Source organism: Hemibagrus wyckioides, linkage group LG26 (genome assembly GCF_019097595.1).
Source record: "Hemibagrus wyckioides isolate EC202008001 linkage group LG26, SWU_Hwy_1.0, whole genome shotgun sequence".
Lineage (NCBI taxonomy): Eukaryota > Metazoa > Chordata > Actinopteri > Siluriformes > Bagridae > Hemibagrus > Hemibagrus wyckioides.
Genome location: NC_080735.1, coordinates 16,905,728 through 17,009,052, shown reverse-complemented (window position 1 = coordinate 17,009,052; position 103,325 = coordinate 16,905,728). Strand labels below are relative to the sequence as shown.

General features: G+C 41.5%; 5 protein-coding genes across 5 annotated transcripts; 3 read left to right on the top strand and 2 right to left on the bottom strand.

Moving 5' to 3' along the window:
• Positions 1 to 15,264: 15,264 nt before the first annotated feature.
• On the top strand, positions 15,265 to 49,049 carry rnf11a (ring finger protein 11a). Its single transcript, XM_058380991.1, has 3 exons — positions 15,265 to 15,687; positions 17,072 to 17,241; positions 44,891 to 49,049. Exons 1-3 carry the CDS (start codon positions 15,589 to 15,591, stop codon positions 45,060 to 45,062), a joined length of 441 nt encoding a protein of 146 aa, XP_058236974.1. The 5' UTR covers positions 15,265 to 15,588; the 3' UTR covers positions 45,063 to 49,049.
• A 134-nt stretch (positions 49,050 to 49,183) lies between these two features.
• Positions 49,184 to 54,932, top strand: get3 (guided entry of tail-anchored proteins factor 3, ATPase). The gene is made up of 7 exons (XM_058380990.1): positions 49,184 to 49,399; positions 49,989 to 50,136; positions 50,633 to 50,781; positions 51,557 to 51,707; positions 52,330 to 52,437; positions 53,012 to 53,209; positions 54,065 to 54,932. The coding sequence occupies exons 1-7, from the start codon at positions 49,257 to 49,259 to the stop codon at positions 54,188 to 54,190; spliced, it is 1,023 nt and encodes a 340-aa protein (XP_058236973.1). The 5' UTR covers positions 49,184 to 49,256; the 3' UTR covers positions 54,191 to 54,932.
• Positions 54,933 to 55,460: 528 nt separating this feature from the next.
• best2 (bestrophin 2) lies at positions 55,461 to 65,410 on the top strand. Its single transcript, XM_058380993.1, has 9 exons — positions 55,461 to 56,847; positions 57,994 to 58,088; positions 58,187 to 58,420; positions 59,289 to 59,443; positions 59,888 to 59,965; positions 60,046 to 60,198; positions 60,798 to 60,878; positions 63,948 to 64,102; positions 64,591 to 65,410. The coding sequence occupies exons 1-9, from the start codon at positions 56,696 to 56,698 to the stop codon at positions 65,303 to 65,305; spliced, it is 1,818 nt and encodes a 605-aa protein (XP_058236976.1). The 5' UTR covers positions 55,461 to 56,695; the 3' UTR covers positions 65,306 to 65,410.
• Positions 65,411 to 67,031: 1,621 nt separating this feature from the next.
• Positions 67,032 to 84,322, bottom strand: LOC131346993 (tetraspanin-1-like). The gene is made up of 6 exons (XM_058380814.1): positions 84,206 to 84,322; positions 82,928 to 83,143; positions 81,495 to 81,602; positions 68,173 to 68,304; positions 68,005 to 68,097; positions 67,032 to 67,778 (listed from the first exon to the last, which is right to left on the bottom strand). The coding sequence occupies exons 1-6, from the start codon at positions 84,263 to 84,265 to the stop codon at positions 67,740 to 67,742; spliced, it is 648 nt and encodes a 215-aa protein (XP_058236797.1). The 5' UTR covers positions 84,266 to 84,322; the 3' UTR covers positions 67,032 to 67,739.
• Positions 84,323 to 85,420: 1,098 nt separating this feature from the next.
• On the bottom strand, positions 85,421 to 96,586 carry LOC131347101 (tetraspanin-1-like). The gene is made up of 7 exons (XM_058380974.1): positions 96,444 to 96,586; positions 93,495 to 93,710; positions 93,114 to 93,188; positions 92,041 to 92,148; positions 88,987 to 89,118; positions 88,696 to 88,788; positions 85,421 to 86,043 (listed from the first exon to the last, which is right to left on the bottom strand). The coding sequence occupies exons 1-7, from the start codon at positions 96,498 to 96,500 to the stop codon at positions 86,002 to 86,004; spliced, it is 723 nt and encodes a 240-aa protein (XP_058236957.1). The 5' UTR covers positions 96,501 to 96,586; the 3' UTR covers positions 85,421 to 86,001.
• Positions 96,587 to 103,325: the final 6,739 nt, after the last annotated feature.

The window sequence follows — 103,325 nt, the reverse complement described above, 5'->3', positions numbered from 1 at the left end:
TCACAGAGCTACAAAACAACAACACAGAGCTACATAACATCAACACAGAGCTACATAACAACACAGAGCTACATAACAACAACACAGAGCTACATAACATCAACACAGAGCTACATAACAACACAGAGCTACATAACATCAACACAGAGCTATATAACAACACAGAGCTACATAACATCACAGAGCTACAAAACAACAACACAGAGCTACATAACAACACAGAGCTACATAACAACACAGAGCTACATAACAACAACAGAGAGCTACATAACAACAACACAGAGCTACATAACATCACAGAGCTACAAAACAACACAGAGCTACATAACATCAACACAGAGCTACATAACAACACAGAGCTACATAACATCACAGAGCTACAAAACAACACAGAGCTACATAACATCAACACAGAGCTACATAACAACACAGAGCTACATAACATCAACACAGAGCTACAAAACAACAACACAGAGCTACATAACATCAACACAGAGCTACATAACATCAACACAGAGCTACATAACAACACAGAGCTACATAACATCAACACAGAGCTACATAACAACACAGAGCTACATAACATCACAGAGCTACAAAACAACAACACAGAGCTACATAACATCAACACAGAGCTACATAACAACACAGAGCTACATAACAACAACACAGAGCTACATAACATCAACACAGAGCTACATAACAACACAGAGCTACATAACATCAACACAGAGCTATATAACAACACAGAGCTACATAACATCACAGAGCTACAAAACAACAACACAGAGCTACATAACAACACAGAGCTACATAACAACACAGAGCTACATAACAACAACAGAGAGCTACATAACAACAACACAGAGCTACATAACAACACAGAGCTACATAACAACCACACAAAGCTACATAACATCAACACAGAGCTACATAACAACAACAGAGAGCTACATAACAACACAGAGCTACATAACATCAACACAGAGCTACATAACATCAACACAGAGCTACATAACAACAACAGAAAGCTACATAACAACACAGAGCTATATAACAACAACACAGAGCTACATAACATCAACACAGAGCTACATAACATCAACACAGAGCTACATAACAACACAGAGCTATATAACAACAACACAGAGCTACATAACATCAACACAGAGCTACATAACATCAACACAGAGCTACATAACATCAACACAGAGCTACATAACATCAACACAGAGCTACATAACAACACAGAGCTATATAACAACAACACAGAGCTACATAACATCAACACAGAGCTACATAACATCAACACAGAGCTACATAACATCAACACAGAGCTACATAACAACCACACAAAGCTACATAACATCAACACAGAGCTACATAACATCAACACAGAGCTACATAACAACACAGAGCTATATAACAACAACACAGAGCTACATAACATCAACACAGAGCTACATAACATCAACACAGAGCTACATAACATCAACACAGAGCTACATAACAACCACACAGAGCTACATAACAACCACACAAAGCTACATAACATCAACACAGAGCTACATAACAACAACAGAGAGCTACATAACAACACAGAGCTACATAACATCAACACAGAGCTACATAACATCAACACAGAGCTACATAACAACAACAGAAAGCTACATAACAACACAGAGCTATATAACAACAACACAGAGCTACATAACATCAACACAGAGCTACATAACATCAACACAGAGCTACATAACATCAACACAGAGCTACATAACATCAACACAGAGCTACATAACAACAACAGAGAGCTACATAACAACACCACAGAGCTATATAACAACAACACAGAGCTACATAACAACAACAGAGAGCTACATAACAACAACAGAGAGCTACATAACAACACAGAGCTACATAACATCAACACAGAGCTACATAACATCAACACAGAGCTACATAACAACAACAGAGAGCTACATAACAACACAGAGCTACATAACATCAACACAGAGCTACATAACAACAACAGAGAGCTACATAACAACACAGAGCTACATAACATCAACACAGAGCTACATAACATCAACACAGAGCTACATAACAACAACAGAAAGCTACATAACAACACAGAGCTATATAACAACAACACAGAGCTACATAACATCAACACAGAGCTACATAACATCAACACAGAGCTACATAACATCAACACAGAGCTACATAACAACAACAGAAAGCTACATAACAACACAGAGCTACATAACAACAACACAGAGCTACATAACATCAACACAGAGCTACATAACAACAACACAGAGCTACATAACATCAACACAGAGCTACATAACATCAACACAGAGCTACATAACATCAACACAGAGCTACATAACAACAACAGAGAGCTACATAACAACACCACAGAGCTATATAACAACAACACAGAGCTACATAACAACAACAGAGAGCTACATAACAACAACAGAGAGCTACATAACAACACAGAGCTACATAACATCAACACAGAGCTACATAACATCAACACAGAGCTACATAACAACAACAGAGAGCTACATAACAACACAGAGCTACATAACATCAACACAGAGCTACATAACATCAACACAGAGCTACATAACAACAACAGAAAGCTACATAACAACACAGAGCTATATAACAACAACACAGAGCTACATAACATCAACACAGAGCTACATAACATCAACACAGAGCTACATAACATCAACACAGAGCTACATAACAACAACAGAAAGCTACATAACAACACAGAGCTATATAACAACAACACAGAGCTACATAACATCAACACAGAGCTACATAACATCAACACAGAGCTACATAACATCAACACAGAGCTACATAACAACACAGAGCTACATAACATCAACACAGAGCTACATAACATCAACACAGAGCTACATAACATCAACACAGAGCTACATAACAACAACAGAGAGCTACATAACAACACCACAGAGCTACATAACATCAACACAGAGCTACATAACATCAACACAGAGCTACATAACAACAACAGAGAGCTACATAACAACACCACAGAGCTATATAACAACAACACAGAGCTACATAACATCAACACAGAGCTACATAACAACAACACAGAGCTACATAACAACACAGAGCTATATAACAACAACACAGAGCTATATAACAACAACACAGAGCTACATAACATCAACACAGAGCTACATAACATCAACACAGAGCTACATAACAACCACACAAAGCTACATAACATCAACACAGAGCTACATAACATCAACACAGAGCTACATAACAACACAGAGCTATATAACAACAACACAGAGCTACATAACATCAACACAGAGCTACATAACAACAACACAGAGCTACATAACAACACAGAGCTATATAACAACAACACAGAGCTACATAACAACAACACAGAGCTATATAACAACAACACAGAGCTACATAACATCAACACAGAGCTACATAACATCAACACAGAGCTACATAACATCAACACAGAGCTACATAACAACACAGAGCTACATAACATCAACACAGAGCTACATAACATCAACACAGAGCTACATAACAACACAGAGCTATATAACAACAACACAGAGCTACATAACATCAACACAGAGCTACATAACAACAACACAGAGCTACATAACAACACAGAGCTATATAACAACAACACAGAGCTATATAACAACAACACAGAGCTACATAACATCAACACAGAGCTACATAACATCAACACAGAGCTACATAACATCAACACAGAGCTACATAACAACACAGAGCTATATAACAACAACACAGAGCTACATAACAACACAGAGCTATATAACAACAACACAGAGCTACATAACAACACAGAGCTATATAACAACAACACAGAGCTACATAACAACACAGAGCTATATAACAACACAGAGCTACATAACAACAACACAGAGCTACATAACAACAACACAGAGCTACATAACAACACAGAGCTATATAACAACAACACAGAGCTACATAACAACACAGAGCTATATAACAACAACACAGAGCTATATAACAACAACACAGAGCTACATAACATCACAAAGCTACATAACACACAGAGCTACATAACAACCACACAGAGCTACATAATATCACAGAGCTACATAACAACATCACAAAGCTACATAACACACAGAGCTACATAACATCACAAAGCTACATAACAGCAATTGTGTAAAAACCCACACCTACAGATGTACTTTAGTGTAAATATATCCGCTGATGTAATCCAGCAGTTATCATCAGTACAGTGGTGCTGACTCACCCTGACTGGACTCATGAGGGTTGTGTATGGGCGAGGGATTGGTTTCCGGCACCGGGACGAGGGAACCATCCTAAGGGACAGGATTTAGACATGAGCTAAATTTTCATATGAGCTTAATACACCGATCAGGCATAACATTATGACCACCTGTCTAATATTGTGTTGGTCCACCTTTTGCTGTGTATTCTGACCCCTTTCTATCAGAACCAGCATTAACTTTTGAGCAACAGTAGCTCGTCTGTTAGATCGGATCACACGGGCCAGCCTTCACTCCCCACGTGCATCAATGAGCCTTGGCCGCCCATGACCCTGTCTCCAGTTCACCACTGTTCCTTCCTTGGACCACTTTTGATAGATACTGACCACTGCAGACCGGGAACACCCCACAAGAGCTGCAGTTTTGGAGATGCTCTGATCCAGTGGTCTAGCCATCACAATTTGTTCCCTTCGTCAAACTCACTCAAATCCTTACTTTTGTCCATTTTTCCTGCTTCTAACACATCAACTTTGAGGACAAAATGTGCGCTTTCTACCTAATATATCCCACCCACTAACAGGTGCCATGATGAGGAGATCATCAGTGTTATTCACTTCACCTCTCAGTGGTCATAATGTTATGGCTGATCAGTATTAAGCACCACTGTGGAGTGAAGAACTCCATTTTTTGAGGTCTGGGGAAAGGAGTTCAGGAGTTACCTCATTCACTTGTTCTGCAGCCCCATCTGTAACATACACACACACACACACACACACACACACACAGGAAAAGTTAGGTTAGTTTACTGCAGCAGAAAAGGTAAAATGAATAACCTGGTTTTAAGTGCAGTGCGAAAAACTTTTATTAAAGATTATATAGATTATATGTAGAAGAGATACTGTCATCATTACCCCCACATGAGCCAGACCTGAGAGAGAGAGAGAGAGAGAGAGAGAGAGAGAGAGAATAAGGATACTGTCTCTGAGTAAATGTGTACCTGACCTGTTACTGTTTAATCTAACCCGCCTCTGTGGGCGATACTCAGATCTACAAACAGTCTAAATATACACATTATTTAAACAGAATAATATGATTTTATTCACTGAAATTAAATACCAAATAAATTGATATGTATTGTATAAACCTCAATAAACCTAAAATCACATAAACCCTATATGATCATATAATTGGTAATTAACTGGGAGATGAGTCTAATCAGATCTCCTTGGGTCAGTGGTGGATTAAGTGGTTAAAGCTCTAGGTTTTAGGGTTTTAAGCCCCAGTACTGCTAAACTGCCATTGTTGGGCCCTTGAGCAAGGCCCTTAACCCTTTCTGCTCCAGGGGGGCTGTATGATGGCTGAACCCAACTTCTAAAGCTGGGATATGATTTCACTGTGTTGTAATATATAGATGTGTGAGAAAATAAAATCTTCTTCTTTTTCATAAGAGTGGGTGAATTTGCTCACTGAGTTATGCTCAGATTTAGCGCTAACAGTGGGAGCTGTAAGGGGAAATACAACAACGTCACACAAGACAGGATAAAAATACATGAAGATTATCGATTAGCAAGTTATCTGTTGTCAAGTCACAGAGATACACGACTGGGAAATAACGCTGAGACGTTCAGGACATCATTAAAGCCCCATTAAACCACCCCACCCTGCTACTGGGAGTCATACTTACTGCTGCTGGGTGGAGGCGGAGTTTACATACCTGTTGTTCCCATCAAAGGGTATTGCTGCCGGACAAGGAGGAGGAGGACAAGGAAGAAGATGACTGACAGGAGAGGAAGAGGAGGATGATGGTGATGGAGGCAGCTTTGGTGAAAAAACAGATTTTGAGAAATGGAGTGAGATAGAGAAATGGACAAAAAAAGGAAGAATAAAAAAGACAGAACAAGCCCTCACCACCTGTTCCATGCTGCCTGTGATATCCTTCTGATCAGGGTTTGATCTGTGTGTCACCCAGGACCTTTTCCTTCAGTGCACTGAGGTGGAATTAAATGGAATTATCAGCCACACACAGACACACACACACAGACACACACACACACACAAACACACACACAATCAAGTATATGTCATCGAAATGCACTCAGTTACCTACAGTCTCACACACACACACACAATAATATTTAATGATGTCCTTTAAACTACAGAGTTAGAATAGAATAGAATAGAATAGAATAGAATAGAATAGAATAGAATAGAATAGAATAAACTTTATTGTCATTGCACATAGAGAGTACAGCGAAACTGTGGGTGCTATTCTCAACAATAGTGCACTGAAATATAATACAATGAAGAGCATAGCAATAGCATAAAAAATAATATTAAAATAATAGTAAAAAAATGTGTGTGTGTGTTCAATGATTGTTTGCAGTCCAAATGGCCCAGCTATTTGTTAGTCTGGTGGTGTGAGACTTTGTTGACCTGACGCGCCGTCCAGACGGCAATAGGTCAAACAAGTGATGAGCAGGATGTGAGGAGTCTCCTGTGATGGCCTTGATTATGCTGAGGCAGCAGGACCTGGATATGTCATCCAGGGAGGGCAGAGGGCGGCCGATGATTTTTTGAGCTGTATTAATCACCCTCTGCACAGTTTTTCTGTCCTCAGCTGTGGAACCTGCATACCACACACCCAGACAGTAAGTCGGTGTGCTGTCCACAGAGGCGTGATAGAAAGCCAGCAGCAGCTTCTTGTCCAAGTTATTTTTCCTGAGGACCTGCAGGAAATGCAGCCGCTGCTGAGCATTCTTCACTAAGGCCTTGATGTTGGGAGTCCAGGAGAGGTCAGCTGAGATGTGGGTGCCCAGGAATCTGATTGTAGAGACAGTTTCCACACGTTCTCCGTTGATGAGAAGGGGGGAGTCTGTCTGTGTCTCCTGAAGTCCATAATCAGTTCTTTAATTTTATGGACATTCAGTGTCAGATTGTACCAGACTCAAAGGTTCTCTACCTCAGCCCTGTATGCCGTCTGAACCCACCCACGATGGTATCATCCACAAACTTGATGATACTGTTGGTTGAGTGGGATGGAGTGCAGTCATAAGTATACAGGGTGTACAGTAGAGGGCTTAGCACACAGCCCTGAAGGGAACCAGTGCTGAGTGTGAGCGTGGTGGAGACGTGGGGTCCAAGTCTGACAGACTGTGGACTGTTTGGTGAGGAAATGTTTAATCCAGGTGCAGGTGGGGGAGGGGACCTGTAGGTTGAACAGTTTGGTTACTAGTATGTCCGGGATGATTGTATTGAACGCAGAGCTGTAGTCCAGGAAGAGCATCCTCACATAGCTCTTTCGGTTCTCCATGTGACTCAGCGCTCTATGAAATGTTATATCGACGGTGTCCTCCGTGGATCGGTTTGCTCTGTAAGCAACTGGTGGTGGTCAAAAGAGGGCAGGAGGCAGTCTCTGATGTGCTGAGAGACTAGTCGCTCAAAACACTTCCTGATGATGGAGGTGAGGGCTATGGGTCTGTAGTCATTGAGACTGTTTGTTTGTTTTTTGCGATGGGGATAATGGTGGTGGCTTTCAGGCATTGTGGGACAATGGCATGTGTCAGGGAGAGATTGAACAACTTGGTGAGGATCCCTGCCAGCTGGTCTACGCACGCTTTTACCTGGGGATGCCGTAAGGTCCAGCAACTTTCCTGGGGTTCACTGCTCTCAGCATCCTCCTCACCTCATGCTCCTGGAGACAGAGAGAGAGAGGTGCAGTCTTGGAGTCATCGTGGGGCAGTGTGTGCAGGTGTCTGGTGGTCTCAAAGCGTGCAAAGTAGCTGTTGAGCTCCTCTGCCAGCATGCTGCTGCTGACCGTGTTTGTTGAGCCCTGGCCTTTATAGTTGGTCAGGGCCTGTATGCCCCTCCACATCTGCCGTGGGTCATTGTCAGTGAGGTGGCCCTCCATCCTCCTCCTGTAGGACTCCTTGGCACGTTGGATGCCTCTGTCAGGCATGCATTTCTGGGTTCCGTGTTGCCACTTCCGGTTCCGGGACGCAACTTCCGGTTTCGCAATCTCATTTCCGGTTTCCGCCATTTTATGCTCATCAGTCCTATATAAGCCAGTGGGCAGTCCATGCTCCTTGCCAGATGGTCTCTTCAGTCAGCCTTGAGCTTCTGAGACGTCATCCTGCCTTTTTCTTCGGTTCCTGTCTGCCTGGTTTGTCTCTGCCTTGCTTCAATTACTGACTCTGCCTGCTCTGTGTTTAACCTGTTCTCTGGATTTAGATTATTGGACTGTATGCTGTTAATGACTCTGCCTGTCCTGCGTTTAACCTGTTCTCTGGATTGTGGATTATTGGACTGTATGCGGTTGTTTCTTTTACTGATTCTACCAGCCTGCTGTATCCTGGTTTTTTCAGTTTTTTCTATTGGTGTTGTCTGAGAACTCTGCCATTTTTCTGTGCCGTTCTTAATAAAGACTCTAAGTTTGAACTTGGACTGTGTTCTGCATTTGGGTCCTCACCTGCCATCCCTGACAGTACCATCTGGCCAACATGGACCCAGCAGAGCCACAGAACATGCAGACCCTTCTAAGCTCCTTGTCAGAGACCTCCACCTCTCACGAACGTCGTCTCCAGGATCTCGCCTCGGCTACACACGAACTGATCCGTCGCATGAATCAGCTTTCAGTCACTCCACCCTCTTCAGCTCCCTCGGCAACAACGACACCCACAAGCTCACCAAGTCATCTTCAAGAGCCACACCTGCCTCACCCCGAACGCTTCTCCGGTGAACCAGGACTATGCCGCGCATTTCTGATGCAATGCTCAGTGATCTTTGAACTTCAACCCTCTTCCTTCCCATCAGACTGCTCCAAGGTAGCACATGTCATCTCCCTGTTGTCAGGCAAGGCCAAGCACTGGGCGACCGCCGAGTGGGAACGTCAGTCTGAACTCTGCTCCTCCTTTGAGTCTTTTTCCGACGAACTCCGCAAGGTCTTTGACACCTCTGCTCCCCAGCAGGATGCTGCACGCTCCCTCTTTGAAGCATCACAAGGGAGCCTAACCGTGGTGGAATATGCGGTGGATTTTCACACAGATGCCATCGACAGCAGGTGGAATGCCACCGCACTCTACGATGCCTTCTATCGGGGGCTGGCTTCTGAAATTAAGGATGAGCTCGCTGCCCGGGAGCTACCAGCCGACCTCGACAACCTGATCACCCTGGCTACCCGCATCGATCGACGCATTCGGGAACGCCAAACTGAAAGGTCAGCCCGACGTCTCGGACGACCCAACTACTGACCCACTGTCTCTCACTCCCCGCCTTCTCCTACCCTCCCTGTCTCTGCATCCAGGAGCTTTCCTCTCACCCACGCCATGGAGATTGGTCGTCGTCACTTATCCCCTGCTGAGAAGGACAGGCGTCGGGCCTCAGGACTATGCCTGTACTGTGGAGAGGCTGGACATTTTGCCGCTTCCTGCCCAGCAAAAGGCCGGGCTCGTCACTGAAAGAGGGGCCAGCGGCGAGTCTAAGACCATCAGTCCCTTCCAAGCCACTGCTCAAGATCCGCATCTCAGTTCGAGTTCGAGCCTTGGATGGCCACGTCCTCCATCAGGCCTCCCAACGCACTAAACCCTTGCTTGTCACCATCTCTGAACATTACCAAGAGTGGATGTCCTTTCTTCTGATCCCTTCACCATTCGCCCCTGTTATGTTGGGCTTTCCATGGCTCCGGAAGCACAATCCTCACGTGGACTGGACCAGCGGCCGTATTCTGGATTGGGGCACCTACTGCCTAGCCCATTGCCTAGGATCTGTACCTCCGACCAAGGTGTCTGACATGGACGAACCACCTCCTGACCTCAGCTCAGTACCCTCCGATTATCATGACCTGGGAATGGCATTCAGCAAGGCCAGAGCCTCTAAGTTTGAACTTGGACTGTGTTCTGCATTTGGGTCCTCATCTGCCATCCCTGACAGCCTCTCCTCAGGTCGGCTCTGGCAGTGCTGTACAGTGAGATGTCGCCTGACCTGAAGACCAAGTCACGAGTCATGATCAGAGCCTGGACTTCGCTTGTCATCCAGGGTTTCCTGTTTGGGAAAACCCGGATGCGTTTGTCCACTGTGACATTTCCTACACAGGTCTTTATGTAGAAAAGCACAGTCTCTGTATGTGTCTCGAAGTCCTGTTATTCGAAGATGCTCCAATCTGTACAGGCAAAACATGGAGCTGAGGGAGAGCATTGTCAGGCCAGCTTCTGAAGGTTTGACTGTTTGGTTTTGATCTCTTTCTGAGGGGGGTGTAGGCTGGGATGAGGAGCATGGAGAGCTGGTTGGATTAACCTAAGTGGGGGCGGGGGTGGCTGGGGGGTTTGCTCTGTAGGCATGCTTAACATTTGAGTAAACATGATCAAGTGTGTTTTCCGCTCTGGTTGGACACTTGACGTTGGTGGAATTTGGGGAGTACAATAATGTGTACACTGTCAGGATGAGCCCTCTGTTGTTTGTTCATTTTTGTGTTGGAGATATCCAAGCACCGTGCTAACAGCTAGCAGTAACAATGACTACCGTCAGCTCCCGTGGCAGATAAAACGGTCTGCACTGGACAGACATGGCCTCTAAGTCCGGTGAACAGTGGCTTTTGTTGCGGTCCCGGCGGTGTATGCTCCGGCCTGCTAGCTCCACCGTAGCATCGGTGACACAATACAAATAAATGCATACAGATAAAGACACAAAAAGGTGCACTGTTGTGGAGAGCCTCTAGCCGCTGCATGCGTACATGCCGCCATACTTCTATAGTTGATCTATTTCTAACAATCAAGGAATTTATGGAAGTAATAATAATTTGATAAAAAGTCATATCTCCCTTTTTATCTGAGCTTGTAGGGAGCAGTCCTGTGGGGCGTTCTGCTAAAGACGCTCCTCGGGTACACGGTCCTGGCCACCAGATGTTAAAAACGTTCACTCCTGCCCGCTGAACGTCTTTCATGAGGAACAAAACCTCAAGCTAAACACTAAACACAAACGCCGGTACACATGGAGGCAATCTGGGAGAATCTCTCTCTCTCTGTCTCTCTCTCTCTCTCTCTCTCTCTCTTCATCTCTCTCTCTAGGATTAGGAAGTAATTTACAAATGTCTACAAACACACTTCATGGACTGTTCTGTACTGTATTTATTGTTATATATTATATTCACTACTCACCCCCCCCAACCCCCACACAAACACACACAGACACACACTAGTTAATGTTTCAGTAGTGGTCTGGAATTTTGTATGCGTCAGTGTTTCACTTTTACTCGTCAGTTCATGCTCGTTCAGCGATTCAGTTTAAATACGGAAGAAAAGACTTTAAACCTTTTACTTAAAAAAAAGTTATTTTTAAAAAGTTTCAAAAGTTTTAGTTATACTAGTTATATCTATTATTATTATATTAGATACTATTTGATTTGTATGTTTCCCCACCAATAGATACAATGACACACACACACACATTAAATAATGTACAAAAATAATCAACAGATCAGACCCCGCCCCCCCCAAAAAAAAAAAAATAATAATAATATAAAATAAAATAAAATAATAATATTTTATGACATCCTTTAAACTACAGAGTTGATCTATTTCTAACGATTTCTCCCTCCCTCCCTCTCTCTCTCTCTCTCTCTCTCTCTCTCTCTCTCTGGGATTAGGAAGTCATTTACAAATGTCTACAAGAACACACTTCATGGACTGTTCTGTACTGTATTTATTGTTATATATTATATTCACTACTCACCAGGATGAGATCGGTCGGGTCCTCAGTCTCTGGTTGCCAGGAAAAAAAAAAACTCACGAAAATCCATCTACATAACAGCTGACTCATTCACTCACTTACGTCTTACGTTGGATAGAGGGGGGAGGAATCAGGGAGAGAGAGAAAGAGAGAGGGAGAGAGAGAGAGAGAATGAAGACACTGCCTCTGAGCAAATGTGCATAAGACCTGTTACTGTTTAATCTAACCCAACACTTTGGGTGATTTAGGTTTCCCTGGGGTTTCCCACCGAAGCGTAATGCTGCCTTACGAGGGCAAGGAGGAAGAGGAAGAGGACTGATAGGAGAGGAAGAGGAGGAGGATGGTGATGGAGGTGGCTTTGGTGAAAAAAAGAGATTTTGTGAAATGGAGTGAGAAATAGACAAAATAAAGGGAAAAAAAAGACAGAACAAGCCCTCACCACGTGCTCCATGCTGCCTGTGTTCTGATCAAATATCCCCCACCCTCCCACCACCCTCCCACACACTAGAGGATGTTCTGGTTTCCAGTGGTACATTAATGCTGTTCTCTGGAATTTTGTATCAGTGAGTATGTCACTTTGACTCATCAGTTACGCTGCACGCTCACTTGGCAACACACAAACACACACACACATGCACACACTCCTCCCCTCCCCAGTGAAGCTCCTCCTGCCTATTAGGCACACACACACACACTCTCCTCTCCTTCCCAGAGAGCCTCTACCTTCCTGTCAGGTACAGACACACACATACACACACACACACAGACACACACACACACACTCTCCTCTCCTTCCCAGAGAGCCTCTACCTTCCTGTCAGGTACAGACACACACACACACACACACACACAGACACACACACACAAACTCTCTCTCTCTCTCTCTCTCACTCTGTCTCTCTTCCCCAGAGAACCTCCACCTCCTTATCATGAATACAGATAGAGAATGGACTTGGCTATCAGTATATATGTTTGTTTGTCTTAATTGTCTCTGTATTTAGCACATGCAAATAGTCTCACATTCTTTACTTATTTATTTATTTATTTATTTATCTATTTTTTACTTTAATGTTATATGTTTGTTCCAAGAGATTCTGTTTTTGGCACAAAATAGCAAAAAACAAAAAACAACCTTTACTTTTCTCATGCCTTTATGAAAGAGGAACAGATCTGTGGTTGGATTTGGGCACCGAACTAAAAAGCAGGTTTTTGGCAAAACGTATAAAAGTGTTTTATTAATAATATTAAAAAGATGTTATGAGAGAGAGAGTGTGTGCGTGCAAGAGAGAGAGAGAGAGAAAGAGAGAGAGAGTGAGAGAGAGAGAGAGAGAGAGAGAGAGAGATTCATTTCTTTTCATTACTGTTGGTTTTGTTTAAAGCGTCACAAAACTGCCACATCATGGTTGGTCAAGACGAGATAAATGTGATTCCTGACCACAAGCACAAACACTCACACAAACACTCACACAAACACTCACACACACACACACACACACCTTAGACAATCATGTCTGGGAGAAAAAGGGAAGTGAGCACAATCTGAACTGCATGGTTGCGTGTGTTCTATTTTAATTCCATACATTTTACTGTTTATATTTATATCTTTGAATTAAAAAATGTACAAAAATAATATAAAATAAATCAACAGATCAGATCCCCCAAAAATAAATAAAAAATAAATTAATAATAAATAAATAAATAAATAAATACATACATACATAAAATTAATAACAACAATAATAACAATAATAACAATATTTTAGGACATCCTTTAAACTACAGAGTTGATCTATTTCTAAAGATTAAGGAATTGATGTAGGAATAAGGAATTGATAAGAAGTAAAACAGCAGTCATATCTCCCTCTTTCGCTTTCTCTCTCTCCCTCTCTCCCCTTCTCTTCTTCTCTCTCCCCCCCCCTTCTCTTCTTCTTCTTCTCTCTCTCTCTCTCTCTCTGTCCCCTTCTCTTGTTCTCTCTCTCTCTCCCTCTTCCTCTCTCTCTCTCCCCCTCCCCTTCTTCTTCTCTCTCTCTCTCTCCCCTCCCCCTTCTCTTCTTCTTCTTCTCTCTCTCTCTCTCTGTCCCCTTCTCTTGTTCTCTCTCTCTCTCCCTCTTCCTCTCTCTCTCTCCCTCTCCCCTTCTCTTCTTCTTCTCTCTCTCCTTCTCTCTCTCCCTCTTCCTCTCTCTCTCTCTCCCCCTCCCCTTCTTCTTCTCTCTCTGTCTCTCTCTCTCCCCCTTCTCTTCTTCTCTCTCTCCCTCTTCTTCTCTCTCTCTCCCTCTCTCCTTCTCTTCTTCTCTCTCTCTCTCTCTTCTCCCTTCTCTTCTTCTCTCTCTCCCTCTTCCTCTCTCTCTCTCCTTCTCTTCTTCTTTCTCTCTCTCTCTCTCTCTCTCTCTCTCTCTCTCTCCCCCCTTCTCTTCTTCTCTCTCTCCCTCTCTCTCTCTCTCCCTCTCTTCTCTCTCTCTCTCTCCTTCTCTTCTTCTCTCTCTCTCTCCTTCTCTTCTTCTCTCTCTCTCCCCCCTTCTCTTCTTCTCTCTCTCCCTCTCTCTCTCTCTCCTTCTCTTCTTCTCTCTCTCCCTCTCTCTCTCTCTCTCCCCCTTCTCTTCTTCTCTCTCTCCCTCTCTCTCTCTCCCTCTCTTCTCTCTCTCTCTCTCTGTCTCCCCTTCTCTTCTTCTCTCTCTCCCTCTCTCTCTCTCTCCCTCTCTTCTCTCTCTCTCTCTGTCTCCCCTTCTCTTCTTCTCTCTCTCCCTCTCTTCTCTCTCTCTCTCTCTCTCTCTCTCTCTCTCTCTCTCTCTCTCCCTCTCTCCTTCTCTTCTTCTCTCTCTCTCACTCTCTCTCTAATTTACAAATGTCTACAAGAACACACTTTATGTACCGTTATGTTCTGTATTTATTGTATTAAATGTATTATATTCACTGCTCACCGTCTGATGAGGATGAGATCGGTCTGGTCCTCAGTCTCTCACGGCCAAGAAAAAAAAAGAAAGTCCTTCTACAGCACAGGCGTTACGTGCGCATGACGTCACCCGGCCAGCTCCGGTCTCTCTTTCCGTAAATATATATATATTTATATTTAATTTTTTAAGATACATGGAATAAATCACATAACCCGTGTAATTAAAAATATTATTAAATATATTTATAGGAAGAAATTCTTTCTTTGTTATGATTTAATGACTGATCCCGGATCAGCTCTCAATGCAGCAGCGTTGCCACTTCCGGTCTCTCAGTTTGTAAACACAGCGAAAGGAGAGATGGAGTCGACGAGAGGTCTTACCTAAAAATATTCCTCAGATTAGATTTCCACACACACACACACACACACGCTTAGAGATGTGTGTGTGTGAGGCGTGAGCACTGGAGCTACAGGAACATTTAAATATACAGTTTATACCGGAACTGGATTTTTCTTTTCCTTTCTGGGGAAAATATCTAACGTTAATCTCCAGCTAGCTGCTGCTGTTAGCGGACTGACTAACTGCTTATAGAGACAGACAGACAGACGGAGAGAGAGACAGACAGAGAGTTTATTTGGGACTGGTTTTGTATTCTCCTGCTCGGCTCGATGGGGAACTGTCTCTCCTCTCAGGGTGCTGATGATCTCTCCCCTCTCAACGAGTCTGAGGGAGCGAGTCTTCCCGGAGAACCTCCACCTCCTTATCAGGTAAACACACACACCTCCACCAGAGAACCTCCACCTGCCTATCAGCTAGACACACAAACACACACACCTCCTCCCTAGTGAACCTCCACCTGTCTGTCAGGTAAACACACACACACACACCTCTCCTCCCTAGTGAACCTCCACCTGTCTGTCAGGTAAACACACACACACACACCTCTCCTCCCTAGTGAACCTCCACCTGTCTGTCAGGTAAACACACACACACACACACATTTGCATTTCTCCTCCCCAGAGAGCCTACACCTTTCTATCAGGTACACACACACACACACACTCCCACACACACGCCTCTTCTCCCCAGTGAACCTCCACCTGCCTATCAGCTAGACACACACACACCTCCTCCCTAGTGAACCTCCACCTGTCTGTCAGGTAAACACACACACACACATTTGCATTTCTCCTCCCCAGAGAGCCTACACCTTTCTATCAGGTACACACACACACACACTCCCACACACACGCCTCTTCTCCCCAGTGAACCTCCACTTGCCTATTATGTAAGCACACACACTTACACACACACTCCACCTTCCTATCAGGTACACACCCAAACACACAGCAGTGAACCTCTACCTGCCTATCAGGTAAACATACACACACATATACACAAATCCCCCGCTCACTTAGAGCCTTTACCTTACTATCAGGTTCAAACATCTCTCACACACACACACATTTCACAGATTCTTCACACACTCCCCCACAGAGAGCCTCTGCTTTCCTGTCAGGGACTAATATACTCACATGCTTCACATACACTCCTGACACACTTTTAATACACTCACACACTCCTCAGCCACTGCTCACATACACACTCACCTTTCACGAACTTGATATGAACTTACACACACTTCTGAATAACACTCACTCCCCACACACACACACACACAGTAGTTTTTGCTTTGTCTTGTGTCTCTCACTGTCTCTTCTCAGACTCCAGAAAGGGGAGTGGCCTAAAGTCTGAAGGCGGAGTTATACAAATTACTCAGATTATAATAAGGTCTGGGTTTTCTTGAAATCCCTCCATGTACGTTGTGAATAAGGAGGACACAGCCGGTGTCTCCCGCTCCGTATAATTAGAAAATACGGTTCCGCTCGGCTGTGCTTGGCATTTGCAGAGGCTTAGACTCTGTGAGAGACCTTTAATCCTGGCAGGCTAATGTTTCTGTAGCCTCCATTACCAGGCAACAGGATCAGCTGTGGAATTTTGGGAACGATTGTCGGAATACCAGTCGGTTTGCTGGTCATGTAAACGGAGAGGAGTTTTCCCCCTTCAGAAAACTCGGATCAACTTTATGGATTTATTTATTTATTTATCCTTTAGTTTAGCCCAGTTTGTGTGTGTGTGTGTGACATGCAGGAGCGTGTGCAGGTGCCTGTGTACCACCCCACACCCAGTCAGGCCCGTCTGGCCACCCAGCTGACGGAGGAGGAGCAGGTACGGATCGCTCAGCGCATCGGTCTCATCCAGCACCTCCCACGTGGCATCTTCAACCCAGGCTCCGAACCCTCTGACAAGAAGATCAAAGAGTCTGTACCACCACAACCACCAACACAACCACAACCACTGCAACCACCATCCTAACCACAACATCCACAACCACTGCAACCACCACCATGACCACAACATCCACAACCACCATCACAATCACAACATCCACAACTACCACCACAATCACAACATCCACAACTACCACCACAATCACAATAACCACAACATCCACAACCACCACAATCACAATAACCACAACATCCACAACCACCACCACAACCACAACATCCACAACCACCACCACAATCACAATAACCACAACATCCACAACCACCACAATCACAATAACCACAACATCCACAACCACAATCACAATAACCACAACATCCACAACCACCACCACAATAACCACAACATCCACAACCACAACATCCACAACCACCACCACAATCACAATAACCACAACATCCACAACCACCACCACAATAACCACAACATCCACAACCACCACCACAACCACAACATCCACAACCACCACCACAACCACAACATCCACAACCACCACCACAATCACAATAACCACAACATCCACAATCACAATAACCACAACATCCACAACCACCACAATCACAATAACCACAACATCCACAACCACAATCACAATAACCACAACATCCACAACCACCACAATCACAATAACCACAACATCCACAACCACAATCACAATAACCACAACATCCACAACCACCATCGCAATAACCACAACATCCACAACCACCACCACAATAACCACAACATCCACAACCACCACCACAACCACAACATCCACAACCACCACCACAATCACAATAACCACAACATCCACAATCACAATAACCACAACATCCACAACCACAATCACAATAACCACAACATCCACAACCACCACAATCACAATAACCACAACATCCACAACCACCACAATCACAATAACCACAACATCCACAACCACCACCACAATCACAATAACCACAACATCCACAACCACCACCACAATCACAATAACCACAACATCCACAACCACCACCACAATCACAATAACCACAACATCCACAACTACCACCACAATCACAATAACCACAACATCCACAACCACCATCACAATCACAATAACCACAACATCCACAACCACCATCACAATCACAATAACCACAACATCCACAACCATCACAATAACCACAACATCCACAACCACCACAATCACAATAACCACAACATCCACAACTACCACCACAATCACAATAACCACAACATCCACAACTACCACCACAATCACAATAACCACAACATCCACAACCACCACCACAATCACAATAACCACAACATCCACAACTACCACCACAATCACAATAACCACAACATCCACAACCACCACCACAATCACAATAACCACAACATCCACAACCACCACCACAATCACAATAACCACAACATCCACAACTACCACCACAATCACAATAACCACAACATCTACAACTACCACCACAATCACAATAACCACAACATCTACAATTACCACCACAATCACAATAACCACAACATCCACAATTACCACCACAATCACAATAACCACAACATCCACAACTACCACCACAATCACAATAACCACAACATCACAACTACCACCACAATCACAATAACCACAACATCCACAACTACCACCACAATCACAATAACCACAACATCCACAATCACAATAACCACAACATCCACAACCACCACAATCACAATAACCACAACATCCACAACCACAACATCCACAACCACCACAATCACAATAACCACAACATCCACAATCACAATAACCACAACATCCACAACCACCACCACAATCACAATAACCACAACATCCACAACCACAATCACAATAACCACAACATCCACAAGCACAATGACAATAACCGCAACATTCACAATCACCACAATCACAATAACCACAACATCCACAACCACCACAATCACAATAACCACAACATCCACAACCACAATCACAATAACCACAACATCCACAATCACAATAACCACAACATCCACAACCACAATCACAATAACCACAACATCCACAACCACCACCACAATAACCACAACATCCACAACCACCACCACAACCACAACATCCACAACCACCACCACAATCACAATAACCACAACATCCACAACCACAATCACAATAACCACAACATCCACAACCACCACAATCACAATAACCACAACATCCACAACCACCACAATCACAATAACCACAACATCCACAACCACCACCACAATAACCACAACATCCACAACCACCACCACAACCACAACATCCACAACCACCACCACAATCACAATAACCACAACATCCACAACCACCACAATCACAATAACCACAACATCCACAACCACCACAATCACAATAACCACAACATCCACAACCACCACAATCACAATAACCACAACATCCACAACCACCACCACAATCACAATAACCACAACATCCACAACCACCACCACAATCACAATAACCACAACATCCACAACCACAATCACAATAACCACAACATCCACAACCACCACAATCCAAATAACCACAACATCCACAACCACCACAATCAAAATAACCACAACATCCACAATCACAATAACCACAACATCCACAATCACAATAACCACAACATCCACAATCACAATAACCACAACATCCACAATCACAATAACCACAACATCCACAATCACAATAACCACAACATCCACAATCACAATAACCACAACATCCACAACCACCACAGTCACAATAACCACAACATCCACAATCACAATAACCACAACATCCACAACCACCACCACAATCACAATAACCACAACATCCACAATCACAATAACCACAACATCCACAATCACAATAACCACAACATCCACAACCACCACCACAATCACAATAACCACAACATCCACAACCACAATAACCACAACATCCACAATCACAATAACCACAACATCCACAACCACCACAATCACAATAACCACAACATCCACAATCACAATAACCACAACATCCACAACCACCACAATCACAATAACCACAACATCCACAACCACCACCACAATCACAATAACCACAACATCCACAACCACCACCACAATCACAATAACCACAACATCCACAACCACCACCACAATCACAATAACCACAACATCCACAACCACAATCACAATAACCACAACATCCACAACCACCACAATCACAATAACCACAACATCCACAATCACAATAACCACAACATCCACAACCACCACAATCACAATAACCACAACATCCACAACCACCACCACAATCACAATAACCACAACATCCACAATCACAATAACCACAACATCCACAATCACAATAACCACAACATCCACAACCACCACCACAATCACAATAACCACAACATCCACATCCACAATAACCACAACATCCACAATCACAATAACCACAACATCCACAACCACCACAATCACAATAACCACAACATCACAATCACAATAACCACAACATCCACAACCACCACAATCACAATAACCACAACATCCACAACCACCACCACAATCACAATAACCACAACATCCACAACCACCACCACAATCACAATAACCACAACATCCACAACCACAATCACAATAACCACAACATCCACAATCACAATAACCACAACATCCACAATCACAATAACCACAACATCCACCACCACAATCACAATAACCACAACATCCACAACCACAATAACCACAACATCCACAATCACAATAACCACAACATCCACAACCACCACAATCACAATAACCACAACATCCACAATCACAATAACCACAACATCCACAACCACCACAATCACAATAACCACAACATCCACAACCACCACCACAATCACAATAACCACAACATCCACAACCACCACCACAATCACAATAACCACAACATCCACAACCACAATCACAATAACCACAACATCCACAATCACAATAACCACAACATCCACAACCACCACAATCACAATAACCACAACATCCACAACCACCACCACAATCACAATAACCACAACATCCACAACCACAATCACAATAACCACAACATCCACAACCACCACCACAATCACAATAACCACAACATCCACAACCACCACCACAATCACAATAACCACAACATCCACAACCACCACCACAATCACAATAACCACAACATCCACAACCACCACAATCACAATAACCACAACATCCACAACTACCACCACAATCACAATAACCACAACATCCACAACCACCACCACAATCACAATAACCACAACATCCACAACCACCACCACAATCACAATAACCACAACATCCACAACCACAATCACAATAACCACAACATCCACAACCACCACAATCACAATAACCACAACATCTACAACCACCACACAATCACAATAACCACAACATCCACAACCACCACAATCACAATAACCACAACATCCACAACCACCACCACAATCACAATAACCACAACAACCACAACCACAATCACAATAACCACAACATCCACAACCACCACCACAATCACAATAACCACAACATCCACAACCACCACCACAATCACAATAACCACAACATCCACAACCACCACCACAATCACAATAACCACAACATCCACAACCACCACCACAATCACAATAACCACAACATCCACAACCACAATCACAATAACCACAACATCCACAACCACCACAATCACAATAACCACAACATCCACAATCACAATAACCACAACATCCACAACCACCACAATCACAATAACCACAACATCCACAACCACCACCACAATCACAATAACCACAACAACCACAACCACAATCACAATAACCACAACATCCACAACCACCACCACAATCACAATAACCACAACATCCACAACCACCACCACAATCACAATAACCACAACATCCACAACCACCACCACAATCACAATAACCACAACATCCACAACCACCACCACAATCACAATAACCACAACATCCACAACCACCACAATCACAATAACCACAACATCCACAACTACCACCACAATCACAATAACCACAACATCCACAACCACCACCACAATCACAATAACCACAACATCCACAACCACCACCACAATCACAATAACCACAACATCCACAACCACAATCACAATAACCACAACATCCACAACCACCACAATCACAATAACCACAACATCCACAATCACAATAACCACAACATCCACAACCACCACAATCACAATAACCACAACATCCACAACCACCACCACAATCACAATAACCACAACAACCACAACCACAATCACAATAACCACAACATCCACAACCACCACCACAATCACAATAACCACAACATCCACAACCACCACCACAATCACAATAACCACAACATCCACAACCACCACCACAATCACAATAACCACAACATCCACAACCACCACCACAATCACAATAACCACAACATCCACAACCACCACCACAATCACAATAACCACAACATCCACAACCACCACAATCACAATAACCACAACATCCACAACCACCACCACAATCACAATAACCACAACATCCACAACCACAACCACAATCACAATAACCACAACATCCACAACCACCACCACAATAACCACAACATTCACAACCACCACCACAACCACAACATCCACAACCACCACCACAATCACAATAACCACAACATCCACAACCACAATCACAATAACCACAACATCCACAACCACCACAATCACAATAACCACAACATCCACAACCACCACCACAATAACCACAACATCCACAACCACAATCACAATAACCACAACATCCACAACCACCACCACAACCACCAACATCCACAACCACCCACCACAATCACAATAACCACAACATCCACAACCACCACCACAATCACAATAACCACAACATCCACAACCACAATCACAATAACCACAACATCCACAACCACCACAATCACCACAACATCCACAACCACCACCACAATCACAATAACCACAACATCCACAATCACAATAACCACAACATCCACAACCACAATCACAATAACCACAACATCCACAACCACAATCACAATAACCACAACATCCACAACCACCACCACAATCACAATAACCACAACATCCACAACCACCACCACAATCACAATAACCACAACATCCACAATCACAATAACCACAACATCCACAACCACCACCACAATCACAATAACCACAACATCTACAACCACCACCACAATCACAATAACCACAACATCTACAACCACCACCACAATCACAATAACCACAACATCCACAACCACCACAATCACAATAACCACAACATCCACAATAACCACAACATCCACAACCACCACAATCACAATAACCACAACATCCACAACCACCACCACAATCACAATAACCACAACATCCACAACCACCACAATCACAATAACCACAACATCCACAACCACCACAATCACAATAACCACAACATCCACAACCACCACAATCACAATAACCACAACATCCACAACCACCACAATCACAATAACCACAACATCCACAACCACAATCACAATAACCACAACATCCACAACCACCACAATCACAATAACCACAACATCCACAACCACAATCACAATAACCACAACATCCACAACCACCACCACAATAACCACAACATCCACAACCACCACCACAACCACAACATCCACAACCACCACCACAATCACAATAACCACAACATCCACAATCACAATAACCACAACATCCACAACCACAATCACAATAACCACAACATCCACAACCACCACAATCACAATAACCACAACATCCACAACCACCACAATCACAATAACCACAACATCCACAACTACCACCACAATCACAATAACCACAACATCCACAACCACCACCACAATCACAATAACCACAACATCCACAACCACCACCACAATCACAATAACCACAACATCCACAACCACCACCACAATCACAATAACCACAACATCCACAACCACCACCACAATCACAATAACCACAACATCCACAACCACCACCACAATCACAATAACCACAACATCCACAACTACCACCACAATCACAATAACCACAACATCCACAACTACCACCACAATCACAATAACCACAACATCCACAACTACCACCACAATCACAATAACCACAACATCCACAATCACAATAACCACAACATCCACAACCACCACAATCACAATAACCACAACATCCACAACCACAACATCCACAACCACCACCACAACCACAACATCCACAACCACCACCACAATCACAATAACCACAACATCCACAATCACAATAACCACAACATCCACAACCACCACCACAATCACAATAACCACAACATCCACAACCACCACCATAATCACAATAACCACAACATCCACAACCACAATCACAATAACCACAACATCCACAACCACAATCACAATAACCACAACATCCACAACCACAATCACAATAACCACAACATCCACAATCACAATAACCACCACATCCACAACCACCACAATCACAATAACCACAACATCCACAACCACCACAATCACAATCACCACAACATCCACAACCACCACCACAATCACAATAACCACAACATCCACAACCACAATCACAATAACCACAACATCCACAACCACAATCACAATAACCACAACATCCACAACCACCACAATCACAATAACCACAACATCCACAACCACCACAATCACAATAACCACAACATCCACAACCACCACCAAAATCACAATAACCACAACATCCACAACCACCACCACAATCACAATAACCACAACATCCACAACCACAATCACAATAACCACAACATCCACAACCACCACAATCACAATAACCACAACATCCACAACCACCACAATCAAAATAACCACAACATCCACAACCACAATCACAATAACCACAACATCCACAATCACAATAACCACAACATCCACAATCACAATAACCATAACATCCACAATCACAATAACCACAACATCCACAACCACCACAGTCACAATAACCACAACATCCACAACCACAATCACAATAACCACAACATCCACAACCACAATCACAATAACCACAACATCCACAACCACCACCACAATCACAATAACCACAACATCCACAATCACAATAACCACAACATCCACAATCACAATAACCACAACATCCACAACCACCACCACAATCACAATAACCACAACATCCACAACCACAATCACAATAACCACAACATCCACAACCACCACCACAATCACAATAACCACAACATCCACAACCACAATCACAATAACCACAACATCCACAACCACCACAATCACAATAACCACAACATCCACAATCACAATAACCACAACATCCACAACCACCACAATCACAATAACCACAACATCCACAACCACCACCACAATCACAATAACCACAACAACCACAACCACAATCACAATAACCACAACATCCACAACCACCACCACAATCACAATAACCACAACATCCACAACCACCACCACAATCACAATAACCACAACATCCACAACCACCACCACAATCACAATAACCACAACATCCACAACCACCACCACAATCACAATAACCACAACATCCACAACCACCACCACAATCACAATAACCACAACATCCACAACCACCACAATCACAATAACCACAACATCCACAACCACAATCACAATAACCACAACATCCACAACCACCACCACAACCACAACCACCACCACAATCACAACATCCACAACCACAATCACAATAACCACAACATCCACAACCACCACAATCACAATAACCACAACATCCACAACCACCACCACAATAACCACAACATCCACAACCACAATCACAATCACAATAACCACAACATCCACAACCACCACCACAACCACAACATCCACAACCACCACCACAATCACAATAACCACAACATCCACAACCACCACCACAATCACAATAACCACAACATCCACAACCACAATCACAATAACCACAACATCCACAACCACCACAATCACCACAACATCCACAACCACCACCACAATCACAATAACCACAACATCCACAACCACCACCACAATCACAATAACCACAACATCCACAACCACAATCACAATAACCACAACATCCACAACCACCACAATCACCACAACATCCACAACCACCACCACAATCACAATAACCACAACATCCACAACCACAATCACAATAACCACAACATCCACAACCACCACCACAATCACAATAACCACAACATCCACAACCACCACCACAATCACAATAACCACAACATCCACAACCACCACCACAATCACAATAACCACAACATCCACAACCACAATCACAATAACCACAACATCCACAACCACAATCACAATAACCACAACATCCACAACCACCACAATCACAATAACCACAACATCCACAACCACCACCACAATCACAATAACCACAACATCCACAACCACAATCACAATAACCACAACATCCACAACCACCACCACAATAGCCACAACATCCACAACCACCACCACAACCACAACATCCACAACCACCACCACAATCACAATAACCACAACATCCACAATCACAATAACCACAACATCCACAACCACAATCACAATAACCACAACATCCACAACCACCACAATCACAATAACCACAACATCCACAACCACCATAATCACAATAACCACAACATCCACAACCACCACAATCACAATAACCACAACATCCACAACTACCACCACAATCACAATAACCACAACATCCACAACCACCACCACAATCACAATAACCACAACATCCACAACCACCACCACAATCACAATAACCACAACATCCACAACCACCACCACAATCACAATAACCACAACATCCACAACCACCATCACAATCACAATAACCACAACATCCACAACCACCATCACAATCACAATAACCACAACATCCACAACCACCATCACAATCACAATAACCACAACATCCACAACCACCATCACAATCACAATAACCACAACATCCACAACCACAATCACAATAACCACAACATCCACAACCACCACAATCACAATAACCACAACATCCACAACCACAATCACAATAACCACAACATCCACAACCACCACCACAATAACCACAACATCCACAACCACCACCACAACCACAACATCCACAACCACCACCACAATCACAATAACCACAACATCCACAATCACAATAACCACAACATCCACAACCACAATCACAATAACCACAACATCCACAACCACCACAATCACAATAACCACAACATCCACAACCACCACAATCACAATAACCACAACATCCACAACTACCACCACAATCACAATAACCACAACATCCACAACCACCACCACAATCACAATAACCACAACATCCACAACCACCACCACAATCACAATAACCACAACATCCACAACCACCACCACAATCACAATAACCACAACATCCACAACCACCACCACAATCACAATAACCACAACATCCACAACTACCACCACAATCACAATAACCACAACATCCACAACTACCACCACAATCACAATAACCACAACATCCACAACTACCACCACAATCACAATAACCACAACATCCACAACTACCACCACAATCACAATAACCACAACATCCACAACTACCACCACAATCACAATAACCACAACATCCACAACTACCACCACAATCACAATAACCACAACATCCACAATCACAATAACCACAACATCCACAACCACCACAATCACAATAACCACAACATCCACAACCACAACATCCACAACCACCACCACAACCACAACATCCACAACCACAATCACAATAACCACAACATCCACAATCACAATAACCACAACATCCACAACCACCACCACAATCACAATAACCACAACATCCACAACCACCACCATAATCACAATAACCACAACATCCACAACCACAATCACAATAACCACAACATCCACAACCACAATCACAATAACCACAACATCCACAACCACAATCACAATAACCACAACATCCACAACCACAATCACAATAACCACAACATCCACAATCACAATAACCACAACATCCACAATCACAATAACCACAACATCCACAACCACCACAATCACAATAACCACAACATCCACAACCACCACAATCACAATCACCACAACATCCACAACCACCACCACAATCACAATAACCACAACATCCACAACCACAATCACAATAACCACAACATCCACAACCACAATCACAATAACCACAACATCCACAACCACCACAATCACAATAACCACAACATCCACAACCACCACAATCACAATAACCACAACATCCACAACCACCACCAAAATCACAATAACCACAACATCCACAACCACCACCAAAATCACAATAACCACAACATCCACAACCACCACCACAATCACAATAACCACAACATCCACAACCACAATCACAATAACCACAACATCCACAACCACCACAATCACAATAACCACAACATCCACAACCACCACAATCAAAATAACCACAACATCCACAACCACAATCACAATAACCACAACATCCACAATCACAATAACCACAACATCCACAATCACAATAACCACAACATCCACAATCACAATAACCACAACATCCACAACCACCACAGTCACAATAACCACAACATCCACAACCACAATCACAATAACCACAACATCCACAACCACAATCACAATAACCACAACATCCACAACCACCACCACAATCACAATAACCACAACATCCACAATCACAATAACCACAACATCCACAATCACAATAACCACAACATCCACAACCACCACCACAATCACAATAACCACAACATCCACAACCACAATCACAATAACCACAACATCCACAACCACCACCACAATCACAATAACCACAACATCCACAACCACAATCACAATAACCACAACATCCACAACCACCACAATCACAATAACCACAACATCCACAACCACCACCACAATCACAATAACCACAACAACCACAACCACAATCACAATAACCACAACATCCACAACCACCACCACAATCACAATAACCACAACATCCACAACCACCACCACAATCACAATAACCACAACATCCACAACCACCACCACAATCACAATAACCACAACATCCACAACCACCACCACAATCACAATAACCACAACATCCACAACCACCACCACAATCACAATAACCACAACATCCACAACCACCACAATCACAATAACCACAACATCCACAACCACAATCACAATAACCACAACATCCACAACCACCACCACAACCACAACCACCACCACAATCACAACATCCACAACCACAATCACAATAACCACAACATCCACAACCACCACAATCACAATAACCACAACATCCACAACCACCACCACAATAACCACAACATCCACAACCACCACCACAATCACAATAACCACAACAACCACAACCACAATCACAATAACCACAACATCCACAACCACCACCACAATCACAATAACCACAACATCCACAACCACCACCACAATCACAATAACCACAACATCCACAACCACCACCACAATCACAATAACCACAACATCCACAACCACCACCACAATCACAATAACCACAACATCCACAACCACCACAATCACAATAACCACAACATCCACAACTACCACCACAATCACAATAACCACAACATCCACAACCACCACCACAATCACAATAACCACAACATCCACAACCACCACCACAATCACAATAACCACAACATCCACAACCACAATCACAATAACCACAACATCCACAACCACCACAATCACAATAACCACAACATCCACAATCACAATAACCACAACATCCACAACCACCACAATCACAATAACCACAACATCCACAACCACCACCACAATCACAATAACCACAACAACCACAACCACAATCACAATAACCACAACATCCACAACCACCACCACAATCACAATAACCACAACATCCACAACCACCACCACAATCACAATAACCACAACATCCACAACCACCACCACAATCACAATAACCACAACATCCACAACCACCACCACAATCACAATAACCACAACATCCACAACCACCACCACAATCACAATAACCACAACATCCACAACCACCACAATCACAATAACCACAACATCCACAACCACCACCACAATCACAATAACCACAACATCCACAACCACAACCACAATCACAATAACCACAACATCCACAACCACCACCACAATAACCACAACATTCACAACCACCACCACAACCACAACATCCACAACCACCACCACAATCACAATAACCACAACATCCACAACCACAATCACAATAACCACAACATCCACAACCACCACAATCACAATAACCACAACATCCACAACCACCACCACAATAACCACAACATCCACAACCACAATCACAATAACCACAACATCCACAACCACCACCACAACCACAACATCCACAACCACCACCACAATCACAATAACCACAACATCCACAACCACCACCACAATCACAATAACCACAACATCCACAACCACAATCACAATAACCACAACATCCACAACCACCACAATCACCACAACATCCACAACCACCACCACAATCACAATAACCACAACATCCACAATCACAATAACCACAACATCCACAACCACAATCACAATAACCACAACATCCACAACCACAATCACAATAACCACAACATCCACAACCACCACCACAATCACAATAACCACAACATCCACAACCACCACCACAATCACAATAACCACAACATCCACAATCACAATAACCACAACATCCACAACCACCACCACAATCACAATAACCACAACATCTACAACCACCACCACAATCACAATAACCACAACATCTACAACCACCACCACAATCACAATAACCACAACATCCACAACCACCACAATCACAATAACCACAACATCCACAATAACCACAACATCCACAACCACCACAATCACAATAACCACAACATCCACAACCACCACCACAATCACAATAACCACAACATCCACAACCACCACAATCACAATAACCACAACATCCACAACCACCACAATCACAATAACCACAACATCCACAACCACCACAATCACAATAACCACAACATCCACAACCACCACAATCACAATAACCACAACATCCACAACCACAATCACAATAACCACAACATCCACAACCACCACAATCACAATAACCACAACATCCACAACCACCACCACAATAACCACAACATCCACAACCACCACCACAACCACAACATCCACAACCACCACCACAATCACAATAACCACAACATCCACAATCACAATAACCACAACATCCACAACCACAATCACAATAACCACAACATCCACAACCACCACAATCACAATAACCACAACATCCACAACCACCACAATCACAATAACCACAACATCCACAACTACCACCACAATCACAATAACCACAACATCCACAACCACCACCACAATCACAATAACCACAACATCCACAACCACCACCACAATCACAATAACCACAACATCCACAACCACCACCACAATCACAATAACCACAACATCCACAACCACCACCACAATCACAATAACCACAACATCCACAACCACCACCACAATCACAATAACCACAACATCCACAACTACCACCACAATCACAATAACCACAACATCCACAACTACCACCACAATCACAATAACCACAACATCCACAACTACCACCACAATCACAATAACCACAACATCCACAATCACAATAACCACAACATCCACAACCACCACAATCACAATAACCACAACATCCACAACCACAACATCCACAACCACCACCACAACCACAACATCCACAACCACCACCACAATCACAATAACCACAACATCCACAATCACAATAACCACAACATCCACAACCACCACCACAATCACAATAACCACAACATCCACAACCACCACCATAATCACAATAACCACAACATCCACAACCACAATCACAATAACCACAACATCCACAACCACAATCACAATAACCACAACATCCACAACCACAATCACAATAACCACAACATCCACAATCACAATAACCACCACATCCACAACCACCACAATCACAATAACCACAACATCCACAACCACCACAATCACAATCACCACAACATCCACAACCACCACCACAATCACAATAACCACAACATCCACAACCACAATCACAATAACCACAACATCCACAACCACAATCACAATAACCACAACATCCACAACCACCACAATCACAATAACCACAACATCCACAACCACCACAATCACAATAACCACAACATCCACAACCACCACCAAAATCACAATAACCACAACATCCACAACCACCACCACAATCACAATAACCACAACATCCACAACCACAATCACAATAACCACAACATCCACAACCACCACAATCACAATAACCACAACATCCACAACCACCACAATCAAAATAACCACAACATCCACAACCACAATCACAATAACCACAACATCCACAATCACAATAACCACAACATCCACAATCACAATAACCATAACATCCACAATCACAATAACCACAACATCCACAACCACCACAGTCACAATAACCACAACATCCACAACCACAATCACAATAACCACAACATCCACAACCACAATCACAATAACCACAACATCCACAACCACCACCACAATCACAATAACCACAACATCCACAATCACAATAACCACAACATCCACAATCACAATAACCACAACATCCACAACCACCACCACAATCACAATAACCACAACATCCACAACCACAATCACAATAACCACAACATCCACAACCACCACCACAATCACAATAACCACAACATCCACAACCACAATCACAATAACCACAACATCCACAACCACCACAATCACAATAACCACAACATCCACAATCACAATAACCACAACATCCACAACCACCACAATCACAATAACCACAACATCCACAACCACCACCACAATCACAATAACCACAACAACCACAACCACAATCACAATAACCACAACATCCACAACCACCACCACAATCACAATAACCACAACATCCACAACCACCACCACAATCACAATAACCACAACATCCACAACCACCACCACAATCACAATAACCACAACATCCACAACCACCACCACAATCACAATAACCACAACATCCACAACCACCACCACAATCACAATAACCACAACATCCACAACCACCACAATCACAATAACCACAACATCCACAACCACAATCACAATAACCACAACATCCACAACCACCACCACAACCACAACCACCACCACAATCACAACATCCACAACCACAATCACAATAACCACAACATCCACAACCACCACAATCACAATAACCACAACATCCACAACCACCACCACAATAACCACAACATCCACAACCACAATCACAATCACAATAACCACAACATCCACAACCACCACCACAACCACAACATCCACAACCACCACCACAATCACAATAACCACAACATCCACAACCACCACCACAATCACAATAACCACAACATCCACAACCACAATCACAATAACCACAACATCCACAACCACCACAATCACCACAACATCCACAACCACCACCACAATCACAATAACCACAACATCCACAACCACCACCACAATCACAATAACCACAACATCCACAACCACAATCACAATAACCACAACATCCACAACCACCACAATCACCACAACATCCACAACCACCACCACAATCACAATAACCACAACATCCACAACCACAATCACAATAACCACAACATCCACAACTACCACCACAATCACAATAACCACAACATCCACAACCACCACCACAATCACAATAACCACAACATCCACAACCACCACAATCACAATAACCACAACATCCACAACCACAATCACAATAACCACAACATCCACAACCACAATCACAATAACCACAACATCCACAACCACAATCACAATAACCACATCCACAACCACCACCACAATCACAATAACCACAACATCCACAACCACAATCACAATAACCACAACATCCACAACCACCACCACAATAGCCACAACATCCACAACCACCACCACAACCACAACATCCACAACCACCACCACAATCACAATAACCACAACATCCACAATCACAATAACCACAACATCCACAACCACAATCACAATAACCACAACATCCACAACCACCACAATCACAATAACCACAACATCCACAACCACCACAATCACAATAACCACAACATCCACAACCACCACAATCACAATAACCACAACATCCACAACTACCACCACAATCACAATAACCACAACATCCACAACCACCACCACAATCACAATAACCACAACATCCACAACCACCACCACAATCACAATAACCACAACATCCACAACCACCACCACAATCACAATAACCACAACATCCACAACCACCATCACAATCACAATAACCACAACATCCACAACCACCATCACAATCACAATAACCACAACATCCACAACCACCATCACAATCACAATAACCACAACATCCACAACCACCATCACAATCACAATAACCACAACATCCACAACCACAATCACAATAACCACAACATCCACAACCACCACAATCACAATAACCACAACATCCACAACCACAATCACAATAACCACAACATCCACAACCACCACCACAATAACCACAACATCCACAACCACCACCACAACCACAACATCCACAACCACCACCACAATCACAATAACCACAACATCCACAATCACAATAACCACAACATCCACAACCACAATCACAATAACCACAACATCCACAACCACCACAATCACAATAACCACAACATCCACAACCACCACAATCACAATAACCACAACATCCACAACTACCACCACAATCACAATAACCACAACATCCACAACCACCACCACAATCACAATAACCACAACATCCACAACCACCACCACAATCACAATAACCACAACATCCACAACCACCACCACAATCACAATAACCACAACATCCACAACCACCACCACAATCACAATAACCACAACATCCACAACTACCACCACAATCACAATAACCACAACATCCACAACTACCACCACAATCACAATAACCACAACATCCACAACTACCACCACAATCACAATAACCACAACATCCACAACTACCACCACAATCACAATAACCACAACATCCACAACTACCACCACAATCACAATAACCACAACATCCACAACTACCACCACAATCACAATAACCACAACATCCACAATCACAATAACCACAACATCCACAACCACCACAATCACAATAACCACAACATCCACAACCACAACATCCACAACCACCACCACAACCACAACATCCACAACCACAATCACAATAACCACAACATCCACAATCACAATAACCACAACATCCACAACCACCACCACAATCACAATAACCACAACATCCACAACCACCACCATAATCACAATAACCACAACATCCACAACCACAATCACAATAACCACAACATCCACAACCACAATCACAATAACCACAACATCCACAACCACAATCACAATAACCACAACATCCACAACCACAATCACAATAACCACAACATCCACAATCACAATAACCACAACATCCACAATCACAATAACCACAACATCCACAACCACCACAATCACAATAACCACAACATCCACAACCACCACAATCACAATCACCACAACATCCACAACCACCACCACAATCACAATAACCACAACATCCACAACCACAATCACAATAACCACAACATCCACAACCACAATCACAATAACCACAACATCCACAACCACCACAATCACAATAACCACAACATCCACAACCACCACAATCACAATAACCACAACATCCACAACCACCACCAAAATCACAATAACCACAACATCCACAACCACCACCAAAATCACAATAACCACAACATCCACAACCACCACCACAATCACAATAACCACAACATCCACAACCACAATCACAATAACCACAACATCCACAACCACCACAATCACAATAACCACAACATCCACAACCACCACAATCAAAATAACCACAACATCCACAACCACAATCACAATAACCACAACATCCACAATCACAATAACCACAACATCCACAATCACAATAACCACAACATCCACAATCACAATAACCACAACATCCACAACCACCACAGTCACAATAACCACAACATCCACAACCACAATCACAATAACCACAACATCCACAACCACAATCACAATAACCACAACATCCACAACCACCACCACAATCACAATAACCACAACATCCACAATCACAATAACCACAACATCCACAATCACAATAACCACAACATCCACAACCACCACCACAATCACAATAACCACAACATCCACAACCACAATCACAATAACCACAACATCCACAACCACCACCACAATCACAATAACCACAACATCCACAACCACAATCACAATAACCACAACATCCACAACCACCACAATCACAATAACCACAACATCCACAACCACCACCACAATCACAATAACCACAACAACCACAACCACAATCACAATAACCACAACATCCACAACCACCACCACAATCACAATAACCACAACATCCACAACCACCACCACAATCACAATAACCACAACATCCACAACCACCACCACAATCACAATAACCACAACATCCACAACCACCACCACAATCACAATAACCACAACATCCACAACCACCACCACAATCACAATAACCACAACATCCACAACCACCACAATCACAATAACCACAACATCCACAACCACAATCACAATAACCACAACATCCACAACCACCACCACAACCACAACCACCACCACAATCACAACATCCACAACCACAATCACAATAACCACAACATCCACAACCACCACAATCACAATAACCACAACATCCACAACCACCACCACAATAACCACAACATCCACAACCACAATCACAATCACAATAACCACAACATCCACAACCACCACCACAACCACAACATCCACAACCACCACCACAATCACAATAACCACAACATCCACAACCACCACCACAATCACAATAACCACAACATCCACAACCACAATCACAATAACCACAACATCCACAACCACCACAATCACCACAACATCCACAACCACCACCACAATCACAATAACCACAACATCCACAACCACCACCACAATCACAATAACCACAACATCCACAACCACAATCACAATAACCACAACATCCACAACCACCACAATCACCACAACATCCACAACCACCACCACAATCACAATAACCACAACATCCACAACCACAATCACAATAACCACAACATCCACAACCACCACCACAATCACAATAACCACAACATCCACAACCACCACCACAATCACAATAACCACAACATCCACAACCACCACCACAATCACAATAACCACAACATCCACAACCACAATCACAATAACCACAACATCCACAACCACAATCACAATAACCACAACATCCACAACCACCACAATCACAATAACCACAACATCCACAACCACCACCACAATCACAATAACCACAACATCCACAACCACCACCACAATCACAATAACCACAACATCCACAACCACAATCACAATAACCACAACATCCACAACCACCACAATCCAAATAACCACAACATCCACAACCACCACAATCAAAATAACCACAACATCCACAACCACAATCACAATAACCACAACATCCACAATCACAATAACCACAACATCCACAACCACCACCACAATCACAATAACCACAACATCCACAACCACCACCACAATCACAATAACCACAACATCCACAACCACAATCACAATAACCACAACATCCACAACCACCACAATCACCACAACATCCACAACCACCACCACAATCACAATAACCACAACATCCACAACCACCACCACAATCACAATAACCACAACATCCACAACCACAATCACAATAACCACAACATCCACAACCACCACAATCACCACAACATCCACAACCACCACCACAATCACAATAACCACAACATCCACAACCACAATCACAATAACCACAACATCCACAACCACCACCACAATCACAATAACCACAACATCCACAACCACCACCACAATCACAATAACCACAACATCCACAACCACCACCACAATCACAATAACCACAACATCCACAACCACAATCACAATAACCACAACATCCACAACCACAATCACAATAACCACAACATCCACAACCACCACAATCACAATAACCACAACATCCACAACCACCACAATCACAATAACCACAACATCCACAACCACCACCACAATCACAATAACCACAACATCCACAACCACCACAATCACAATAACCACAACATCCACAACCACCACCACAATCACAATAACCACAACATCCACAACCACCACAATCACAATAACCACAACATCCACAACCACCACAATCACAATAACCACAACATCCACAATCACAATAACCACATCCACAACCACCACCACAATCACAACATCCACAACTACCACCACAATCACAACATCCACAACTACCACCACAATCACAATAACCACAACATCCACAACCACCACAATCACAATAACCACAACATCCACAACCACCACCATGACCACAACATCCACAACCACCATCACAATCACAACATCCACAACTACCACCACAATCACAACATCCACAACTACCACCACAATCACAATAACCACAACATCCACAACCACCACCACAATCACAATAACCACAACATCCACAACCACAATCACAATAACCACAACATCCACAACCACCACAATCACAATAACCACAACATCCACAATCACAATAACCACAACATCCACAACTACCACCACAATCACAATAACCACAACATCCACAACCACCACCACAATCACAATAACCACAACAACCACAACCACAATCACAATAACCACAACATCCACAACCACCACCACAATCACAATAACCACAACATCCACAACCACCACCACAATCACAATAACCACAACATCCACAACCACCACCACAATCACAATAACCACAACATCCACAACCACCACCACAATCACAATAACCACAACATCCACAACCACCACCACAATCACAATAACCACAACATCCACAACCACCACCACAATCACAATAACCACAACATCCACAACCACAATCACAATAACCACAACATCCACAACCACCACCACAACCACAACCACCACCACAATCACAATAACCACAACATCCACAACCACCACAATCACAATAACCACAACATCCACAACCACCACCACAATAACCACAACATCCACAACCACAATCACAATCACAATAACCACAACATCCACAACCACCACCACAACCACAACATCCACAACCACCACCACAATCACAATAACCACAACATCCACAACCACCACCACAATCACAATAACCACAACATCCACAACCACAATCACAATAACCACAACATCCACAACCACCACAATCACCACAACATCCACAACCACCACCACAATCACAATAACCACAACATCCACAACCACCACCACAATCACAATAACCACAACATCCACAACCACCACCACAATCACAATAACCACAACATCCACAACCACAATCACAATAACCACAACATCCACAACCACCCCACAATCACCACAACATCCACAACCACCCACACCACAACCACAACATCCACAACCACCACCACAATCACAATAACCACAACATCCACAACCACCACCAATCACAATAACCACAACATCCACAACCACCACAATCACAATAACCACAACATCCACAACCACAATCACAATAACCACAACATCCACAACCACCACCACAATCACAACATCCACAACACCACCACATTCACAATAACCCCAACATCCACAACCACCACCACAATCACAATAACCACAACATCCACAACCACAATCACAATAACCACAACATCCACAACCACCACCACAATCACAATAACCACAACATCCACAACCACAATCACAATAACCACAACATCCACAACCACCACCACCACAATAACCACAACATCCACAACCACCACCACAATCACAATAACCACAACATCCACAACCACCACCACAATCACAATAACCACAACATCCACAACCACAATCACAATAACCACAACATCCACAACCACAATCACAATAACCACAACATCCACAACCACCACAATCACAATAACCACAACATCCACAACCACCACAATCACAATAACCACAACATCCACAACCACCACAATCACAATAACCACAACATCCACAATCACAATAACCACAACATCCACAACCACCACAATCACAATAACCACAACATCCACAACCACCACCACAATCACAATAACCACAACATCCACAACCACCACAATCACAATAACCACAACATCCACAACCACCACAATCACAATAACCACAACATCCACAACCACAATCACAATAACCACAACATCCACAACCACAATCACAATAACCACAACATCCACAACCACCACAATCACAATAACCACAACATCCACAACCACCACAATCACAATAACCACAACATCCACAACCACCACCACAATAACCACAACATCCACAACCACAATCACAATCACAATAACCACAACATCCACAACCACCACCACAACCACAACATCCACAACCACCACCACAATCACAATAACCACAACATCCACAATCACAATAACCACAACATCCACAACCACAATCACAATAACCACAACATCCACAACCACCACAATCACAATAACCACAACATCCACAACCACCACAATCACAATAACCACAACATCCACAACCACCACAATCACAATAACCACAACATCCACAACCACCACAATCACAATAACCACAACATCCACAACCACAATCACAATAACCACAACATCCACAACCACCACAATCACAATAACCACAACATCCACAACCACAATCACAATAACCACAACATCCACAACCACCACCACAATCACAATAACCACAACATCCACAATCACAATAACCACAACATCCACAACCACAATCACAATAACCACAACATCCACAACCACCACAATCACAATAACCACAACATCCACAACCACCACAATCACAATAACCACAACATCCACAACCACCACAATCACAATAACCACAACATCCACAACCACCACAATCACAATAACCACAACATCCACAACCACAATCACAATAACCACAACATCCACAACCACCACAATCACAATAACCACAACATCCACAACCACAATCACAATAACCACAACATCCACAACCACCACCACAATAACCACAACATCCACAACCACCACCACAACCACAACATCCACAACCACCACCACAATCACAATAACCACAACATCCACAATCACAATAACCACAACATCCACAACCACAATCACAATAACCACAACATCCACAACCACCACAATCACAATAACCACAACATCCACAACCACCACAATCACAATAACCACAACATCCACAATCACAATAACCACAACATCCACAACCACCACAATCACAATAACCACAACATCCACAACTACCACCACAATCACAATAACCACAACATCCACAACCACCACCACAATCACAATAACCACAACATCCACAACCACCACCACAATCACAATAACCACAACATCCACAACTACCACCACAATCACAATAACCACAACATCCACAACCACCACCACAATCACAATAACCACAACATCCACAACCACCATCACAATCACAATAACCACAACATCCACAACCACCACCACAATCACAATAACCACAACATCCACAACCACCACCACAATAACCACAACATCCACAACCACAACCACAACATCCACAACCACCACCACAATCACAATAACCACAACATCCACAACCACCACAATCACAATAACCACAACATCCACAACCACCACAATCACAATAACCACATCCACAACCACCACAATCACAATAACCACAACATCCACAACCACCACCACAATCACAATAACCACAACATCCACAATCACAATAACCACAACATCCACAACCACAATCACAATAACCACAACATCCACAACCACCACAATCACAATAACCACAACATCCACAACCACCACAATCACAATAACCACAACATCCACAACCACCACCACAATAACCACAACATCCACAACCACCACCACAACCACAACATCCACAACCACCACCACAATCACAATAACCACAACATCCACAATCACAATAACCACAACATCCACAACCACAATCACAATAACCACAACATCCACAACCACAATCACAATAACCACAACATCCACAACCACCACAATCACAATAACCACAACATCCACAACCACCACAATCACAATAACCACAACATCCACAACTACCACCACAATCACAATAACCACAACATCCACAACCACCACAATCACAATAACCACAACATCCACAATCACAATAACCACAACATCCACAACCACCACAATCACAATAACCACAACATCCACAACCACCACCACAATAACCACAACATCCACAACCACCACAATCACAATAACCACAACATCCACAACTACCACCACAATCACAATAACCACAACATCCACAACCACCACCACAATCACAATAACCACAACATCCACAACTACCACCACAATCACAATAACCACAACATCCACAACCACCATCACAATCACAATAACCACAACATCCACAACCACCATCACAATCACAATAACCACAACATCCACAACCACCATCACAATCACAATAACCACAACATCCACAACCATCACAATAACCACAACATCCACAACCACCACAATCACAATAACCACAACATCCACAACCACCACCACAATCACAATAACCACAACATCCACAACCACCACCACAATCACAATAACCACAACATCCACAACCACCACCACAATCACAATAACCACAACATCCACAACCACCACAATCACAATAACCACAACATCCACAACCACCACAATCACAATAACCACAACATCCACAACCACCACCACAATCACAATAACCACAACATCCACAACCACCATCACAATCACAATAACCACAACATCCACAACCACCACCACAATCACAATAACCACAACATCCACAACTACCACCACAATCACAATAACCACAACATCCACAACTACCACCACAATCACAATAACCACAACATCCACAACCACCACCACAATCACAATAACCACAACATCCACAACTACCACCACAATCACAATAACCACAACATCCACAACCACCACCACAATCACAATAACCACAACATCCACAACTACCACCACAATCACAATAACCACAACATCCACAACCACCATCACAATCACAATAACCACAACATCCACAACCATCACAATAACCACAACATCCACAACCACCACAATCACAATAACCACAACATCCACAACCACCACCACAATCACAATAACCACAACATCCACAACTACCACCACAATCACAATAACCACAACATCCACAACTACCACCACAATCACAATAACCACAACATCCACAACCACCACCACAATCACAATAACCACAACATCCACAACTACCACCACAATCACAATAACCACAACATCCACAACCACCACCACAATCACAATAACCACAACATCCACAACTACCACCACAATCACAATAACCACAACATCCACAACCACCATCACAATCACAATAACCACAACATCCACAACCATCACAATAACCACAACATCCACAACCACCACAATCACAATAACCACAACATCCACAACCACCACCACAATCACAATAACCACAACATCCACAACCACCACCACAATCACAATAACCACAACATCCACAACTACCACCACAATCACAATAACCACAACATCCACAACTACCACCACAATCACAATAACCACAACATCCACAACCACAATCACAATCACAATAACCACAACATCCACAACCACCATCACAATCACAATAACCACAACATCCACAACCATCACAATAACCACAACATCCACAACCACCACAATCACAATAACCACAACATCCACAACCACCACCACAATCACAATAACCACAACATCCACAACTACCACCACAATCACAATAACCACAACATCCACAACTACCACCACAATCACAATAACCACAACATCCACAATCACAATAACCACAACATCCACAACCACCACAATCACAATAACCACAACATCCACAACCACCGAAGCATCCACTACACCCACTGGGACCACCACCCAGACCACCAACATGACCACACACAACCAATTCATGATGCATCATCCTTCTGTATCCTTCTGAATTGTAACCTGTGTCTGTGTCTGTCTGTCTGTCTGTCTGTCTGTCTTCTCCCAGGTGTGTGATCTGCATGCTGGACTTTGAGTACGGAGACCCGATCCGGTTCCTGCCGTGCATGCACATCTACCACGTGGACTGTATCGACGCGTGGCTCATGCGCTCCTTCACCTGTCCCTCCTGCATGGAGCCGGTGGACGCGGCGCTGCTCTCCTCCTACGAGACCAACTGAGCCGCGCTCGCTACCACCAAGACACGCCAGCACCTGGAACATGCCAGTCGAGTCAGCCGGGGGGTCACGGGGGTGTGTGTGTGTGTGTGTGTGTGTGTGTGTGTGATTCAGTGTGTGTGTGTGTGTACGAGCAAATGAGTGTTGATTAGAGGAACCGCTGACCAGACTGGCCATAGGGACGAACGCAGAATCATTACTTGGCCCGAATCTTTACATTTAAATGTGGTTGACATAAAAGCGATCACGTTATTTTAGTCGTTTTCTTTCCAAAAAAAATGTGCAATACACACGAGGGGTAAGAAGGCCGCCCCGTGTCTTGATCGAGCCTCTCCTCACGCTAAGATCGCCGTGGCTCGCGGCTCTGAAGGTCCTGCTGAAGCACAGCGCTCTTTAATCAGACTGAAAATGTGAGAAGCGAAAGTGCCATGTCTGACATGTCTGTCTAATCTCGAACCCCAGCGCACTCTTCACTTAGACCTGCTGTCTTTCTTTCTGTTTGTTGTTGTTGTTTAATAGAAACAGCACGATGCACAGATTGAGGTTTTTCCTTAATCCTGCTTTAAAGCACCTCGTTAACTTTGGCTGAAATAAAAATATAAGCTGAAATAAAAATATACGAATAGAAAACACTTCAAGTTTATAATTAAACCTATAATTTCATATTAATGTAGAAAAAAACTGTGATATTGTAAAATGTCATGTAGTTCAGGTGTCTCATTTTTTTTTATTCATTCCAGGCTTTCCTTTACAGTTATATTTCTGTCCCTGAAATTGGCTCTGCCCCCTTCCCCATAGAGAACTGCTCAGCACCTTGGCTCCACCCTTTTTCCCCCCTCAGCACCAGAGGTGAACTATGCGACTATGGGAAGAAAATAGTCGTGTTTGTGTTGTTGTTGTTGTTGTTGTTGTTGTAAAATCACCTCACGTGCAGCAGAGGACGCTGAAAACTTTAAGACCGCACCTTTAAAATACTGCACCATGTAAATAGGGGCTTGTCTCGTAAGACGCGTTGCCAGATTGGGCAAAAGATCGCTCTTTTAAATGTTCGTTCTGGTGCGTCCTTGCTGTGGATTTTTCTAGCAACTCCTCAATACACTCATGGAGCAGATCATCATGTTTAGACACCGACGTTCGTCATTGTCGTGTCTTGGTTTCTGTTTTGTCGTGGAACTCCGTTCCTGTGCTGCTGTTTTAGTTCTTTCGCTCTTTGTAGGGTTGCCAGATGTTTTGTTTTTTTCCGTAACCGTAATAAAAATGTAAAAATAAATAAAACCAGAATCGCATCTCTAGTCCGAAATCTTCTTCGAAAAATATTTGCGAACTATTTTCTGCCTTATATAATCACTGTACTGTACATAAAGCTCTTAATCCACTTGGCTGTGAACTTTCACCTTCAGTCGTGTGTGTGTGTGTGTGTGTGTGTGTGAGCGTTACACCGAGAAAGAAGAAAAAACAACAGATGATACAGTCATGTTTATGCACCTTTCTGAATTTGTGTCAAGAGAACTGAAGCTTTAACTTTTTTGGTTTTGGTTTAAAGAGAGAAAAAATGAACTGAAAAATTCACGTGTCATAAAGCGCCTCTGGGTGTTTCATACGGATCGATGTGAGGTCTTTTCGGTCTGTCGGCAGAAAAAGAAGTACAGATCCCTCACCCGTCCTGTTCTCCGTCACCCTGTGAGACGTCTGTGCTGAAAGAAAAAGAATAAATTTGTATTTTTTTTTCCTGACTTGTTGAGCTGAAATGAATGAGGCTCATTGTGCTGCTCTGTGATGAAATAGAAGCTCTAATGTATAATAGAGAGCAGAATGCTTCACATGCTATGTACTCTTTTTTACACATGACCCTGTGTCATTTATGTCCTTTATGTCATTTATGTCCTTTTAAAGAAGACAAAACAAAAACACCATTTGGACGTCAGATTGTTTTGTTTTCGTTAAGCATTTTGTTTATGATCTTAACTGATGCCGTTATCAAATGCTGCGTTCAGATTTTTCTGACAGAAATAGTTTTGTTCTTTCTCACGTTATTGATAAAGTCAACTTCTATTTGTTTAGAGATCTCAGACTTGTACACTATATTGCCAAACATTTAGGGACACCCCTCCAAACCGTTGTTTCAGGGGTTGTTCCTCTCACTTAGTTCCAGTGAAAGGAACTCTTCATGAACTCCTCATGCTTCAGCTTCATACCAAGACATTTTGGACAGTTTCATGCTTTGTGGGAACAGTTTGGGGATGACCACTTCCTGTTCCAACATGATTCCAAAATGTCTTGGTATGAAGCTGAAGCATTAAGAGTTCCTTTCACTGGAACTAAGAGGCCGAGCTCAACCCCTGAAAAACAACACCTGAATTCAGGTGTTGGGAGGGGTGTCCCAATACTTTTGGCAACAGCGTGTCAGTCTCGCTTGAGAAACCGGTGTTTATTTTCAGTTTTTTAATGATCGCACATGATTGTGTTGTCATGATAAAAAAAAAAAACAGCTACATTTTTGTAGGGTGGGAGGTGTTGAAATGGTTACAGGTTGGTTTTGTTGTGTTGAGAAAATGTTTGGTTTGTTCAATATCTCCAAAGTGTTGATTGAAAAGCAATGCTTTGGGGTCTTTTGTTTGGAGAAGGTTTGGTTCTTTCAAGATCTCAGATCTTAGATCGTTGTGGGGAAAAAATTCTGTTTCATTTTTCCGAGATCTCAGACTGTTGTCTCGTTTTCTTAAAATTCTCTTGTTTTCTTTCGGGAAAATCTCAGACAATTTGTTCTCTATGGAAGATATTATTAATTTTGTGATCTTGAGTTGGAAGGGTAATATTGGCAAGATCTCAGATCAGCATTTTGTTTATAAAGACCTGGAAGATGAGGTTTAGTTCTTTCAAGGTCTCTGATTGTTGCGTATATTTTCGTTCAGGATTTCAACTTTGCAGAGATTTAATATCTCATTTGTTTGGTTCTGTTGAAGATCCCAGATTGTCGTTCTCAGATATTGTGGCTTTATCTCCTCGTTATCATCTTGGTGATGGCTTGAAATCAGTCACGAGTAAGTTGTTAGCGCAGGAGAAGTAACAGATATGTGAATCATTTTTAGAGCTGGTATCGTACAGAACTAATCTCTTACAACTTAGAAATACAAACAAACACACAGGATCAGATCCTGAGTTCAGCCTCTGAGGCGAAAATGCTGACACCGATCGTTTTCCGAAAGCTAGCGTCCACGGATCTGATTCTGTCTCGGACACGATCGGAGCAGATGATGATTGCGAATGGCCGAAACAGGAATATGTCCGATTTGCCTAAAGACTGATTTTATTTTATTATATATATATTTTTAGGGCGCTTATACTACATTTCATCTGAAGTTGAAATCTGTTTAGAAAATGTAGCTTGTGTTCAGACTTTTCTCTCTTTTTCTCTTTTTTTTTGGCGCAAAATGACAAAATAGTGAGCTTAATGAACTCATGTGAAGTACAATCATCTTTGTTTTTGTTTTTTGTTTGTTTTAGATAGAATATATGACATGGTTTGATGCCAAGTTTGCTTCAGTAATGTGTAGTTCTGAATCTGGGCTGCTAGATAAGGATTTCAAGTGTGTGTGTGTGTGTGTGTGTGTGTGTGTGTGTGTTTTGTACATGTGCAGTAATGGCACAGCTTTTAGGAATATGTAAAGATGGTGATGATGTCGATGATGATAAATGAATAAACAAGAAAGTAAATAAATAAATAACAATTCTTCCAGATCTTTAATTTTTTCGACTTTATTCATGACTTTGTGTGTTTGTATTTATATTGTTTTCAAATCGATCACATTTTTCTGGAATATTCTCGTACACCTCGCTCTCAAACCGTTTGGTTTCGTCCGAAATGGTTGAGTCATGGGTTATGTCCCAAATTGTGTCCCCTCGTTTAAAGAAGTACACTAGAAAGGCTTTGAAAGACGTTACTATACGACCTACGTAGTGTATGTCAGTAGGGAGGAGGAAGCCGTTTCGGATGCAGCCATCGACTTTGTCCCGTGCACTTCCCGTGGTAACTAAGCGCCGTCGGGCGCCATGTTGGATCTAACATTCAGTACACTCGCTATTGAGGCTTGAACGTAAAATGGAGCCAAAATGGCGTCGTTTTCCGCGTAGACCGTTAACGTATGCGGCTTCTTTATTTTTTTTCTCTTGAACATGGTATAATCCAGTATCGTTTACAAGATGGCAGCTTCGGTGGAAGACGAATTTGAAGATGCACCTGATGTAGAGCCTCTGGAGCCGACGTTAAAAAATATAATAGAGCAGAAATCTCTGAAGTGGATCTTTGTGGGTGGGAAAGGCGGCGTGGGAAAAACGACATGCAGGTAATTTCCTTTTAGCGTGAATGTAATGGGTTTGGAAGGGAAGCTAGCCGGCTAAAGTTAGCTATCTGTCCGTCCAGTATTGAAGTCAACTGGCTAAGATATTCCGTGTAAAATTATTAAGTTTACTATTTAATTATCCACATCATTAATCTTTCCCCTGGCGTCTATTTGGACTTGTTTTTAGCTTTGTACAGTTAATGAGGAAGTTGGCTCATTTCTGAAGGAATATAATTAGACTGTGAATTAAATCCTCATTAATGTAAATGAGGATTTCCTGTTAAAAAAAAAAATCCTCATTAACTAAACAGCTAGTTGTCTGATATTAACCAGTTCATTCATTAAACATGATCAGAAACCTTTAACCAGCTGGTTAGTTAACAGACACCTTTACAGGCTTCGAGTTAAGTTAATGTCCAACAGATTGAGCTCAATGTTTAAGGCTAAAGTCTTTAACGCATGGTCCAGACTGTCATGAATGGACTTCAGGACACTCACCGTGCCTCAGACCTGGGATTTATTACAGGTATTTATTTATAGCGTCAGCAGTAACGTAACATCTTTCTCTTTCTGTCCTCGGCTTGTTTTGCAGCTGCAGTTTGGCCGTGCAGTTGTCCACGGTCAGGGAGAGTGTCCTGATCATCTCCACAGACCCGGCACACAACATCTCAGACGCCTTCGACCAGAAGTTCTCCAAAGTTCCCACCAAAGTGAAGGGCTATGATAACCTCTTCGCCATGGTCAGCTCTGTCTCCTGCACTGAACTCTATATCTCCTGCAATATCTTTTTATAATCTTTTCACGCACGTTTCTGTCTTATTTCCCACTTGGATTCTGTTTCACACAGATACATGTACAGCATGTTACTGTGGATTGACTTTTTTTTTTTTTCTTTGCATTCAGAAACACTAATCTCTCAGATCTTGATCTACACTGTATTGCAGTATAGTGTATATTTAAACAAGTTGTCCCTTGTTCTCCGCAGTAATGATATATTGTATTGCATGTTATGTTTTCCTTTTTCTCATACGGTTTAAATGTTTTTTTTGTTTTTTTTTTAAAAAATCACCGTTAAGTAGTTCGGAAAAATCTGAACTTAAAGTGCAATAATGGTGAACAGGACGAGGAGAATTCAAATCAAACGATATTCATTAAATAATAAAAGGTTTATTACACCTATAGCACTAAATGCAGATGTTCATTCCAACTCACATGTCTCTCTCTCTCTCTCTGCAGGAGATTGACCCGAGCCTGGGCGTGGCCGAGCTGCCGGACGAGTTCTTCGAAGAGGACAACATGCTGAGTATGGGCAAGAAGATGATGCAGGAAGCCATGAGCGCCTTCCCCGGCATCGACGAGGCCATGAGCTACGCCGAGGTCATGAGGTCAGACACTACGTCCATCGGTGGCTCTTTCTAATAAGCACGTCTCTCTCTCTCTCTCTCTCTCTCTCTCTCTCTCTCTATACATATATATATTCAAATGCATGAAGATTATTTCTAAAATGTGTTCTGTGGCAAATTGAAACAAAAATGTATAAAATATACTACTTCTAGCTGCTCTTGTTAAAATCAGGCATGCTTGTTTATGGGGTAAAAAAATGATTTCTTAATAAAAATACATTTTTTTGGTCAGTTTTGTATCCCAGCCATGACACCAGCATGATTTAAATCTCTGTTCCAGACAGCTTTATCTGTCTAATATCAGCTCAATTGGCAATAACTTCAACAGTTATAATGTATTATTTAGCAGCTCTGAATATAAACCCAGAAGGAATGAAGTTGATGAGAGAGAGAAATGAACAGAACTCAAGCACAAACTCATAACCTGAGTCCAGTCACTGAATTTAATCCATTTTTTTTAATATACAAATTTATATTTTTTCTTCTTTTTAATATTATGTTATGTTTGTTTATTATGTAACCAAGTTCTGGTCCTGTTGATTAATATTCATTATGTATGTTTATGTTAAATAGAGAAATTTTTAATGGAATGAGATGATTGGGGTGAAAGTTTGTTCCTCGGCCACCAGGTGGCGCCAAGAGCTCGCTTTGATTATTGATCCTAACTGTACTGTAATTTCTTGATTATTGATCTCTATCTATCTATCTCTCTCTCTCTCTCTCTCTCTCTCTCTCTCTCTCTCTCTCTGCACTGCAGGTTAGTAAAAGGCATGAACTTCTCGGTGGTGGTGTTCGACACGGCTCCCACAGGCCACACTCTGCGTCTGCTCAACTTCCCCACCATCGTGGAGCGAGGCCTGGGTCGCCTCATGCAGATCAAGAACCAGATCAGCCCCTTCATCTCTCAGGTCTGCTGCACTGCATGCTGGGAAACACAGATGTTGTTTTTAGAAATATTACACTGACTGATTTTTAAGACTCTGGTTTTTAAGACTTAAAATTTGTACACAGGTCACTCTGAGCGTTAGATTGAAGGGTCAGTAGGAATCATAAAACACTCATACAGATGTGCAAGGATTAAAAAAAAAAATGATGTCAGTGTGGTTAAGCAGTGTTTAAACATCATCCTGATTATAAAGACATGATCAAGACGAGTGTTCTATCAGATGCTGGGTTTTTCTATCCGATAAGAGTAGATGTCGGGTCACTCAACCGGAGGTCATCCTGTCACATCGTCCATCCACTGAGCGTGTGCGAACTGGTCGGCTAATCTGGTTCAGTTGATTTTTTTTTTTCAAATAGCATTCACGGTCCTGGACAGCGAGTGACCTAACATAGTCTGAAAGATTCGGATTCATTGTTTAAAAACCAATCTTACAAAACTTGATAACTAGCGCTCGTAAAATAGTCAGGGAAATCTTTCTGCCTCCACCTAAGCTCCGCCCACAAAAGAAACGTCACAGTGTTTACTAACAGGAAAGGGGTATATGTCTTTTGGGAATAATCAGAGGTTTTGTTTTCTGGTTGTAGATGTGTAACATGCTGGGGCTGGGAGATATGAACGCAGATCAGCTGGCGTCCAAACTGGAGGAGACGCTTCCTGTTATCCGCTCCGTCAGCGAGCAGTTTAAAGACCCGGTGAGTCGCAGAACACACTGATACACACATCACACCTCATACTGTCCAGTTACCTGATGGAATCTTCATTAATGAATCTCACACACACACACACACACACACAACAGACACCAGAGCTACAAATGATCTTTGGTGGTAAAATTATACAGAGGAGTAACCATGGTAACATGAAGAACAAAGGAAATGAAGGTGTGGATGATTTTATACCTAAAATATCTCAGTAAAAATATGTTCATTCATGTCCAGATCAGTGTAAAATGAAACAGTATAGATTCAATCCTTGTTTTTATCATCAGTAGCTTGAACGTAATAATACTGAATGAGGAAGATTTGCAGTCATAAAAAAAAGTAAATATTTCTAGGAGTTACTTTTAGCTGTAAATATTTATATCCTTTATTTATAGATTTTTTTTTTTTTTTAGAAATTTTATAACAAATATGCCCGGGTTTTTCCAGACTCTCAGCCACACAGAAGCATTATTTTATCTATTATTTATTTATTAGTTTTAGAAGATGAAGAGAGCTCTAACCCATCTTGTTTTTTCTTCCCCCTCCTTCCTGCGTGTGGAAACAGGAGCAGACGACGTTCATCTGCGTGTGCATCGCCGAGTTCCTGTCCCTGTACGAGACGGAGCGTCTGATCCAGGAGCTGGCCAAGTGCCGCATCGACACACACAACATCATCGTCAACCAGCTGGTGTTTCCTGATGCAGAGAGACCCTGCAAGATGTGCGAGGCCAGACACAAGATCCAGTCCAAGTACCTCGACCAGGTGAGTGTGTGAGGTGCATGAGGAGTGTAAGGACATGATGTCATGAATTTAAGACACAAATCTGGGTTTTCACATTTCTATTTGTTCAGCTATGTAATGTCTTGAATCTTTTAAGATGTTAATTTTCTGTCCAGTGTGCACAAGCACATAAACCGGATCGATCTATCCACAACCTATTCCAGAAATATGTCATAAACTTTCATATAATACAACCGTCTTCCACCTTGGCATCATGAATAAACATTTACACTTCGGGAGGCAGAGCTTAAAGGGCCTCTCGCTGCACTGAAGTGAAGATTGTGCTTCATGGCTGCTCTCAAAAACATTAGAGTTTAACTTCATCCATGATGAAAGCCTAAGCCTTTTAGGAAGTCTTTAAATTAAATCCAAAGTGAAGTATCACTTCAGATGTGTTTTGAAGATGCCACTCCTTCAGGGGTGGCTCAAGAGGTTAAGGCTGTTGGGTTGTTGATCAGAGGATCAGGGTTCGAGCCCCAGCTCAACCAAGCTCTACTTTTGGGCAACTGAGCAAGGCCCTTAACCCTCCCTGCTCTAGGGGGGGCTGTAACATAGCTGCCCCTGCACGCTGACCACAAGCTGGGATATACGAAGAAAATAATTCCACTGTGCTGTAATGTAATGTCTGGCGATAATAAAGGCTTCATGCCCTCAGTTCTTCTTCTTTTAGTAATGTGTAGTGTTCGATTAAAACCAATTTAAACAAGAATATTATGACGGTCAGGAAGTTCATTATCAGTCCTCAGTCTGGTCCTCGTGTTTATTTTGTCTTTCCTTACTTTACATGGTGCGTAATACAAAACGTAAGAGGGATCACAAACTCTGTGTGTGTTTCAGATGGAGGACCTGTACGAGGATTTCCACATAGTCAAACTGCCTCTACTGCCTCACGAGGTACGAGGAGCGGACAAAGTCAACACGTTTTCCAAACTACTCCTGGAGCCCTATAATCCCCCCAAGTGACTTACCTTACCTTAAACACACACACACACACACAACCTTCTGCCGTTCCTCGCTGGTCAGTTAACCCTCTCAGACCCCACAGCAACACGTCTTCGTCATCCTGCTCGTCATCGTCCGATCTGGAAAGCTTTATCGTGATAAAGGCTCGCAACATTACATCTCCCTGTCTCTGTCTCTCTCTCTCCTTCACACCATTTCTCGAGGCGGTTTATTTTGCTCACGGCCATTCCCGATTCTTATCCGTTAAACACACCCGAGTGATTATTTTATCGTGTGATGGTGATTTATGTGTAAAAGGGTATAAAAACTGTTCGAAAGATGACGAAAAAACGCATCTGATCTGTGACTAAGAATGTACTTGATGTTTTGAAACTGATCGCTTGAACGTCTTCTCTGTCCATCTCTCTGTATTCGTTAGCAGAGTGTTGAAGGAGTTTGTCTCGAACCGAATCCAGATTCTTACTGATGTTCAAACAGAACGTAGATGAAGTCCCAAGCCCCGCCTCCCAAATTTCACCAGGAGCTTGAAATCCGCGGCTCTTTTTACGTTCGTTTATATAAGAACGGAATTACAGTTCTTCCTCTAAAGTTTAATTGAGATTGAGTTTCAGTACTTGTATCTCCTACACAGAAACCCCCCCAAACTCATCAGATTTATTTAACTTGATTAGTTTTGTTCTACTTACTTTAAGTAAATGTCACTGAACAGCTGTAAGGATGATGTGTAAATAAGAAGCTACGTCTCTATACACTGTACACACACCTGCTTTGTCAGAAACATGTTTGCAAAGCGTGTGTTGATCTTCTTGACATATTTTTGCGTACGTTTTCCTCTCGGTTGAAGGAGTTCTCTTTGTAGTGATTGTGTAGGAACAGTGTGATCATGACAAATAATTATACAGAGCAATGCTGACAGATGTCCTGATGTTTATCTGGAAACTAATGAAGGAATTGGAAAAGGAAAACGTTTTAGCTGCTGCTCCCTTCTGCTCTCACAGCGTCTCTCTCTCTCTCTGCTCTTGTGGTGAAGCAGCTCATGTTCTTAATATTCCTCCTCACCTTCCCACAAATCTGTTCATTTGGATTGTGTGAATATGAATTAGAAACATATTTGGAAATAATTCAAACTGCTGCATTTTGTCTGCCTCTGCACACTGACACATCCACAGAGACTTAATCATATACACATGGAAACTAATAGGAAACGATCTCAAGCTCAAATACCTCTGAAGATGTGGCAAGAGTTACTGTGTCATAAAACATAATAGCCAATCAGGTTACAGTATGCAAATTCAGGCATTACGGCACGGTATTGTCTCTAAATCTGGTACTTTGAGTAAACATGCTCCAAATAGCTTTAAACATACACAGTTAAGTTTATTTCACATGTCTAAAGTGCACCATGTCTAAAGGTTTGCTGTGTAACTTAAGAGGCTGGAAGAAGATTTGCTGAAGTACAAAAAAATGTGAAGTGACTGGAGCAGCCGAGGCCACCTTTCATCCCGTGATCATAATCTGGACCAACAAGGAACCCTGCAGTGTCGCTACAGCACAGTGGGTTACATCATGAGGCTCAGCGAGGATGAAGTGTTCCTGAAAAAATAAAATAAAGAGAAACCTGAGAGCTTTAAATGACATTCAGTGTAATTTCGTAGGGTTTATTGAACAGATAATTCAGTCGTTATGGACTACTGTGGTTTCTTGTACAATAGCGTCTTATGAGGTGAGAGTTTAGTAGGAGTTTGTTTTGAATGAATCACTGGATTAGAACACCTCAAAAAATATTCAGACTTTAATAAGTTTTAACGTGTCCCATGAAGGGTTAAGCCTCATCTCTATAAACTGATATTTTGTGCATGTTGTTCATCTCTAGTCCTCTACACACGAGTCCTTCTTCCTCACCGCTCCATCGCTTGCCATTTATCAGCCCTGACATGAGAACAGAGTGATTCATAAAGGAATCAATTTCTTTCCAGCGACCTGTTTGAGTCATTCCTTTCATCCGAGTTACTTTAGTTGAACCAAAAAATCCATCCATAGTTGTATGTAGTTTAAATCTTACGCTTTTGTTTGTGATTTCCTTTTAAACTAATACAAATAGTAATGACGCCATGGTTTGTTTCAATGAATCGATTCAGTGAAATGACTCGTAACTGGCATCTCAGCGGAGCGAGCGGATCAGTGCTCTGAGCAGTGGGACTCCACGTTAATGAGCTCCGTCCTGCTCAGAATTCATACATTTGTCCCAGAGCTCCTGGCTCCGACTGAGCTCCAATCAGAAAATCTGTCTTTTCTTAGGTCAGAGCTGCAAATTTAAAATAAAGACAAAATAATTTGGACTCCTATTTTGGATTTTTTTTTTGCTTTCCTTGGTTTCTTCTTGTCAGAATTTTTGATAGATCAGACACTGAGCTTAAGGGCTCAGCGTCCCCATAATAGAACCTTACAGAACAGCGCTTGAGCTTCATATCGGGTTCCTAGCAGAACCACAGCAGGAACCCAGAGATGACGGTGACATACACGGCACGTGTGGCCAATGCTCGCTTCTGCGGCTTCTCCAAGCTGCTTCTGGCCTGGAAGGGGAGCATCTATAAAGTTCTCTATAAGGAGTTTCTGGCTTTTTTTGCCATGTACACTGCCATCAGCATCACGTACAGGTAAGTGACCTAAACAAGAGACAGCCACAATGGACTGGATCCATTAAATCACCAATAAAATACTCAGAGCTACTGGTTTAATGTAACTGACAAGAGGCTGAAATTGTTCTGAAGTAAAAGACATCAATACACAAAACTTTTCTTGTTGACTACTGACATGAGGAATAAATGTTTCTATCATATTCTCAAGACTGAAAAGCATTGTTAATGACATGTAAAAGGAATTGAGGACAATGTCTTTGGGAACATGGGTCAGTGGGAAAATTTGGGATAACATATCGTTGGGTACATGGGAACAGCATGGTTGGCAATTTGATAAAGAATGAGAATTTGGTACACTGGTTGGAAATCTGGGATAGAGTGTTGGGAATGTGGAACATTGCTGGCAATTGGGGATAGAATGTTGGGAATTTGTTACGCTAGATGGGGATCTAGGATAGATTGTTGTGTTGGGAATTTGGTACATTGGTCAGAAATCTGGGGTAGAGTGTTGGGAATTTGGTACAGTGAATGGGAATCTGAGAAAGCGTGGGGAATTTGGTACACTAGATGGGGATATAGAATAGAGTGTTGGGAATTTAGTACACTAGATGGGAATCTAGAATAGAGTTTTGGGAATTTGGCACACTGATCGGGAAATCTGGGATAGAGTTTTGGGAATTTGGTAGAGTGGATGGGAATCTGAGAAAGAGTGTTGGGAATTTGGTACACTAGATGGGAAGCTAGGATAGTGTGTTGGGAATTGAATACATAAGATGGGAATCTAGGATAAAGTGCTGGGAATTTGATACACTAGATGGGAATCTAGGATAGAGTGCTGGGAATTTGATACACTAGATGGGAATCTAGGATAGAGTGCTGGGAATTGGGGATAAAGTGTTGGGAATTTGGTACACTAAATGGGTATCTAGGATATAGTGTAGGGAATTCTGTACACTAGATGAGAATCTGGGATAGAGTGCTGGGAATATGAGACACTAGATGGAAATTTAGGACAGAGCGTTGGAAATTTGGCACAACAGATCTGGGATAGAGTGTTGGGATGTTGGCATACTAGATGGGAATCTGGGAAATCATGGTTGGCAAAACAATTTTGTCTGCACTGGTAAAAGTACAGTTTACTCATAAGTACAGTATTTTCCCCAGATTTGTTCTTGCTGACGAGCAGAAGAGACACTTCGAAAAGCTCTCAATTTACTGCAACCATTACGCCAGCCTCATCCCCATGTCATTCGTCTTGGGTATCAGTATCCATTCATTTCCATCCTTACACACTCTAGATACTCATAAAGGTGATATGATTTGAACTTTTTCACATCCCTCTTGTTAATCTGTGCAGGTTTCTATGTGACCGTGATCGTGAACCGCTGGTGGAGTCAGTACACGTCCATCCCTCTGCCGGACCGGGTGATGTGTGCACTCTCGGGTGGTGTTCAGGGCGGGGACGAGCGCGGAAGGCTGCTGCGGCGTACACTAATGCGCTACACCAGTCTGTCTGCTCTGCTCATCCTACGCTCTGTCAGCACCGCCGTCTTCAAGCGCTTTCCCACCGTGGACCATGTAGTGGAGGCGGGTGAGCTGAGACGTGTAGATGATGAGCCTGTAGAGAACTCGAAGAGCTCTTCACATTGTACTGAAGCTAAAAATGAGACTTTTTCTAATAACCCTGTCCTGAGGTACTAAAAGACCTCAGTTGGTTTACCAGAATGAATAACTAATAAATCATTCTCTCTTAATTGTTCATCATCATCATCGTCTCCCGCTTATCTGTAGCCAGGTCGCAGGGGCAGCAGTCTAAGCAGGGATGCCCAGACTTCCCTCTCCCTAGCCACTTCCTCCAACTCTTCCGGGGGAATTCCAAGGCGTTCCCAGGTCAGCCCAGAGACATAGTACCTCCAGCATGTCCTGGGTCTTCCACGGGGTCTCTTCCCAGTGGGGCATGCCCGGAACACCTCCCCTGGGAGACGTCCAGAAGGCATCCGAAACAGATGCCCGAGCCACCTCAACTGGCCCCTTTTGATGTGGAGAAGCAGCGGCTCTACTCCGAGCTCCTCCCGGGTGACAGAGCTCCTTACCCTATTTCTAAGGGAGTGCCCAGCCATCTCACGAAGGAAACTCATTTCGGCTGCCTGTATCCCATAAAATGGGAGGGTTGCATCAGGAAGGGCATCCGGCATAAAATATCTGTGCAGAATCGAAACATCCAGACCAAATGATCCGCTGTGGCAACCCTGAATAGGCAGCAGATGAAATAACAACAACAACAATTCCTATATGCACTTGCCCTTATTTAAAAGAAGTGTTTGGGGGGGTCTATGCAACATTCTTTGGTTATATTTTATAAGTCTTCCCCTTCACTAACACACAAACGTGTTTCTTTAGGTGTGTAATTTTACATACACAATACATCTCTCTCTCTCTCTCTCTCTCTCTCTCTGTAGGATTTATGACACGGGAGGAGAGGAAGAAGTTTGAGAGTCTGCACTCTCCCTATAACAAATACTGGATCCCGTGTGTGTGGTTCGCTAATCTGGCTGCTGTGGCTCGATCTGAAGGCAGAATCAAAGACAATAACACGTATAAACTGCTGATGGAGGTAAGAGCAGAAAACACAAAAAGTTCCTCAGAGTCTGGTTATCGGTCTTGCATGGTGTTAAGAAAGTAATGAGAATAGATCTGAGGAGTAATACATTGTATATCGCTGCTGTTTCCTGTTTTTCGACTGGTGAATCCATCATGACAGGGAACTGAGGGGACAAGAAAAAATCGGAAAAAGAAAAAATAACCTTTATTTATCACATATACATTACTGCACAGTGAATTTCTTTCTTTGCATATCCCATCCTTGGAGGTTGGGGTCAGCCATGATACAGCACCCCTGGACTAGAGAGGGTTGAGGGCCTTGCTCAAGGGCCCAACAGTGGCAACTTGGCAGTGCTGGGGCTTGAACCCACAATCTTCCAGTCAACGAGCCAGAGCCTTAACCACTTGAGCCACCACCGCCAAGTGTTGATGGTGGGTTCTTTGTGTCTCTGTGTAGGAGCTGAACCAGTTCAGAGAGAAATGCAGTATGCTCTTCCACTATGACATGATCAGCGTGCCGCTTGTTTACACACAGGTGAGAGAGTGTGTGTGTGTGTGTGTATGTGTGTGTATGTGTGTGTGTACCTAAATAAAACAGTCTTCCCTTCACATCAGGTGGTGACATTAGCGGTGTACAGCTTCTTCCTGGTCTGTCTGATTGGCCGTCAGTTTCTGGACCCGACTCAGGGCTACCCGGGTCATGACCTCGACCTCTACGTCCCCATCTTCACCCTGCTCCAGTTCTTCTTCTACGCTGGCTGGCTGAAGGTCAGGATCAGCGCACTGATGCACAAAAAAACTCTCTCTCTTTAAAATAAAAAAAGGTTGCTGTTAAATGCTTGACTCTGGTCAGAATTCACAAGAAAATCAAGGCTTGTTCAAATAAGTTATTGTTTCTATAGTAACAGTTTTGTAGATTTAAATGAAGAGAGAGATTAATGAGGGTCTATGTATCGTATTTTAATTAACATGAACTGTTAGCATTGGGAAACTGTTGTGGCGTGAAAGGATAATCAACTTCATGGTGGTTTCTGTAACTCTGCTTTACACTGTTGATGATTATTTTCCTGTAACAGCATGCCCCGAGTGTTTTATACTTCTCTACTTGTTGTTGATAAGGTTCTGTAAGGTAAACATAGTAAATGAAACATGAGCACAGGTAACTGAAGTGAACTGAAGTTTCTATCTCTGTCCTTCAGTGCAGTTACATGTCTTTTATGCCACACTGCTTCTAGATATACTGTTCAGTGGTGCATTGAGTCTCATAATGCTCACAGACCTGCAAATATCATTCCTTATACTAATCAGTCTTTAGTCTTTATATCTGATATCCTTTCTTTAAAATCTCTCTGTGTTTGTAAATGTAGGTTGCAGAAGAGCTGATCAACCCGTTTGGTGAGGATGATGATGATTTCGAAACCAATTGGCTCATAGACAGGAACTTCCAGGTGTGTTTACAGACATCCATTCATCATCTGTCCATCCCTCCATCCCTATCCATCCATCCATCTATCATCCATAATCCATTAATCATCCATCATCCAACCATCTGACCTTACATACATACATCATCCATCCATCCATCCATCCATCCATACATACACCATCCATCATCCATCTATACATACATACATACATCATCCATCCATCCATACATACATACATACACCATCCATCATCCATCCATACATACATACATACCATCCATCCATCCATCCATCCATTCACCATTCACACATACACCATCCATCATCCATCCATACATCAACATACATACCATCATCCACAACCATCCATACATACATACATACACCATCCATCATCCATCCATACATACATACATACACCATCCATCATCCATCCATACATACATACATACATACATACATCATCCATCCATACATACATACATACACCATCCATCATCCATCCATACATACATACATCATCCATCCATCCATACATACATACATACACCATCCATCATCCATCCATACATACATACATACATCATCCATCCATCCATACATACATACATACACCATCCATCATCCATCCATCCATACATACATACATACATACATCATCCATCCATACATACATACATACATCATCCATCCATCCATACATACATACACCATCCATCATCCATCCATCCATACATACATACATCATCCATCCATCCATCCATACATACATACACCATCCATCATCCATCCATACATACATACATACATCATCCATCCATCCATCCATACATACATACACCATCCATCATCCATCCATACATACATACATACATACACCATCCATCATCCATCCATACATACATACATACATCATCCATCCATCCATCCATCCATACATACATACATCCATCCATCCATCCATACATACATACATACATACATCATCCATCCATCCATCCATACATACATACACCATCCATCATCCATCCATACATACATACATACATCATCTGTCATCCATCCATACATACATACATACATCATCCATCCATCCATACATACATACATACACCATCCATCATCCATCCATACATACATACATACATCATCCATCCATCCATACATACATACACCATCCATCATCCATCCATACATACATACATACACCATCCATCATCCATCCATACATACATACATACACCATCCATCATCCATCCATACATACATACATACATCATCCATCCATCCATACATAGATACATCATCTGTCATCCATCCATACATACATACATACACCATCCATCATCCATCCATACATACATACATACACCATCCATCATCCATCCATACATACATACATACATCATCCATCCATCCATACATAGATACATCATCTGTCATCCATCCATACATACATACATACACCATCCATCATCCATCCATACATACATACATACATCATCCATCCATACATACATACATACATCATCCATCCATCCATCCATACATACATACATACACCATCCATCATCCATCCATACATACATACATACATCATCCATCATCCATCCATACATACATACATACATCATCCATCCATCCATACATAGATACATCATCTGTCATCCATCCATACATACATACATACATCATCCATCCATCCATACATACATACATACACCATCCATCATCCATCCATACATACATACATACATCATCCATCCATCCATACATAGATACATCATCTGTCATCCATCCATACATACATACATACATCATCCATCCATCCATACATACATACATACACCATCCATCATCCATCCATACATACATACATACATCATCCATCCATCCATACATACATACACCATCCATCATCCATCCATACATACATACATACACCATCCATCATCCATCCATACATACATACATACATCATCCATCCATCCATACATAGATACATCATCTGTCATCCATCCATACATACATACATACATCATCCATCCATCCATACATAGATACATCATCTGTCATCCATCCATACATACATACATACATCATCCATCCATCCATACATACATACATACACCATCCATCATCCATCCATACATACATACATCATCCATCCATCCATACATACATACATACACCATCCATCATCCATCCATACATACATACATACACCATCCATCATCCATCCATACATACATACATACATACATACATCATCCATCCATCCATCCATCCATCCATACATACATACATACATCATCCATCCATCCATCCATCCATACATACATACATCATCCATCCATCCATACATACATAGATACATCATCTGTCATCCATCCATCCGTCTTCCATTAATCATCCATAATTTATCCACCCGCCCATCCATCCATCCATCCATATATCATCCATCTATCATCTGTCATCCGTCAATCATGTCATCCATCCATCCACCCATCCATCATCCATTAATCATCCATCATTTATCCACCCACCCATCCACCCATCATCCATCAATCATCCATCATCTATCCATCATTCATCCATCCATCCATCCAGCCATCCAGCCATCCATCCAGCCATTTATCTATCATCCATACATTTATCCATCCATCCATCTATACATTCATCATCCATCCATCCATCCATCTATCCATCTATCATCCATCCATATATCCATCATTACTCATCCATCCATTCATCCATTATCCATTCATCATCCATCTATCATCAATCCATATATCCATCTTTACTCATCCACCAATCCATCCATCCATTCATCCATCCACCAACTCATTCAATCATTTGTTATAACTCAGTCTGCCAGATTTGTTCTTTTGAAGAAACATGTAAGCATGTGTACGCACTTTCAGGAAAAGTGCTGCATCAATGTATTATAATCATTTCATTTTTAATTAGATCCAAATAATCAGTATATAATTATGACTCTCTGTTTGAGAGGTGGATGTGTTCGGAATGCCATGGAATCTTATCCAGAATTTCAGTCAAAACAAATAAGTCTTGTACTACACTGTCCAGGTATCGATGATGGCTGTAGATGAAATGTACGGCGATCTGCCCAAAATGGAGAGGGATCGTTACTGGAACGACTCAAACCCTCGACCCCCTTACACCGCCGCCACACTGTTTGTCCTTCGCAAGCCATCCTTCCAGGGCTCCACCTTTGACATGGCGTAGGTGTCCACAAGCACTGTCCTGAGATTACACTGTGTTACAGACATTAATATGTAAAAAGACACAGATTGTTGAGGTATATTTTTTATTATTTAACTGATTTGTGTATAAATTAATATGAGTGATGCACTAGATAGTAGGACAAGCAATTGTTTTTTTTTTTCTGCAATGACAATTTATACAATGATTCATGAAAATAGCACTAGTTAAAGGCTTCATGGTTAATTATTTGTAGTTTTATGCAAAATACACCTCTTCTCTCAAGCTAAAAGAAGTGAGAGAAATGTAAATAACTGTAAAGGTAAAAAGGGTGCGATAATTTTGCAAAAATTTTACTAAGCAAATGTTAGCTGGAGTTCTCTGATTGACAAAAACATATTCAATAGCTAGTTTTGGGTACTGTTGTAAGAGAGGCTTGAGGAAGTAGTGGTTTTACAATGCAGTAATTTCATATATTTGTATAAACCCACTTTATTCCAAAATTCAGAATTCCTAAGGAAGAGATGCACTTCCAGCCTCTGGAAGAAATCAGTGAGAACTTGGAAGAATCCACGACTCGCAATCAAAACCTCGCTCTGTTCAACCGACTCCTTAGCTCCGCCCCTTCTCCCTCCAGCATTGTGGGCGGAGCCTTCAGCAGAACCTCTGCTCAGCTGCAGCGGTTGACACGCTCAGTCAGCCCTGACTCCTCCTACTCTGACGAGGAGGAGGAGGGGGAGAAGAAAAGGTATGTCGGGCAAAACGAGGGAGCGGGAGGATCTCTGCCGTCAGGTTTAGGAAACGACACCCAGAGCACCATCTGCAGCTGCGGAGGAACCTCCAACACACGTGCTTCAAGCCAAGAGATAAACAGAGGGCATGAGGAAGACGGGTTGAAGAAAGATAAGAACGAGAATGACTTGCTGAAGATTCCTCCACTTTGTACACGCGTGCTGAAGCAGAAAATGAAGCCAAGGCTTTCTCCTTCCACCAATACCAACCGCTCCACACCAGACTTCTTCTCCTTCCAGCCAATCGGAGATCAGGCCGAGATCATGACCCCAGAATCAGCCAACAGAAATGCACTGTCGGGTATGAAGCTCTTGAACGTTCCGCTGTTTCCTGAAGCGCCACAGTGGACATCTGAGGAACACAAACAGCGGCAGCGCAGCATCAGCGTGGGCTCAGACGTCCACTGTTTGTCCAGCAGGGCTGAGGAATGACAGAGCGACCTTTCACCTTTCACTTCAGCATATAAAATGGAAGGGATGATACACAAATTTAGGATCAGATCAAAAATATAATTAGTAATTATATTCACAAGGTAACCAACAACCTAATGATCATTTGCATGATAGCAAAGTCTTAGCAAAGTATTCAAATGATAAAGATTTAGGATTTAGGAAAAATAATAATAATAATAATAATAATAATGATATATTAAAAGGAAAACGTTTTCAGTGTTATGTTTGTATGTAGTCACCCAATACACAGACCTTATTTCTATATAAAATAATAAATTGCTTATTCTACAAAAATATATCAGAATTTCTATTCTTTTCTAAATAATTCATCACATAATAATCGTCTCTGGTATTTTGTCTTCCTCAAACTAACGTTTATGAAGCTGCCACTTGGAAGCCTGTGTTGCACTTTTCATTTGCATACTGAAAGATGATTGGCTCTCACATTTTCTGACGCAATAACACTGGCCTGTACCTTCCAATTGGATTCTCCGCTGCTTCTTTAACAGGTAAGACAAAACCTAGAACAAGTTAAAGTTCAGGGTGATTAATGAAACCAAAATATTTGTAGTGATGGAACAGGACATGACCCAGTCAGACAATTTCCTAGATTTCCTAGGTTACTTTTTAACAATCAGTTGCATTAACGTGTCAAAAATCAGGTTCAGCTTTACATTTCTGGCATTTGGCAGTCACCCTTATCCAGAGCAACTTACATTTTATTACCTTTTTATACAACTGAGCAATTGAGGGTTAAGGGCCTTTGCTCAGGCAGTTTGGTGGAGCTTGTGGCAGTTGAACTCACAACCTTCCAGCACCTCAGCCACTAAGCTACCACATGCCCTTTAAGGTCTTAAGTGTAGCTACTCAAGAAAGTGAAACAAACTTATTTCATCGTCTTTTTAATAATAGAACATGTTTTTTAGGTATTTTAGCAAAAGTACACAGCACTATGTAATAACACTATGCAGAGACAAATCTAAATTGCAAGCAGCAGTCAAGGTCCAAGGGTCCGAGCATTCTTTGCAAAAACTAGATGTCCACTATGCATGCATTTATGCCCTGAAATTTCACGTCCTGCATCTTCTACACACACACACACCATCCATCCATCCATTTTGTATACCCACTTTATTCCTAATTAGGGTCATGGGGATCTGCTGGAGCCTATCCCAGCACACATTAGGTAAAAGGCAGGGGTACACCCTGGACAGGTTGCCAGTCCATCACCGGGCCACACACACACACACCAGTGTATTGGTAATACCACACAATAATAGTGTTTTTCTGATTGTGTAATGATTCATGGGAAGTGTTTAAAAGTACTCCATATTACCTTAAAACTACCCTTAAAATGAAACGATTAAAAGAATTTTGTCCAGCGATCATTGAAAACGGATAGTATGGAATATTATTTCTAATTTTGTGTTCTCTAAATTCAATTCAATTCAATTTTATTTGTATAGCGCTTTTAACAAAGAGCATCGTCTCAAAGCAGCTTCACATGAGAAACGACATAAGAAAACAACAAACATATAAACAGACAAACAGTCCTAGATGTTATCCCAAGTGACCAAGCCTGAGGTGACTGAGGCGACTGTGGCAAGGAAAAACTCCCTTAGATGGTATGAGGAAGAAACCTTGAGAGGAACCAGACTCAAAAGGGAACCCATCCTCATTTGGGTGACCTAAATTGTGTGATCTAAATAAATCTTTATTTGTTATGCCATTAACAGCTGGAACAAATGGATCTGAGACATTAGATGGATCCATAAGCAAAAGTTTATTGGCAAACAAGGTAGGGTCGGAGTCAAAAACAGAAAATCATCACATATTACACAAATCCAAAACTTCACCAAAATACTGATCACTGGAAATGAATGTGACCAGAGAAAAAGTGTGAGGACTCAGTGGACCTGTAACACCAAAATGACCCGTTTAATACGTCTTTGTGATAATCTATCTAAGTGACATGTGCAAATAAACCATAATACAAATCAATCGGTGAGTTTATAGTGTGAAATCACTGCTGGAAGCTGATTGGCTGATAGTGGCCATGTTTTCATGTAACCCAGTCATCGTTAGACGTTCACTTACAGATTAGCATGGCCAAATTTCAACTCCATCACACTTATACTTCCTGAGAAACGGCTGTTTTGAGTGTTACACCATTCAGTTGAATGATAAAGAAAAAGCTTGCAAAAGAAAAAAATACAATTAAACAAAGTGTAACATTTTGTTAAACACAGTTTGTTTTTATGAAGTTTTTAATGAAACATAACAGAATTACAACAAAAGCTCTTTTTTTACACATTGTAATTTATAAGGTGTGGGATAACCGTGCATCGCTTTCATTATTCATCACATGGTCCGGTGAGAGGTCAGTGCTTACATCTGCAAGATTCCAGGTTCATTACTTAAGCAAGATAAAAGACACGATCATTGAGCCGACCTACAAAACGAGAGACAAAACAGAAATATAATCATTAAATGTAATATTTGTAATATGTAATTTCCATGTAAAACCCCTGACAGTTATCATGTGAGGGAAGATGAAACACATTGGCTAGAAATGTGAAAGGATGCAGTGCTACATTTGTCTCTAATCCAGCTCTGTACATGTCAGTTCTGTCTGAACATCCAAAATTTGGCTCAATGTGGTGTTAAGGTTTCTGTACCTCTATAGCAGCGACACAAACAGCTATGCCCCCTAGCAAAGCAGAGTTATTCTTCACCCTTTCCACCACAACATCGAAACAGCCGTTCACTTTCTGCAAAGAAAATGACGTGAAAAATAAAAAGGACATATATGTATCAGACTGATGGAGCGGAATCAGAAGGTGTACCTGTGATTCTGCTTTTCCAAGATCACACTTCCCGGATCCTGTAGAGCAGCAGAATTGGGGGTACTGTGAGGTGTGGTTTACATACGGGGAGCCAGTGAAGTCGGTGTAGTTGTTGTACCCACAGCATTTCAACTGCAAAAGAATTCACACACACACACACACACACCTCTAATTCCTGGTACTTCAGCTTGGGAATAGCGATATACACTATATTGCCAAAAGTATTCGCTCACCCATCCAAATAATCAGAATCAGGTGTTCCAATCACTTCCATGGCCACAGGTGTATAAAATCAAGCACCTAGGCATGCAGACTGTTTTTACAAACATTTGTGAAAGAATGGGTCGCTCTCAGGAGCTCAGTGAATTCCAGCGTGGAACTGTGATAGGATGCCACCTGTGCAACAAATCCAGTCGTGAAATTTCCTCGCTCCTAAATATTCCACAGTCAACTGTCAGCTGTATTATAAGAACGTGGAAGTGTTTGGGAACGACAGCAACTCAGCCACGAAGTGGTAGGCCACGTAAACTGACGGAGCGGGGTCAGCGGATGCTGAGGCGCATAGTGCGAAGAGGTTGTCAACTTTCTGCAGAGTCAATCGCTACAGACCTCCAAACTTCATGTGGCCTTCAGATTAGCTCAAGAACAGTGCGCAGAGAGCTTCATGGAATGGGTTTCCATGGCCGAGCAGCTGCATCCAAGCCATACATCACCAAGTGCAATGCAAAGCGTCGGATGCAGTGGTGTAAAGCACGCCGCCACTGGACTCTAGAGCAGTGGAGACGCGTTCTCTGGAGTGACGAATCGCGCTTCTCCATCTGGCAATCTGATGGACGAGTCTGGGTTTGGCGGTTGCCAGGAGAACGGTACTTGTCTGACTGCATTGTGCCAAGTGTAAAGTTTGGTGGAGGGGGGATTATGGTGTGGGGTTGTTTTTCAGGAGCTGGGCTTGGCCCCTTAGTTCCAGTGAAAGGAACTCTGAATGCTTCAGCATACCAAGACATTTTGGACAATTCCATGCTCCCAACTTTGTGGGAACAGTTTGGAGCTGGCCCCTTCCTCTTCCAACATGACTGTGCACCAGTGCACAAAGCAAGGTCCATAAAGACATGGATGACCGAGTCTGGTGTGGATGAACTTGACTGGCCTGCACAGAGTCCTGACCTCAACCTGATAGAACACCTTTGGGATGAATTAGAGCGGAGACTGAGAGCCAGGCCTTCTCGTCCAACATCAGTGTGTGACCTCACAAATGCGCTTCTGGAAGAATGGTCAAAAATTCCCATAAACACACTCCTAAACCTTGTGGATAGCCTTCCCAGAAGAGTTGAAGCTGTTATAGCTGCAAAGGGTGGACCGATGTCATATTGAACCCTATGGTTCAACCTAACCCTATGGAAGAATTCAGGAATTTGAAGAGGATGAAAAGTGAAAAGGCAGTTGGTCCTGACAACATCCCAGTGGAGGTCTGGAAGTGTCTAGGAGAGGCAGCAGTGGAATTTTTAACTACTTTGTTTAACAGGGTTTTAGAGAATGAGAAGATGCTTGAGGAATGGAGAAGAAGTGTATTAGTGCTGATCTTTAAGAATAAGGGTGACGTGCAGAGTTGCAGCAACTATAGGGGGACAAAGTTGATGACCCATACAATGAAGCTCTGGGAAAGAGTAGTCGAAGCTAGGTTAAGGAAGGTAGTGGAAATATGTGAGCAGCAGTATGGTTTCATGCCCAGAAAGAGCACAACAGATGCAATTTTTGCTCTGAGAATTTTGATGGATAAGTATAGGGATGGTCAGAGAGAGTCTCACTGTGTGTTTGTAGACTTGGAGAAAGCGTATGACAGGGTGCCAATAGAAGAGCTGTGGTACTGTATGAGGAAGTCAGGAGTAGCAGAGAAGTATGTCAGAGTGGTGCAGGACAGTGGTCAGGTGTGCTGTAGGGCAGACAGAGGACTTCAAAGTGGAGGTGGGACTGCATCAGGGATCGGCTCTGAGCCCCTTCCTGTTTGCTATGGTGATGGACCAGTTGTCAGAGGGGGTCAGACAGGAGTCTCCTTGGACAATGATGTTCGCAGATGACATTGTGATCTGTAGTGAGAGCAGGGAGCAGGTGGAGGAAAACCTGGAGAGGTGGAGGTTTGCGTTGGAGAGAATAGAAATGAAAGTCAGTTGTAGTAAGACATGAGTACATGTGGGTGAATGAATGGGAGGAAAATGGAACAGTAAGATTACAGGGTGAAGAGGTGAAAAATGTACAGGAGTTTAAGTACTTGGGGTCAAGTTGAAATGGGTGGAGAAGGGTTAGAAAGTTAGGGAGGACAGATTAAGATGGTTTGGACATGTTCAGAGGAAGAGTGAGTATATTGGTAGGAGAATGTTGGACATGGACCTGCCAGGCAGGTGCAAGTGTTGAGGATGCAGAAGATAGGGATAGGTGGAGAGAGATGATTCGCTGTGGCCACCCCTGAAGGGAAAAGCCCAAAGATGAAGAAGAAGAAGAGTCTAACACACAACATGTACAAAATGGGTGACATATTAAAGGAAAAAAATAAAGGAATAAATGAGTAGATCTCAAAACTAGTGTTATGGTGAAATCTCACTGTCTGTAAAGTTCCATTTCACATTTGACACACACAAACACTATATTTAAAGCCTGATGCAGTCCCATAAAACATGTGGGCTAGTAGCTATGTTTGTTTGATGTTTGTGTACATTTATTATCCTGTATATTCGGATTAGTGAATGTTAATCTAACGCTATTGATAATCTAGCCTAATAATGCGTTTAGCTGATGGAGGAGAGGAGGAAGGATAATGCTTTGTGAATTGAAATATTTTCAAGCGTTTTTTATTTATTTATTTATTTTTTTCGGAATGATGTAGACCAGATATAGGAGACCAGATAGAACAGATAGAGGACGTAATTTAAGTGTTTTTAATATCATCATGTTTGACATTTTAGCCCAATATGGCTCGTCTCAGGGCATCACGGTGGCTTCGTGGTTAGCACTGTTGGCTCAGAGCAAGAAGGTCCTGGGTTTGAATCCCAGGATCAAAATATGCCTCACAGCAAGAAGGTCCTGGGTTCGAAGCCCAGGATTGAACAGGCAGGGCCCTTTCTGTGTAGAGTTTGCATGTTGTGCCTGTCTGGGTGTACTTCAGTTTCCTCCCACAGTCCAAAAAAATGTACATTAGGTTGATTGGTAATTCTAGATTGTGTGTGGTTGTCTGTCTATATGTGTAGCCCTGTGATGAACTGGTGACCTGTCCAGGGTGTACCCCTGCCTTTTGCCCAATGTGTGCTGAGCTCCAGCAGATCCCTGTGAACCTAATTAGGAATAAAACAGGTATAGAAAATGGATGGATGGCTCATCTCATGCATTTCAAGCAAAATCCAGATGGTGCTGTAGCCTGCAGAACAGTATATTACTTTATATTCGGTCAAACTGTGGCTTTTTTTTCTCCCAGTGTTTCAATACACACATTTTCGTGGTGATGAATATGTACTAATAGTTTAAGATGATTTGAAAGTTGTAAATATGGCTTACAATGGATATTAAATGAGAATTGATCCTAAATAATGTTTCAGCACATTTGTTGTCATATTTGTGTGTGTATCCAGTGATATATACTAGGGCAGAGATGCTGGAAACTTCTATACCATAGCATATAAAAGGTGTAATAAAAATGTAATAGTAATTTTAAGCAAACAAAGAAAAAAGGGTTGAACTGCATTTCTTTTCATTCCTACAGTACAGCAGTAACTGAGTGTCAGTTTGGACTAAATAAAATTTCTCACGCATATAGTATGTAGCCCTTCATGTCTTCATGTAGCCCCTGAGACAGTTTGCCCACATCCACCTAACACATGATCTAGACATGTTTTTGGGTGTTGTGTGTTTTCTCACATCTAAACTCACTTCAGCCACAAACAAAAGGGGTTAAGCTAGCTTATTGAGATCATAAAACACTGGGTTTTTTTTTTTGTGTGAAATACTTTCATAAAAACAATGAAGAATTTCCATTTATATAGTGAATTTAGATTCCACTCACATCTACAACTGGCAATGCAACTCCTTTGCTAGCATTAAGATAGCTGGGTCACTAGCAGTGATAGCATGAAGAGAGGTTCTTAAAGATTTTTAGGAACCTTTTAGTCTGATTTTTCTGTGTGTATCTTTAATGACATTTTCTCACTTGTAATTATGAATATTTAAGTGAAAGAGTTTAATGTAGCGTAGTTGAAGTTGGTAGCATAGATCAGGATTAGCCATGTTTGTTACACATGTTAATTCGAGTTGCTGTGTGAAACAGTAAAAAGTTTGTGTTCCCCCTAAATGAAATTTATGTGTAATCCAGAAGATTTTATTAATGTAAACTAGTTTATGTCATCCATACAGTCAAACGCTCCAGCCCAAAACAGAACATACATGAAAATTTTTTGTACACAAATTTTCTTGATCTCAATCCCAAGCAATATAGATAGATCACATTTAACAATGAACGCATCATTTGTTTTTGTGATAAAAGTCATATTGTTTTATTGTATATTGTATTTTGTACCTATTTGTGGCTTATAGGTAAAGACTGTCTGAAAAATATGGACATAACCATAGCCAGATTGGCATACTGTACAGATTCAGCGTACTGATATACAGTTGGGATTATTGTCATTGTTGTATTTGCTTCTTCTTCTTCCGGCTTTTCCCTTTTTCCTTCTCTCCACCTATCTTCTGCATCCTCAACACTTGCACCCACTAGCTTCATATCCTCATTTATTCCATCCATATACCTCCTCTTTGGTCTTCCTCTTTGCCTCCTGCCTGGGCAGCTCCATGTCCAACATTCTCCTACCAATATACTCACTCTCCCTCCTCTGAACATGTCCAAACCATCTTAATCTGGCCTCCCTAACTTTTTCCCCCAAACGTTTAATATGAGCTGTCCCTCTGATGTACTCGTTCCTATTCCTTTTCAACCGTGTCACTCCCAAAGAGGACCTCATCATCTTCAGCTCTGCTACCTCCAGCTCTGACTCCTGTCTCTTCCACATTGACACTGCCTCTACACCATACAGCATGGACAGTCTCAACACTGTCTTGTACACCTTCCCCTTGATTCTCACCAATATTTTTCCAGCACACAGAACTCCCGACACCTTTCTCCACCCATTCCAACATGCCTGCACTCACTTCTTTACCTCTTTCCCACACAATCTATTACTCTTGACTGATGACCACAAGTACTTAAACTCCTTTACCTTCTTCACCTCTTCACTCAAGTTTTCTTTCTTTCTATTCTTTAAGTACCACTATACGGTCACAGTTGTCATATTGTATATTATTATTATTTATTTAATTTGTACAACATAAGTTCAGACAGCATATGTGAGTGTCGCTGCTGTGGTTGTATCTGCAATACTGTACATTCTTCAGCCAACCTGAATTGTTTCTGAATTGTTTTTGACACTTCCAGACCTCCACCGGGATGTCGTCAGGACCAACGGCTTTTTCACTTTTCATCCTCTTCAAAGCCTTCCTGACTTCATCCTATCTAATCTTATCTACTTTCTGTTCCACAGAGTTCTACCCTTCTACTCTTCTTTCCCTTTCATTTTCCTCATTCATCAGCTCTTCAAAGTTCTCCTTCCTTCTTCTCTGTACACTCTCCTCACTTGTGAGCACCTTTCCATCTCTATCCTTAATCAGTCTAACTTGCCGCACATCCTTCCCATCTCGATCCCTCTGCCTAGCTAACCTGTACAAGTCCTTCTGTCCGTCTCTAGTGTCTAACCTAGTGTACAACTCGTCATATGCCTTCTGCTTGGCCTTAGACACCTCCCTCTCCACTCTGTGCTGTAACTCCTTGTATTACTGTCTATTCTCTTCAGTCCTGTCCATGTCCCACTTCTTCTTGCCTGTCCTCTTCCTCTGAATGCTTTCCTCTGAATGCACCCAGAGCCTGCCTCAACTGTCTAAATTCCTCACACCATTCCTCCATTTTCAACTTCCACCACTTGTTTTTCACCAATTTTACCTCTTCTTCTTACAGACCATGAAAGTCATCCTACACACCACCATCTTATGCTGTCTGGCTACACACTCTCCTACTACCACTTTACAGTCACTAATCTCTTTCAACTTGACTCTTCTACATAGGATGTACTCTACCTGTGTGCTCCAACCTCCACTTTTGTATGTCACTCTATGCTCTTCTTCTGAAAATACGTGTTAACCACAGCCATGTCCATCCTCTTAGCAAAGTCCACTACCATCTGTCCTACAACATTCCTTTCCTTAACTCCAAACTTGCCCATCACCTGTGTTCCCCTCACCATCATGTCTCACCTGTGGGAATACTCCCTCATCTAATTCACTCCAAAATCTCTCTTTCTCCTCTAACTCACAAACTACTCTAACCACTAACAACATTCACCATCACCCAAGTTTCAAACCCCTTCAAACTTCAGACTCATCACCCTGTCTGACACTCTCTTCACCTCCAGAATGTTCATCACAAACTCCTCCTTCAGTACCACAAGCCTCACTACCCTTCCACCTGGTCTCCTGTACACACTGTATATCCACCTTTCTTCTCTCCATCATATCAGCCAGCTCTCTACCTTTTCCTGTCATAGTACCAACATTCAGAGTTCCTATTATCAGTCCTACACTCTTACCTTTTCTCTTCTCTCTCTGTTTATGCACTCTCCTCCCTCCTCTACTTCTTTGACCAACAGTAGCCCAATTTCCACCATTACCCTGTTGGTCAATGGCACCGATTGTGGTCATTGTTAACCCGGGCCTCGACCGATCTGCTATGAAATTCAGAGTACTGATGATTCGCATAATTTAATTTGGCAATGTTTTTCGCCCTTCCTGGTGCAACCCTGATGGTGCTGTAGATGTGCGGTCATGTTGGAAGTATTTCCATTTGAGTAGCCAACAGTGTGTAACAGTGCTTGCACACAGTCATTTTTTGTTTAGCATTTTTGTTTAATCGGCATCATAGTCAACAGCAAATCCGAAATGTTCCCACACCACAGATCTGAAAAATGGCACTGCTTCCTCATATTTCTGTCTCACTTCACCGCTCTCCAGGGTTAGAGTGTGAAATCTGACACCAGCATCACAAGCATGTTTACCGCCCCTAACTTTAGGACTCACTGATTAAATATTTACTCGGGGAAGGCGTGTCTGTCTCAGCATGTAGACATACAGTACAGGCAAACACAAACAGGCGGTTCAGTGAGTAATAAAACACATGGAAATTACCGAAAAAAACGTGATTCACATACGCGTATTGAACCGTGGAGGTCGTACTGAACGGTTCAATATTATATTGAGTATTGTGGAATCCCTAGATTTTACAAAAATATATCACAATTTGCAATCTGCGTTACATAATAAACATCTCTGGTATTTTGTCTTCCTCAAACTAATGTTTATGAAGCAGCCACTTGGAAGCCTGTGTTGCACACTTCATTTGCATACTGAAAGTTGATTGGCTCTCACATTTTATGACATAGTAACACTGGCCTGTAGCTTCCAATAAGATTCTCAGCTATATATTTAATGTGTAAAGCAAAACCTAGAACATGTTAAAGTTCAGGGTGATCAATAAAACCAAAATATTTGAAGTGATGGAACAGGACATGTCCCAGTCAGAAAATTTCCTAATTTCCTAGATTTCTTTTTAACAATCTGTTACATTAACGTGTCAAAAATCAGGTTCAGCTTAACATTTCTTGCATTTGGCAGACACCCTTATCCGGAGCAACGTACATTTTATCCAAATGTTTATACAACTGACCAATTGAGGGTTAAGGGCCTTTGCTCTGGCAGTTTGGTGGAGCATGTGGCAATTCCATTTTGTATTCCATAAATTGTGCAATTTAAATAAATCTTTATGTTTTATGCCATTAACAGCTGTAACAAACGGATCTGAGACATTAGATGGATCCATAAGCAAAAGTTTACTGGCAAACAAGGCAGGGTCAGAGTCAAAAACAGAAAATCATCACATATTACACAAATCCAAAACTTCACCAAAATACTGATCAGATGTTCAAGCTCATCCAAAATGGCTAGACAAAAATTCCAACAACTCACAATAATGACACACAAACTGTAAAGCTTTAATGCAATGGTCCATGTGCTGTTTACAGGAATTGAATGTGACCAGAGAAAAAGTGTGAGGACTCAATGGTCCTGTAACACCAAAATGACCCATTTAATACGTCTTTGTGATAATCTATCTAAGTGACACGTGCAAATAAAACCATAATACAAATCAATCGGTGAGTTTATAGTGTAAAATCCCTGCTGGAAGCTGATTGGCTGATAGTGGCCATGTTTTCATGTAACCCAGTCATCGTTAGACGTTGACTTACAGATTAGCATGGCCAAATTTCAACTCCATCACACTTATACTTCCTGTATAATACTTATACTTCCTGTTTCGAGTGTAGCACCATTCGGTTGAATGATAAAGAGAAAGCTTGCAAAAAAAAGATGGAAAAATAAATACACTTAAACAAAAATAAAACTACAGTATATAAAATATATGAAGCCTTTTTTTCACAGGCCTATAGAAATGCATTTGCCCCATTTTGTTAAAAACAAAATTTTTTATGAAGTTATTAATGAAACATAACAGAAGTACAATAAAACATTGTAATTTATAAGGTGTGGGATAACCGTGCACCGATTTCATTACTGCATCCTGTTAGATGATCACATGGTCTGTTGAGAGGTCATTGCAGCTACTACATTAGTTACATTTTGTGGCCTTTGTTGCTTAGATTAATAACACAAATAGCCAGGCATCTCGCTAAACAATGCACAACACTTGTGTGTGTTCACATCGTACATGTGCAGTAGCCAATTAAGTTAAACAATATTTACTTACACAATTGCATTACGCATGACACATCTACATGTTTAAAATTTTCTTTATTAATCAACATAAAAGACACGATCATTGAGCCGACCTGTAAAACAAGAGACAAAACAAAAATATAAGCATTAAATGTAATATTTGTAATATGTAATTTCCATGTAAAACCCCTGACAGTTATCATGTGAGGGAAGATGAAACACATTGGCTAGAAATGTGAAAGGATGCAGTGCTACATTTGTCTCTAATCCAGCTCTGTACATGTCAGTTCTGTCTGAACATCCAAAATTTGGCTCAATGTGGTGTTAAGGTTTCTGTACCTCTATAGCAGCGACACAAACAGCTATGCCCCCTAGCAAAGTACAGTTATTCTTCACCAACTTCACCACAACATTGAAACAGCCGTTCACTTTCTGCAAAGAAAATGACATGTGAAAATAAACGGGACAAATATGTTGCAGCCTAAAATGATTTCTATAAGAGGTCAAATCCTTAATCAGATCAGCAGATTTAGGAGGAGGAAAAGTCTTGATCATGTGTTAAAGTTTACAGTATAAAGGTTATAGTGTATGAATAGGTTTGTGATCAGACTGATGGAGCGGAATCAGAAGGTGTACCTGTGATTCTGCTTTTCCAAAATCACACTTCCCGGATCCTGTAGAGCAGCAGAATTGGGGGTACTGTGAGTTATGTCTTACATATGGGGAACCAGTGAAGTCGGTGTAGTCATTGTATCCACAGCATTTCAACTGCGAGAGAATTCACACACACACACACACCTCTTAATCCTGGTAATTCAGCTTGGGAATAGTGATATATAATACAATAATACTGTATCAACCATTATATTGTTTGTTAAAGTAAGAAAAGCACTCTAACCTGGTTCATCATGCTCATTTAAGTAGATCAGAAGATTAGATTAGATCAGCTGTAGTTGAATTATGAAAATTATTATGAAAGTTAAGGAACACCTTAGATCACACACTGATTTTTGCTACTTGATGGCAAATTAGTCCCATTTCTCAATTGAACTAAAATATTAAGCCTAATTTAGATACTTTTTTTGACTTGTACAGGTTAGGAGTTATTAAGGATAGAGATGGAAAGGTGCTCACAAGTGAGGAGAGTGTACAGAGGAGAAGGAAGGAGAACTTTGAAGAGCTGATGAATGAGGAAAATGAAAGGGAAAGAAGAGTAGAAGGGGTGAACTCTGTGGAGCAGAAAGTAGATTAGAAAGGATGAATTCAGGAAGGCTTTGAAGAGGATGAAGAGTGGAAAGGCAGTTGGTCTTGACAACATCCCGGTGGAGGTCTGGAAGTGTCTACGAGAGGCAGCAGTGGAATTTTTAACTAGTTTGCTTAACAGGGTTTTAGAGAGTGAGAAGACGCCTGAGGAATGGAGAAGAAATGTATTAGTCCTGATCTTTAATAATAAGGGTGATGTGCAGAGTTGCAGCAACTATAGGGGGATAAAGTTGATGAGCCATACAATGAAGCTATGGGAAAGAATAGTGGAAGCAGTGCTTAATTTGAGCCTGATCCTGCCGGACCCTGTTCCGGTTTTGCGTTCCGGTATTTATTTTAATAGATCCGGCATTAACTTGTGCCTGGTGACCTGACAGGGTGTGTGTATAAGTGAGTGAAACACAGCGAGCAAGGCTGAGTGGGTTTATGCAAATACGCTTATATTTTTTTGACCAGTCAGCTTTCTTAAGTACAGTTACTCTCACTGGTTGGTGATTATTGTTTCACGCGCAGTGGGCTGCAGAAAGAAAGAAGGATATATTGGTTTATCTAAATTATAATTATATTTTTAAAATGTCAAAAGACAGTCAAGCATATTTTCATTTTTTAAATCCACGAGTAAACCTGATGGTGTGCCTGATCAAAAGAGATCCCGAGAAGATGGAGCTGCACACCAGGATCAGGATAGCGGGAGACAGAAAGAGTTAAACCAGTCAGAAATCATGGAGGACGCAACCACGTTGTCTGTGAGAGAAAAATCCACTAATCAGATAAATGATATTTGGTCTCAAGAACAGCTGAAGAACAAGCAAGTTGTATATCCGTGGCTGATTATGCAAAATCAAATACTGGGCTGCCGCGCGTCAGAGTGTGGGATCGTTTGGACCAGACCAAACGGTTGGAATGAAATTAGCATCTGAGTGGGTGAGTTGTGTGGTGACATCCACGGCTCCAGATAAAACAAAACAGCAACGGGCACATCGTAAAAAAGTGTTTGAGCACAGTCGTACTAAATCACATATGGCAGCAGAAAGCGTTTTGCAAAGAGCCAGTCAGAATACAATTATACAGAGTGTTGTTAATGCACAGGCTGAACAGATTGAAACGACTGCAAGAGTATTTCGAACAACTTACAAAGAGGCAAAACACAATAGACCTGCCCATGGATTCGAGCAGGAAATAGACTGCCAAGAATTAAATGGCATCAATATGGGGCGTATCTTACATTCTAATGTAGCATGCACCAGTATTCAGGAACTGGTGTTCATTGTTTGAAAAAATTGTGCAAAGTGCCCCCAAAATTAGCCTTATTACTGACGAAGCAACAAGTTTAAGTAAAAAATGTGCCCTTATCATTTACACGAGACTGCAGTTACAAGACATGGACCTACCTGCCGATATATCTGTGGATCTAGTGGAACTGGACGATTTAAGTGCTGAAGGAATTGTTCACAGCCTTCTTTCCTTCTTACAACTTTACCAAGGAATTTCTCTCCAAGCAACTGATTGCCATAACAACTGATGGAGCCTCAGTGATGTTTGGACATAAAAGTGGGGTAGTAGGTAGAATGCAGGCCCTGTTCCCTGGTGTCACTGGTTGGTGTCACCGGTTGTACTGCTCATAGACTCGAGCTTGCTGTGAGTGACACACTCAAAGCAATTGGAGCAACTGATCATTTCAAAATCCTCATGGATAAACTTTACTCGCTATATCACACATCCAACAAAAATAGAATGGAACTGAAAGAATGCGCAGAAAGTCTAGACATTCAGCTGTGCAAAATTGGGAGAATTCTAAACACTAGGTGGGTCGCATCAAGCTTCAGAACTGTTGAGGCTGTGTGGAACAATTACCCTGCTCTCCGTAAGCACTTGCTGATTCCCCACGCGACAGTGTGACCCGCAGCACCTATGCTGGTCTCATCGCGCGTATATCATCTCAGGCTTTCATTAACAATTTGGGACTCATGTTTGATGCCCTTCAGGAACTTTCAGAGTTATCAGTTGAACTCCAAAAAAGAGAATGCACGATAATTGATGCACAAAAATCAGTAGTACGACAAATGGGAGTGTTTGACGCTATGTCAGATCAGCCTGGGCGACATACAGTAATAAGCCAGAGGGCAATGCAAGAGAATTGCTTCCATGGTGTCACACAGAATGTGGGGAAATCTAGTGACAGACTGATTGATCAGAAGGAATTTTTTAAGGCTATTGCAAGGAATGTAGAGGAACGTTTGTTGTGTATAGGTGGACGACGAGGACAAGTTGAAACAGCCAGATACAGCAGGATGATTGATGAATTGAAAGTGCTCTGCCCACAGTACTGGCCTGAAAATACCGGGCCGTTATTCGGGGAAAGTGAAGTTGAGTCCCGTTGCGAGCATTTTCGAATAGACTGTCCCAGAGTTGTATTGCATGCTTACAGAGAGTACAAGGACAGTAATGGGCAACAGGTCTCAAGTGGACTCAACGACCTATTTAAGTGCATAAATACAATTCCCATCTCCAGCGCAGAATGCGAATGAGGCTTCTCTCAGATGAATTTGATATGCACATTAAGCCGCGCCTCTCTTAATATAAAGACAATTTTAACCCTGCTACTTCTATGCAAATTTAAACCAGAAACGTACGTTAGATCTTGGATTGCTAAAGGACACTGATATGAGACTGACACATGCAGCAAAGTCCGCAGTAGGGAGGAGGTTGACAAGAAGTGTTTCAAGACGCTGTGGGCTCTTCTTGAAGATTAGACAGGGTGAGGGATGTCAATGGTGTTAGTAAACTGGATGGCAGTGATTTTTCATATTCATGTTTGTAGCTAGGCAGCACGGTGGCTTAGTGGTTAGCCCAATGATGCCTGGGATAGGCACAGCCCCCAACGTGACCCGAGGATAGATTGGATAAGTGGTACAGACAATGAAATGAAATGAAAATTAAAATGTTTGTAGCTACACATAAATTTTAAAAAAGATTCACGATTGGCCTGTATATGGAACAGAATAGTACACAAGACCATTCAGAAACTTGTAAATGATTATAATTCTTCTTGAATCTTGAATCTTAAGTTGCGCTATCACCGTTTAGTGGCATCATGTTGGTGTCGTTCACAGTGCTAGCTAGTATCATCCATACAGTCAAACGCCCCAGCCCAAAACAGAACATAAACATGGAATGGTGAATACCAGAGCCATCGTCTCGTCCCACATAGTGTTGATGATGTCGTTTTCACCGTAGCCCTTCTGGATGCTCCTAGTAACTTTTTCTTGAATGTTATTCAGCAGTTTCTCTGCCTAAGGAAACAGAAAACGTTTCAATGTTCACCTCTACAAAAAACACTCCTTCATTTTTACCTACGGATATATATATATATATATATATATGTAGATCTCTAGCTGACCTGGCATATAGCTTGTGTATGTTTTCAATTAACTTTCATTCTGGTTTCGAAAAGGGAAGTGATTTTCTGCTTGTCTTTGTTAAGTGGATGGTTTGGATTTCTTAACTATGAATTGAGGTTACCGATGACACACTTTGACTAGAATATGAAATCAGCGTGAATCACCAGAATTAGAGGTCATTTTTCCCCATTCCTTTGTTTTCCTTTGTTTCACCCCCAAGGGGATTTTTTTTTAAACCTTTTTAGTAATTGTTACATTATAGTAACTGTGACACTGGAACTTTAATTACTTTGCACTTTATGTGGCTTGGAAAAAACCTCTGTCCTAACTCTGTGTTGTTGTTTTTTGTGTTTAAGCTATATGTTGTATGTTTCTGTAGCACCAGGTCCTGGAGAAACGTTGTTTCATTTCACTATGTACTGCTTCAGCTATATGTGGTTGAAATGACAATAAAGCTTCTTGAATCTTGAATCTTTAGAAAAATGAACCTGCTATAACAAATGTCATTCTGTTGCATATTCCAGCTCATGTTCATGCATTTTCCAAAATTAAAATTTAAATAAATAAATAAAATAAAAAGGAAATAAAAATAAATAATAAATAAAAAATTAAGGTGTCCAAATCATAAGGTAATTATTAATTTCTTTTTAAGACAAGGTAAATGATACAGCATGGGGTCTTGAGTAGACCTAAAGTAAGGCCACTAATCTGGGGAAATTGTGCAGACAGATGCAACTTAACAACATATAATTAATAATTGTTAATAAACGTATTTAAAAATTAATAACAACATGGAATTGAACAAAATTCTTCTGTAAGCAGGTGAGGCCAGGATTAAAATTTGTCCAAATCAGGGAATTAATACTGGTGACCACTAAGTTAGATAGAATGTTCAACTGTCTGCTTGGGAACGGAGTCATACTTTATGATAACCCAAATTTACACAATAATCTACTGTATCTTCAGGATCATTGCTCTTACTTTAGGCTTGTTAAACAGAACGAGTACGACTGCAGTCACCAGCACCACAAACGCAATGAAGATGATGTTGAAAAACTGTAAGGACATGAGACACTGAATATAAACATTAAAAGAGTGGGAAAACATCCCTCCATACATGAAAATGTGGTCAATCAGCCAATTGTGTGGATATTAAGCTGGAATATTATCAGGGCAGCCATCTGTGAAACTTGTGACTAAGAAACAAAGACACTCACGATCATGAGCATGCACTGATTCTCCCAGAAGGCTCCACAGCAGCCCAGGAAGCCAATGAAGGTGAGTACAGCCCCAACAGCCACCAGCAGGTAGCCAGCGTTAGCCAGATATGATAATTGTGGGGAAAGTTCTTCAATGTTATCCACCGTTCCAAATGCATTCTTCTTGTTAATTACGACCCGAAATCCGATGACCAGAGATGCCAGTCCAGCAAACTAGACACCAAATAAGAATAGAAAAAACAAAAAAAACAAAAACAAAATTAGAACACAGAGAGGTGAAAGAGAGGGGGATTAGACGTGTCTGGGGAACTGTGGTGTTTCTTAGTAAAACTAAGAAAGAGCACTTAGTAAATGTAAACAAGGAGTCTAGTTTTTGCCGTATCCTCACTGAGATAACAGAAATGGACTGGAATTATATGTCATAGATCTACATCACAAACACAACACAAACCCTGACTGTGAAACATGATGGTGGTTGCATCATGCTCTGTGGGGGTGTTTCACACACAAAGATTGAGGAATTTCTCAGGATAAAGGGCAAGATGAAGTCAAGGCCATTTCCTCTGGGAAAGTGATGTCCAACAGGACAAGATCTCAGTATGAATCTCTATCTGATACAGCTGATCTTCAGCAATTTGGCTAAGAACAACGGACAAAAACGTCAAGATCAAAGGATGTGTATAGCTTACAGGAATATCCACTGTTTAATCTGTTTAATTTCTTTTTATTCATCTGTTTTACAATTTAAAAAGAACTTTTAGATGTTAGACATCGACTACATCAATGACAATTTCAGGTTGTAAGACTACAAAATGCAGAAATGTTCAAGGAAGATGAATATTTATGCAGGTCAAAATAGGTCTACTGCATGACCCAAGACATTCACTAGTACAAAAGTCTGAAATCCACTAAAGACAATACCTTTATTTATTTAGCATGTAGTTCTCTGAAAATAGGTTTAGACAAAATGACAAAATCTTTTCCTGTTTTGTAGAAAATGTGGTGTAGATACAAACCTGCAATACATTTAGCCGAACCACATGTTTTCAGTTTCAGTATTAGTTGTTGCGGTTTACTCTGGCCGGTGTATTCTTCAGACAGCCTCTCGAAGAACAGACTTAATAGTCTTATATTAAATATAAACACACTTTGGTCTGATCTAATATTAATACTTTGTAAATACCAATACTGCTAACACTACATATTGATATAAACAATCGTCATTCAATTAACACATTAAAAAACAACCATGGTATTCAAGAAAACGTGACTTACAAAGATCACAATGTTGAAGATGACCATAAGTATCTTCAGGATCCCTTTGAATCCCATCATCTTGCTAGTGTTTTTTTTTTTCTTTTTCAAGGACAAAAAGGTCTGCTGTTTACAGGACGGACTACAGAACCCAACTCTGAAAGGAAGTGAGTTGCTGCAAGTCTTTTAGCGGCTTTGTAGGTTGAGACAAAGAATCTGCATTTCCACCAACCCGAAGAGTATCAGATGGGTTTTATTAGAACACCCCCTGAAAGCCTGTGTTTTTTTTTTAACATATGCTTAACATATGGGCATTTGATCTTCATTTTCAACAATATTGAAAGATTCAAGTAATGTAACTAAACAAATAAAACCATTTTTTAAATGATCTGTAAAATGTAAATGAAATTTTAAATAATACAAATTCTCATGAGGAAAACATAAGGGCACCCCCACATCTATTTGTACTTAAAATGAATAAAATGACCTACAGGTGTACCACATCAGGTGCAAATTATTAGGACATTGTTACAGAGCATTTTGAAGGAGGCTTGCCTTATTTTAACCCTCAGACATTTAGCTTGCTCTGCTCTTAATTGTTGAAGTGAGAGATATCACCATGGTGAGAGCCAAAGAGCTCTCAGAGACCGTCAGAAAGCAGATTGTTGATGCTTATGAGTCTGGTAAGGGGATATAAAAAGATCTCAAAAGAATTTGTAATCAGCCATTCCATTGTCCAGAAAATTATTTACAAGTGGAACCATTTAAAAGTTAAGAAGTTTTACAGCCAATAAACAATGTGCTTGATGATTCAAACTTGAGTCGCAGGTTGTACTGTGGAGAAAAAATCTGGATGAATATATAAATAAAAAACATATTCAATTAGGACTTGTGACTTTCACACAGTTGTTAACTCTGGTGTTATGTTCACTCTTCAGACTCTTTGGGACTCTCCAGGACATTACTGGGGTTTTAGAAGCACTACAGAAACAGTTTAGTTACATAAAAGATATTTACACAAATTGTCTTGATCTCAATCCCAAGTTTTTGTGATGAAGGTATAATTTGTGTAATAAAATGTACTAAAATGGAGACATTGGTGTCATCAATCTAAAAAAAAAAATTAAATGTTTCAACAACAGTAGCAAAAGATTATTGCAGCGAAATTCAACTCTCAAAATGCATTTGCAAATGCAACCGAGTCACAAAAAAACACAAACAAGGGTTAAGTAGAACCTTTATTTTTTCCTTTAAGCTTTTATTTACATTTTCTGCATCTTGCATTAGCACTTGGTAAGTTATTATAATGTCCAGGCGCCCCCGCACCTCTCGAACCCAGAGCTCACTGTTAATCGCATGCACCCGCATGCCATGGAAAGACAGACTCATGCGCAGGATAAAACGAAGCACTGCTTTATTCATAGGGGTAAGACGAGTCTAAAACAAAACGGAGAAACGAAACTAAATATAATAACAAAAATATAATATAATAACAAAAACGGTCATACTGTGTGGCCGAAACTAAGCACGTAACCTGATGAAACACAAGACAACAAACAATGACTGACAACAGACCGGTACACGAGGGCTCATATATGGCAACACATCAAGGAAAATGTCGATGTGTTTTGTTTAACACAGTTTGTTTTTTATGAAGTTATTAATGAAACATAACAAAATTACAACAAAAGCTCCATTTGTACACATTGTAATTTATAAGGTGTGGGATAACCGTGTATCGATTTCATTACTGCATCCTGTTAGATGATCACATGATCCGTTGAGAGGTCAGTGCTTACATCTGCAAGATTCCAAGTTTATTTCTTAAACAAGATAAGCGACACGATCATTGCGGCTACCTATAAAACGAGAGACGAAACAAAAATATAAGCATTAAATGTAATATATGGACAAATTTCCAAGTAAAACCCCTGACAGTTGGCAGGTTATGGAAGATGACACACATTGGCTAGAAATGTGAAAGGATACATATGGAAGTAAAATAGTGACAAAAATATTTGAAGCAAAAAAAGGTGCTGAATAGCAGAAACTGAAAAACAATCCATCGTATTAACAGTGCTTGCATTTTAAGGTTCTGCAATTCAACATGGCTGCATAATTAAGCTGTGAATTTTTCAAGTGGAGACACAAAATTGCGTGGTTTAAAATTTCAATATTAAATATTCAGATTTTTAAAATACTATCTTTAATAATTGACAGGACATTTCAGTGTGTATTATTTCGCTTCCACAAATTCAGTGGTTCAAATTAGCCAAGAAATTCAACGTTCCACATCCGGGTATCGCAGGAAGAGCAATCGAACATAAATGCATAATTGCTACCTGCAGCTTGTCTGCTTCACCAGCAGGTGGTGCAAGTGAGTTTGATGAGATAATAGCAACAGGTAGACCCAGGCTATCACATCACACATCATTTTTTTTATGTTTGTGAGATTGTGTGTGAATCTTGTATCCTGTGTACCAAATAAGTAGTGTATCTATTGTGTTATTAATTTTCCCATCCTTTTGGATTACAGAAGTAAGGATTACAGATGGGAGACTGAGGAGTGTGATCCCCCTCTCACTTATGGTCATGAGCTTTGGGTCATGACCGAAAGAACAAGATCCCGGATACAGGCAGTCGAAATGAGTTTCCTTTGTAAGGTGGCAGGATGTTCCATTAGAGATAGGGTAAGGAGCTCTGTCACCCGGTAGGAGCTTGGAGTAGAGCCGCTGCTCCTCCACATCAAAAAGGGCCAGTTGAGGTGGCTCGGGCATCTGTTTTTGGATGCCTCCTGGACGTCTCCCAGGGGAGGTGTTCCAGGCGTGCCCCACCGGGAAGAGACCCCGGGAAGACCCAGGACAAGCTGGAGGGACTATGTCTCTAGGCTGACCTGGGAATGCCTCGGAATTCCCCCGGAAGAGTTGGAGGGGGTATCTAAGGAGAGGGAAGTCTGGGCATCCCTGCTTAGGCTGCTGCCCCTGCGACCCGGCTCCGGATAAGCGGGAGACAATGATGATGATGATGATTACAGATGGTTACTTCCTACCCTGCAATAATACAGTGTTGGAAGCATAAAAATGATCTACTTTAGGTATTAGTGCTGCACAGGAAATTAGCACCAGGAATGTCCATCCATCCATCCTTTGTCTATACCTGCTTTCACGGGGGTCTGCTGGAGCCTATCCCAGCACACATTAGGCAAAAGGCAGGGGTACACCCTGGATGTACACCTTGCTGTGAAGCAATAGTGCTAAGCCACCATGCTGCCCCACCAGAAATGTAAATATTTTAATTTATTCATTAATTAAGGGTGGCTGTTTATTACGGAAGCCCAGAGAGGCCATGTGATATTATTATTTTTGCTTCTGTTTTCTCGTGATCATGACTTAATTTTCTCGCGATCTCGAGATAACAATGTTGTTTTCTCGTGATTTCGACTTAATTTTCTCAATCACTAAGTCGTGATCATGAGAAAACAAAAGCAAAAATAATATCATCACATGGCCTCTCTGGGCTTCCGTAGTTTATGCATGAAAGACAGTTATTAAAGTAATCATCAACATTTTCATATAATTACATATTAATTTTACTGCTGTCTATCTGCACCTGATATTACACAATAGTGCTGTAACACGCACACACACACAGTTCATAAAAGCTTTCTGCTTTTTCTATTCTAAACCCCTGAGGTTTGGTGGATGTGTCTCTGACAAATGTCCTGTGCAACAAGTGATTTATTTTATATTTTCAGCTACAGCACTTAGTTTAAAAAAAAATTGTTTAACAGTGATAACGGAGTCTCACATTATTTACAATTTATTCACACACAAAACATTAATGGTGAACATTTTTGACAAGACATCTTTTTTATATCCTTTGTTTAGTAGCCTACTAATCAACTTAACTATTTCCTGGATTTTGTATCACCATAGTCCCTAAATGTAAATGCAGGAAATGGGATTCAAACACCCCCCACTTCTCAAACCAAAAATGCATCCTTGAGTAAAACCATTGTTACCACAAAATGACCATGGTTTTTCATTTCTTCATTGGCTTAAGATACAGTACAGGTGTCGATGATGCATCGATGTTCGATTGCTCTTCCTGCGATACCCGGATGTGCAACGTTGAATTTCTTGGCGAATTTGAACCACTGAATTTGTGGAAGTGAAATAATACACACTGAAATGTCCTGTCAATTATTAAAGGTTGTATTTTAAAAATCTGAATATTTAATATTGAAATTTTAAACAATGCAATTTTGTGTCTCCACTTGAAAAATTCACAGCTTAATTATGCAACCATGTTGAATTGCAGAACCTTAAAATGCAAGCACACGATGGATTGTTTTTTTCACTTTCTGCTATTCAGCACCTTTTTTGACTTCAAATACTTTTGTCACTATTTTACTTCCATATTTGATACAGTGCTACATTTGTCTCTAATCCAGCTCTGTACATGTAAACATCTGAAAATGTGGTGTTAATGTGGTGTTAAGGTTTCTGTACCTCTGTAGCGGCGACACAAACAGCTATGCCCCCTAGCAAAGTAGAGTTATTCTTCACCAACTTCACCACAACATTGAAACAGCCGTCCACGTTCTGCAAAGAAAATGACGTGAAAAATAAACAGGACAAATATGTTGCAGCCTGAAATGATTTCTATAAGAGGTCAAATCCTGAATCAGATCAGCAGATTTAGGAGGAGGAAAAGTCGATCGTGTTTACAGTATAAAGATTACAGTATAGTGTATGAATAGGTTTGTGATCAGACTGATGGAGCGGACTCAGAAGGTGTACCTGTGATTGTGCTTGTCCACGATTACACTTCCCGGATCCTGTAGAGCAGCAGAATTGGGGGTACTGTGAGTCCTGTCTTACATACGGGGAGCCAGTGAAGTCGGTGTAGTTGTTGTATCCACAGCATTTCAACTGCAAAAGAATTCACACACACATCTCTTAATCCTGGTACTTCAGCTTGGAAATAGTGATATATAATACAATAATACTGTATCAACCATTATATTGTTTGTTAAAGTAAGAGAAGCACTCTAACCTGGTTCATCATGCTCATTTAAGTAGATCAGAAGATTAGATTAGATCAGCTGTAGATAGTAAACTTTCCTTAAGGAAAGGGTGAAAATATTTTAAAGCTAAACAAAACCCCTGAAGCTAATTTTAAAGTATGAAAGTTAAGGAACATCTCAGAACTGATTTTTAGTACTTGATGGCAAATTTGTCCCATTTCCCATGGAACTAAAATATTGAACCTAATTTAGATCATTTTTTGAAAGAAGTAGAAAAGCATGCTAATAGCAAGCTGGTAATTACCAAGCTAGTATTACCAAGCTGCTGAGTGGCTGCATGTTGACTATATTAAATATTGTGAGGGCTAAATTTATATTTTGTGGCCACAAATTAAGCCAACAACACAGTGTTAAAGTAATTCTACGTTGTTTAATCTTAATTCTGTAGATGAGAAGAAAAGTGCTGTTTCTGAGCATCTTCTTTTAGCATTAACGTCTAGCACACAACGTATACAAAATGGGTGACGAATAAAAGGAAAGAAAATAAAGAGTGGATCTGAAAACTAGTGTTGTGGTGAAATCTCACTGTCTGTAAAATTCCATTATATATTTTGCACACACACCAACACTAAATTTAAAGCCTAAAATAAAACATGTGGGCTAGTAGCTATGTTTGATGTTTGTGTACATTTATAACCATGTATATTCGGATTATAGCTGATGGAGGAGAGGAGGAAGGATAATGCTTCGTGTTCACATGAGTTAAGATTTTAATCCAAAATGGCTCATCTCATGCAATACAAACAAAATCCAACAGATGGCGCTGAAGCAGAACGGTATATTACGGTGTATTTGGTCAAACTGTGGCTTTTCTTTTCTTTTCTTTCTCCCTCTGTTTTCAATACACACATTTTCATGGTGATGAATATGTAGTGATAGTTTGAGGTGATTTGAAAATTGTAAATATGGCTTACAATGGATATTAAATGAGAATTGATGCTAAATAATTTTGCAGAACAGTTTATTACACATTTGTTGTCATATTTGTGTGTATCTAGTGCCATATACTAGGGTAGAGATGCTGGAAACATCTTGACCCTAATATATTAAAGGTGTAATAAACAAACAAACAAACAAACAAAAAAGGGCATTTAATGTATTCCTCTACAGTACAGTAGTAACTGAGTGTCAGTTTCATCCATCCATCCATTTTCAATACCCGCTTTATTCCTATGAGGGTCAAGGGGATCTGCTGGAGCCTATCCCAGCACAAATTGGGCGAAAGGCAGGGGAACACCCTGGACGGGTCGCCAGTCCATCACAGGGTCACACACATAGACAGACAACCACACACACTTACACTCACAGCTATGGGCAATTTAGAATTACCAATCAACCCAATGTACATGTTTTTGGACTGTGGGAGGAAACCGGGGTACCCGGAGTAAACCCACTCAGGCACGGGGAGTGTCAGTTTGGACTAAATAAAATTTCTGATCCATATCGTATGCAGCCCTTGACTTAGTTTTAAAATCTTCATGTAGCCCCTGAGACAGTTTGCTTACATCCACCTCACACATGATCTAAATTTTTTTGGGTGTTGTGTATTTTTTCACAGCTAAATTCACTTCAGCCACAAACAAAAGGTGTTAAGATAGCTTATAGCGGTCATAAAAGGCTAGTTGTTTTTTTTGTGCGAAATACTTTCATAAAAACAATAAAGAATTTCCATTTAGATGAATTTAGGCCCTGTCCACATAAACGCGGGTATTTTTAAAACCGCAGCTTTTTTAATGCAGATTTTTGGCTTGTGAACAGGGTTGACAGATTGGACTGAAGATTTCCTGCCCAACTACAGCTTAAAACCCACCCATTTAAATAAATACCAGCTCAATATGCATACTGTTATAACTAATACAATAACAAACAGTTATAACAGTTAATAACTTTGTGATATCGACTTAACAAGTAGAACGATTACAACAACCCGCTAATCAAGACTGAAGTCTGACTGGACAGTACTCTCCAGAACCTTATTGGCTAAACTGAACCATATAATTAAAACGTCAACATTATATATTACACTTTGAAAATTGGTTTGAATAGAAAATTAATAAAATATCATGTTTATAGGCAAAAATAAAAACCCGCCAGTTGCATCAAAAACCAGCCCAGATTTTATCAACCCGCCCAATGCACATTCTCCTGGTGAGACATGACCAAAAAAAGCCCGACACTGGCAACACTGCTTGTGAAGTCGGCGTCTCAGGCTTCTGATTGGCCAACATGGCTTTACGGTTGAGATTATATTGCCACCTGTTGGTTTTGCATGCTCTTGGCAGCGCTCTTGCATTTTCATGTAGACAAGACTTTTTTTAAAAACAAGGAGGAAAAACGTTTTTAAAAATACCCGTGTATGTGTGGACTAGGCCTTAGATGCCACTCACGTCTACAAGTGGCATCTACTTTGCTAGCATTAAGCTAGCTGGGTCGCTAGTAGTAATAGCATGAAGAGAGGTTCTTAAAGGTTTTTTAAAATGTCTGATTTTTCTGTGTATCTTTAATGACATGTTCTCACTTGTAATTATGAATGTTTAAGTAAAAGAGGTTAGTGTAGCGTAGCTGAAGTTGGTAGCATAGATCAGGATTAGCCATGCTTGTTACACGTTAATTTGTGTTGCTGTGTGAAACAGTAAAAAGTTTGTGTTTCCTTAAATGAAATTCATGTGTAATCCAGTAGATTATAGTAATGTAAACTAGTTTATATCATCCATACAGTGCAATAGTTGCAGCCCAAAACCGAACATGAACACGGAATGTTAAATACCAGAGTCATCGTCTCGTTCCACGTGTTGGTGATGATGTCGTTGTCACCGTAGTTCTCCCGGATGCTCTTAGCAACTTTTTCTCGAATTTTATTCATCAGTTCCTCTGCCTAAGGAAACAAAGAAAACGTTTCAGTGTCACTACTACAAAAAACATGCCTTCAATTTTACCTACAGATATATATATCTGTAGTTCACCTGGCATATAGCTCAGGTACTGAAAACAGGTTTTCAGTCTGTTTTATTTGTCACTGTATGAAGCAATTAACTGTCATTCTGGTTTAGAAAAGGGAAGTGATTTTTTGTCTTTGCTAAGAGGATGTATTGGGTTCCTTAACTATCCAAAAAAGAGAACAAAAATGAATTGAGGTTACTGATGACACACTGACTAGAATGTGAAATCAGCATGAATAATAATTATAAAAATTCTAAAATTTGTTTGTTAACTGTTTTAGTAGTTATTACTTTATAGTAACTGTGACACTGGAACTTTATTGAAATATGAGGAAGATATATTTAGAAAAATGAACCTGCTATAACAAATTCTGTTGCATATCATTTTCTAGCTCATGTTAATGTGTTTTCCAAAATTAAAATAAATAAATAATTTAATTTAATTTAATTTAATTTAATTTAATTTAATTTAATTTAATTTAATTTAATTTAATTTAATTTTAAATAAAATAAAATAAAATAAAATAAAAATAATAAACATTAAAATTAAAAATTTATTAAACTAAAAAAATTAAGGTGCCCAAATCATAAGGTAATTATTCATTTTTTTTTAAAGGTAAATGATACAGCATGGAGTCTTGAGTAGAGCTAAAGAAATTACACTAATTTGGGGAAATTGTGTAGATAGGTGCAACTTAAATTAATAAGAAAACGGAATTGAACAAAGTTCTACTGTAAGCAGGTGAGACTGGGATAAAAATCTGTCCAAATCAGGGGATTGATACTGAGGACCATTGAGCTAGATACAGTGTTCAACTGTCTGCTTGGGAACGGTGTCATTCTTTGTGATTACCCAAATTTACAGAATAATCTACTGTATCTTCAGGATCATTGCTCTTACCTTAGGCTCGTAAAACAGAATGAGTACGGCTGCGATCACCTCCACCACAAACACAGTGAGGATGATGATGAAAAACTGTAAGGACATGAGACACTGAATATAAACAGTGGGAAAAAAATCCCTCCATACATCAAAATGTAGTCAGTCAGCCAGTTGTGTAGATATTAAGCTGGAATTTTATCAGAGTGGCCACCATGGAAATACATATATATATATATATATAAATATGTTGGATTTTGTGTCTTGAACAAATTGATTTTGTGGTTCAGATCAACTTGTTAGCTTCATTAGCCTCACAGCTCCAGTGACATGCATCAAGCAGTCGACTACAAATGGGGAATGTTTCCCTGAAAGTTGTGACTCAGAAACAAAGACACTCACGGTCATGAGCATGCACTTATTCTCACAGCAGGCTCCACAGCAGCCCAGAAAGCCCATGAAGGCGATTACGGCCCCGACAGCCACCAGCAGGTAGCCAGCGTTAGCCAGATGTGATAATTGTGGGGGAAGATCTTTAATGTTATCCAGCGTTCCAAATACATTCTTCTTGTTAACTACGACCAAGACTCCGATGACCACAGATGCAGCTCCAGCAAACTGGAGACCAAATAAGAATAGAAAAAACAAAATTAGAACACAGAAGTGAAAGAGAGAGGGATTAGTAAAGTCTGGGGAACTGTGGTGTTACCAGAAACAGTGATGCAGTAAAACTAAGAAAAAGCACTTAGTAAATGTAAACATGTAGGCTAGTTTTAGCCAGATCCACAGTGAGATAACAGAAATGGACTTGAGTTATATGTCATAGATCTACATGAAATATAATGAAAATGAATACAGAACAAAAAAAAGCTCTGACTCCAGAGCTGCAGTCAAACTCCTAAATTTCTTCTGCGGCATTCTGATGCCTTTCAAGTCATATGATTAATGTATTGCCTGTACTGTATGTACAATTAAAAGTGTCACAAGATCACAAGATTACCACTAACTTCGACCATTTACATTTCTGGCATTTGGCAGACGCTCTTATCCAGAGCAACTTACATTTTATCTGAGCAATTGATGGTTAAGGGCCTTGCTTAAGGGCCTAGCAATGGCAGCTTGGTGGACCTTGGAATTTAACCTGATACCCTTCTGACCAGTAGTCCAACACTTTAAACACTAAGCTACCACATCCCACAAAGGACAATTAAGTCCATTGCAAGGAAGCCAAACATCAGTGACCGTGTAAGGAGCGGGTTTATCAGCGTTAATTACCGAAGCAAAGAAATCTCAAGAAGCTGGAGAGATTCAAATCTCAGATAAAACTCAGATCTCAGAGCAAATGTGTTGAAAAAAGTTAGCCAGTCTGATGAACCTAAAGCCGAACCCGAGCGAAACGTTTATCGTAAACGCAACACACATCCTGACTCTGTTGCATCATGCTCTGTGGGGGTGTTTCACACGCAATGATTGAGGAACTGCTCAGGATAAAGGGCAAGATGAAGTCAAATACAGGGCATTTCCACTAGGAAAGTGACGTCCAACAGGACAACAAGATCTCAGTATGATTGAGAAGCTCTATCTTATACAGCAGATCTTCAGCTATTTGTCAAAAATGTCAAGATCAAAGGATGTGTATATCTTACAGGTATATCCATAACTGTTTAATCTGTTTAATTTCTTTTTATTCGTCTGTTTTACAATTTAAAAAGCACTTTCAGATGTTAGACATCGACTACATCGATGACAATTTCAGGTTGGAACACTACAAAATGCGAAAACGTTCAAGGAAGATGAATATTTTTGCAGGTCAAAATAGGCCTACTGCAGATGTGATAAGGAGAGAATTGGTTGCGTTGCATGGTGTTTTGTGTATATATGTGTGTATTTTCTTTTTCTTTGTGCATGTGTTTACTTGGGTGTTTTGCTTTTGTGTGGGTTGCTGTGTTTTCTTTTCGTGTTGTAGGCAGTATTCCAAGCCACATATTCATTTAGGTTAATTGGACTAGCGATGGGATTGGATGATGGATTAGCGCTCATTTCTTTAAAAGACCAGCTGTGATTGGGGACAGGTAGAAGAGCAGCACGGTGTGAAGCGGCAGCACCGTGCACGCGAAATTGGAACTGGTTTAACGACAGGCGAGAAGAAGAAGAGATTCTGCACCAGCGTTTCCAGTAAGGAGTGCTCTGTATACAGCGTGGTGGCCTATGGCTGTGTGAAGGTGTAATGTTGTGAGTAATGCCGGAAGGGTCATCGGTTCGTGGAGCCCTGTGGGCGAGCAACACGCGTGATGGATGGACGAATGTTTGCGGGAGTCTACTGCGGTTGCTGCGAGATGAGCGCGAACGCTGACGGGATTCTTCTGTGCATGACTACACCAGACTGGATAGTGGGGTTGCTGTGAGTACGATTGGTTAATCACCCTCGGAAAAGAAAGCGCGTCCACAATCAGATTGGATGATTTTATTAAATAAAGGATTTTAGATCGGCCGATTTTCACTTTTTTAGCCGTAGACTAGTGTTATTGAGTAGACTGAAATCTGTGTGGATATTAAGTGCTGTGAGACTATTACGTTGGATGCTGGCAGTGTTTTCTTATTTTCCAGCATCACCATTCCCATGGTCTTTATTGGGGAATTGAGGGTAAAAGGACGGTGGCTGTGATTTCTGATGCCCAGCTGAGACAGCTACTGAGCATGGACTTTGGACTCTGGTAAAGAATTGAATATTTGAGAGTTTTTGTGATTTCCCACTGTTCCACACCTTGAAAAAATGAACCTGTTTTGGTAGGGAGTTCCTGGGGTCTCCATTCATACCCTAGGTGGTGTAGTCGGTTGTAATGAAGGTTTTGCAATTTTAATTTAACTGCTGTTGTCAGAAGCACAAACAAACTCCGGCTGACACATGACTCAAGACATTCAGTAGGGTCCAAAAAGTCTGAAATCCACTAAAGACAATAGTTTTGTTCATCTGTAAGAAATGGTTGGTTGGTTTAGCGAGTGCTTATGTAATTAGCATGTAGTTGTCTGAAAATAGGTTTAGACAAAATGACAGTCTTCCTGTTTTGGAGAAAAATGTGTAGATTAAATCCTGAAATACATTTAGCCCAACCACATGTTTTCAGTTTCAGTATTAGTTGTTGCGGTTTACTCTGGCCGGTCTATTCTTCAGACAGACTCTCGAAGAACAGACTTAATAGTCTTATATTAAATATAAACACATTTAGGTCTTAACTAATATTAATACTTTGTAAATACCAATACTGCTAACGCTACATATTGATATTAACCATGTTAGTTCAATTAACAAGTTTAAAAAAAAAACATTGTATACAAGAAAACATGACTTACAAAGATCGCAGTGTTGAAGATGACCATAAGTATCTTCAAGATCCCTTTGAACGTCATAGTGTTTTTTTTTTTCTTTTTCAAGGACAAAACAGATCTGCTGTTTACAGGACGGACTACAGAACCCAACTGTGAAAGTAAGTGAGTTGCTGCAAGTCTTTTAGTGGTGTAGGCTGAGTCAAAGATTCCACTAAGCCGAAGAGTATCAGATGGGTGACATACAGTCATGTGAAAAAATAACACCTCTGAAAGCCTGTGTTTTTTTTTAACATATGCTTAATGGCATTTGATCTTCATTTTCAACAATATTGAAAGATTCAAGTAATATAACTAAACAAATAAAACCATTTTTTAAAAATGATCTTTAAAATGTAAATGTAACTTTAAATAATTGGACACCCCCACATCTATTTGTACTTAAAATGAATAAAATGACCTACAGGTGTACCACATCAGGTGCAAATTATTAGGACATTGTTACAGAGCATTTTGAAGAAGGCTTGCCTTATTTTAACCCTCAGACATTTAGCTTGCTCTGCTCTTAATTGTTGAAGTGAGAGATATCACCATGGTGAGAGCCAAAGAGCTCTCAGAGACCGTCAGAAAGCAGATTGTTGATGCTTATGAGTCTGGTAAGGGGATATAAAAAGATCTCAAAAGAATTTGTAATCAGCCATTCCATTGTCCAGAAAATTATTTACAAGTGGAGAACAATTAAATTTTACATCCAGTAAACAATGTGCTTGATGATTCAAACTTGAGTCGCAGGTTGTACTGTGGAGAAAAAATCTGGATGAATATATAAATAAAAAACATATTCAATTAGGACTTGTGACTTTCACACAGTTGTTAACTCTGGTGTTATGTTCACTCTTCAGACTCTTTGGGGCTCTCCAGGACATTACTGGGGTTTTAGAAGCACTACAGAAACAGTTTAGTTACATAAAAGATATTTACACAAATTTTCTTGATCTCAATCCCAAGCAATATAGATAACATTTGTGATTAATGTTTGCGATTAATAGATCACGTTTAATGATGAATGCATTATTCGTTTTTGTGATGAAGGTATAATTTGTGTAATAAAATGTACTAAAATGAAGACATCGGTGGCATCAAGTCTAGAAAAAAAATTTAAATGTTTCAACAATAGTAGCAAAAGATTATTGCAGCGAAATTCAACTCTCAAAATGCATTTGCAAATGCAACCGAGTCACAAAAAACAAGGGTTAAGTAAAACCTTTATTTTTTCCTTTAAGCTTTTATTTATATGTTCTGCATCTTGCATTAGCACTTGGTATGTTACATCTACAAAATCAAGGAGGCTAAACCGAATGTTTGGAGTCTAGCTTTGTATGTTTACAGCCAGCTGCAGCTGTTTTGTATGAGTCTGCTTAAATACTTAGGAACTTAAACTAGGGATCTGATTCTTATAAATGTGAAATCTATCCAACATGTGATTGAGTAGCTGTGAGTGCTGGAGGTTTCCTTTATATAAGACCTGGGCTTTTTATAACCCCTGGCCCAAATCCAGCCCTTTAGCTGTTCCTGTGTGAAGATAATCAGAAATTAGAAACCAAATTTGTAAGTTATTATAATGTCCAGGCGCCCCCGCACCTCTCGAACCCAGAGCTCACTGTTAATCGCATGCACCCGCATGCCATGGAAAGACAGACTCATGCGCAGGATTAAACGAAGCACTGCTTTATTCATAGGGGTAAGACGAGTCTAAAACAAAACGGAGAAACGAAACTAAATATAATAACAAAAATACAAACGGTCATACTGTGTGGCCGAAACTAAGCACGTAACCTGATGAAACACAAGACAACAAACAATGACTGACAACAGACCGGTACACGAGGGCTCATATATGGCAACACATCGAGGAAAATGGGAAACAGGTAACAAGTCGGGAAGGCAGAACAATAGGAAGGGCCTGGTACAAAGTACAAGAAAAAATAAACAGTAAAGCAGACTCCACCAATTCACAGAACGGCGCAGGAGGTCCTTCAGATGTCGGCCACAGATGTCCGCCACAGATGTCCAAGGCCCTCACCAGCACACTACAGAACCTCGCAACAAACAGGAACTCAATGGGCAATCCTGCTGGGTCTTCAACAGCAGCCAGTCATGGGGACAAAGTGGAAAGGTGTCGAAATGGGACAAAGTGGTAGGTGTTATAAAGGATGGTTTTCCAAATCGGACAGGAAGAAGCGGACTTTTGAAGCAGGTACAGGACAAAGTGACTGAAATGAACCCCGAACAGAAATTTTTCCATTCATACATTTTTACATTTTCCATTCGCATATCCAAATCATTCCACCAGACTTCAGTGCACTTGTTCAAACCTGAGATTTTTCTGACTGAATAAGAACTGAAAAATATCAAAAGAACTTTCAAATTATAAAACATACATACACTATATTGCCAAAAGTATTTGCTCACCTGCCTTGACTCGCATATGAACTTAAGTGACATCCCATTCCTAATCCATAGGGTTCAATATGACGTCGGTCCACCCTTTGCAGCTATAACAGCTTCAACTCTTCTGGGAAGGCTATCCACAAGGTTTAGGAGTGTGTTTATGGGAATTTTTGACCATTCTTCCAGAAGAGCATTTGTGAGGTCACACACTGATGTTGGACGAGAAGGCCTGGCTCTCAGTCTCCACTCTAATTCATCCCAAAGGTGTTCTATCAGGTTGAGGTCAGGACTCTGTGCGAGCCAGTCAAGTTCCTCCACACCAGACTCTGTCATCCATGTCTTTATGGGCCTTGCTTTGTGCACTGGTGCACAGTCATGTTGGAAGAGGAAGGGGCCAGCTCCAAACTGTTCCCACAAAGTTGGGAGCATGGAATTGTCCAAAATGTCTGGGTATGCTGAAGCATTCAGAGTTCCTTTCACTGGAACTAAGGGGCCAAGCCCAGCTCCTGAAAAACAACCCCACACCATAATCCCCCCTCCACCAAACTTTACACTTGCCACAATGCAGTCAGACAAGTACCGTTCTCCTGGCAACCGCCAAACCCAGACTCGTCCATCAGATTGCCAGATGGAGAAGCGCGATTCGTCACTCCAGAGAACGCGTCTCCACTGCTCTAGAGTCCAGTGGCGGCATGCTTTACACCACTGCATCCGACGCTTTGCATTGCACTTGGTGATGTATGGCTTGGATGCAGCTGCTCGGCCATGGAAACCCATTCCATGAAGCTCTCTGCGCACTGTTCTTGAGCTAATCTGAAGGCCACATGAAGTTTGGAGGTCTGTAGCAATTGACTCTGCAGAAAGTTGACAACCTCTTCGCATTATGCGCCTCAGCATCCGCTGACCCCGCTCCGTCAGTTTACATGGCCTACCACTTCGTGGCTGAGTTGCTGTCGTTCCCAAACACTTCCACGTTCTTATAATACAGCTGACAGTTGACTGTGGAATATTTAGGAGCGAGGAAATTTCACGACTGGATTTGTTGCACAGGTGGCATCCTATCACAGTTCCACGCTGGAATTCACTGAGCTCCTGAGAGCGACCCATTCTTTCACAAATGTTTGTAAAAACAGTCTGCATGCCTAGGTGCTTGATTTTATACACCTGTGGCCATGGAAGTGATCGGAACACCTGATTCTGATTATTTGGATGGGTGAGAGAATACTTTTAGCAATATAGTGTATGTTCAGTATTGTTTTTGTGGAGTTTAAAAATGTTATGTTAAAAATAAAATGGAACAGTGATATAAATATTGCTGTTTCTACTATTTTTTTATTAGAAATAAAAAAAACAGTAGCAACTCAGTTTAATTCAGTAAAAAATCCTATTGGATCGGCCCTCAATAACAGTCCCAGTTTCTCATGTGGCCCCTTGTGTAAATTAATTGCCCTCCCTTGCTTTATATTGTCACTAAAATGTGAAATAATAAAATCAAACAGCACTTCAAGATCAATCACAGGCCACGGACCACAGACTAAATAAGTCATATTGTTTTATTGTGTGTATTTTGTACCTATTTGTGGCTTATAGGTAAAAACACCTGACTGAAAAATACGCACATAAACCTGACACATGGCCAGATTGGGATACTGTACAGATTCAGTGTCCAGATTCAGCTAAATATATCATACACCCGGGTCATATACAGTAGGGATTATTGTCAATGTTTTATTTTCTTCTTCTTCTTCGTCTTCTTCTTCTTCCAGCTTTTCCCTTCAGGGGTGGCCACAGCGAATCATCTCTCTCCACCTATCCCTATCCTCTGCATCCTCAACACTTGCACCCACTAGCTTCATATCCTCATTTATTACATCCATATACCTCCTCTTTGGCCTTCCTCTTTGCCTCCTGCCTGGCAGCTCCATGTCCAACATTCAAGATTCAAGAAGATTTTATTGTCATTTCAACCACATATAGCTGACGCAATACATAGTGAAATGAAACAACATTTCTCCAGGACCTGGTGCTACATAATCATACAACATAAAGTTTAAACACAAAAAACCAACAACACAGAGCTAAGACAGAAGTTTGTCCTAGGCACATAAAGTGCAAAGTGTGCAACTAGGTGCAAACAGAGCAAAGACAAGACAGTGCAAAAACAAAAAGTACAAAAAGACAACACAAAAAAAACAGGACACTTGCAGAAAAAGAGAACATGTGCAGTGAAATGTAAAATGAAATGAAATAAAATAATGTACAACATTTGCAACATGCATTGTGCAAAACTGCAGTAGCAGCGGTTGAGGTAGTGCAAATAGAAATAAACATAAATATAGCAGCGGATGAAATATCAGCATTGAGGTAGTACAATAAGCAATGAACAATATAAGTTTGTTCACACAGGTGAGAGTGTGTGTGTGTGTGTGTGTGAGAGAGAGAGAGAGAGAGAGAGACAGACAGAGAGTTTGAGTTGATGGCTTGAGGGAGGAAACTGTTCAACAGTCTGGTTGTGTGGGTCCGACTTTCCAGATGGCAGGAGGGTGAAGAGTGTGTATGAGGGGTGTGTGGGGTCGTTCACAATGCTGTTTGCTTTGCGGATGCAGCATGTAGTGTAAATGTCCGTGATAGAGGGGAGAGAGACTCCGATGATCTTCTCAGCTGTTCTCACTATTCGCTGAAGGGTCTTGCGATCCGAGACGTTGTAGTTCCCAAACCAGGCAGTGTTGCAGCTGCTCAGGACGCTCTTGATGGTCCCTCTGTAGAACACAATCAGGATGGGGGAGGGAGATGGGCTTTCCTCAGCCTCCTCAGAAAGTGGAGGCGCTGCTGGGCTTTCTTGGTGATGGACCTGGTGTTGAGTGACCAGGTGAAGTTCTCTGCCAGATGAACATCAAGGAATTTGGTGCTCTTGACGATCTCCACAGAGGATCCGTCGATGGACAGCAGAGAATGGTCACTCTGTGCTCTCCTAAAGTCAACAACCATCTCTTTAGTCTTGTCGACGTTAGATGTTGCACCTCCTCTCTGTAAGCTGACTCGTCGTTCTTGCTGATGAGACCCACCACAGTCGAGTCATCTGCGAACTTGATATGGTTGGAGCTGTGCATTGCTGCACAGTCATGAGTCAGCAAGGTGAACAGCAGTGGACTGAGCACACAACCCTGAGGAGCTCCAGTGCTCAGTGTGGTGGTGCTGGAGATGCTGTTACCGATCCGGACTGACTGAGGTCTCCCAGTCAGGAAATCCAGGATCACGTTGCAGAGAGAGGTGTTCAGGCCCAGCAGGCTCAGCTTCTCAATCAGCTGCTGAGGGATGATTGTGTTGAATGCTGAACTGAAATCTATGAACAGCATTCGTACGTATGAGTCCTTACAGTCCAGGTGTGTGAAGCGGTTAAGACGATACACAAACTGCAAGGGGTGCAGTGAGGGTGGAAGCTGTGTCTTGATGTGCCTCATGACGAGCTTCTCAAAGATTTTCATGACGATTGGCGTGAGTGCGATGGGAAGAGTCATTTAATCCCATCCAACCGTGTCACTCCCAAAGAGAACCTCAACATCTTCAGCTCTGCTACCTCCAGCTCCAACTCCTGTCTCTTCCTCAGTGACACTGTCTCTAAATCATACAGCATGGCCGGTCTCACCTGTCTCCTGACACCTTTCTAACCTGCCTACACTCGCCTTCTTTACCTCTTTCCCACACACTCCATTACTCTGAACAGTTGACCCCAAGTACTTGAACTCCTGTACCTTCTTCACCTCTTCTTACTGTAAGTAAGACAGTAAGTAAGTAATCTTATTGTTCCACTTCCCTCCCATTCATTCACACACATGTACTCAGACTTACTATGACTGACTTTCATTCCTCTTCTCTCCAGCGCAAACCTCCACCTCTCCAGGTTTTCCTCCACCTGCTCCCTGCTCTCACTACAGATCACAATGTCATCTGCAAACATCATTGTCCAAGGAGACTTCTGTCAGAAATAAATTTTCTGGTTCAATTAGAATTGGTATTTAAACAATCCTTTTCATCATGCTGTTCACATTTTGACATTGTGAGACCTAGACGACACCCAACAATTGATCAAAAGAGATACAGAGAGACTGGAAGAGTCACAGAAAGGCATAGAAGTGGACATCCTTTGGCCACATCCCATGTTGATGACCGCTTCATTGTGAACAGTGCCCTGCGGAACCGGATGATGAATGCCACTCAACTCCAGGCACATTTAAGGGAGGTGAGAGGCACCCAAGTGTCACGTCAGACCATTCGAAACCGTTTACATCAGCGTGGTCTGCGTGCTAGACGACCTGCAAGGGTACCTGACCACACCACCAGGCCAGGGAGCATTTATGCTAGACGAGTTCTCAGTGCTGTTCTCTGATGAAAGTCGATTCACATTGAGCAGAAATGATGGCTGCCAACGATGATGGAGACGTCAAGGAGAGCGCTAAG

What these genes read in the sequence shown, in the direction of transcription:
- get3 (XM_058380990.1), top strand. Translation starts at nt 49,257, where the DNA reads ATGGCAGCTTCGGTGGAAGACGAATTTGAAGATGCACCTGATGTAGAG. An exon ending in ATGATAACCTCTTCGCCATG is followed by an intron (nt 50,137 to 50,632) that starts GTCAGCTCTGTC and finishes CTCTCTCTGCAG; the next exon opens with GAGATTGACCCGAGCCTGGG. An exon ending in AGTCCAAGTACCTCGACCAG is followed by an intron (nt 53,210 to 54,064) that starts GTGAGTGTGTGA and finishes TGTGTGTTTCAG; the next exon opens with ATGGAGGACCTGTACGAGGA.
- LOC131346993 (XM_058380814.1), bottom strand. Translation starts at nt 84,265, where the DNA reads ATGATGGGATTCAAAGGGATCCTGAAGATACTTATGGTCATCTTCAAC. An exon ending in TCTTCAACATTGTGATCTTT is followed by an intron (nt 83,144 to 84,205) that starts GTAAGTCACGTT and finishes TTTGGTGTCTAG; the next exon opens with TTTGCTGGACTGGCATCTCT. An exon ending in TTGGAAAAGCAGAATCACAG is followed by an intron (nt 68,098 to 68,172) that starts GTACACCTTCTG and finishes TTTTCTTTGCAG; the next exon opens with AAAGTGAACGGCTGTTTCGA.
- rnf11a (XM_058380991.1), top strand. Translation starts at nt 15,589, where the DNA reads ATGGGGAACTGTCTCTCCTCTCAGGGTGCTGATGATCTCTCCCCTCTC. An exon ending in AACCTCCACCTCCTTATCAG is followed by an intron (nt 15,688 to 17,071) that starts GTAAACACACAC and finishes TGTGACATGCAG; the next exon opens with GAGCGTGTGCAGGTGCCTGT. An exon ending in TCTGACAAGAAGATCAAAGA is followed by an intron (nt 17,242 to 44,890) that starts GTCTGTACCACC and finishes GTCTTCTCCCAG; the next exon opens with GTGTGTGATCTGCATGCTGG.
- best2 (XM_058380993.1), top strand. Translation starts at nt 56,696, where the DNA reads ATGACGGTGACATACACGGCACGTGTGGCCAATGCTCGCTTCTGCGGC. An exon ending in CCCCATGTCATTCGTCTTGG is followed by an intron (nt 58,089 to 58,186) that starts GTATCAGTATCC and finishes TAATCTGTGCAG; the next exon opens with GTTTCTATGTGACCGTGATC. An exon ending in CGTATAAACTGCTGATGGAG is followed by an intron (nt 59,444 to 59,887) that starts GTAAGAGCAGAA and finishes GTCTCTGTGTAG; the next exon opens with GAGCTGAACCAGTTCAGAGA.
- LOC131347101 (XM_058380974.1), bottom strand. Translation starts at nt 96,500, where the DNA reads ATGACGTTCAAAGGGATCTTGAAGATACTTATGGTCATCTTCAACACT. An exon ending in TCTTCAACACTGCGATCTTT is followed by an intron (nt 93,711 to 96,443) that starts GTAAGTCATGTT and finishes TTTGGTCTCCAG; the next exon opens with TTTGCTGGAGCTGCATCTGT. An exon ending in GGAACGAGACGATGACTCTG is followed by an intron (nt 89,119 to 92,040) that starts GTATTTAACATT and finishes ATTCTTTTGCAG; the next exon opens with TTGAAATGCTGTGGATACAA.